Source organism: Alligator mississippiensis, chromosome 12, assembly GCF_030867095.1.
Source record: "Alligator mississippiensis isolate rAllMis1 chromosome 12, rAllMis1, whole genome shotgun sequence".
Taxonomy (NCBI): domain Eukaryota; kingdom Metazoa; phylum Chordata; order Crocodylia; family Alligatoridae; genus Alligator; species Alligator mississippiensis.
The window spans coordinates 64,025,716-64,147,611 of record NC_081835.1 but is presented as its reverse complement, the minus strand read 5'-3'; the positions used below and the strand labels follow the sequence as shown (position 1 = coordinate 64,147,611).

General features: G+C 49.5%; 6 protein-coding genes across 17 annotated transcripts in view; 4 read left to right on the top strand and 2 right to left on the bottom strand.

Annotated features, from left to right (window-relative positions):
- Positions 1-3,185: 3,185 nt before the first annotated feature.
- Positions 3,186-23,029, top strand: PHF19 (PHD finger protein 19). Of its 8 annotated transcripts, XM_059715700.1 has the most exons (16): positions 3,186-3,293; positions 4,144-4,425; positions 5,244-5,450; positions 7,092-7,173; positions 9,300-9,395; positions 10,248-10,348; positions 11,143-11,291; positions 12,002-12,097; positions 12,844-12,912; positions 13,833-13,953; positions 15,250-15,317; positions 15,509-15,679; positions 16,040-16,127; positions 16,575-16,660; positions 17,168-17,263; positions 17,779-23,029. In XM_059715700.1, the coding sequence occupies exons 3-16, from the start codon at positions 5,259-5,261 to the stop codon at positions 18,128-18,130; spliced, it is 1,767 nt and encodes a 588-aa protein (XP_059571683.1). In that variant the 5' UTR covers positions 3,186-3,293; positions 4,144-4,425; positions 5,244-5,258; the 3' UTR covers positions 18,131-23,029. The 8 variants fall into 8 exon arrangements, with proteins under 8 accessions (XP_059571683.1, XP_059571682.1, XP_019331186.1 ...); XM_059715699.1 differs by lacking the exon at positions 4,144-4,425; XM_019475641.2 differs by lacking the exons at positions 3,186-3,293; positions 4,144-4,425 and adding an exon at positions 3,563-3,755.
- A 2,690-nt stretch (positions 23,030-25,719) lies between these two features.
- LOC102575845 (protein CutA homolog) lies at positions 25,720-39,096 on the bottom strand. 2 transcript variants are annotated; one of them, XM_006265739.4, is made up of 6 exons: positions 38,929-39,096; positions 35,079-35,227; positions 28,754-28,813; positions 27,844-27,889; positions 26,990-27,039; positions 25,720-26,051 (listed from the first exon to the last, which is right to left on the bottom strand). In XM_006265739.4, the coding sequence occupies exons 1-6, from the start codon at positions 39,010-39,012 to the stop codon at positions 25,949-25,951; spliced, it is 492 nt and encodes a 163-aa protein (XP_006265801.2). In that variant the 5' UTR covers positions 39,013-39,096; the 3' UTR covers positions 25,720-25,948. The 2 variants fall into 2 exon arrangements, with proteins under 2 accessions (XP_006265801.2, XP_014459291.1); XM_014603805.3 differs by lacking the exon at positions 38,929-39,096 and adding an exon at positions 35,469-35,565.
- Positions 39,097-43,305: 4,209 nt separating this feature from the next.
- Positions 43,306-53,314, top strand: PSMD5 (proteasome 26S subunit, non-ATPase 5). The gene is made up of 10 exons (XM_006265748.4): positions 43,306-43,500; positions 43,607-43,751; positions 45,142-45,255; positions 45,712-45,840; positions 46,590-46,699; positions 47,399-47,541; positions 48,976-49,167; positions 50,108-50,217; positions 50,462-50,602; positions 51,165-53,314. Exons 1-10 carry the CDS (start codon positions 43,328-43,330, stop codon positions 51,420-51,422), a joined length of 1,515 nt encoding a protein of 504 aa, XP_006265810.2. The 5' UTR covers positions 43,306-43,327; the 3' UTR covers positions 51,423-53,314.
- Positions 53,315-55,506: 2,192 nt separating this feature from the next.
- On the bottom strand, positions 55,507-57,555 carry B3GALT9 (beta-1,3-galactosyltransferase 9). Its single transcript, XM_006265747.3, has 2 exons — positions 57,550-57,555; positions 55,507-56,616 (listed from the first exon to the last, which is right to left on the bottom strand). The coding sequence occupies exons 1-2, from the start codon at positions 57,553-57,555 to the stop codon at positions 55,507-55,509; spliced, it is 1,116 nt and encodes a 371-aa protein (XP_006265809.1).
- A 961-nt stretch (positions 57,556-58,516) lies between these two features.
- Positions 58,517-75,287, top strand: LOC102557858 (kelch-like protein 20). 2 transcript variants are annotated; one of them, XM_014603711.3, is made up of 9 exons: positions 58,517-63,525; positions 63,707-64,311; positions 65,848-65,939; positions 68,584-68,767; positions 71,054-71,197; positions 71,861-71,994; positions 72,649-72,857; positions 73,706-73,812; positions 74,697-75,287. In XM_014603711.3, exons 2-9 carry the CDS (start codon positions 64,289-64,291, stop codon positions 74,761-74,763), a joined length of 960 nt encoding a protein of 319 aa, XP_014459197.2. In that variant the 5' UTR covers positions 58,517-63,525; positions 63,707-64,288; the 3' UTR covers positions 74,764-75,287. The 2 variants fall into 2 exon arrangements, with proteins under 2 accessions (XP_014459197.2, XP_019356480.1); XM_019500935.1 differs by lacking the exons at positions 58,517-63,525; positions 63,707-64,311; positions 65,848-65,939 and having other exon boundaries at positions 65,946-68,767.
- Positions 75,288-108,648: 33,361 nt separating this feature from the next.
- KCNT1 (potassium sodium-activated channel subfamily T member 1) overlaps positions 108,649-121,896 on the top strand; it is a 154,056-nt gene continuing 140,808 nt past the window's right edge. For 2 of the 3 annotated variants that reach the window (XM_059715698.1, XM_014603731.3), the window contains exon 1: positions 108,650-108,797. In XM_059715698.1, coding sequence (XP_059571681.1) covers positions 108,703-108,797 — 95 coding nt within the window. In that variant the 5' untranslated portion in view covers positions 108,650-108,702. Of the gene's footprint in view, positions 108,798-121,896 lie in introns of all 3 variants that reach the window. The other variant, XM_019475633.2, reaches the window with a different exon arrangement.

Sequence of the window (121,896 nt, the reverse complement as noted above, 5' to 3'; positions counted from 1 at the left end):
GAATATGGTGCAGGCTGTTCTGTTTAACACCGCGGTGACTCGCCGCTAATATATTGTGACTCACTGCAAATTTCTGACATTTGCCTGCTTTAAGGATGTGTCAGGAAAGGAAAAGCTTTTGGTGGAGTAGGAATCTCGCCTGGTAGGGGATGACTGTAGATGGGGGTACTGCAGAGATGGTCTCCAGGTCCTCGCAGAGTGCAACCTAGAAGGGGAGAGGGAGAATTTCCACCTTCTTGCAGCCCAGGTTTGGGGCAGTAAAGGGGCACTGAGCCAAGGTCTTACCCCTTCACAGGTGAGCAGGTGTTTAAACCAGTGCAAAGCACTAGCAGATCAGCGTTCTGCATGTGTGTGTGACAGGGCTTGGGGGAATCGGCTGTGACCAAGTCCAAGCAGCACACACCTTGGCACAGATAGCTATGGGTGGAAAATGGAAGTAGCAGGGGGCTAGCGTCATTCACGTGTAGCAGCCAAACTCCGAGTACCGGAGCCGAACCACTTAATAGCTAAACGTGGAAGCTGCACTCGTGTCAGAGAGACCCTCCCCGTCCCTAGGAAGACAAACTCCTGACCATGACATGGAAGCAAGTGCTCTTTGGGCAGCGACACTTACTTGAAGGATCTGGACAAGAGACTATTGCAGAATTGACATCTGTATTTTTTGAATGCATACATATTTTTACTCGGTTCTCGGGACATGGCGGTATTCAGTTTAGAGAATAACCTCTCATTGTTGTCTGCTGTTCAGGTTGGATGTTAGGAAAAGCTTTCTCACTAGGAGGGTGGTGAAGCACTGGGACGGGTTGCCTAGAGCGGTGGTGCAATCTCCATCCGTGGAGGTTTTAAGGCCCAGCTTGACAAAGCCTTGTCTGGGATGATGTAGCTGGGGCTGGTCCTGCTTGGAGCAGGGGGTTGCACTAGATGTGACCTCTGCGGTCCCTTCAACCCACATTTCCTATTTTATACTGATAATATTCCTTCTACTATAATGGTATTAATACTTGCCTATGCTATAGCAGGGAAATAATTTGAAAACAAGGAAGAAGAGTTTTTATTTTATATACTGATGCTGAGATCCATATTTTTTTCTCATCTTGCCAAGCCCGTTCAGGCCAGGAGAAGGGAATTAGTATTACATAGTGAAGTTTATTGCTTTAGGTTATTTTGTGTCCATTTTGTATCCTACAAAGCAACCCCTGTCTAAGGACAGAAATATTTATCCTTTGATTATGATGGTTGTAAGGAGTTTCTTGTCTCTCAAAAGAGCTACAAAGAGGCTATTTGTGAGGTCCTAAAAGTGTTTCTGAATTGCAAATTCTGTATTGCGGTGCTGAAGTTGTGAGTAACATGCTCCATCTTTTTGACCCCTTGTGCTGTTGAGTCTTACAAAGTTTTAAAAAGTGATTAATCGTTAAGAGCCTTGAACTCTATTTTCCCCTTTCTTTGATATTTTTCTTTGGCGAGGTGTTTAGTGGCCTGTAACATAGCTGGCAAGGTTTATAGTTGCGAGACAGCCTGGCTGTGACCTGTTATGTACTTTGAGAGAGTGAATTATCAGTACCTTTTTAACTTGGGTCTAAACAATTTTAATTATTATTTTTTAGTTGCTTATCTGTAAAAGGGTCATAACACACCAGACATGGTGGAGAAAAGGTTTGATGTTTTATAGCTCAGTCCTAAGAAATGGCAAAGAAGTGGCATTTTACCATCGCGCCATTTTAATGATTGCCTGGGGGAAATACTTATTGGAACTGCAGGCTTTTTTCGGCAATGCACTGAAGAATGCAATATATTGGAGAACAACTCATTAAGGTTTTCATCTGAAGTCAATAGTGTCACCTACTGATTTCAGTAGGCTTTGGAACAGGCCCTAAATGAGGAATCGGCTTTCTGTTCTCTGACCAGGTGTGAAAATATTTGTCTTTTGACAGCAGTTCCTAATAAATCTCAGCTATTTTGTCCCAGCTGTCAGAGCAGCAGGACAGTGGAACCGCCTGCTTAGGGAAGGTGTGGACTAGGTGGTCTTTGGGGGCTGGACTGGACGATCCTTGGGGTCTCGTCCAACCCTCAGACGCTGTGACTCTTCTTGGTATTGACCACAATGAGTCTATAAGACCCCCCGGGTTTGTGGACTGATATTAGGATGGAGGTTATACCCATTCCAGATCCGGGGGCTCGGGGCTGCGCACACAAGGGACCGACGAGGCGAGTGTCAGCGTCGCCTCCAGAACGGCCCGGCAAGGGGCAGCTGCGGAGGAGCGTATGTGCGGAGCTGGGCTCGAGAGGCATTTTCAGTGTTCGGTGACGTGCCCCGAAGTGTCCCTGCAATGCGTGCTAAGGATGGGCACGCTCGGGTCCAGAGAGCAAGGGCATCGCATGCCAGACGCTTGGGAGGGGGGCTTCACTAACGCTGGCCCCCGGTCGCCTTGCTGAGCAGTGCCTGTGGGACGAACTTCAGTCGGACTCTTCTCCAACGGGGGGATCCTTTTTGGACCCCCCACCCGAGCCCCGTCCCCATACAGGTTTGTGTCACCGACGTCAATGCTCCCCTGCCCTTGCTTTAGGGCGGGGAAACCTGTGTGCACCCTTCTGTCTTTTAGTAAGTACAGTGTGTGCACGTGCATGCGTGTGCGCACAGCGTGTATGTCTCCATATGCTTGCACGTGTGTGTGTGCATATGTCTGCATGTGTGCATGTCTGTACAGCTGCATGTGTCTACACATGTATGTATGGCTGCCCGTGACCACGTGTGTGTGCATGTCTGCACAGCTGCATGCGTGCATGTCTGCGCGTGTGTGCATGCTTGTGTGCACATCTGCATGTCTACACGTGTGTATGGCTGCCCGTGAGCACGTGTGCATGTCTGCACAGCTGCATGCGTGCACACGTCTACACAAGTGTGCGCATGTCTGTACATGTGCGTGCATCTGCAGGAGTGTGTGCACACGTCTGCACATGGCTGCGTGTGCACAGCTGCGTGTGCCTCCACGTGTGTGTATGGCTGCCTGCCTGCACGTGTCTACACAAGTGTGCACAGCCGCCTGTGCGTGCACACCTGCACCCCCCCGCACCCGCGCGGTGTGGGTGTGGGTGTGGGTGTGGGTGCGGGGGGCGGGCGCGGGCTGGGGCGCGGGGCGGGCCGGGCCGGGCCGAGGGGCGGGGGAGGCGGCGGCCCGGGCTAATTGCATAAGCGAAACGTAAATAATTCGCGGGAAAAGAAAAGAGGGCAGAAGATGGCGCCCCGCACCCTCCGCCCGCCGCGGGGCTGAGCCCGCCCGGCCCCGCCAGCGCCGGTAAGAGCCCCGCACACTCGCCCCGCGGGGCAGCGCGTGCACACTTGCCCCGGGGTTGCGGGGTCCCGCCCTGCCCGTCCCGTCCCGGGCCGTCCCGGCGGGGCGCGGGACGCGGGCGGGCTGGGCGCGGGCGGGGCGCGGGCGAACGTGTGTCGGCGCGGCGCGGCGGGGCGCGCGGGGCTGGAGCGCGCCGCACCCCGCTTCCCCCCTCCCCCCAAAAATGGATCCTATTTTGAATGCATTTGAATCAGCCAATCAGAGCCCCGGGAGCAGGAGGAGGGGGGCGGCTGGTGCTGGCAGGCTGGAGGGGCACCCCTGGCAGGAGATGCTCCCTGCCCTGCCCCGCGCGGGATGGGCCAGGGCAGCCGGCCGCTCCCCAGCCCCGGAGGCGGCTGATCGGGGGCCGCGGGGAGCGTGGCACTAGCGCGCTCGGCTTCAGGAGACTCGCCTGCGACCGCCCCGGTAACCGCAGCCCGAGGCCGGATGCTGCGAGTCCTCGGTGCTGCGGAGCGGGGTGCCCGCCAGTGGCCCAGGGCGGGAGCAGGAAGCAGAGCAGCAGCCCGGGCAAGGGACGGGCATCCCTCGCCGGGCTCCGTTGGTGGCACGCCTGCCCAAAAGCTTGGCCCCGGGTGTTGCACGGAGCCGTGCTTGGCTTAACGGTGCGGCGAGGAGCAGGATGAGTCGAGCGGGGCGGGGGGAGGACCGGCGCAGTCCTGTGACTCGAGCCTTTTCCTAGGAACTGGCTGGCTCTGAGTCAGGGCAGAGCAGATTTTTCCATGGAGGCCTCGCTTTTTTCTTTCTTTCATTTTTTTGCCTGCGCTCCGCACTTTCTGCTCGGGTCCGGGAGCAGCGATGCCACGAGCAGGAAGAGGGGAAACTGCTCTCGAGGAATTTCCAGCTTGGTTTTGCAAAGTCGAGAGGCTCAGAGAGTCGGGAAGAAGTTTGGAGAAAGCTTCCAAGCGAAGACGGCTTTTCCCGCCCCTGCTGCCGCAGCGTTTCTCGCCCCACTAGTGACCTTCTCATCGTGTTTCCTTCTCCTCGTTTCCCCCAACTGGTGGGAGCAGTAGTCACGGGGTGGCTGTCCCGCTGATTTCCTCGGCACGATTTGGTTAATACGGAAATAAATTGGAAGGTGGCTTGCATTTTTCAGTGGCATGTAGCTGCTTGCTGATACCGTTCCCCAGAACGAATGCCCTTTGGGAGGCGTGCCGAGCTGGGCTACATGGGGCCTGACTTGCCCTTAGCTTGAGTTGAGAAAGTCTCTAGCCCTTAATGTTAGTCTGCGGAAAGCTTAGTAATAACCTGTAGGGTATTTATGCAGCCTGTTTCTTTCCTTGCGTGGAAAGACGCAGGGATAAAACGGGCTGAGTTTATAGTCTGCACCGTTTCTGGGCATGGAATGAGCAAGGTGTGCGTGTCACAATTAATGGGATAGCATCCGAATAAAGGTACCCGGGTCCCTTTCCGCGAAGCTGTCTTGCACCTGCGTGTTGTTAATCGCACCTTTCCATCAAGAAACACGAAGGTGTTGTAAAAACCCAATTGATTCAGCGCTGTTCGTTTGCTTTTGGTCCTTCGCGCCTCTGGAGGACTGGAGCTAGGCTCGTTGTCTCCGATTGCCATTGAGAGTCTGGTGGGTGTGCGTGCTCCTACGCTATCCTCTTGGGCTTGGGGGTTTGTGCAGCGGCAGAGGAACGTGGGAGTTCAGATGGATGGGAATAAAGAGCTACTTCCATAATCCTCTAATGTGTTTTTGATGGAGCCTCCCGTCATGCGTGCGATGCCCCGGAGCTGTTTGCTCTTTCCGTCCCTATGCTGACTGTCTGAATGCACGAGGCGGTGTAGCACAGCGGCACTTGGAAGTTTTAAGGGACGGGATTTTGCCAAACTGAGAACATCCTTACCATGGGTTGTGATCACAGACTAAACCCCGTTTTGTTTTCTCGGCAGCATCTGCCAAGGCTCATGGAGAACGGCACACTGAACCCAATCATCCGAGATGTCTACGCGGCGGCCAGCCACCTGCAGCAAGCGTCGGTCGACGCGTCCGTGAAGAATGGGAACGGCTGCAGAGATCTGATGGTCAAACTGACGGAGGGGCAGTATGTGCTGTGCCGCTGGACCGATGGGCTCTATTACCTGGGCAAGATCAAGAGGGTAAAGTAGTAGGCATTCGCAGCTTTGCTAGAACGACCTCAGTTCTTTAATGCTGGTGCCTAAACCAGAGAGGTGCGTGAGCTGGCGCTCTCACAATGTCACCGGGGCTGGACTCTGCCCCGGATGCCTAGCTCCGTAATGGGCTGAGCGCACATCCAGGCTTCAGATACCCCCATACCACAGGGCTCTTCTTATACCTGGGCTCAGGACCAGGTTTGGAAAGTTGGGCCCTTCTCTGCTGTCCCTCAAAGAGAAGGCGTCTCACAAGCATTTCTTTCAGAAAGGACCTTTCACACACACTTAGCTCTGAGCAAGCTTCAACTTCAGTGTCCTTGATTGGAGGGTGGGCCAGGGTGTAAAGATCATGATTTGGGTTGTTCCTGTCTGCTCTTTTGTTAGTCCTTGTATAAACAGCTTGAGCAGGAGAGAGGGCATTAGAGAACGTGGTTTCTATCCTGCATGTGCAAATCGGGTGCAACAAGAAGCAAATAACTCAGCTCAAAAATGGGCCCGTTTTGCTGGGAAAGGATCGGATATCTCTTTTGAATGAAAACATAGTCCACTGCAGTTGAAAGGTGGGGTCAGGGCCTGAGGTTTTGGGGTTCATTGTCCGGCAGGAAAGTTGCCATTTATTTTTTCATCAAGTCTTGGGAAGGAAATGGCAAAACGGCCGAAAGAGCGCAAACCAATACGAGAAACTTGTTCCATCCAAAACATTAAGGAAATGGTTTCTCTTGTCTCCAGCACGTTTGATTCTTTCTGTAGAGCATCGGGCAAGACCCGGCCTCTCTCCTTGCCCCCGGTTTGCTCATCTGCTTAGCAATGGTGTGCAAATGCAGGGGACCAGCCTCAGTGGCTCTGCGTTCCTATAGCAGGGGAAGGGCTCCCACTCGCGCACCCCTGGGCCTGAGAGCGCCTTCCAGGGCAGGTGTTATGTATGCTAAGTGTCATTGCTGTTAAGCAAGGACCTGTGAGGAGGGGCCAGGATCGCTGGGGCAAACCCGGTGTCTGTGCTACACCTGCAGTCAGTGCTGACCCCACGAGAGGCAGTTCCTGGCAGCCCAGGTAGCTGTCAGTTGGGAGAAGTGACCTCGGGCTCAGTGAAACTCCCGATTCTCTTCCTGTCACGCTGGTTGTATAGGAGTGTGAGTCTGCTGCGGTTTGTGCCTTTGCTCCTGCCTCCCCCTGGGGTTAGGGAAAACGCTAAGGCACGTCAAATAGTGAATGCCCTTTATTAGCCAGCACCAGCCGCCATTCTCTGGAGGGCTAAAGACAAAGCCTGTAGGCGGGTGGCTTGGACTATTTGGGACCCCAGCCCCCTGGGTTGCTGGCTCATCTCCAGCCCAGTTCAGAGGCAGCCAGGACTGACTCTCATTCTTTGGTGGTTTGGTGAAATGAACTCCCGGGCATGGATGCTGGACATAAAAATGCCCTCTCCTTCCTAGGTGAGCCTCTGCTGCCGCTGTTGCGGAGCCTGGGCTGGGTGTATGCAGGCAGCATTTGCTTGCAGGGCCGTCCGTGCAGCCTCTTTGGCCGGAGCAGAGCACCCGCGTGTGTCTCTGAAGTCCAGCCAGCCACTGAAGCGGTGCTCAAAAGGGAGTGGGATAAACTGGCATCTGATCTCCCTCCTTGTCTGTGCAGGTGAGCGGCTCCAAACAGAGCTGCCTGGTGACCTTTGAAGATAATTCCAAGTACTGGGTCCTCTGGAAGGACATTCAGCATGGTGAGTGAAGCCTCGATCTCTTATTCTGCCCTGGCGGCTGTTTCTAACCCCAGCACCTGCTCCCAGAGACAGATCCGAAGCCCCTTCTCAGCCCCCCCAGGACCTTCGCTGTTCTCTCGTCTCGCAGCCTGAGGTCTGGCTGCCGTACTGAGACGTGCGCTTCCATTGCCCCAGCTGACGCCTTCGCCTTGCTGCTGGGTGGGCTTGTCTTCAGCTTGTCCCAAAGCTTGGAAACCAAGTGAGGTGACAGTCCTTGGTCCTTCCTACGTGGGGGGCAGCACAACTCGGACATCGCAAGCCGCTTGGGCATGTCCCCGTTTGCATACTGTGGCCCGTGGCTAAGAGGCGCCGAGGGATGAGCTGAGTGGCCTTTCTCTATATTGCATCCTCGTTCCCTGCCTGGCTTTCCACGCCACGCTGTGGCGGGCTACCCATCCGAGATAGGAAAGCAGTTGCCCCTGCACCTCTCTCATCTGTGAGCTGTTTTTATGCACCGTGGCAGATGAAAAGTGTAGGCTGCATCTGAGCCCCGTCAGCGCTTTCCAGCCCATGGGTCTGTGCAGAGAGGAAGCCATGCGTTTGCTTGGACATAACCCTCTGAGGGGCCACATGTTTGACCCAAGCATCTGGAAAATGTCTGGAGGAGCCAGGCCTGTTGGGATGTCTTGACGAAGCTATCTTGGGTGCTGTGGGGGGTGTTTGCTTCATGCAGAGTGACAGGCTGCTTATCTCGCACTGATTTCCTGCCTGGCATTTGTTTGGAGCTGTGGATTTTGCAGATGCGCCTGAGTTTTTCCCAGGACGGGAAGCTCCCACGGTCATGGAGCCGGATCAGGAAGCTCCTCAGCTTCCCAAGCAGGTGCTGCGTAGTGAGCCACACGTCAAGCCCATCTCCGCACGGGCCTCTGCAGCGTTCCCACCTGCTGCTGCTTCACAGCGTGATGCTTCCTGGCATCTGACAGGAGGCTGTTGCCTACAAAAGCCCATGCCTCTGCACCCACCAGTCTCCACGGTGCCACTTCTGCCCTCATCGACAGGGCATTGGTGGTGCTGAGGCCCCGCGCAGATTCCCAATCTCTTTGCTCTCCAGATTAGAAGCACCGAGGAGAGTCCAGGCTGTAGTTTGGGGCTTTAAAATCACATGCACCCTGAATACTAAGACCCAGAGGTAGTGAAATGCAGCCTGGCAGCAGCATCTTGGAATAAAAGGATTCTCCGGTTTCACCCTGAGGCAGCAGCAAGGCTTTAAGGTTTTTTGGGGGGGCTTTATTTCGGAGTCAAGGTCAGACCCTGACCCCGTTGAGTCAAGGTGGGTTCACTCCAAATGTAAGACCCCTCACAGCCGGAGACCCCCCTTGCACCAGTTTTACACCAGTACCAGTCCACTGATTCCAACAGTGCTACTCCAGACTTGCACCGCTGTGAGGTGAGAGTCGGGCGCACGGAGCCACTGGAAGTCTTGATTTTATGCAATAGTGTAATGCATCGCATACAATCAAGCCAGTTTCTGCCCGGCTACCTGGCTGTCCGCACAAATGCCTGTTGTGATAGCTGTCTTTTTTTTCTTCCCTCCCAGTTCCCTGGCTGAACTTGAACTGGGCTGTAGTATTTTGCAGAATCCGGTTTGTGTGGGGACGAGACCAAATCTGCCGGTCCAGACCTGGCAGGTCAGCGCCTGGCCAGGCTTTCTGTAGACGCTGGCAAATGCAGTCTTGTAACTGATGTCCCGCTCAGCAGAGACGGGGACTGTAGGCTCATTGAAGAGCAACCAGCAACCAACTGGGGAAAATAATTCCCCTCCTTCCTTGCTGGGTTGTGGTGGCAGAGCAGAGGGATGTTCAGCGTCTCCAAGAAGTGTCTGGGTGAAGCACCCCTCTGTCACGACGTAGGTTAGCCCTTATCAAGGACATGTGTATGCTCATACAGGTGTAACGTCAGCTGGTCCAGCAGCCCGGCCAGGATTTCCGGCTCTCTGATCCACCGTGTAATTTGGAGCAGACACTTGGCCTTGACTTTGGTGCATGCACGTGTGTGTCAAGTAACATAATATTACCAACAGCCCTTCCAGCGCCATCGTGCCTGAATCTCCCATCTCTGACTCTCTGCTGTCTTGCTCCATCTTTTAGCTGGTGTCCCTGGAGAGGAGCCAAAGTGTAACATCTGCCTGGGAAAGACGTCTGGGCCCATGAATGAAATCCTCATCTGTGGGAAGTGTGGTCTAGGTAAGAGCAACTGCTCCAGGCTGAGGGGAGGTGCAATCCCTGCTTGCTTCCCCGACCTGGCTCTACTGAGAGGAGCCCAGCTGCCTCGCTGCTTCTGCGGTATGCCCAGCCACCCCCCGTGGATGCCGACCTTCCCCTGGCAGTGATATTAGTTTTCATCTGTATGCTTTGGGCTCTGGAAGGCAGCCACACTGTGGCAGGGAAGGGAAAGAAAAAGGGACACGGACAAAGCCTGATCCTCACGTGGGAAGCGCTCTCCTCTAAGCCGGCACCTGTCTAGTTAATTCATGATGACTAGGAGATGCATGGAGCAGGCTCTTCCCCGTATGTGTTACAGTAAGATGCACGCCATGACGCACGGTGGAGATGGTTCTCAATCCCTCGAGGCCATGTCCTCTGCATGTCTTGCTTGCTTGGGCAGGCATGCCCTGGGCTTCTACGGGATTGGTGTCAGCAGCTTAGACCCACAGACACGGGCCAGGGAGTCGTGCCACATTTGTTGCTTGGTTGTGAGCCAGGTGTGCGTGTACGTGACGGGAGATGCTCCGAGGATGCTGATAGGAATAGCCGAGAGCTCATGGGCATGCCCACGCTTCTGCGCCTCCCCGTGAACTGCCTGCCCTCGCGCCCATGTCAGGGTGGATGAGCTCCAGGCTGGCATCTGGAGGCAGGGAGAATCGGGCCTGACCTGGTAGGGGGTCACGGGGCATGGTTCATGTCTCCTTCCACCATGGGAATTATTGCTGTTACGGCATCAGCTTGCGGCCGTGCCGTGCCGGTGCACACAGCCGGGAAGTCCTTGTTGCACGGTCCCCTTGCATGGCTTGCAGCTCACTGCCCGTCCCCCCCCAGGCTACCACCAGCAGTGCCACATCCCCGTGGTGACCAGCAGCGGTGAGTCGGTGTTGACGCCGTGGTTCTGCCGGAGATGCATATTTGCCCTCGCCGTGCGGGTGAGTGCCGGGCTCAACTCGGGTCCTTTTTGGGTGGCTATTAACCTCTTCCCCTCTTCGTGTAGCGGCTTCCAAAATGTGCGGAAAAACGTGCCCCTAACAGCTGATATGTGACTTCTTTGCAGCCATCGAGTGACCGGGCAGCAGGACGGAGTCGGCAGGCTCCCCCGGGCTGTGTCCCTTCTCGCCTGCCACGCGTCCCTCCCCTGTGAAATGCCCGCGTGTAGAGCGGGGGGCAGTGTGTGGAGAGGGGGTGCATTGCTGCTGGGCTGGGAGGAAGCCGCGGCAGCTCTGCGGCGCTGCCTGCCTCCGTCCCGGCTCAGCCAGAGCAGCTGAGATCCTGCTTTTTTTTTTTTAACCCCAGATTAACTCGTAAAAAATCTTGGAAATGTTTCAAAAGCAAACGCTCCCCTCGGGACCCGTCTGTCCCAACAGGAGAAAGGGGCTTAATCCAGGACTTCCTGCCACAGCCGTAGGCTCCCTTAGAACAGCTTTGTTTCCCATCTGCTTAAGCCCTAGTGAATTCCCTCCCGGCTGGTTTGTATCACCGCCGGCGGCCACATCGGCCGTGTGGTATAATTCAGGGCCAAGCCTAGTTGGTCCAAGATGGGTTTGCGTCTGTTCAGACTTGAAGAGAGCCAGCGGTCTCGGACTCTCCCTCCCGGGGTCCGAGGCTGCTGCCCGCGAAGCAGCTTGCAAAACGCTCCTGGCAGCCAGCGAAGCCTGGGCCCGGCCCCGAGGTGCGAGCTGCCCCTAGGTGCGTGTGCTGACGCCGTGTCTGGTTGTCCCTGCAGAAAGGCGGTGCCCTGAAGAAGGGAGCCATCGCCAAGACGCTGCAAGCTGTCAAGATGGTGCTGTCCTACAACCCGGATCAGCTGGAGTGGGATTCCCCGCACCGGACCAACCAGCAGCAGTGTTACTGCTACTGCGGGGGCCCAGGAGAGTAAGGCCACGCACGTGACTACTTGGCACTTGGGTTCAAAGCGGGCAAGAATAAACCACAGCTGTTAAAAGAGCAACATCCCCCTGCCCGGACACGACTGAGGCAGGGCATGTGCTTGGGTGGGGAGAGGAGCCCCATGGGCTCCACCCTAGGACGGGGGCCCTTGCTAGACGTTTCAGTGAGGGCAGTGGGGACCCTCCTTAACAGGAGCCAGGCGAGACCCAGATCCTTCTCCCATGCCTGTGTTAGCTGGTAGGGCTGGGCAAGGGCAAATCCTGGTGCCTGCAGTGCAGAGGGTGCAGCTATGAAGAGCAAGCCCCTTGCGTTTTAGTTGCTGCTGATACTTGAGTTGAATCTAACCCATAGTAGCCGGGATGGTCAGAGTTTGCCCCGCGTGGTAAGGGAGAGAAACAAGAGCCACAGGCATCTCCTGGGATTTCCAGCCAGGCCAATTCTGGTCACTTGTGCTGGACACAGGCAGAGCTTGGCTCCGAGAGCCCCCACTTTAGAAACACAGGAAGTCTCTGTGCTATGGGTGGGGGAGCATTGCCAGCCCACTTTGCATTGCTTTGAACAGCTGCAGGAAGGCAGGGTGCCGGCAGGTTTTCAGGGCATATGTATAAAACACCTGGCAGAGCCGAGGTGCTGTGCTAATAACCCCTTGCTCGCTGCTTACCGGCGACGGTGCTCACACCTGTTTCTCTTCCCAGGTGGTACCTGAAGATGCTCCAGTGTTACCGCTGCAGGCAGTGGTTCCATGAGGCCTGCACCCAGTGCCTTAGTGACCCCATGATGTTTGGAGACCGGTAAGTCCTTCCCAAGCTCTGCTTTTGCTCAGTGCCTGGATATTTAAGTGAAGTTCCCCGGGGGCCTCTGGCGAGCTGTGCATTTGTCGATCCGCGTTTCCACCCACACCTGTTTCCTGGGGTGCTCGCAGATGTGTTGCTAGCAGCTGGAACCAGGCGACTGTATTCTTCATCCCCAAATATAGTTCTTGATTCAGGTGTCCTGGGACCGTTGTGCAGCCAGAGGTCTGTCCGGAGGCTTGGCTGGAAGCCACTGACTTTCAGCAAGCACAAATCGAAGGAGGGCCCCAGCTGAGCTTGCTGACTGCTCTCGTGGGCTTGAGTGCAGGGTTGTGCGGGTCTGTGTGGGCTATGCCGAGCAGAGCTAGCAGCCTCTGATCACCCAGGAGCATTGGTGGCTGTAGCCTAGTGGTGAGAGCAGCCTGCGGTGGTTGCATCCTGTCTGTCTGTCCCAGCTGGTAGGTGGTTAGGGGTGCTGCAGTTGTTATCTCCACCGCCTCTTCAGTGACCGTCTCTCTCCACCCAAAAAGGGGCTGGTGCAACATGGGCTGCTGTGGGAGGGGTTCGAGGGTATCCCACAGCTGCCATTGCCTCGTGCAGGAGAAAGCATGGCTGTAATGCTGCGATGCACGGCCCAAAGGATCACCTGCCACCTGCACGCAGCAGACCCAGTTAGAGGCACGATCCCAAATCCATGCCCCCTCTCACGGTCCGCTCCTCACCAGGTCTCTCTCTGTCTCTTTCAGGTTTTATGTCTTTTTCTGCTCGGTGTGCAACCAGGGGCCAGAATACATCAAGCGCCTGCCCTTGAGATGGTAAGGGTTGGCTGCCGGGCACGTGGGACACCGGAGTCGGCACTGCTGCTGGTGCCACCTGGCTGCATTGCTGCAGGAAGCCTTTGCTTGATACCTGCTGCCACTTTGTACGTGAGCCAGAACGTGGCAGATAAGGCCCTCGTCGCACGTCACCTTTTATTTAAGGGATCAAGCACAAGTTTACATAGCAAACACTGAGCTGGGGGGAAAATTACACATTCTCCTTCTCTGTGAGGCTCTCAAAGCACTTTGCAAATGTTGATATTAATAAATCCCCAGCACCCTCTGCGGGGAGGCCGTAACGGTTGTTTAACCTGTCACTGTGGCACCTCTGGGATGAGACGCAGCAGCTGTTTTGCTGCGTAGAACAGCATGGCACAGTAGATGCAGATGGAGGGATGCCGTATATGACCGGTGTTGCTTTGGGTGCGTTTTCAGGGGGGCTGAACATAAATCCCACCTGCACAAAACAGTGAACTGCCTGCAGGCTCCGGCAGTTCAGCTAGATAATGTTCACCGCACGTTAAATCAATCCCTGGCCCCATTCTTTTCCCGAGCCTCTGGCTGAAGCTGACGAGCATCTGGGTGTCAAGAGAGCAGCCCTCATCCCAGCTCTGCCCCTGGCTGGCTGTGAGCCAGTCAAGTCACCTGTCTGTGCCTCGGTTTCCCCACCTGTAGAACAGGATAATCCTGTTTCCCCATCTCACATGGGAGCAGGGAATGTATGCCTTTGAGGTCCTTAAAGGATGCACCATCAAGGTCCCAGCCAGCAGCCACTAGTGCAGTTGGGGCTGCCAGCTATAGTATTATCTGTTGCAAACCTGAAATAAATGCAAATATCTTTTAAAAGTCTTCTGGACTACGTGGGGCCGCGGCCGCCTGCAGAATCTCAGCCTGTCCTGTATCTTTTGCTCCTGCAGGGTCGATGTGGTCCACTTGGCCCTCTATAACCTGGGTGTGCAGAGCAAAAAGAAGTACTTTGACTTCGAGGAAATCTTAGCCTTTATAAATCACCACTGGGATCCTTTGCAGCTCGGAAAGGTAAATATGAGGGCCCTGAATTTTCTCCGCCAAGGGACACACGGCTGCAGGGAAGATCCTGCACCGACCCTCCAGCCCGGGCTGGCTCGCACGGTGGCGGGCAGCCTCCGTTCCCATCTGCTCACGTGTCTAGTGGTGTTGGCTGGGAGGAGCTGGAGGCTGAGCGTCGTGTGGGTTGGAAGCTGCTTCCAAGCAAAATCCTGCGGTGACGAGTTGCGTTTTCGTTTGTACTTGGGGTTGTCAGTGGCCAAGATCCACATGCTGTGGCTGAATGCTCCCCCAGCTCAAACAAGCATCTTCCCGGCGTGGTCAGAGCCTGGTGCTCCTCTCTGGTGCCCCTAGAAGCGCGGGAGGCAATCCCTTTAACGTGTCTCTGCCTCCCCTTCCCTGGTGATGAGACGGGTTTTGTCCACTGTCTTAAAGTGGATTTGGTTTGTTGCCCTCTCAGAGGCAAATCATCTGTGAGCGTTTGTGCCACGTATCAACCATCAATGGGTTTTTGAGTACTAACCTAAACTGTCTCTAGCTGTCGCTGCTTGGCAGTGGCCTGGTTTAGCCAGCTGCTTTTCCACTGAGCTCCTGTTTCTTACCGTCTCCTCCGGCCCCTCTTGTCTCTGGCGTCCACTAGTTGCATCGTGCCTGGCATGTATGCCCTAACCTCTCCGGGCTCTCGTTACCGCCGCGTGCTTGGGCAGTGCTTGGCACGGCAAAGTCCTGGCACCCCTTTGCACGACCATAACGGCACACGGCTCCGATATTGGAAGTCGACCTGCACCCCCATCAAATTATATGTGGGGTCCCCCTCTAATCAGAACAATACAGTACAAATAATAATTTAGGAATATGACCCCAAAGCAGTTGGACCAGCTTCCTTCAAGCTTGGCAGCCTCCTCCTCCTTTGCCCTCTTGACAGACTTAGTGATGGTGACTCCTGGTCAGAGCCCTGTTGGAAATAACAGGGCCGGGTGGAGACTGGGTACAATCTTGGCAGGAATAGGTGCATGCCATCTGGAAACAAGAGCGATTATAACGTCCCTCGACGGCATCATAAGGTTATTCTCATCCTTGCAAGGATGAAAAGGTGCCTGGCAGATACTGCTCTTTTGCTCCCTGCCTGGTGTGCTTCGTGTCTGAGCTTCACCTGCCTTAGCTGGGAGCTGAAAACTGAAGCTCGGGTTCCCCCCGCTGTTTAAGTGCTGAATGACCGCTGCCGCTGTACGGTGTGGCAGCCGGCGCTCTGGCGATGGGCAGCTCGCGCTTCCACACCCCTGACTTTTGTGCCAATCTTTCTCCCAGCTCACGGGCACCCCCCTCGCAGAAAGAGGCCCGCACCTTCTCAATGCACTAAACAGCTATAAAAGCAGGTGAGTTGGGATGTTTATTCAGCTTCATCGGGTGCTGGAAAGAAGCAGGGGCTGAGATCGCCAGGGGGTCGGGAGGTGTTTGCTGGGGGGCAAGGGGCGGGAGGCAGAGGAGCTGTCGGTGAAGAGCTATTCTGCACATACACAGCGTGAGCCAGAGGCACTGAGGTGCTTCCTTGTTCCTTGCCTTTCAGATTTCTCTGTGGCAAGGAAATCAAGAAGAAGAAATGCATCTTTCGCCTGCGGATTCGCGTCCCGCCGAACCCTCCCAGCAAGCTCCTGCCGGAGAAAGTCCCAGGCATGGGCGAGACCAGGCCCTCGGAGCTGAAGAAGAGAGGAAAAAGCCAATACGCCCATAAAAACAGGTCAGCGCCCAGTCCACCCCCCTGCACCTCCCTGGCTTCTGCCTCTCCTCCTAAGGAGATTGGCTTCCCCATTAACCCTTTGGGATTTTCCACTGTAGCATCTGCTGGCGCCTTGAATTCTGACACGGGCAAGACATTTGGGGTCCCCTGTGCGGTGCGGCGTCCCACGGTTTGGCATCCCAACAGCAAGAAGCGAGCAGCTCCCTGGGCTCTTTGAATACGTCTCTCCACCCTAGGGCTCTTGCTGGCTGGCTGGAGCCAAAGTAGAGGCTGCCCCTTTTCTCCCCTCAGGCCTGTCACATAATTCCCAGCCTTTCCATAAGTCTGACTTGCATTTGTGTCTCTTCTTTGCTCTTACAGTTTGCTGCCCCATGATTTTCAACAGCAGAAAAGGCGAGTTACTAGAAGAAAAAGATCAAAATTTTTGTTGGAGGATGCTATTCCCAGCGTTAGTTTCTTACTCTTGGTTTTTTTATTGTGTGTGTGTCTGTTCGGGGTTTTGACTGTCCGGGACTCTGTTCTCCAGGGCTGGGTGGCTCTGGTGCCTTTGTTTTGGTTTTCACATGCCGAATTGAGCCTGATCTCTGGGCTGCTCGCGTCTTCCTGGCTCCAGCAGGCCCAGGGGAAGCTGAATGCTGCTTCCCACTGGCTGTTTTCCCAATGCACTTCTGCCAGTAACATAGGCAGGTGCAGAGATACCCGGTGCGTGGCACACCTGTGTCTTTGCCTCACCCTGGCTCCGCGGAGGGGCTGCCCCCGGCACGGGGCGCGTTGCCATGTGCAGGGGATGGAAAGGGGAGGCCAGCAGGGAAGGGGAGAGAAAAGCACTGTGATGTCCCAGTGCTGAGCCCTGCTCTGTTTCTAACCCACGGATACGCCCCTGTTTACCATGCAGAGCGACTTCACGTCTGCCTGGAGCACAAACCACCACCTGGCCAGCATATTCGACTTCACGCTGGATGAAATTCAGAGCTTGAAGAGGTAAGTGCTCGGATGCAACGGGGTGGGGTCGGGGGGTGTTGGGTGCAAGAGTGAGGGCAAAAGCAAGACGGGCTTGGATAGATGGATGTGTGCATCTCCCGCTCCTAGTGAGCCTCCGCATGCATCCACTTCCCAGCATGTCCTATCAGAGAAGAGACACCCAGAGTGAAAGGCAAGACTGAAGGAGTCATGGGGGAAATCCAGCCCCAGATGTACATAGGTCCATGGGGTCAGGGCTGAATGAAGCCAGCTACTCCCACAACCCTCTTTAAGATGGCATTGGTGCGAAAGCCCAGTCCCGCCTGCACTGGAGGGCTGTAGGTTAGGATGTTCTTGGTTGATTATACGGAGCACCGGGGGCCCCGGTGGATGCCGTGCCCTTATGCGTGCTGCGGCAAGGGCCACACGTGTGTGGCGGGTGTCCCGAGCACATACAGAAGCATTGGTGGGCGACCGGCAGTGCCAGGATCGTGCCGTGGCGCTGACTCCAGGTTCGCTCCCTTTCAGTGCCAGCTCAGGTCAGACTTTCCTCTCTGACCTGGATTCCACGGACGCTGCCAGCACGTCGGGCTCCGCAACGACAAGCCTGTCCTACGAGTCGAGGTGAGGGCTGGGGAGCGGCTGGAAAGGGGGCTCTCGTCCTTTGGCTCTGCACTGACCTGGAGCGCACTTGACCCTGACCCTCCCCACCTCCCAGCCTTATGGCCCAGGCACCAGCCTCTAGCCAAGGCAGCGGAGGCATAGTTAGGCTTCGGTCTGTCTCTGGGAGCCATCTCCCCCCTCCAGTTGCTCCCAGGTTGCTTCCTGACTGCGGAGGACCCTGAAGAGCCCTTCTCCTCCGTGCCCCTGCCTTGACTTACCCTTTGGAAGGGCGGCGAATGGTCTAAAACCAGATGCTTCGCTGCGTGGTGCACGCATGAGGACGCAGTGGGTGGTGGGGCTGGGATGCTGGAAGCTATCGAGCATTTCCTGCAGCGGCTCTGCTCCCAGGCTGTGGGACGTGGGAGCCCCTGGGCACAGCCTGCAACGCCGCCAGCCTCGTGTCCGATTAGAAGGGCTGAGGCATCTCTTCTTCCTTCCCTGCATGGCTTCATCCCTTCCCTCCTCCTCTCCCCCAGCAGGAGGAACGTGGGCAGCCGCAAGCGCAAGCTGGCCGCCAAGGCGTACGCCCCGGTGGGAGCGAAGAGAAAAGGTGTCGAGGCAGGGGGGGCCCTGAACGGCTGCGCCTCGGAGAGCAGCGAGACGGCCGGCGCCCCCGAGCGCCAGGACGACGGCATCGACAGCCACACCTTCGAGAGCATCAGCGAGGACGACTCCTCCCTCTCCCACCTCAAGTCCTCCATCACCAATTACTTCGGCGCTGCCGGCAGGCTGGTGTGCGGGGAGAAGTACCAGGTGCTGGCTCGCAGGGTGACCCCGGAGGGGAAAGTCCAGTATCTGGTGGAATGGGAAGGCACCACCCCCTACTGACCCGCCGGCCCCCCGGACCAGCCTGGGGAACGCTCTTGAGATGAAACAAAATAATACGTATAAATAAAACCACCCCCATGACCTAAACCAAAGGAAGAAGGGATGCGTGGGTGACCAGGGCCCCACGCTGGGCACACACTGATGGGCAAGAGCTTGGAAAACTCCCCTCCTACCCGCTGCGGGGAGCGTGAGCAGGGTGCAAACACAGCCAACGCTGCTTGTACCAGAGCAGGACACATCTAGGGAACGATGATGGACGCAGAGCAGGGAGGCGTGGAGGTGATTGGACTCAGTCAGCCGCAGCTCCCGGTGGCTGGACCGGAGAGACTTGGTTTTTAAGAGGGATTGTTATTTTCCTGCTCACCTGTATGCATCCAGCATCGCCTGGTCCTGTTTGTCTGACCTGCCCGTCGGCCAGGCTGGGGGCACCGTCTCCGTGGTAGCGAGAGCGATTAGTGGTTACGGCTTTTCGTGGTGACGCTCTGCTGCCGCGTGGAGGCACGGTAGGCCGCCTGAACCAGCCTACACCTGGCTTGTACGGCACACGTTAACGGGCTGGGGGAGCCACCGCGACGATGGGCCAGGGGGGTTGAACGGAGGAAGGAAGACCAGGTTGTATTGGAGCGAGTGCCGAGTTACCCCTGCCACCGTAAAACATGCAGAGGAACCACATCCAGTCCCCATGGGCACCAGGGTCTTAGAGCCGCACCCAAGCCTTAAATGACGGACCCAAATGGTCCTGTTGCTACAGCAAAAATTACCAGCCTAACTAGCTCTTTCCTGCCTGAGAAACCAAGTACCACATTCTTGCGCTGATAGGAAACGCTGGGCAAGCTGATTCTTGCCAAAGCTCTTCTATATAGTATTTGCCTTCTCATCCTAAACCCATTCATTAAGGGGTTTAAAATGAGCAAAACTGCCCTAGCTGTATACTCCTTGGTCATATGCATCCAGCTTTCACAGCCGCAGGGCAGACTGGCGGTCCGGTTGAGATCTGTCCCGTGCCTTGAAGAGAGATGACGACGCGTGGCCCCATTAGCTTGTTCTCGTGACAATCACAGTCTTGGAATGAATCCGACAAGCCGTACGAGCTCGCCTTAAAACGAACAAGGGCATTTCTTGCATTGCTTGCACTGTGGGCATCTTCCCTGTAACAAAGCCCCGGGCATTTATTTTTGTAGAGACCTTTGTGTCGAATGCTGCCAAATGAGTACTGACAAACCAAAAAAACCCGCCCGGACAAAACCGAGGAATGTGGCTGCGTCTCTGTTAATGGAAGTGGAAGGGTTGTGGAGGGCGGGGGGGATCTCTGTTTTGCTGCTTATGGATACATAACCATGCGTACTGCTACCTGTATTGCCTGACATGTGCCAGACGAACCAAATCCTTCTGCTTGCTACACCTGCCCTCTCCCCTGGCTGCTCCTGTACATGTAATGATAGAGAGGGGGTGTCCTTGCAAAGCAAGGAAGGGAGAGGAAGTGCAGTAGCACAAGGGGCAGAAGAGCCAATGTAATAAATTATTGGGAGGTGAGCCGTGTTTTCCATTATTGGGATTGAGTCCATGCCTTGCTAAGCCGAACTCTGGGATTCAGCATCCTGACGTAAATTCCCTTGTCTAATAGGAAGCAAGTGGCAGGCAGTTTAGGCACCAAATGTAGGGTTTTTAACGTATATATTCACACACACACTTTGTTTTACAAACGCTAATATCAGAAGAAATCTTTTGGCTAGATTTAAACCTTCAGTGTTCTTCCTGCCCCGTTTTCTGACCGTTCAACCTTCACAGCCTGATTGAAACGATGCAAAGCACGAACCTGACAGACCTGTTTAATTGTCCAAGCAGAGTGAAATGCAAAAATTTTAAACATCAGCCATAAATGGTGAAAGGCATCTGTGTTTATGAATTCTTGTGCCTTTAATAACCCCTGTAGGAAATGCTTCTATCAGTGTCTGTGATTTTTTTTTTTTATGACTTGACAAGGGCAAGATGAACTGAGAAGCTCATTTTATTGGGAAAAGAAATATTTCCAAGCCTGGACCATTTGGGGTGGGGGAAGTGATCGTCCACTCAGGTGTAAATCAAGAGTGAAACTCGAGGTGAAAAGAAGATCCGGCTCTGTATTTGGCCCCCCAGATTTAAGTACAATTCCCATAATGAAGGCAGAACTTCCCAAGTGATTGCAATATTGCCTTAGTAGGACACATCAATATTGCAAGTAAAGGATCAAAGTCTGGTTCTTAACTCGCACTTAAATAACTTACTTTTAAAATAAGAGTGGAAAATCCCCTTTTTTTTTATGTGCTCACCAGAATCGGAAATGAAGGCCCTGTAGTTCTGCTGAGCCAGCTCCCTTGCTACCACCCAGAAGCAGCCAGCACAGCTCCGTCTTCTCCTCGGGGTGTGGGAGATGGGCTGGATTTTGACCCAATACGTTCAGAGATTTTCCATTGCCTCCAATGGAGTTTGTCCGGTTTACTTCAGAATAACTGGGATTGGACTCTGGCCTGTTGTCAGCTGCTGTAACAGAAGTGCAGGAGCCTGCACGTATGTCCTGAGAGGTAAAAAGCCTTTCAGTTCATCTCTCTGGTGTCTGATGTGATCTGCTGCCTCCGAGTGGGAAGCAGGCTCTGCAGTTGGGACTGGTTTGAGTCCAGCGGGGGGAGACCGACTTTAAAACCAGTGTTATGATGTCTCTACTAGCTAGGAACAGACAGTGCATTGGTCCCTGGACAAGTTGTCCCAGAACAGAAATATCCCAGGATTGGCGTGGACACACATCACCCTGCTAATCAAGGTTTAATGAGTGGCTGAATGCACTGGTGCTTCCCTACCACTGATTTAGTGATGCTATCCCGGGACAGCCATTCAGATGCCACTTTACAATGTCCCAGGATAATGGTTAGCATTTCCTATCCCAGGAACCTTTTTAGGATTTATCCCGGGACAACACACATGGACGTCTGAATGACTGTACTTGCCCCAGAACAAAATGGTGTATCCTGAGACGAATGTGATGTCTGTTTGCAGCCTTCGGATAACCTATTCAAGTGCATGGGAAGCATTTGTAGCCTCTTCATGTCAGTGAAGCGAAGCTGAGCTGGCCCTTGCAGCCAGCTCTCCACCTAGGCTTGCTGGCGTGGGTCCAGTTGCAAGATCGGGGCCTTTCTCTGCATGCTAATAAGTCTCTTTGGGCCTTACTCAAACCCGCTGAAGTCAACAGGACTTTCCAGTAGCTGCAATATAGACTTTGGGTTGGGCACTTTGGAACAAAAGCTGATTGTGCTTTGTTTTCTCCCCTCCTGTTTCACACAGTTAGATGAAGTGTCCAAGTTGTGTGGCTGGTCCGTCCCTTGCCAGATAAGTGCTTTGATCACATCCTAATAGCCAAAGAGGCAGTAGGAGGATAAACCTGATCCTTGGTTTTAGCACGTACTACAAGAGCCCCAGGGTAACTGCTGAAAACCACAGCCACATTCCTTCTGCATTTGAAATGCAGGTGGGATAATGCCCACCGCTTTCCAAAGGTGAAGAGAAGGAGCTTGGCCTCCAAAGGACACTTTGCACATCCAGAGCGCTGTTGACTGCCGTAGTCTCTGCTGCACGAAGCTCAAGGTGCAACAGGCCATTTGGGTTTTAGATCTGACAGAGCAGGGGAGTAGGCTCCAGGTGGAGGTAATCAGAGCTTTAAAAGACAGTAGCAAAAAGTTCATTCTTCTGGCCAAGATCTGACACCCCACAGGCATTGTCAGTGAGGACCTGCAGGGCTGGTGTCCACAGACTCAGGCTCTGCAGATGCATTAGCAGGAGGGCCCGTCTCGGTCCTGCTACAGTCATTACTGGTGCAATCAGTAGACGCACAAAGAATGAGGTCTGAGCTTGCCAGGTGCGGACTCTCCTTTTCCAGCAGAAGAGCTGGGCTGTGGCTGGTAGCGATGTGGAGATCTAGCAGGGCAGAGTGCAAGAGAGGGGTTTAAGTAAAGGCCATGGATTTATTTTATTTTCCAGTGGGGAGTTTGGCTCCAACGTCAAGAGCTGATCTGGTTTCTAGGTGGGGAGCGGTTTCTCTGTGAGAACAACCGGTGCTCTCTGCTCCACCGGTCACTCCGAGGGGTCTGCTTGCTCCGTCAGGGGCTGACGGGGCATTTTAGTGCACGGTGTGCTTGTTCTCCCTTGGATTTTTGTTACCAAATGTTCATTTAATGCATTGACCTTTCACAAGTGCCTGCAAAGCTTTGGAGTACTAAGTCAGTGAGTCTCAACAGGGTGCTGCAGCATTGTAGGATGCCTTGAGGTCCTTTGAGGGGTGCCGCTGGGAGTCACCCAGTGTTAGCACTGGTAGGTGTGCCTTCACGATTTGCAAAGAGGAATCCACAGTGTTCAAACCATTCTGCCCCATTGGGGTCTTCCTTGAGCTCTTTGCAAAGGAAGAATTGCTCTGTTGTTTTTTCTGTAGTCAAAAATCAAGTGACAATTCAGAGGGGTGTCTTGAGTCTGCAAAGGCTGAGAACCCCTGGTCTAAGTCGCTGCGTGGGGTGGGGGATGCCGGGCACCGTAGAGCAGCGCCGCCGGCACGCGCAGGCTTTTTAAATCCTTGCCGGGCGCAATCTGAGAAGCCATCGCACATTCAAACCCATCCTTGCCCCAGCCAGCTGGCACCGCGCAGGCCCTGCCGGCAAATCCCCACCCCCAGTTGGCTGCAGAGGTGAAGGGGGGAGCCTTTAAAAAGATTTTATTCCAGAGAATATTTTGCGTTAGGCCTCATAGATCTTATAACAATTCTTTGCACCTTCTAAAGATTTATGATTTCAAGTTGCTGCTTTTAATAACCAACTTTTGTTGTATTCGAGTTGTAATTAATGTGTCTGATGTACAATTAAAAAGTCTTTTTTAACATCACTGGCTTGTGGTCGTCTCCCCCTTACTGAGCTCAGGCCGGGTAGGAGTCCACGCTGCTCCTGCAACCTTGCACAAACCAGGCTGAAGACTCGGGGTGATGGTAGTGCTGCTCTTTCTTTAATAGGCAGCACAGGGCATTTTTAGTCACTTTGACCCTGTTGTATTTCAGGCTGACATTAATATAGCTAATGCTTCCTGCAGGGGGGATTTGGACGATCCAATACCTTTCAGTGCTTTTATACCCGGGGCAAATGCATTCCTTTGCTTTGGCTATTTACTATATTGACTGGCTCAGGGGTGCTTTCTTTCCTCTCATGCAAGAAGCTTTATTTTGGGGTGTGCATGCTCTCCCTCTCTTTCCCTCCCCTTCTCTCTCTCCATACAGGAGTATTTATGAGCTATGGAAATTACCTCCGAGAATCACTTTTGGCCGTCGGTGAAATGCTGCCACCTCCGGGTGAAATACATAACTTGCCTGGCTGTTGAGAAGAGAACGTAAGGACAGACTAATGCGAGCGAAGCGCTGTACCAACTCGTTCTGCTTCCCTGCAGATGTTTCCCCTCCGATCTGCATCGCCCCAGAGGGAAAAGGTGGCCAGAGATGTTTTGTTGAGGTGGCATTAAGTGGCATGCATTTACATACCACCCCTCAGGGGTAATTATTTTGATACAAAAATATTTTGACGCAATATTTTGATGCACAGAGAGATTCAGAAAGCAGGTGACTCCTCAGCCCTGCTCCTTGCTATATCTGCAGGTTGCTGAGGTCCAGCTTGCCCCTGCTCAACTCCGAGGGACCTCTTGGCTGCATGGCCCAGCAAGGCGCTTGCTAAAAGACACTGGTCCAGGTCTCTCTACTCAACAGGGACCAACCAAAAGCAAGGCTGATATGGCTCGGTCCTCGGCCCGTTTTATACCCTACGACGACACTTTGCTGCGACAAGGAGCAAAGCCTGTCTCCGGTTGGTGTGTGCAGGTAGGACTCCGCTACGCGGGACACGGAGCTGGTTGGAGGAGTGCTTTCCTGTATTATGCAGCAAAATCTCATCTGCAGCAGCATGAAAGCAAAGGTGGCTATTTTGCTTTATTACAGGAGCGCACCCTCGCCCTTCGGTAACAGGATTAGTCTTTAGCACTGGTCCAAGAATCGGAGGAATGTGGGGAATCTTTTAAGCCGGACCATGAAGCAAACAGCTTAATGGGAGCCCTGAATTGACTAGAGAGGAGGTAATGTACCCGTGTTTTAACTCTTGAGACCAGAGCTTATGAAGCAGGAGGAAGGTAAGTAATGCAGCGCAGAATCTGCTGGTGCCTGGCTTGGGTCCCAGGGTGGAAGAAGGAGAATTGCTCTGATTTTGTTCAGGTGTGGTTTTGTGCTTTGATTACAAATGTACACGGAGCCTGCAGGAGAGTGAGATCCATCCGGGCGCTAGAAAGGGGGGCAGGCCTGACAGCTCCGGAGACTTGAGTCCTTTCTATCCCCTGGGAGAGCACAGAAACTTCCCCTCTGCCAAGGTATGTTCAACGTGAACTGCTGAAGTCAGTTTTCAGGGGCAGCTCAGTCTTCATGGCCCGTTCGGTCCCTGACGCATGCCGCCCATCAGCTCTCCTGGCCAGGTCCGCGACGTTGGGGCGAGTACAACAGCCCAGCACAACGGCAGGCAAAGGGGGCCACGTCTTTCTTTCACGATGCCATTGGAAAGTCGACTAAATGACCCCCAATGACTCGCTAGCTAAACAACCCTCCACACCAGGCCGTATCAATTAATCACACAACTATAAGGCAGCTTGTGTGTCTGCCGGTGTAAATCTGAGGTGGCAGAAATAAGCCATTCTGGATGTGTTATGAAACTGCTGCTGCTTCTCATGAATATGCTCATGGCTGCTTTTTGCAAAAACAGGGGTTATCCCAGGGCCCGGTCCCTCTACTTACATTAAGCACTGAAACATTCATAGCACCTAAAAATAAGTCAAGAGTGGACAGTGAGAGGCCTTGGTGCATGTACCCTCCAACCCTACTAATGCTTCTCTCCCCTGGTGAAATCCGTGCCAGGTTGGACTTCCAGGTTCAACCCAAACGCCCTTCTGTTACCTGTAAGAGGTGACAGGAGCAAGCCGGCCTCCAGAAGTAAGACGTACTCTTGCTTATTAATGCATCCGATATAAGTGACTAAATACTGCTCCATAACTTGCACCATAGTAGACCAAACCTATTACAAGCAGTCGATCCTATTAAAACCTGAGCATCTCTCTGCACTGCCAGGCTCTATCAGGGTGAAAAGTGTTTGCTTCAGACACCCTTTGTGTTCCCATCCCAGCTTTCTCCTCTGCCCAGCGGAGGTTGTTCGTGCTGTCTGGGCCCCTTTCCCAAAGGCTGCGTAGCCAGCGCTCGGGATGTCTATCTGGTTTTGGACGTTCCCCTGGATTTTGGTGCACCTGCTGGAGCCTGATCTGCTTTTATTTGGGAAACAGGACTGAGGGTCTGCAGGACCTTCTTCTTTCTTTAGCTTCAGTCCTCCCTCTGCAAGGAAGACGGCCAGATGGGGTGGCCAGCAGCCAGGCAGAAAAGCCACAGAGCCCCCGTGGCCCTGATCCTTCCCAACTCCAGACGGCCTCCGGACCCGAAACCCAGCTCTTCCCATGTCCCGTGTGGCAGCCCCTCTGGAGCGCAGGTTCACGCAGACACGGGGTGTTCATTAATCTGTATTTCAAGCAGGTCTTCACTTCTATCCCAAACGCCAAGCGTGCGCGCTACCAACAACCCCCAGGGAAGCTCTGCATCCTTCCTCGCGTCCGTGCCGCTCCCACCTGCACTCAACAGAGAACAGACCAGCAAAGCAAACCTCTTCTATTCCTCCCAGGAAGGAAAAGCCGGGCAGGTACGTGTCCTGAGAAGGATAATCAAGTGGTATGTTCCAACTATTTGTCTGGGACGCCTTCTTCAATCCATTTTAAATAGAGAGGGTTTCCTTGATCAATGGGCAGGCTGATAAATTCAGGAATTTCAAAAGGATGCATGGATCTAAAACAGAAAACACCCCCCCCCCCACATGTGATTAATCATCCCGGCAGCAGAAACAGGCTCCATCTTAGAGCCACAAGAGGTTTCAATTCAGAGCAGGACGTGCCAACCTCGGACTAGAGTGCTGGCATGAACTTCAAAGCACTTTGGTGGCCCTTTTCATCATTTAATTAGATTTTTGCTTGGACTTTTGGGTTCAACATGGCAGGAGAAACTGCTAGACTGCAACATATCAGCGTCCCACGTACCAACTCTGTCAGCCAGCGCTAGATAATTCAGAAGATGCAAAATAACCAACCCTATAGTAGGTAGTTATAGGATAACCTGTCTTAAAGGAAAGTCTTCTTCCTGTCCCCAAGAGTTAAGCCTTGAGCAAGAGGGTGGCCATGTCAACCTAACCTTTATTTCATTCCTTTTGAAGCCACATGTTCTTGTTATCCATATAAACAACAAGTATATATATTTAAATATACAGCTAAGGTCCTGGTAACTCAGTTGCCCTTGACCCTATGGATGCTTTGTGATAATGAACTGCACAAGCCAACTGTAGGCTGGGGAAAAAGTACTTGGCAAAATGCAGCCCGAACTGCTCAGTTTCTCCCAGTTTTACAAGGAGCCCATCAATCTCCCCTGACTGCAACACAAAAGCTGAAGGCCCCTCATGTCAATGAACCACAGAGACTCTTTTGAAGGACGTGGGCTCCATTTCAACCCGAAAGCCGCTGGATTGTTCCTGCCAGCGCAATCCTTGAACTGCTATGGTGCCCATGCTGTGTTTGGTCTTATTTGGCGTACGCCGAAGCAGAAAAGATCAAGGATTTTAAAACCTACTGTTGTGTCTAGAGAGGAAACAGCTTTTCCCTCTCTCTGGTTGAATTAGGGACAGCAGATTTAGAGGAGACCGAAAAAAAGACAGCCACGCTGAGCAGGAACCTTACCTGACGTAGTCCGATAACTCGGGGATTTTCGATGTCCTCGTTTTCACCAACTGTAAAAGAAAAAGAGAACCTGGAGCAGCTGAATTGTTCACACCACCCCACCCCTACTGCTGGTGGCCTCTGCTTTAAGGCTTCCCAGGGAACTGCAGTCCCTTAGGAAGTCTCGTGGCAATATTATGGCCTATGCAAATCATTCAAATAATGCCGGACAGTCAGGAAGGAGAAAGAAGCATGACTTTGTGTGTAAGGCTCTGCAACGGGACACGAGCTGTGGGTTCAGTTCCCAGCTCCCCCTGTGTGGTCTCGGGCACATCGCTCACTCTTTCCATACCTCAGTTCTCCATCTGTAAAGGGGGAGATGACGATAACTCTATCTTGCCTGCTTAGGCTGTTAATTATTCAGATGAGGCCAGTCTTCTGCCCTGCGTTCATAAAGTGCCCAGCATGCTGGGTGACCGCTCTACCATAATGCACACGATAATACACGTTCTTGCATTGAGGTAGAGCTCATGAAGCAAGCTGGATTGAAAGCCCAGCTGAGTGCAGTACAGGTCTTCTCCCCGCTGGCCTGTGCCCTGCGGTGGATGCTGCTTTCCTGGAAGCCAGCTTTCAGCTACTGCAGCTTTTTCAGCCTGTGGCATCTCTGCTAGGGACCCGGTGACCTGAATGCACCCGTGCCCACTGCCCCATTTCAACAGCCACCGAATGGTAGCGATTTCGGGTCACCGCTGCCTTGGGCTGGGTCACGCTGCCGGGCCTGGGAACAGTCCCCCGAACATGAACAATTCCTCAACACAGCGTATGTGACACAAATGGGGTGCCTCTCACCACCCTATGTCTGGTGGGACACTTACTAGCAGGACTTCAGTGGCTTCCTCGATTTCCCCTTTCCAAAAATACCTACATTGAAGAGAAGAGAAAGCAGCAGATATGGTAAATGCTTGCAGTCACCTCTGCCCCCGGCGGGGTTTATTCTGCCTGCTGCAACCCTCTCCGCAGTCACGGTTCTTTATTGCATTGAGTCGCACCCTACACGTGTTGCACGTAGGGCTGAGGTGGACGCGTAGGGCTGGGGACCAGGAAGGTAACACTATGGGGCCTCATAAATGACCAGTTGCTGCAGCTCAGGGAGTTCAGAGGCTCCAGCTCCTGGTTGGTAAAAGGAGGCTATTAACACAGCTCTTCTTCCCTGGGAATGCTGTGGGACTTGGTTCACTAACATCTATAAAGCAAGCTTTAGGATGGCTGGGTGAAAGGCCCAAGAGCCTCGCAGAGCATTTCTCTACTTTCAGACTTAAGGGGAACAGCTGCCTCTGTCTCTCTCTCAGGGAAAAAGCCTGATGTTTAGCTCTGTCCATGCCTGATTCCCTTCCCAAAGCATCCCTTAGGGCCTTGGAAGGAAACAGCCTATACAAAATTGCTAGGCTGAGGCCCAATCTTCTCTGCATAGGTTTCTGTGGCTAAGTAACCTATAAGTGAATGGCTGCAGGCCAGCAGATCGTGCATTTGCTCTTCTGCTCCTGATATGCTTAAAGCACCTTGCCAGTGCAAGGGTCACCACTATAATCGTCTCGTGCAGCAGTGGTCACTTCTGCTCCTAGTTATGTGTGCGTGTGGACGGGAGTGGGGTGGGGGGTCTGGCCTGATCCTGAGATGTGCTGAACCACCCGTGGGTGCTTGGCACCTCTGAGGTTTGCTGCTTATGGCTCAGACTTTGCATGGACCGTTCGCTTGTCCTCTTGAGGAAGGTTCAATACCACTCACATGGATGAGGACCTTGGCAGGATGTTCACGCAGGCAGCCAGCTTCTTATCCATAATGGCCCTGTAGCAAACACCGAGGGTCAGTAAGTACTGAAGCCACAGCTACCCCATCCCCGTCACCCTCCTCTACCTTGCAGTGTAAGGCTAACCTTGGCAGAAGGCAGAGCAGAGATGAACCACCTAGCTTGTGAATGGTTAACCTTGGACTGCTTTCTACTGCAAGAAGCCTCAACACCTGAGGCACAAGTTCGGGCTGTTTAATTAATCATTAAAAGAAAAACAAATGCTGACTTCCAGCTGTGGCCAGTTCGGCTGGGCTCCTGCTGGCTTAGCCTTGGCAAGGGCTCCTGCAGGCTGCTGCTCTTGTTCTCCGAAGTCCTGCTCTCAGCCTTGGCTTGGAGTGATGGACAGGACTGCCATGGTGCAGATGGCAGTCTCGGCTGATAACTAATCACCCCCTGCAGTGTTGCCCCCATTTTACAGGTAGGGACACTTCAGGCCTGCATTAAACCCTTTGGCTAAGGGAAGTCGGAGCTGGGAGAAGCTCCTATCTTCTAGTCCTATGTTCACACCATGAACGTCCTGGATAAACATGGAACATGTTGCACAGGGAACATCCTGGAAAACAGCAGTGTCACTAAATGCTTCATGGCACCAATGTTTTCAAAGCAAAAAGGTCATAAGAATCTGAAACTCCAATCTGCTCCTTCCCTCCTCAAAGTTTCCTCCCTTCCTTGTGGACTGGCTTGTTCCCACGGCACTGCTGTAGGCTGCCAGAAGCAATACTTAAGCGATGAAAGGGTGTTGGAAGCAATCGAGGGGTGAATGCTAGAAGAGCATGTTTTCCAAACGCTATTTTCCAATCCCAAGAGCCTCTCTCTGTTTTCGGAAAGTCTGTTCTTGTCCCTTTGGCATCCTCTGCTCGAAACCCATTTGTAAACAATGTGCTCTGAAGGCATCGTGCTCTTAGGCTTGTGATCTAGTGTGGGGTGGTTTGGGGTTTTTTGGAGTTTTTTTTAAACTCTGGCCTCCTGCAGTGGATTTTATATGCGGTGCTTTGGCGAGGCAAACACACAACTCGCAGCCCTTACCTTGGGTCGAAGCTATGACCTTGACGTTCCAGACAAGGAGGTAGGATTGAATTGTGCAAGACCTAACACTCAGTGGGTCTGAGAATTAACATTTCTTTAGATATCGTTAACTATTTCAAACCTCCCCCCACAATGGGAGAACACAAAACATTTCTGCTCCAAAGAAACCACAAGCAGATCACTCTTGCCTTCAGTTTATAATACAAATTAGCAGGTTTCATAATACTCCTGCATGACTTACTGAATCTTTCCTCCTTGCAAGAGGATTTTGTCATCTGCTGTGAAAGGCGGGTTCAGAAGAGTGTGTGTATGTCAGGATATCCTGCCCCTAAAAGCAACTGGACCCTGTACAAATATGCAACAACACATGGAGACAGCCAGGCCAGGGTGCTAATACACAGTTATGTAATATAGGCCAACGTGACCCGCAAGGGCTATTTACATAGCCTAGGTTCCCATTTGGATACTCATAAGCTTTGTTTGAATCCTTCCTATTAGGCCTGCTTTCTATGTCTATTTATAGACCGGGTTTTCCATGCTCTGCAGCTAATGCCCGGTACTGTTATCCCTACCGCACAGAGCCACAGACTAGCCAGTGCTGCAGTGTGCGGAAAGAAAAGGATGGGTGCAGTGGGAACAGATGCCGCTCTCCTGCGTGGTACCCTGTGGGCAGCTGGTCAATCTGGAAGGGGCTAGGCAATAAGAAAAAGTTTGGGAACCTCTGGCCTATAAAGTGCCGATCTACCCTGCCTTCTGCCTGACTTCAGACTGACATGGCCGACTACTTCTCTCTGTCCTTTTAAAGGATCATTTAAAGCTTTTCTGGCTCGTACATCTCAAATATTTATTTTTCTATACTTCATGATCCAGGTGGTAACAAAATTTTCCAGGAGATAACCAGACAGTACGGCGATGCAGTTTTCCATGCTTCACTTTTACACTTCCTGACAAATGTTCAGACACGGGCGACTGGCACAAAAAACCCAACAAGTTACATATCCTCAGTGGGTTGGTTTTTTTTAACAAGATGCCAGGAATTTGCAACAGCATGTTACCCAGCTGAATAGTTTGCTTTGGGGAGCATAAAAACCCAACTCCGGATGTTTCGGTTCCGGGTGATTGCTGCTGAAATGAAAATGATAACGCTGCACTTCCTAGAGGCCTGCGTATATAGTAAATTAATCTGTGCAGAAGGCAGTACAGTGGGAGAAAGCTGGACGTCCAGCTCTTTTTTGCCACGTGGTCCCTTAAACCAGGCTGTGGTACAAAATCCGAAGATCATGCATTATAAGCCTGATCCGAAGCCCAACAGTTTTCTTTTTCATTGATGCTAATGGGCTTTAGATCCAGTTTTAGATTAACTGACACATCTTACAGCAGTAAAACTGATCTCCTGTTCCCCTCCACTACAGCACATTAAACTTGAATCTGTACTTTGATAGTGTTAGCATTGCATGAGCACTGACCTTTTGATGCTCAAAGGGACTCTTAAAAAGTTTCAGGGTGGGAAAAACCTACAATAGGAACAGTCCCTATGGAGGAGCAACTTGTGGCAGCTCACTGGAGAGGATGCAGGGTGTGATGAGATTAGTGCAGTGGGAAGAGATTCAGGGCTGTGGATTTTAATAGCAGAAAGCCTAACACGCAGTCCCTTGCAGCTGAAAGGAAGCAGCTCCATCCCGCTGGCTGCAGCACGCGCTGTAATGGACTCGGCTGGAATTACTTAATGCATTTCTTTTGGATTGGAACTCGATAACTGGGAAAACGATGCTTTTAATTAACCTCAAATGGACAGGAAAATCAAAGAAATCAAGCAAATTGTGTAGAAAGCAAGCCCTCAGCAGAGAATAGAGAAGGAAGAAGATGTCAGTGTGACATTCTGTCTTCAGATTTGATGACATACAATCTCTTATTTTTCCAACTACAAACACTTGCTGTAACAGGATCTATATAGCGGGTGGGGACATGCAGATCCTGCCATAGGGAAAAAAAAAATCAACTTTCTGTTGAAAAACTAAACACCTGGAAAAACTTGGCCACTTACTACCAAAAATGAAAATATTTTCAACCCAAATCTAAAATTTTCAGTTGATTAAGTTTTTCATTTTTCAGGGAGACATTAAAAAAAATAAAAAGAGTTTTGGGACTGAGGTTAGGATTAATCGGGAAGAAGGGGCTAGAAGTTGAAGCCTTCTGTTAAATCACACAGCAGGCAAGGCATGAAGATAACAAATGTGTTATGAATCTTCTTGTTTCTGACCAGCTTGGGGCTGGGAAAGCAAGATGCTGCATCTGGGGGCAGCCTTTCACCTTCCTCTGAAGCAGCTGGTGCTGGACAGTGGAGAAGTCAGGATCCTGGAAGAGAAGGGCTTCGAGTCCTACCTGATGAGCAATACCTGTACTTCTCAGCTTGACTTCTCTAACTGCTCTGTTAAAGAAAGAGCTCAAACTTGCATTCGATACCTTCCTGGTAAGCATGAAGTCACTGCCCTTCCAATAATCACTTAACACAGGAGTATTAGGAGGATTAGTGACTTACTATTCTTGGTGGCATTGCTGGTTCTCTCCTAATGAACGGAGATTATGGAACCCAGGGACGCTGGGGGAAATGAGATGACAATGGGCTGTTGAAAACACCTGCACTAACGCATGATTTTTTGGGGCTGGTTATTTTCTCTCAGCCTTACAGGACAACTGACTTGACACCTTACCCAGGCACAGCATTAAGAAGGAGAAAAGAATAGTGAATGATGTGCACAAATACAAGGCAAAACTGAGGGCAGGTGGATGTTAAGTGTGACCAAGTTTTTGGCTTTGTAGTGGACAATGATCGATTGATTGATTAGTGCCAAAGACTTCTCTGGTTGGTGACATTGGGGCAGCTTCGTCGTGGTTTGGGGTCTCGCCCTAAGCAATGCAAACCATGATCCCATCTGAACACAACTCTGCTTCCCAAATCAAATGCCTGCGAAGATGCAAGATTTACATTCTGTAAAGATTGGGAGATTTCATTTCTAGTCACATAAATGCTTCATAGAAGATAGATCAGGCTAGAGCTAATGAGCACGCCCAAAGCCTGTGTTTATCAGCAGCTGAGCTCTCCCTGAAAAGTGTGAAAGTCATTTCTTCCTTTACAATCATTACATACATTCATTGCAACCTGAGCCTTGGAGCAGGTACTCCAGCAATCCCCAGAAGACAGGAGGAAACACACTGCCACAAGGAAAACAACAGATTTGGGGGCAAATAAACTTTGATCCATAGAACCAGTCATTACAACCTATTGTTTCCTAATTCAATTCCCCTGAACTCATCTGATATAAGGAATAACCAGAAAAACATGAACAAAATGCATGTAGATCTTAGCAGTGGGTGTGCACTGCTGGGGGTGATTGATTTTTTCTTTTTTCTTTTTCCCCTCTCCCTTTCCTAGCAGAGAAGGAACAAAGAGCAGAGCATGTCTGCAGAGCTATGAACATGATGTATTTTAAGGGACTAAATGATCTTTTCACTAGTGATGCACAGTTATCCTTTTCTTCACACGCATCGAGTAGTACCAATGTTATCTTCTTTGAGTTTTTTTTGCCATGGTTGACACAGTTGCAGTATTTAGGATGACACAAAACCCCTTTCAGGAGCCTGCTGGTTCTTGAATAGCTGTTTGGGAACACTCGGCTATTGCAGAGGATGGGGAGAGTTGTTGGCAAGCGGAGCTAGCAGGGACAGAGCTCACAGGAGGTGTTGCAGGAAACTTAATGATCCACTGTCAACATTGCGTCAGTCCACACAGTCGTGCTATTCTGAACAAGCCATCTATTCAGCCACTAAGTTAGGAGTCTGTGACATCTATCTTGCAGACCATGAAAACCAAAAAGCAACCAGATGGATCTGAAACCCCCACTATTCAAAATGAATTGGGATGTGAGTTTCAGGTATGGAGTTACAGATTATTTCCCATTTTGGACCTTGGGGTTTTTTTAAATCAATCATAACCTTTTACCCCTGTGATAGCTGGCCTCCGTCCATGGAAAACTAGCAGAAATGACCCCCACCTCCAGGAGACTTGGTGGAGTCCCTGACACTGCCGTCCTTTTTAGGGCAGAACGCATGTGGGGTATTCTGGTTGCATCAGCCTCTAGTTAGCTGTTTCTTCGGTTACAAGACTACTTTTTTTTGGTGGGGCTGCTTGAGTAAGTAGGATATCAGAACCAGGGATGCAATTCTTGTTTCAGTTAAAAAGTTTGTGGAGGAGAGCGGCAGGGCAGCGTTTCCTGAAGGTGACCAGACTCTACGCGTGTCTAATCTCCCGCAGTCGTTTGTACCGTAACCAGAGCCCCGTAACCCAGATTGCTCAAGGCATTTGTGATCTGCATTGTGCCAAAGGAGTGCGGCTGCTTCACCGGCTCACAATAACAAACTGCTAATTGGTCTTTAATGTACCTGAGGCTTGATCCACGAGTTGCTTCGATGATAAAGGCCAGGGTCTTAAATTGGCCCCTAACAGTGGTCACGTCTACACGCTAATTAATGCCCAGTAGTGACTGGGGTGTATGTGGTAGCCGTGCTGGTCTGAGACAAAAAGAAATGCAAAAATCTAGAACTCTTGGTTCCAAAATGATACCTTTTATTAGGCCAACTGAGAAATTGTAAAAAAAATATATATTGCACAATAGTATTTTTTTGCAATTTCTCAGTTGGTCTAATAAAAGCTATCATTTTGGAACCAAGAGTCCTAGATTTTTGCATTCCAGTAGTGACTGTGCATTTAATTTAGTACTTGCTTAGTGAAGTACTAACTAAATGTGCAGTAACTAGAGTTACCTTGCCGTGGTGCCGGCGAACGCCTTTTTAGTGACGCTACTGCACAGTAGCCTATAATACTGCACAGTAGCATAGTAGCACTGTCTTTGCTGTGACACACTACTGCGTGTTAACCATCTCGTGTAGACGCACCCAGTGATGAAAAACCGGTAGGACTTGAAAACAGATTCGATGTGCTCAAGGAGGCAGGGACTGTAGGGAAAAAGCATGAGGGTGCAGCTGGGCAGATTTTCATTTTCATTTAGAAAGTAGAATAGAGGGGGTCAATTAAGTGTGAGAAATGAGGGCATCAAGTGGAGAGAAGGGGGAAGACCCTCAATCCCCAGATTAATATAACATCAAAGAAACGAAGCTCTTCATAACAACCAGCCTTTGACTTATTTTCACACAAAAACACTGAAAAAAGCATGGTACCTTGCAATGTCCTTTGCAATTTGTTCATTGGGGCAGTTGATGAAAGCGATGGAGTGGGTGCCAGAGATGTAGCTGCCAGTGATTGCAGAGTGCACCTGGAGGGCCAGACTTTTCAGCACTGGGTACATCAGCAAAGACAGAGACATGGCCTAAAATGCAAAAGGCAGGGTGAATAAGGTTAGAAAAATGAGCTCCCCAAATGCTGGTTTTGTAAAAAATCAGCATTTACAGACACAAGACTCAAGTCTCCCTACTGGAATAATGCTAATTGTTTAACCAAATCAATGTTGAAACCACATAAACGTCCCCAGAGTGGGTTTAATCCAGTTTTGCAAGACTTTGTACAGAGGAAATGTAGAGAATCAGATCTCTGCTACAAGGAATTGCTACTTCTCTATTGCTGTCAAGCTGGGAGGAGCGCACACAATCCTGTCTGCACTGGAGGGAACATCTGGCACCGGGTCCAGCTCAACATGAAGCAGCTTTGATCCAGAGGTTGGAAGCAAAGGGAGAAAGAAGCCGCGTGCTGTAAACTTGGACTCCAACTCAGTCAACATATGGATCTGTGAAACCTGTAACAAGCTGTGTCACTCTCGAATTGGCCGTGTCGGCCACAAATGGATTCATCAGGCATCCAATTAGACCTCTTACACGTACGTCATGATCCCGAGGACTGACGGTTTCCTGCTGTCAAGAAGAGTACAAGCATATTTCCAGCACTGGACCCTGTAAATCATACACCAGGCGTCTGCAGCTATTTCTGTTACAAGAACTGATCGAAAGAGCAAGTAAACTGGAACCTGGCTCCCCCACTGTTCAGCTGTTTGTTCAGCTTTGTGGGCCAAATTCCCTCTGGAGTAACTGCATCTGGTTCATGGAGCTACTCCATGAATACATTTGGCTGAGTGTATTTGGCAAAGTTAGAAGGACATGGTCAACCTCCCCTAAAACTAAAAGAAAGGTTGCCAAAGGTTTTGAATATTTTCAGTTCTATCTCTGTTGCAGAGTTTGAAACCCAAACAGTTCAGCACTGGGAACCTGGAAGTAAAATGGAGCATGAATGTTACTTAACAAGTAAATCTGCACCTTTATTAAGCTGGTGAGGGTTCAAGTGGGGCATTCAGAATTAGAGGAAGCTTTTGAAACCATTTGGGGCTCGGTGACTTGTCCGAGGTCACGCGGAGAGTTAGTTACTCCTGGCGTGGGCATGGAAACCAGCTTTCCCAGCTCTCCATCTGGTGCTTCATGGTATAGGATGAAATAACAGCTAACAACAGCCAGCAAGGAGAGGCAGCTCGAGTGACAGACCCTGCTAGTCTGCAAGCGGAGTATGTCCAGCCAGCGTGGTCCTGGCCTTGATCTGGGATTAAGCATGTTTGTTCATTCCTGATGCTGCCCGGTTGGGGGGCTTGCCCCATGACTTTCGAAAAGGGGTCTGCACTGGCTAGATGGTTTGCAAGGGGGGAAGGGGAGTGGGTGGGAAAAGACGCTGCCGGAGGGTTTGATGGTTTTGTTGCCTGTGAACTTGTTTTGAAAATGCTTGGCACTGAGTCCCCGAAGGCCAATTATAGGTATAAGGTCAGGCAACTCTGAAGGAGTCGGGGACAGGTTCCAGGGTGCAGGGAGAGACTCCATCAAGGAGAAGGAAATCCCTTCTCCTCTCCCTCCCATTCAAACGGTGCATCCTTCATATCCCGGGAAAGCCTGCTTTTGGTGAAAATGATGTTGGTGCTGCGTTCTGGTTTCCAAGGCCAGACGAGGACATGGGTCCTCAAAGGCCCCAGCTTATTGTCCAGGGTTTTGGCATCATATAGATCCTTCAAACTGCAAAATCTGGCATCCACGGCTATGAAGAAAAGCTTGAAAATATCATTTTCAACATTCATTTTCAACGTTCATCATTTCAAATGCAATGACATCTGCTGCCGGAGTCTGGAGAGAGCCCGTGGCCAAGCCTCTGGGAGAAGAGTGAGCTCTGGGTGCCAGAAAGAGAAGGATGCGCTGGATCCAGCCTAGCCACCATGTCAATATATACCTTCTCTGTCGTGGCAGACACTGGGGAGATCGCCTTTCCCTGCCTCGATGAAATCTATGAACCAACGTTCTGCCTTTATTCGTAGTTTATTAACAACGAGGTGCTTTTATGCGGCACCACCTAATTCCTGCTGAAAGTCATTTATAATCTTTATAACCTATAATACTGAAATGCCACAAACACTGCCACTTAAGTATTTGTTCAGAAAAAAACATCTTTGCACGGAGGAGCATCGCCTCTCAAGGCTTTGTGAGATTTCATCAGCCACATTTAGCAAAGAAAGAGACTCTGCTCCCTCTTTTCACTTCACCTTGAAGTGCAACAGTAGATGCATCTCAAGAGATGCTTCCCTTTATATCATGTTGTATCTGGCTCTTGCACTTCTAAAGTGATAAAAGGATTTTCATAAGACTAAGGGTACAAAGTGTTCCTCCCCCCTCATCCCAAACCTCCTCCTGGCCTCAGAAAGACCTTGCGTTAATGGGCAAAAGTTGTGGGCTTTTTGTTTTCCGTATGATTTACTGTAACAGGGTCTTTTTCTCCCCTCTTAACTCTGCAGGAAAATTATTGATTCTTTAATCTGATTTATCTCCTCCTATTCACTCCATTGTAATGTGTTTCACCCCAGGAAACACTGCTGGTTATTGTAGGGTTACAGTCAATACTTCTTAGCACTTCTAGTACTCTTAAGGCTTTTTAAAAACAAGAACTAACTCATCACAAATGCTGCATTGCTGGTTATGAGACAAAAGGAGGACAGTGTGGTCATAGATGCCGTATCTTCCAAAGAAGAGCAGTATTTCAGCCCCTGAAAAAAGGCATACCTTGTTCTGTTCATCAAGGTAATTATTAACTGTCAGGAAGCTCTTTGTGCATCGCATGAGGCTATCCCTGTGAGCAACAAATAATGCAAGCTTTACAGCTCCCCTCACTTTCTCTGACAGCAATCAATCATGAAATTTGGTGCTTCTGCAAAGCTGTTTTGCCTCAGGCTGGTGCAAGAAATAATGGACTGCAAACTCTTGAGTGTGGTGGTTTGAAGCCTGGAGCCTGAAATCCAACACCGCAGAAATGAGATGGTAAATGTCTCCAGCTGAAGAATATGGATCACAAAAGTGATGGTGAAATCCAGGGGGGTTTCTAACGCGGGTCAGTCTGCCACTTGGGTTTGGTTTTGTTGCCAAACCCAAACTGGGATTCTTTCTGACTCTGATCCCCACCCTCCAGTGTTTGCAGAGCCAGCCAGAAACAAACCTTTCCTGCAGCCATGAGAGCAACAAGTCCTCCCCAAGAGTGAAAGGAGCTCTTTAAATCCTGCCTCACAATCGGTGCAAAGGAGAGAGTGAGCATGCAGCCAAGAAGATATTTCCCACGTTTCCTTCTCTCAATCCATCCCCCACCCTGTGAGCTGCTCTAGAAAACTATCTCTCAGGGCTGGGATCGCCTGGATCTCTGCAATTTGCATTGGATGCACGGGATCTCCAGCACCTCCTGGGACATTTCCATGGTAAGAAGTTGCCCCTGAGCCTGTGTCCCCTCTGCCTGCTGCTAAGAACATCTTGGCAGTACGATGGGAGATTTTGGGTAGGGGTGGAAGAAGGCTTTGAAAATGGGTTCAGGTTTGGCAAGAACGGTGTATATATATTTTTCCCCCCCAAAAAATTAAAAATCCTTGCAGCACAGTTTTGCTGCCTGCATTTGGATCCCTGGCAGGGCTCAGCTAGTGCAGAGATGCCCCAGATGCCCTCGCCTCTGGTCCCAGGGGGGACCCTGTGGCTTGCAGATGGGGGGCCAGGAGGAAGGGGGGCCACCTACCAGCAGCAAAGTGAAGCATCCCGGGCGGGAGCAGCTCTGGACAGCCGGCAGCTGGCAGCGCTGGGAGAGCCAGTCCATTTTCATCCTGCACCCCCTGGCAGCACGCAGCCTGCCCCGGCTGCCCTCCTCCACCTGCCGGGGCTGGCAGTGGCTTGCAGAGCTGCCGAGACTCCTCCTCCTCTCCCTGCCAGGAGGGACTGGTACCCGCCTGCTCCCAGGCTGCTTGCTTGGCACCCTCCCCTGCCTGCCCACCCTCCCCCGGATTTGCACGGTGCAGGGAGGGCTTAGAAAGGGCTGGGGAAGCCGTGCACACGTGCACCTGGATCCCTTTGCTTTGGTGCCTGCGTGGACCTTTATCTAGGGACACTTTTTTGTGCAGGCAATAGAAGCAGGTCTATGCACACCTTAGCTGTGTGCAGGTTCTTGGGCACGGGATGAGGGGCCTGGGAGGCAAGTGGTGAAAGGAAAGGCTGCAAGAAGGAGGGTTTTTTTCTCATCTGGAGAAAAGAAGAGGTGACGGGGTGGGGGGGATTTGATATTAGTCTTCAAATGCAAGAGGGGTGATTACAGAGGGGATGGAGATGGGCTTTTCTTCTGTGGCTGTAGGGGCAGGACTAGGAGCAGCAGCAATATGCAGCAGGGGTAGTTGAGATGGGAGATGAGGACCTTAAAGCCCTGACTGGGATGATGTAGTTGGGGCTGGTCCTGCTCGGAGCAGGGGGTTGGACTAGATGTGACCTCCTGGGGTCCCTTTACACCCTCATTGTCTATGACCTGCTATGAGCATGGTCAAGCTGCTGGTCAACCCTCACTTTTACGACCCGTGAACATGCTCGAGCTGCCTGGAGAAACGGTGAAATCTCCATCCTTGGGAATTTTCAAGAGCAGGTAGAAGACATTTGGCTGGGATGTTTTATTTGGGAGTGATCTTGCCTTGGGCAGGGGGCTGGATTAGATCAGCGGTTCTCAGCCTTTTTTGTACCAGGATCCATTTGTAAACACCAGTGGCCAGTCCCGACCCAGTGCCCCTCACTCCCAACCCGTTGCCCCCCACCCCCAGGCACTAGCCCCCCAGTGTGTGTGTGTGTTGGGGGGGGTATATGTGGGGCAGGGGGACCCCCAAGCAGCCCCTTGCAGGTTGGAAGTCTGCCTGCCTGCAAGGGGAAAAACCAGTTTCTCTCAATTTTCTCCTTTGAAGGAAAATCCATTTTTAAAGTTTGTTCACGACCCTTTCATGTATTCTTGACACCCACTTTTGGGTCATGACTCACTGCTTGAGAAATGCTGGATTGGATGACTGTATTTTCCTATGATCCTGTGCTCCTTCCACAGGCAGCAGCTGCCCCGACTCCAGGCTCCGTGTCATTTAGGGGCCAAGGTGTTTTGGCCTTTTTTTAAGTATTGCCTCTTGTCATTTCAGCTGGGAAATGCCACTGATTTCACTGAAACTGTGAGTGAGGCAAAGAGGCTCCATAAGCCTATTTAGAAGGGGGGGACAGGGTAAGAGTTTATAAAATACTAAATGGCAAAAAGGAAGTCCATAGGAATGGATTATTGAGTTTCAAAACAAGAGCAAGGGGTCACAACATGAAACAAGTAGGCTGTAAGTTTAAAAGTAACACAAAGAAGTTCTTGTTCACCCAGCATGGCATTAAAGGGTAGAGCTCGTTGCCACTAGATGTGCTGGAAGCTGAGAGTTTAACCAGATTCAAAAAAAGGGACTGGACACCTTGGAGGAAAGGGGCATCAGTAGCTTATTGAGCATGGGAACGAGCGGCACTGTCTCTGAATCACAGCTTCCTAGACCTCAGATGCTGGAGGCTGCAAGTGAGAGAGGAATAGCGGGGGCAAAACCCCTATTCAGGCCCAGTTCACTGTCCCTTTCAGCATCTGTTCTCTGCCCCTGTGGCACACAAGACTGGGCAAGGTGGACCTACCGTCTGACCCAGCAAATGGCAGATCTTATGTTCTTAAGCACTGTAACCCCCAAGCAGACCTGTGAGGTAGATGCATTTAATTGAAAAGATGGGAAAACGGGTGGCCAAAGAGTCACCGACTTGGACAAATCCCAATAAAGCAATCACCAGGAAATGTTAGTATGAATAGCATTACAAGCCAGCACGAGAATGTTGACATTTCAGTGGGAATTAAAAACGGGCTGACAATGCACAAAAGCATTTAAAAAGACAGGCCTCGAAGCCATCTGTTACTCTCTTTACCTGTTAATGACCTTTTTAATGCTTACGGCCACCATGGGTTTTACAAGTCCTTTCAGACTGATCCGTCTAATGACTGCTCTCGTCGCTCGGCGTGGGCAATGCCTCCGAGCAGATTTGTTCCACGTTTATTTCCAGCCAGCTTCGCCGTGCGGTTCCCGCGCAGTAGCATCACAGAAACGCTTTGGATTTTGCAACCCAAGAGATTTGTTTTTCCTTTTAAGTTTCCACTGATTATTAAAAAATATTTCAAATCATAGCTGCTTTCGCAGAACTGCTTTCTTTCCTTGGGCAAAGTCAGGTGGAAGAAGCACGTTTTGGGGATGAAAGGACTGGAAGCAAAGAGCCGAGTTCTCCCACCTTTGCCTCTGAATTGCTGTGTGACCTTGGGTAAGTCACCTCACCTCCGTGTTGTTGTTTCTCTAGCTGCATCACGGGATGTTCGGAGACTTAATTCATTTGAAAGCACGTTGAGATCCTGGCAGGGCAGGATTACGAATATAAGCAGTATTATGAACGTGGGCTCTAAAATGCTTTGACGATGTTCCTTTGAAAAATGACTGGATCTGAATAGAGACATTCAAGCTAACTGGCGCGTCATTACTTTACTGTAAGTTCCCTCAAGCCATTAGACAAATGTATTCGTCCACAGGTCATGGAATATTACAAGTGTTTTTGGCACAGCAGTCGGCGTCTGGATTTAGACCAAAGCTATGATTGCATTTCTGCGTGCTGTCCCAGAGGATGTCTACAGCACTGAGCGGTGAACGGAGGCCAAATTACCGCTGCCGTTGTTAGCGACCTTTTGGAAATATTTAATACTATAAATCATGCAGAATGGAAACGCTCAGGTGCTTGCTCACGTCCACCCGCCTGCTTACATCTCAGATGTTGGAAAACGATGCGTTTTCTCCAGGAGCCAAACCCTGCTTTCTGCAGGCGTAGACTAGTCCCGCTTCTCCGATGGGGTCAGAGAGCACGTAGACGCCGTGTCGGGAAAGGCCACGCTCCTGCGTCTGATAACGAGCACAGGAGTAACGCGGACAGACGTCAGGGCGCGTGACCCTGCTCAGCAAAAGCGTCCGAAAACGCCAGAGCAAAGCAAGAACCCACCAATTTCTCGTCAAAAGGCAGCTTATTTTTTTTTATCTAAGCACCTCAACGGTGCAAAACACTGTCCTCATCTGACTTTTATCAATGCCTGCTTGTTTCGTGGCACCGTCTACTGCGAACGTGAATTGGGAACGTCAAAGGAAAGGCTGTTAGTTGAAAAGCATCGCCGACACGATGGCACGGCGCAGACCTCCGCTTGCTTCGGCCAGCCGAGGAAACGCTGTCGCAGACTTGCAAATGAGTTGGCTCCACAATCGCAAAGTTTCCACCGCCTCCGGATCGGATGAATGCAGCCCTTTCTTGCGAGCCGAAGCACAAATACGAGTCGGATTGGGGAAAAAACAACCCAGCTCCTCGCTTAATCCTACTCGAGTCGGGTTCTTGACAGATCTCCAGCCACCGCCTTTTTATTTATTCCCTTCTTACGAGCAAAATGAATCCAGGGTGGAGACGTGCACCACGAGGGTGCCGTGGTGTTTACACAGCTGAATATGCAAATGGATTTTGCATCATCCGTGAGAAGGGATGTTGACGGGGGGTGTCCAGGAGGTGAGCCCTAATTGCGCGCTCATGACTTTGTCTTTCCATCTGTAAAATGGGTTCGGGGCACCGCCCAACCCCTCAGGAGAAAGCAGGCGAGAGTCGCTACGCTCGCCCGCCTGCCCGGCGGCTGCAGCAGTTTGGTTTCTTGGAGAAACGGTGCGTTTATGACGTCTGCGAAAGCAATGCTGTCATCTTGATGTCATCACTGTGAGGTGACAACATCTCCCTGCCATGCTATGAGGTCCCCAGGAGTGTAGTGGTGGCCAGGGTGGGGGGGCAGGCACGGCCTAGGGGCATTGTGACGCCATCAACATCCCTATGACGTCTCTCCCCCACCTTGACAGCGGGAAGGTGGGGCAGGGAGCAAGAGGGCCCCCGCAGCCAATCAGAAAGGCCGGGGGGGGGCGGGGAGTAGAATGAGTGACAGCCCGCCATTTTGTTTACAAGAGAAAGAAGCGACGGTTGCTAGGCGGCGGGCGGAACTCTCGCGAGATCCCCGCGGCTCCCGTCGGCCCCGCGGCTTCAAGATGGCGGAGGCGGCGCTGGAGCTGCTGGAGCGGGTGTCGCGGATGGAAGAGCCGCTGGAGGGGCTGCGGGCGCTGCGGGCCGCCGTGCACGCCCTGCCGCTCGCCGCCCTCCGCCAGCGCGCGCGGGACCTTCGCCTCGCCGGCCTCTTCGCCCTGCTGCGCGGCAACGAGCGGTGCGCGGGGGGGGAGGGGCGACGGCGGGGGGAGGGGTACGGCGGGGTCGGGGTCGGTATTTCCGCGCCTCACGGGCCTTTTCCCCCCCCCCTCCCCCACCCACAGGGAGCAGGTGTCCTTGTGCGTGTCCATCTTGGAGCGGTTCCTTCAGGCCCTGGACCCGCCGGACGTCATCCGCGACTTCCGGGGCGAGCTGCAGGAAGGGCTCTTCCACCCCGACGACGCCGTCAAGATCCTCACCATCTCGCAGGTAGGGAGCGCGGCGTCTTCGCCTGCCGCGGCTGCACGTGGTGAGCCGCCGTTCTGTGTGTAGATGCGTATTTGTGCGTGTGCATACAGACAGGTGCACACGCTATTTAACTCTCTACATCCCACTACCAAGCCAGGACGAAAGCACTAACGTTATAATCCGTGGCGTTGCGCACGATAACACATCTGTGCAATGCCGTGCACGGTGCCTTTCCAGCACTCGAGTACGTGATATTGCCAGTGGAGCAATAACTGTGTTATCGGAGCTACAGTAAGAGGCACAGACAAGTGGCGGAAGCAGAGTCCAGTGGCGGGTGATGTTGAGAATGGGGGCGGTTATTAAACGTTTCTTACAGGGCAGGGTGCAGAAAGTTTCCCGAGCAGAAATGGCACCCCGCTCGGTAGGAAATGATGTAACGGGTGTGCTTTCTGTTCTTCAAAACCAGGCAAAATGCTTAAAATAGTAGTCTTGGAAAAAATACAGGTAGCAAATCAACACCTCGTTCGCTGCAGGCTCTCAAGAATGTCGTCGGGTGTTAAATGCTGTCGGTTGCGTTTCGTTTTATGGATGAGCTGTGCAAACCAGTCCTTGAATTAACAGATAGACTTGGAGTCCAGCGAGCGTGTGCCGGTGTCATAACGAGGGCAGGGGAAACGGGGGGGGGGGTCGCCCCAGGTGCTGAGGTGGGGAGGGAGGGAGGAAGGGAGGGTGCTGTGTAATCAGTCGCGCGGCCCCCGGCAGTAGACTCTGCCTCTGTCCCAGGCAGGGGCCTGGCTGTGTCCCCGTGCTACTGCCGTGCACTCTTCCATTTTCCTCAACTAAAAGAGTTGCCGCTTCTCCTTGAGACTCATGCCCAGTTTAAACAGGGTGTCATTTGTTCTCAACACTGAAGCTGTTGAAATATTTGAACACGTGAAAGAACTTGGGGCACCTGTTTGTTGAAGTCTTGTTGATTCAATCAGCTAAAATAGTAATCCAGTGATGCAAAGAAATGAGCAACCTGCTGTCAGATTCCTGTCTGGTCCCAGGATACTTGGCGTGATGGTACTTACCAAGAAGAGTTACGCTGTGTTCGCTGAAGACGGGAACTGAAGGAGGTGGCTTTTGCGCACTGACAGGGGGCAAACAAAGCTGCTGAGAGTTTCCTAAACTGTCAGGAAAAACTAACACTGGTTTCTTGTGGTCTTTGTAGGCGCTAATTTGATAACACGAACTTTGAGATATAAGTGTAGTAATTGACATAGCTGACCTGCGTAATTTTCTGGCAAATGCTGCTTTTATATAGATTTAAAATTTCTACTTAAAATATTTAAATACTGGTTCAACTTTTGTGTGTAGTTTTGGAATTGATGGAAACAAACTAATACTTTATGTTCAATCGAATTCTCAGGTTGGAAGGATAGTTGAAAATTCAGATGCCGTTAGAGAAGTTGTTGGTAATCCTGAATTACTAAGGCAGATCATTTATTGCATCGGCGGGGAGAAAATATCTGTAGCTAAAGAGGTAAGCATTGTGAACCTTTTTCAATTTTTTCCCCCATTAGTTGAAGGGTTCCTTGTATTGTATACCGTATCTGTTGTGGCTAAGATGGTAGCCTAGATTATTATACTGAAGAAATGAGAGGCTGGGAGCCCTAGAGAGCAAACGTCTCAAAAGCATCTAAGGCACTTTGGCTCCAATGTGTTGAGAAAATCTTACCAGCATCCTTGTCTCTTGATAGTAGCGAACCTTTGAACTGAATTGACAGGCTTTGGTCCAGTTACAAGAGACTTGCCTATGTTAGACTCAGCAGACAGACCAGTGACTTCCGTTAACTCCCACTGTCAAAGCTTAGGTTTAGATGTATAATGTATTAACTGACTGGTAAGGGACAATTCAGCTGATGTTTTCATTGTTTTCTCTTTGTGTGTATATAATGCATATAATTGCAAGCTGCTGTTTTGTTGGGTTTTTTTGTAGGCCATCAAATCACTGTCAAGAATAGCACAGACCCAAGATGGGCTTGAGGCTTTATTTGGAAGAAGTCTGTTAGTTGACTTGAAAAATGTCATGGGAACAAGTGATATTGTACGATATAGAGTATATGAGGTAAGAAAAATATAGTTTTCTTTGGTGGAGTAGGATGTAGGTCTTAAGCGTGATTTTAATTCAACCCTGTTTGTCCTTGAAAATCCATTAGTCTATCTTTGTAGCATGCTGAGTTTTAAGATTAAGTTCTAAAAAAACAGCGAGGAGGAGGACCCACCCACCTTTTGCATTAACAGTTTTTCAGGGATGTGAGCCAGGTGGAACAAGATCACACTTGGACACCAATGTCCACTTAAGCATCTAGTAGGTGGAATAGGATCTAGCCTTTAGTGCCAAAATTAGAAGGCACCGCAGTTCTAATGAGTTGTAATTATGGGTTATGATTATGGATTTGATAGAGTGTTTGCAAGATGGAACAAGTCTATCACTTTCAACTGACTTGAAGATTTTGTGCACTTCTGGATGGCAAAAAAGATTGGGAAGGAAAAGGGATACTCTTCTCTGAAATTACAAGTGGTACTTCATGTCTCTCTTACTTTTGAAATGGGGTGGGCCATGAAAGTGCACGGTGAGACTTGCAGTCTTGTTTAGTAGATTAAATTGTACAAGATAGGATGCAAGAAGAAACCAAATGGATGAGCAGAAAATCTAAGGCATTTATGAAATAAATTGATAAGAAACGGGGATTAAGAAGTAATATTTTCAGGTAGATATTTGGAAAGTTAAATGCTTATAGGCCTATATAACTTTATAATCCTAACTCAACATGGATAAATTCTTCTAAGATTTCCTCCTTGTGTTTTGTTTAGTTAATTGTTGAGATTTCTTCAGTGTCAGCAGATTCTTTGAATTACTGTGCAAACAGTGGATTAATATCTGACCTGCTTGGTGAGCTGACTGGAGAGGATGTGCTGGTCAGGTATGTTGTCACACTATCCTGTTCTCTACTATGTACGTCCCTTGGCTGCTTTGTACCGAACCGGTCTGTAGTTTTACGTAGCTTGTGTGCACAGGTTTGACATCTTTTCTCCTCTTGGAACATAACTGTCCTCCAATGCCTTTTATACATCTCTTTGGGTACTGCTTTCAGGAAACCAGTTTATCACTTGTTTTCTGAAAACAGTGGCGAAATACTGATTTAGGTTGGGATTCCTGAGGTGTTCAGGAAATCTGCTAGCAGATTCTGATGCAGGTTGGTGGTCTCACTGGGATATGTTTAAAGTCTGTTATTAGTCAGTCTAGAATGCATGTAGTCTTGTCTGTTTTTAACATTTCTAGAAATAATTAGATCTTGGTTAACTCTGGATGTGTAGTGGCTAGGAATTGGCTTCTTCAACTAGCATTTCTCATTGCCACTTACAATCTTAAAAGAACTTAGAAAAATAAGTTTTGTTTTGTTTTTTGTTTTTTATACTGTGTTGGGAATATTTGGACACATCCTGATTGGGGTCTACTGCAATACGAGTATTCATTCAACTTGTATGGGGATCTCTAAAATGGCTGGAAGACCTAGAAAAATGTTTTTCTTATCCTTTTGAAGTTCTCTGAAAAATCTCTGGCTTCTTTAAAAAGACTCTGCAATAGGCCAAGTGAGCATTTATTTTTCTATTTGTTGTAGAACGACCTGCATTGAGATGGTGACCTCTTTGGCTTACACTCAGCATGGACGTCGGTATCTTGCCCAACAAGGGATCATTGATAAAATTTCTAATATAATCATTGGTGCAGATTCTGATCCTTTCTCAGGCTTCTACTTGCCAGGTAAATGTGTTGTTAATTATTTCTAATAAAGAATCCTCACTAATTCTCTGTTTTAGTTTGAAGGGAAATGTGTGTGTAGAAACATTGTTCAGTCTAAAACATGAATGCTCTGTGAAAAGGAAAAATGCTTCACGGGTACAGTCATGTGCTGTAGACACACAATTTAATTGTCTGTGGTCTTGCTAAACATAGCTTTAAAGGGTTCCCGCAAACTTGAAATCTAGTAAGTCAAGGCAAAGGCATGACATAGAGCAGTTTTGGGTACTGTCCTTCTGAAAGATTAAAAAAAAAATATTAGGGTATTTTATATATTAAAATGTCTTTCCTCTGTTACACCGTGGAAGTAGAATAAACTGCATTTTTTGATGTTACTTTGTCAAAGACAACTATTTTCTTTTTCTCTAATTGTTTAGATGCAACAATTGTGGTGTTTCTTCCAAGAGTAGATGTTTAAAGTATCTGGACAGAAGTAACCTCTTTTTTTGCTTTCCTTTAAGTTTTATGCCAGTCCTTTTTAATATAGGGATATTCTTGATGGTTGTGTGTGTTGTTGTTTTTTTTTTTTATTTTTTTTTTTGAGGACAAAACATTTGTGTGTCACAATTGGGAATGATGAGTCTTATTTTTCTTATCTGAGGTGAATTAAATGAATTGAGGGCATAAATAATGAAACATATCTAATTAATCTACAGGTTTTTTTGATTTAGGGGAATTATTTTAAAAACATTTTTAAGTCTAACCAATCCATGTGCCTTCTTGAAGGACAGACCAGGGTTTTAGAATGTGGGGGGAGAGATCAGGAAAAGAGAAGGGCATGTAAATGAAACTACATCCTGCTTGAATACTGAGAAGCTGTGGCTTTGATCCGATATTTTGGTATTGGCCACATCATATAAACTAAATGAAAGTGGATGGCACTTGTTTCTGCCTGTTTACTACTGTGCAGGTGTTTTTCTCATACTTTCTTGCAACTATATCGGCTTTCTTGTTAGCAGTCTCAGCAGAGCTGTCAAAATTTAAGTAGGTGATAAAAAAAATGAACTACTCTAGTACTTACAGCTCTGTCACTGAGAAACTGTAGCGCACACAGGGTATATCTAGGCTAGGGTGACATTTTTATGTATGTATGTATTTATAAGGGTAGTTGGCAATTTTTTGTGTGTTCCTTGAGAGTTGGAAGATGCCTGTACCTCTCTGTTCTGTACTCACTGCTTTTTAAAATACTGACCTATCTAATGGTGTTCTGGCACCTTTCACAACCACTGCTTGCCACATTAGAAGTGTCAGTTATAGCAGCAAATAGCTTTATTTTGATGTTGTTTGATAATGCAGTGGTGGGGAAGTTTCCTTTTATATCTCTTTCCCATTGACTTATTACGCCATGAAAGTTGACTTTCTATTTTGGTTGAATATCTTTTGTTTTGCTTTGGACAGGATTTGTTAAATTTTTTGGAAATCTGGCTATTGTGGACAGCCCTCAGCAGATCTGTGAACGGTACCCTGTGTTTGTGGAAAAAGTCTTTGAAATGGCAGAAGGTCATGACCCAACCATGATTGGAGTAGCTGTGGACACGCTTGGAATCCTAGGATCAAATATGGAAGGAAAACAGGTTTTGCAGAAAACTAGTTTGTATCATTTTTTTTCCTATATTCTAATAAAACTAAGGGGAGCTCTTTGAAGAGAGACATTTAACATTTAAAGTTGGGAAAGGAATCTTAAAACATATATCTGCTTACCTAAATTTTACAACTGAAGTTTTTTGTTTGTTTTAACTGCTGCAAAGCATGAGCATAAGTTATTGCTTACTACCTCTCTTTAATTCTGATAGTAGTTGCATTCTGATCAAAGAGAAGGGCTACAGACTATCAAGAGGAGTTTAATTATACATGGCATTATTAGTCCTGATCAGACACAGTATCAGATTACGTTTTGTGCTGTAAGCTAGAATTCCTGGTGTCTCGAATGTGCTTACATTAGTAGAACTTTAAGTAACACTTATTTTAGTTTCTACTGACCAGTGTGGTGCAAGTCCATGATGACACTGTAGTTGTAGATCGCTTTCCTTCCTTCTGCTGACATTAGAATTTAAAAGTGAGGAAAAGACTTGATCCTGGTTTTAGAAATCATATGTTTTTCTTCAGAATAAGATTAGATGATAGGCTGAAGTCTTATAGAATTGGAAAAAAAATGGAGAACTTCTCACTGCTGATCAGATATATTTCAGTTTAGTAACGGAAGTTGACACCTGGCAGCTATCTACTTTGCTGGCTTTTTAAAATGAGATAAAGGAGTTCTCATTCCAAGTAGAAAAATGCAACTATGCTATTTTTTCGTTTGTCTCCTTCCTTTTTGGTAGCCTTGAGAGAGTCCAGGACACCAAGAATTTGATGTAATTTCAGAACCATTTAAGGCATTTAGTACATCAAGAAACCTCCCTTTCCCCAACAGTGCATTCTTCAGTACTCATGTAGTGTAATAGTAACAGTTGGACAGAGTACAAAAGTTGTCAGTCCTGTCACTTGAAGTGAAACCTCTTTTAACACTTTATTTTTTTTCCCCTCCAAGAGAGTCGGTTCCAAGATCTGCTGAACAGAATTGGGCACCACGCAAGGAATGCTCCAACAGAGCTAAGACTTCGGTGCTTGGATGCCATATCTTCTCTTCTTTACTTGCCAGTAAGTTTTATTTACAGTGTAGAAGATTATTACTATATGTCTTGTAGAGGTTAAGTCAAGTTTCCTAATGGTTCAGTGGTTGTAATGATCCCTGATGAAACACTTATTGAACACATGCTGATTTTTACTGGTGGGGAAGTATGTAACCTTCTGGTTTTGATGCATGAAAGTGAAATATGAGTACTTGGTAAATGCTAGGTAATAGTAATTCATTGGTCACCAGTCTCTCTCTGTCTCTTTGTAGCCAGACCAGCAGACAGAAGACCTCCTAAGAATGACTGAATCCTGGTTTGTCTCCTTATCAAGCCAGCCTTTGGAGCTCTTCAGGGGCATCAGCACTCAGCCGTTTCCTGATCTCCACTGTGGGGCTTTAAGAGTATTTACTGTGAGTTTGTTTTCTGTTGGGTTTTTTTTTTTCCCCTCCTTGAATGAGGCTAGAAGTTGTAACTTCCATTCCAGGTCATAACCTCTTGTCCTGATGACTGAATTTAAAATGATTAATTTTAGCATTCCTTCTGTATATCCATCTAGAAGCTATAACAAGTGTTGAGGGATCTCTAGTTCGTCTTCTGTGCATGAACCTTGCACAACAGATGAAAACCCAAATAGCATTGAAACTGGAAACCAAATGAGTCTGCTCTGTTGTCTTTGTTTTCTTATGAACTAAACAGGGAATTGAATTACCACCTTTCCTCCTGCCAGCATGTCACAGTAGTAGTTCTTCATAATTCACTTGAAATCAAAGGGGGAAAAAAACACTACTCTGGACTGTGTCCAGTGTAAGAAGTTCTCTTGGTTTCAGTGGCATCCAGTGTCTTCTAGTTGTATGCTTCCTGTTGCCTGGAATGCTTATCTGATTACACTTGCATGCTCAACCCTGCTGTAGCTTACCCACTGGCTTACTGTCTCAGCATTTTAAAGTGATTTATTGTTTTTCTTTTGATTAGGCCATTGCAAGCCAGCCGTGGGCCCAGAAATTGATGCTTGAAAGTCCAGGATTCATAGAATACATCGTAGACCGATCTGTGGAACCTGACAAGCCTTCAAAGGATGCCAAATATGAACTGGTTAAGGCCCTTGTCAATTCTAAGACAATTGCTGAAATCTTTGGAAACCAGTATTTCCTAAGGCTTAAGGCTTACCTGCGTGAAGGTCCTTACTATGTTAAGGCTGTATCTACCACTGCTGTGGAAGGAGCAGAATAGTATCACTCACTCCTCATTTTTCCTTTCTGGCAATCCCCATAGTACTGGAGCAGTGCTTAGTACAAAGTGACTCCAGTTCAGGGGATTTGACCTCCATGAAAGGAACTCAAGTATCTGACACTGTTGGAAATGACAGGGTCAGGAGAGTAACTCTCAACCATAGGGCACAGTGTAACTTTCTTAAGGGTATCATGGTGTATACATAAGTCCACCTTCTGTATGGGTGCATATTATATTGTTTAAAAATAACACTGACTGAGATGAGCATTTTGTCAGTAGCTGATTATATTTTATTTTGCAGAAGTTATTGGTATATGTTTAGACTGAGAGTTCCTGGTTTTGAGGCTCTCATCATGTTTTCTCGTAAAATCAAAGAAAAAGCAGATTCTGTAACATCAAATGCTGAAGTTTAGGGAATATCTTTCTTTTTTTTCTTCTCTCTCACGTGGTACACCAGTAGAAAATCCTGTCCTAACTGACCACGTCATTAAAGATTAAATTTTATTAAAACAAAATAGATAAATCCTGGGAGTTCTCATACTAACATGAGATGGCACGTAAAAGACTCCTTATTTTCAGTTTCCTTCGCTGGTCATGCATCTCACATGAATGGATGATGCTAAATATTGTTTACATTTGTACGGTCAGAGTGAATGTAAAAAATCTCGAACTTTTTTGCAAATACTCACCTTTGATAAAGCAAGTACAGAAACAAATGGGATATGTTGACTTCGCTGTTAGATGCTATTTCTTGCTGGCAGCTTGGATTACTTGTTGAAGAGATGATATGAATATGCTCTTCAGTCAGTCTGTCTACTTCAGAACCAAATTTTTAACTAGTTCTCACTTTTTTTTTTTTATATAGATATTTTTTTATTTAAAACAACTATATGCAATAAGGCATCAAGGCTTAGTGTGTAAAGGCATAAACTGAACCAGGGAGGAAAACTTCTAGAACAGCTTGTGTGTAGTATGTGGGTGTATGTCCTCTTCTGAAGATAAGCTGTTGTGGGGATGAGGTCCCAGGCTAGCTAAACCATTGGTTAGTTAGTTTGGTAATGCTGGTGTCAGTCCACAGATCAAGTTTACTTAATATTTGTGTTCTGCCGTAATTTAAACCATCAGTTTACTTTTGCTAAGGGCGTAAAATACCATTTATTGCATAATTTAAAAAAATGGGGTTAAGGGAACACTAAGGTTACCTCGTAATGTTGTAATAATACATTGGGTTAGACGCACATTATGGCAGTGGCTTGCTCATTTGCCCATCCTGCCAAGCCATGGTGAATGAGTGAATCGCCTTAATTGCACTGCAGCACCCCTCTGGCTGTGTGTGGGTTTTAGGCAGGAGGAGAAATAACATCCCTGTCTTTGATGCAAGACTTGTCATAAATGGGACAAGACAGACAAAGGCTCAGGGTGCCCAGAGGTTTAGGGGGTGGAGAGGGAAAGCGATTTAATTCATTCTCTCAATGTAGAGTAACTTGTTAAGCAACTTCTACTTATGCACATGAACTGGAATTATTATGGATATCGGCCCTTATCCTGTGGTTAGAACCGTCTGTCAGAAAGCCTTATATAAATAATTACATCTGTGGTACCTGATACTGGACAGTGTAATATTTTAGTGTCTCTCTCCCTTGTCAGGAAAAAGGGCAAACCTGTTTGTTGCATTAAGGGAAACCATCACCAGAAACGTTGTAAATCCTGCATGTGGAAACCATTTAAAAAAAAAAGTTTTTAAGCTATGTTGAAAGTAGTTAAAAATACCTGCTTTTCCTTGGACTGACTAGTCTCCATGTTATGGGTTTAGTTAGATTTTGTGTACTGGTAACCATTGTATGAGCCCTGTATTGAAATTTCAGTAAAAGTAAACTAGTATATAAACTTTTTTACAAGTTGCAAGTCTCTTCCTTGTGTGCTTTGAAGTGTCACTTCACATTAGCCAGTGTTTGGGGGCGTGTTCTGGAAGATGCACATGGAGAATTATTCTTTAGGCTGTGCTGTTTCTCCCTCGAGCACTGTTCCGGGTTCCTTCTCTGGAAGAGGAAGTCACTTGTAGGTTTTTGATGACCTATGTTTCTCTACCAGTCAGAAATAAATTCTCTCTCAGCTTCAGCCAGTAATATCGCCTTCCCAGTTTCAGAAACTCAGCAGCTTCAGACTCCCTTCCGTGACAGGAGCCATGCTTTCAGCCCTAGGCTATTTCCATCTTCAGACGATCTTGGTGGCTTGACCTTTAACTTGTATCTGGCACTTACTGACCTTATGGGGAAGTGATACTGAAAAAAGGTATGAAAGGAAGAGCTTGGCTTTCCAGAATACACCTGCTTGCAAGCAAGCAGGTGTGTGTCCCCTTGGTGAAAGGGTTTGCTGCCAACTCCATTGTTCCTCTGAACAGTGCCTGAGCCTGAGCTCCCCTCGTGTGCTGTTGGTATGAGCCTGAAAGTTGTCAGAAACTGGAGACTGCACTGCAGACATCTTGCTCTTTGCTCCCTTTGTTAAAAATGTTTTTGCTCTTAGGTAATGTGCGCTGTTAATCATGTACAGCTGGTTGAGAAGGGGCCCTAATTTATTTTCTGGATGATAATAAATTACAAAAGCTGAACACAGATGTGCCAGTATGGCTGCTGAATGTGTTGCTGCCTCTCCACTTGGTGAATTGGTGTAGCAGAATGATTAACCAATATATTTAGATCAACTAGGGGGAAAATTGGAAGGCGTTTATCAGGTCTGATCCCATGTCCCTAGCTCATTTGGGATTTGGTAGGGGCCTGTTCCTTTGGGCCTGATCTCATTCAGCAGAGTACACCACGCTGAAGGAAATGGGCCCCTTCCCTGAGCTTCCTGTGCTCTAGATGCCTGGAGAAATAGCTGTACACATCCACTCAGCTTCCAACTGGGGCAAATTTCTGGATCTCTGTTCTTTGTCCCTACCTGCCTGTGGGTGGCACAGATGCCCTGCCATTAGTTCTAACATGATGCTTTTCAGTTGAGGCATCATTTGTTTACTGACAACCTGTGCAGCTCAGTGCTGAAGTAAGGCCTGGTTCCTTCCAGCACATGCACCTAGTTCTTTTGATCACATCGCTGGGGAGAGACTCAGGCCTTACAGAGGGACAGGTATCCTGAACTCCTATCATGATCATCCATCTCATCCCTCTGTGTGGCTAGATCCCAGCCAGTGAACTGTAAGCACAGCATTCCCGTGGGGGTTTCCAGCTCTGGGACGCAGTGTCAAGGCCGCGTCAGTGCCTAACATGTATCTGTTTCCTTTCTTTTCAGAGGCTGTGTGTGCTGAAAGCATGGGATGTTCCCATACAACTGTACCATGGCTGTAATGGAGTTATGAATTGGCAAATAAGGTAGGTGGCTCTCTTTCTACTGATTCAATACTCATCCTGTTCTCTAGCACAAAGCTAACGGGGTTAGAGCTGCTGCAGGCTTTTTTGAACCAGAGGTCATTGTTGATTATTAAAAATACAGGGGCATAGGTAAAAGTGGAAATGCATTTGACTCCTGCTTATCAAAGCACTCTCCTGGGAGTTTCAATGGGATATTCTTTTCATCCTTCCAGTCAAACTATTGACTGGCTTTGCTATGCGCTGTTAAACAGATGTCACAATGGCTGCATGTCATTCAAGTGATACACTATCCCTATTCTGCAACACACAGGGATTGAATGATGCCTGCCTCACTCGGGTGGGATCAAAGCTGCAGATGTAGCCCGTGGCTTGGAGAAGGTGAAAGGTGGATTGTTTGAAAAATATCAGATGCATACCATTATTCTTAAGACAGTTTTTACTTGGAAAACCTCACGCGTGCATGCAGCTATACAGTATTTATGTGAATAGAGCAAATCCAGGGCACTTGTTACCATACATTGAACCTCTGGGTTAGCACACATCTCTTTTTTTAAACATCAAAAATAAATTCACTGCCATGAGGGACAAAGGGAAGGAAACTTTCATATAAAAATGAATTTTGAGAGGAAATACGCAGAGCAAAAAACGAACTTTTGCTCCCACAGCAACACCACCCCCAGGAGTTACAGTATCGGTTTTCCTCGCAGAGAAGTTGCATCCTAATCACTAAAATGCAAAGCCTCTTTTTTTATCACATCTATGTTAAAATGCTTAAACTTGTCAAAGTAGGTCAAGACTTTGCAGGACACCAGCCCATAATAAGTTTCCAGTAAAGTGCAGTCTTTTCCATTGCTTATTTCCTGCCATTCTTGCACCAGTTCGTCATCTGCCATTTCAGAAGAGGTGAAAATGAATTTGTAGCAGCATCGATTGTATCTGATGTGCCTTTTCCCAGAAAATCGGGAGCTGTGAAGGGGAATGATGCCAGCGTTCTTAGCACAAATGCCAACAAAGACATCTGGAGGCACCGAGACTGGCACTTCCTTGGAAGCAATGAACACCTTCCGTGCAACGTCCTGGGAAATGACAAATGCTGTCCCGCTGCAGTAGTCAGGGTAATACTCATCTGGGTATTGGCTGAGGGGAACGAAGCCTGGGCTTTGAGGGTCTCTGTCAGGTACCCCTTGGTGAATGACCCTCCCAGTATAAATATCCTCCAGGTGCGTTCGTAAACTAAGCAAGTATTCAACCAGACTCGGCAGGCTGACAAAGACTTCTTCCTCGGTTAAGAGAATGAACCTGGCATGGGAGCAGAAAGTTACAGTCCACTCCATGCTCATCACAGTCTTCCAGGTCTGATTCCTGGAACAATCGAGGAAGCTTCCTTCAATGACATCACTGTATTTTTGAGACTCTTCGTTGATCTCCCGCTGCATGGTTTCTGCAGACGGCTTTCCTAAGGCAAACAAGGTCAGGACAGTGTATCCCCTGATGCTGGTCATGTTACTCCACGTTTGTCTGATGGCATCGCGTCTTGTCCTGTTCTCTGGTCTGCTGCAGATGATGGTGAGAAGAAATACCTCTTGATTTGAACATGCCTCAGAACCACTGATGATGTAGGACTTCGAAATGTTGGTCTTATGGGGCTCCATGTCTAACTTCCTGGCCTTTTCCCGGATTTCGAGAATCTTTGCATCTGTGTATGTGATGGGTAATGACCGTAGAAAGTATTCCTCCAGCAGATCTCCTCCAAAGAGCAAGGCATGGAAAAGCACAACATTAAATAGAATGAAACACCACTGATGTGTCCGGAGCCTGCAGACTGTCACCTGGAGAAGGAAAGGGTAACATTCACTTCTGCCTGTACCAGATTGTAAAGTTATATACAGTTTGGAAGGGGGGGGATAGTTTTTAAGTTAATTATAAAGAATTATAGTTATAAATGGAACTCCTGGGTTCTATTCCCTCTCAACACCTTGATTTGCAAACTGTAAGATAGAAAATAATCCACGCAGTTTGTTATGCTAAGAAAATAGTGGATGGAAAGTGCAAGTATGAGAGCATTAGTGTGACGGTTATTCTGCAAGTGCTTTAGTGTCCATGAGACTCTTCTATACATGGAAATGGCATCCAGCAAAATTGGCAGCTCTTTCATTTTCTGAATTTGTTTTAATTAGTTAGTGCCACGTTTGCTAGATATTGCAAGTTGTGCTGCAGTAGGATTTCTGTAATTCTTTAAAGGCTTGGTTCAGCAGACTATTGTGACATTTTACAATAATTCTGCAAGTGATAAAGTATTTAAATTAAACAGGAAATAAAGTTTCTTTGACTTGTTCACTTCTTTCCCATTATAAAGACTCCGAATTTTAGAAATTAGAGATGAAAGACACCGATCACTTCATCTTGACTCTCTCTCAGGACTGTTCTATTATATCTGCTACTATTTTACCCAATCTAATTTTGGATAAGCCCCATCGATGGGGCTTCCAAATTTACCTTGGAAGATCATTCTAGATCTTAGATTTCCACTTCAGAGCATAAACTGCCATTGCATAGGATGAATTTAGCACTAGACGCTTACTTTTTCATGCACTTTTGAAGTCTTTGCTTAACTGTACACTTAATATTTGCTACCTTCCTATTCCCAAATGCACTAGAAATGGAGTCGGAGAGCAGTCATGATCAAATGAGATAACATTTACAATAAATTAAATTTTAATCCTAGTCTGTATACTCTGGTTGACTTGATAGAAAGCCCTTACCTGCATGGTACCAATGAATTCTGTGAGCAGTCAGGATCACTAAAGCCTTCTGAGATCACATATATATATTTTTAACTTATAGCAAGTACCTCCACGTCTGAAACTGGCAAGGCAACGCATGTATGCAGGTCTGTCTAGATAAGGTTACCTCCTCAGAACCAGATACTGTATAGCTTCCACTTTGCTTGGCTCGGGAAAGGAAATACAATCCGGGACAATGATCACGTTGCAATTGCACAAAGCGCAAGTAATTGGAATTCTAGCCATTCCCTTTATTAATTTCCGAGACCCAAAGGGAGATCTGTATCAAACCTGGTTTGCACTCCAAAGGCAGACCTGTGCTGAAGTGCCCTGGGTTTCTGTATTTACAGGAAGTCATTTGCACATGATTGTCTTCCTGCAGTGATCGATAAGGACGTTCTACCTCAAACTACCACTACTACCTTTCTTCTTTATTTTTTCTTTTTCCCCAGCATGTTGCTTTTTCCAGGCTTCAGACCATCTAGAAAACTGAATCTGAACCCTTTCCACGACATCGAACCCTACTTTGTTAGGTTCTGTCATGCCCAGGTATTCTAGGCCACTTGGTGTGTTTGCTGTGAAATTCCCTACATTTTCTTGCTGCTGGTAGTGCTCGATGGAGAGAGAATCTGTGAGGCTTTACGCAGCCATAAAGTACTGGCTGAGCAGCTCGTGGAGCTTTGGTTTGGTTTTTATTTTTTTGGTGAAGCTGAGCGGACTGTCAAAATTGGGCATATAATAATAATAATGTCTAGTGGCTGCAGTGTAAGAGAATTGCCTTCATAGGCACCGCAGCAGCAGGGTACGTATTACTCTTTTCTGGTGCTAGCTGTAGGTGCTGTTGGCTCAGAATACCCTCACCCCCGTGTAGCGCCATGAACCGATTTAGGCCAAACTTCACCCTTATTTTGTGTATTTCTGTTGTGTTTTTTAGGTATGCCCGCCAGAGGGCAGCAGGTCCTAAAGCAGAGCAGAAAGGCGAGCCACGGGGACAACAAAGGTGAGAGTCCTGAGACGGGCGAGGCTAGAATAACACCTGGCTGGAGATAAAAACATGGGCTTACATCACCAGAGCCTGCACAGCTGTCTGCCTATCCGTGGTCTGTGGAACCGTGTGTTTCCCAGTGACCAGAGCATGTGGAGAGAATAATAGAAGGGCCTTTCTTGAACCAGTGCACCTGGCATCTCTGTCAAGGGAGATGTAAAGCACCCAGGGGACATGAAACACCCGGGGGGAAGAAGCACAGGGTGTTGCTACATCAAATATTTCTACTGTGCCCTTCCTGGTCAAACTCAAAGCACCTCATGGAGTCTGCTGGTGCAGAGAGGCAAGAGACCTGGGCTTGGGACCCCATGGACTAGGGATTATTCGATAGGATGAAACATCATTTTTTAGTAGGCTGAGGCCCATCGAGATCTGATATCTCTCAGAGAAGGTTAACTGGTTAATGCTGGATGGGCCTTTAATTTCTGCTGGCCTGAATTCTCCCCCGCTCCTGCAATTTTGCCTGTTTTGTCCTCACAGTGAGGTTTCACTTGGCTGTGCCTTGCTGCAGAGCTGCCGTGTTTCACTCCAGAAAAGGCTGCATTTCAGTGACAGCGAGAGAGTCCAACCTTGCCAGTGTTGGAGGGATGGGAGTTGCAGAGCCTTTGACTTATTGATCTTGGCATGGCACGTGGGCCTTGCTGGAGCTGACAGGGATGCAGAACAACGGGGAATTGGAAGAGTCCCTGCAGGAAGCACCGAAGACGCTCAAGGCCAGGATGGAAGTTACAGCAGGGGTGAGCGCTGATTTTGGCAGCGTTTCTGAAGCAGTGAAAGGAAGCCATCCATGCTGGCTGGTTTGCATGGGACTTGCAAGGCAGCTAAAAGCTGGAAAGGATTTCCAGGGTCTCAGCACAAGGGCAGTGAAAGGCCCCAGGGAAGTGGCACGGGGGGTGGGAGGGTAGGTGCAGAGCAGCTGGATCAGTCGAGATCTGTGCCATAGGGAAACCAAATGGTAGAATTCATTGGGTTTTTTTTATTTCATTTGTTAATTAAGCAAGAGCCCTCCAAATGCAGCTGTTCTTTCTGTTCTAAATGCCTGTTTGTAGGAAGTACCATTTTGCTATTGTAGCATTGCTCACAATCCCGGGACTCTGGCCTCTGCTCTGTTTATTACCAGGGTGTTTGTCAGTGCCCGTGACGAGGTGCTGAAATCCCCCGTGAGCTGACAAGGACACGAGCAATGAGTGCGATGGAAACAACATACTAGACCATATGAGAGACTGTTGCCTGTGCCTTGCCTTCCCTGGCATGGAGGCAGGCTTCCACTTTGCCTAACAAGGCCATCTGTAAAGGGCTGTCCCAGTGGGTTGCGTGGAGCAGGCACCTACTGCAGAAGTCAGGCCAGCCAGCTCGCTGCAGCTCCCTGCCGCTCGCACGAGGCTGCAGCTCCCCTGCCAGCATTTCCCACCTCCTGTGTGACTGATGTCAGGGCTGGGATCAGCCATTGATGGTTCCCAGAGCTTGGCCATTGAAGAGGTGTTTCTGTCTCAAGAAGCTGAAGCGTGGCTGCAGCAGATGGTCCACCAGATGCTCAGACCTCCTGAGTGACCCCTGGGCCACATCTTGGAGTAAATGCCATTTGGATTCCAAGTCTTTAGACAAGTTGAATTTCTTTTCTTCTGCTCATGGACTGTTTTGATCACTGTAGTTACAAACAACCTCCGCGATGGGGGTGAAGTGGGGATGCGACTGAGAAAAACCCACACGGGCGCTGCTCTGCAACATTTCCCTTCCTGCCAGTTCCCTGCTTACTGACAGGCTGGATGAGAAATTTGATATGTGGGTGACCTTGCATGTTCTCTCCATGTTGGCTTTGGTCTGACTTAGTGTGCATGTCACAAGCTCAAGGGATAGTGCTCTGATCCCACCCTTTCCAGTGTATCCTTGGATGGGCTTTGGCCTGTTGGAGAAATCCTGCATGAAAGCTTGCAAGAAAGGATAAGGAAGAAGTTCACTTAATGGTCGGAGAGTGGAGGAAAAGTTTCCAAAGGCTTAGGGCACAGGAGGTTTAATCAACCCCTAGCTCTCCCTCTGGCTAGCTGAGTTTCTCCATTAGCTCAACACCCGCCCTCCTGATTTGGCCCAAGGGGTGGAATGCTTGGGCCTCCGGGAATGTGGAAGAGATCCTTTCCCACAGGTGCCCCATGCACATATTTATATTTGAATTGCTCAGAAGCCTCTGCAGTTTGCACTTTCCAACAGCCGCACAGGCTCCTCTGGCCTTGACAGCCGTCCCCTTGTTATTTAAGGCTGGGACAACTGGAGGCGAAAGGAGGTGTTGCTGTGCTGACATGCCAAGCATTAACATGCTTAAAATACCTACAAGTTGTGAAAAATGTTCTTTTTATTGTAACCAGCCGTGCTGATGTCTTGATTGATCTTCCCCATGGCACTACGATTAAGGACTTCCTTCTGTTTTTCTCTTTTATTTAAATTGCTCGCTAATTATTTCTGTCTGTTTATGAATTATGTATGAGAGCAGAGGTCTGGCCAAGTTTGCACGAGAGAAAAATGAGGGATGGAGAGGAGATGATTTAAATCTGGGGAAAGTTTTACAGTGATGGCAAATGCAAGAAATTAAACTTTTTGGCTGTCTGCCTATGTCCTTAGACCAACATGGCTACAAGGTTCTTTGGGTAGATGTCATATCTTTTATTAGACCAACTAAAAAGTTGGAAAAGTTGTTCGTTGCAAGCTTTTGGGCACATATGCCCTTCTTCAGGCATAGGGAAAGTCTGAAATTAAACCGGGGGAGCAGAAGGAAACAAGGGATGTGCTAATGCCCCATGGCATTGGCATTTCCTGAGCTTCAAAGCTCTGCCCACACAGTAAGTCATTAATCCTTACACAGCCCCTGAGAGGTGGATACTTCTTTGCTGCTGCTACCTGCTCTGTTTGAGATTTCCAGGGCAGAGATGAGGGAGGAGGCTTGTGCCTGGAGTCCCTGCAGAGCCCATAATGTTTCAGGTGAGAGATCAGGCTCTTGCTGGGCTCATGCATCCTCCAGAGTTGCTTATTCAGTTCCTGCAGCAAAGCCAATTCTGCCCCTGCCGAGGTCCGTGCTTGTCCAGCTGTGGGGTTTGCAGAAGGTGAACTTGGCCTGTGAAATCTTTATTACGGATCAGGAGAAAAAGAGCTCAGGTTGGCTGTTCCACTGCAGGGTGTGTATGCACAACTGGAAAGGTTTGCTTTAAAACTGAGCATGTTTTAATCCTGGACGTACCCATATGTGGGCCCTCACCCACATCCAGGCCATGGGTCTAATTCTCTTCCAGGGGAAATAGTACATGATACAAAGATTGGGGTGGAAAGGCTGAGCTGCCCTTGGAGGAACTGCCAGTGATGGGGACCGCTGGGGAATATCGGGGGGCAGAAACCACTGTTTGCTTTGACTGCAGGGGGGCGTTCCCAGCACCCCTTAAAGTGCAGGGGTGTCGGATGCAGTGCAGCCGCACACGAGAGGCCTCTGAACAATTTCCTGCACCTGAAAGGAGTTGCTCTCGCCAAGCAACTCTTGCGCTGTCGCCTCAAATCCCAAGCAGTAGTGAGGACTTGAAGTCCTGGTGTACAGCTACTGGAACCCAAATGCGACGCTGCTGTCATGCGTAGCCGGCCACAAGACGGCAAATAAGGTGAGGGCTTCTTTACCAGAACGTACTTGTAACCTCAGACTCGCCACTGACCTCTTAACGAACACCCTTTGTTCTGAAATGAGTAGTGTTACTTAAAGCTCTTTAAAAGGTTTATGGCTGTATTTAATGCCATGTTGCTATTCTATTAAGCACAGCCCAACTCCAGTACTGGATTGACTTAGCTCCTAGCACAATGACTCATGCTGGTGGTACCTATAACTTTTGCCACTGGGTACTGAAATCCGTGGTGGTTTCCCTTTCAAGTCTTATTTCAACTCGTTGCTGCTTTAGTCAACAGGGATGCTCTTCTTTTGCTTTTGATGAAGACTTAATGCCCTACTTTTGCTGTGCCTTCCATTGGAGGGTCTCCAGTCATGTTACGAGTATTGCTTAAGCCTTCAAAATACATACTGTTTCCCAGTTTACAGCTGGTAGGAAACTAAGGCTCAGAGTGGAAAGAGATTTGCTTATCTATTATAAATGACGGCAACAGAGCCGGGAATAGGAGTCAGGAGCCTGGCTTCTGTGCCTGTGGTCTAACCACGTCGACTCCATTTTCATAAGAGCAGTCAGAAAGGGAAAAAGGGAAACAAACAAAAGAGCACTTGTTCGGGATTAAAAGCAGCAAGAAGGCAAAATAGAGACACTGATAGCATGGACGGCATTTGCAAATGAGATTTAATAGATTTTATCTGAGCAGCGCAGCGGCAGGAGTTGGCGAGGAGGTTGGTGTGCCTGTTGTTCTTTTTTAGTATCCTCCCATTTCTGTTTCTCCCCCTGTTGTCCCCATCTTTGATTGTGAGCTCCTTTAGGACCCTCTTTATTGTGTGTTTACACAGCATCTACTACAACAGGTTCCTTCACCAGGACGGGCTCCTAGGCACTGTGAGAACACAATAAGGGCGGGAGATGAACTAGATGACCCAGCTCATCTCCTGTTTCTAAGTCACTTGTTGTAATGCCAGGATCTTGCCCCTGCTCCTGTTGAAGTCCATAGAATGATTCTCCTATAGGTTTGGTGGAAAGAGGGTAAGTCTGTTTTGTGATGTATAGTAGAAAAGTTGCTCGTTAATGCCTGGCTTTGTTACTTACAGCAGCACTGCAATGGGGCGGAGAGCATCTTTCGCTGCTGCATTTGAAGACTTGGTGGCTATCCAGGCACTGCTACGCATGTGACCTGCACATCACGGTGCAGATAGATTGGAATCTGGATCCAGAACCATCTTCAGTTTTGCAAAAACTAGAATGTGGCTTTGGCTTTCCATCGGTGCTTGGGTGAGTGAAATGGAGGAGAAATGCTGCTGGAGTTGGTATGTTGTGTTGAAGTGAGTCAAATCCAGCAGGGCTGCAGGATCAGACACAGCCCTGCCTTTAGGGAGGGAAATGACTGACTGCTGTGCTATAATTTCAGAAACACTCGTTCCTCAGGCTGATTTGCAATTGTGTTTTATCTCAGTTTAGGACATGAGAAGTACTCCATATTGGTACACGGGACATGCAAGCTGACACAGAAAGCTCTTTTCTTCTGCTGGCATCCATTCTGTTTTGGGGGGTCTCGAGCCTCTGGCACCAAGTGACCCAGGTGGAGGCCACACTTGGCTCAGCTTCGGTCTTGACCGGTTTGGGTTCTGATCCAGTTTCACTCTGGGATGCACGGCACGTGGATTTTCATGGCTGTTCTTTGTACCCAACTGACCTAAAGGTGAGAGGAACTATTTTGCAGAGCACCGTTTAAGAACTAAATTAGTGATAAAGGAGAAGGGGGCAGCAATGGGTAAAGCTGCTGCTTGACAGATATCAGGTACCCGAAGTCATGGTGAGCAGTTGCTTGGGTTCAGGAGGCTATCGAGTCCTGCTGCAGAGGGGAACAAAGGATTGCAAGGAATTCATATGCTATGTGACCTTCCTTCCCAACGCATGTGGCACCTTCCTATTTTTGGTGTGTGGGTTGACATATAAGTCTCCTGCTCCCATCGGGACTAGAGAGAAGTGATCAACCCAGTCTTCACGGCCCTGCGAGCTCCTTCAGTGCTTGGGGATGGGTATATATGAAGACAAAGGGTGAGTTCCATAGACGGCATAGCAGAGAATTGCATAATTTGCAGGTTGCTAATTTAACATCACTGCATGGATTTAAAGTCCCCCTAGCACTCTTTGGTAATCTGGCTCTCTTCTGACCTCACCACAACTCAATATGTTTTCAGGTTTTGATACGTTAACAGAGTTGAATCGCCTCACTTTAAATGTATTTCATGCCATTCAGACTTGCTGTATTTGAAAGATTAGCTTGATTTTGAATGTTGTTGCGTTCCTATTTCCATAAAGCAGTGAAGGGGAGGAAAATCAATAGGAAAATTGGCTGAAAAATGAAGTTTAGAGCAAGGCTGAAGGACTGTGAAGACAGGGGAATATAGTAATGCTGTTTATATAGTATACACAACGCTCTCACTTTGCGCACACCTCGTTTTGGGGGTTAAGGAAGATGCTTTTCCTAAATTAAAAAAAAAAGAAAAAAGGGTAGAAAAATGGTTCAAAAACATCACTGTCTTTTTTTTTGGAAGTGGAGAGCAATTTGGTTAATGTTCTAGCAAACTCTTAGGTTAAAGCCCCACAAGACTGAGCAGAGAACAGGAGTGCTTGCAAACTGTCTTTATGTATAGCATTTTGATAGCGAATGATCCCCCCTGCTTTAGAGAGGTGGTTTAATCATCGCTTTTCACATGTGTGCCACAAATTAGCCCTGCACCTCCCCACCCCTCAACTATCCCTCTGATCCCCTTCACCTACCTCATCTCCTGCTCTGCTTTCTGCTCCCTGCCCTATCTGTCACTGCATCACCCGTCCCCTTCCCAGTCTCCCTCATGCCGCACAGAGGCTGCCTATGCTATTTGTGGCACTTGTGTCTCAAGCTGGCCATCCCGGGTTTAGATGTTTCACAAACCCTATGGTGATAGTCTGTAGGTTTTAGAGGAGAAAGAAGAGTTTCTAATAGACCCTTCTTAATTTTCAATAAATTAAACGTTATTGATTCCATTCTTGCTTAACTCCAGGGGTAGTTCGTTAGCTTGGTAGTATTAAAGAACTCCAAGCTCTTAATTTTGCAGTGTAATCTGAAAAACCAGCTTTAAAGCTACCTGTGAACCTCCAGCTCTGCCGTAGTCAGCAATCAGAAACAACTGCACGGGTTTTGCTGCCCAATTTTACAGGTAGGTGCTTGTTTGATGGGTCTTTGGGAAAGTGCCTGACCTCCGAGCTGTATTCAGTTTGCTGCTACTTGCTAACTTAGACAGCAAAGGAAAAAATAAATCAGGATCTGTAGTCATGAGACACACAGTGCTCCCATTCAGACCCTGGATATTGCAAAGGATGTACAAGCCTCCTCACTGATCATTGGGATTAGTTGTTGGAGCTTAAATCTTCATTAGCACAGAGCCTGCAGCAGCTGTTTGTAAGGTCTCCACTACTGTTTTATCCCTCGTATTGTGTGTGTCCTTTCCCGGCAGTAAGTAATGTTTCCCTGGGAACGTGTCAGTGCCTGCTTGGCCAGCCAAGCTCTTCTGAGATATTGGTGTAACTGGGGAATTTGCTTTGCTTTAGGGAACAGCTTGATTTGCAGGCAAAAAGGGTTATCCAGGAGGCCGAGTCCAGAGCTTCTGAGACAAGCAAGCAGCTTGAGCTTGTTTTTGCTGGTAAGTTTGTCCTTTCTCCTCCTCCATTGGTTTTGCCTGATGCATGTTGGGTTTGTCACAGAGGTTGGGAAAAGCATTAAAAATACCAATATAGAAGTGGCGCTGACTAGATAAGAGAATCAAACATCAAGAATGAAGTATCAGTGTAAGGCAACAGAGCTCAGCCTTTCTGAGGATGGGAGACGGCATGCTAATGGCTAGGTCCAGCTCCCAGCACTGGAGCATCTTTTTGCTAATGGCCCGATCCAGCTCCCAGCATCTTTATGAATATCCTTATTCCTAAAGATGAAATGGTCTAAGGTCTTGGGGCAATATGAGAAAACAAGGTTTCTGTTGTCTACCTAATATGCTACAAATACAGTGCAGAGGACTTGTGGAGGATTAATCTGCCTCTAGTGTTTGGCAGTAGGGGTTAAACAATTATCGGTGTATGTTGTGTACACTGTTCTCTAACCACGATCTAACTCCTGTGATGACTTCTGGTTCCATCCACCCGTGGCATGGGAGATTATGCCTGAATCCAAAGTTCGGGTAATTCAGTGCTGTGTCTAACCTCTGTAAGCAATGAATACGTGCATCTAGAAGACTTCAGGCTTCTTATCTATCTTATCTGAAAGTCAGGGTTGCCAGGCCATTGGTTGGCAGGGAGTTTGTGGATTTAGGGTATGCTTGCACTGCTGTCACCCTTGTGACTGTAGCTCATGCTGACATACCCAGGCTAATTTTAAAAGAGCTAGCTCAGATACTGGTAACCCCTGGCTGAGAGCAGAGTTGGGGTCAAGCTCAGCACCCCAGGATTGTCTCAATTTCTCTTGGTGGTGGGGCGAAAGGGTGGGTTGCTTGCAGCCCTTGCTGAGCTCTGTTGCTACCATAGCTCGGCCCTGAGCATGCCAGTTTTCAAGACCAGAGCAAGTGCCTCTTCATGAGCTGTTGCTTTCGGGGAGTTTGCTGATCCAAGAACTACTACGGGGGGGCTGATGGCAGTCTCTTTTCTGTCAAAACTGTTAAGTTGTTGCACTTTTTGGGGTTTTTGTTTTTTGACTAATCCAAATAGTAGTGACAGAGCAAGTGGGTCGAGACCCAGATCTCGACTCGGGGAGGAAGCTTTGCGGTAGGTCTGACTGAGTGGTCTGAAGGGACAGGATTGTAGGGAGAATCTCGTTCCACGCCCTAATCCTTTGGTCCAAGATCTGTCCGGATCCCAGGTTCTGGAGCAGAGATGGGTAACGGCACATCAGTGTATGGAAGATGCACTGATGTAACATACCCTACCCGTTTTCTGAGAAAGGGAAACCTGTCTGCAGCAAATGCGTCCCCATTTAAAGCAGGGATCTGCTAGTTCTATCAGGACTCGCCTTGGAGTGAGGAGAGCATCTTTTCCAGGTGTAAACTTTGAAACCCCTTCAGCTGTTGCGGAAGTTGCACTCTGTAGATCCCAAGCAGTCAATGAGCGTGAACAGCATCGGTAACCATCTTTTCCCTAGAAATGAATTAATCAGAAAATCTTTTCTTATTTCAGAAAAAGCTTGGGCTATGCTCTGAAAAACTACACCTTGCAAAATTTCCAGCCCAGCTAAACTACTTAGTGAGCAAATGAATACTAGTATTTGAAACCATTTCCACAAAAAATATTAGTTCTCCCAATTAAGCATTTGTGAACTAATAATAAAACCCAGCACTGCAGCATCCCAATTGCAGTTGGTTCCAATTAAACTCAGCATGGTGTTCTCAGTACCTGAGTGTCAAGTCATTTATTTTAAATTGCCTTATGATGGTAGTAATCTGATCAAACAACCACCACAACATTTATGTAATAGCACCCAAGGAATGATGCTGTTTATGGGCGTGTTGATAAATAACTGCTGAAGCCTGCTGGAAAACCCTGGAAATGTAAAAATTCAATAAGCCAGTAACGCTTCCTACCTGTCTTTAAAATATCCCTGGTTGCATGTTTATGGGTGCCCAGCTGGTACAACCAGCAAAACCAAAATGCTTTTCCAAATCCCTAGATCAAAGCAGTATTGTTTTCTCTCTGCTCTTTCTCACGAACTGATTTAATTTGGGTAGGAGAGTTTGTGTTGCAGAGTTTTGTTTTCTGGGTTTTTTTCTAAGCTGGTTTATTTTCAAGCACGATGATACAACTGCCCCCGCAATAAGTGGTCATTAAGCACCGTCCGGAGTCTGCAAGCCTCTCAGATGCCTGGAGTTTTCAAAATGGTGCGTGCAGTGACTCGGTATAATGGTGATGGGTAGATGCAGGGCATAAGATAGCAACAGAGAGCTGGTTTAAGTGTTGGGGGGATGTGTATATATATGCACATACACACACTTTTCATATTTCTCAGCCAATTAAGTTCCCCATACTGAAGCCCAAGGGATAGATGTGGGGAATAGGGAGCCCCAAGTTCTGGTCCCAGGTTTTCTCCTGTCATTCTGCATCCCCTGAAGCAAGTTACTTCATTTCCCTGGGCCTGTTTCCAGCCTATGCAGAACTGGTACAGTAACTGTTTCCTGCCTCGGCAGGGGAACTCTGAGAGTTACTCAGTGGTGACAAAGGGCTCTGAGCTGCTCTCTTCTCAGCCATCCCTGATTGCATTTGGTCCCGCTTATCCTTCTGTGGTTGTGCTATGTTTCATCTTTTCAGTGGGAGGCTGGCACCACAGGGACGCCGTCAGCGGGGTGGAACGTTATAACCCCCTCCAGCATGAATGGAGAGTGCTGGGCTCTGTCTCTCGACCGCACCGTGGGGCAGGAGTGGCTTCTCTGCAAAACTGCATCTATGCCGTCGGGGGCTTTGATGGCACGACGTGTCTCAGCAGCGTGGCGAGGTAATCCTATGTCAAGTAGGAGCGCAGGGCTAGAAGACAGGCAATCGGAGCAAGAAGGCGAGGGATTGGCATGTTCTTTGCATGTGCAGAGGAAAGTCCCTACGTAGGCATACTAGCTGGGGCCTGGCATTCATTGAATCGTAGAAAATGAGGGTTGGAAAGGACCTCAGGAGGTCACATCTGGTCCAACCCCCTGCTCAAAGCAGGACCAGCCCCAACTGCATCATCCCAGCCAGGGCTTTGTCAAGCTGGGCCTTAAAACCTCCAAGGATGGAGGCTTCACCACCTCTCTGGGTGGTTCTTGTTTGCAGGCACTGCTGGAAACGGCAGACTTTACTTGGGGTTTTGGATCACGCATTCCTGGATCAGACCTGGGTATGGGCCTAGGTGGTCTGAGCCACCATGACTACATTGCAGTTGTTGCCTGTGCTAGACAGATTAAAAGTAGCCCAGGTAATGTTTGTAGTCACAACTGGGTGCAGTGTAGACAAACCTATGGTTCTTTTGGGGTAGTAGAAAATAAATAGACATTTGAACACTTTACTTTCTTCCTATCTGTTTGGGTTTTGGATCTATACAGCAATCTCCAAATGAGACTTTGGACTCAGAAGCACTGCCCATTGGGTAACTGTTTAAACATGAACTTTGCTCCTTCTTGGCCCACCTCTATAGTCTCTATCCTGTGTGTTAAGTCATCATCCTTATCAAGTGGGTTAAAACCAGAGCTTGAAGTTCAGAAAGTTTCTGAGGCTTGCAATGCACCGTCTCTCCAAGCTGAAAGGTGATGCCCAATGATCTCTTGCTCCCGTTGCTCACAGGTTGAGCGGAGTGTAAACCGTCTCCATCAGGAATCTGAGCAGGAGCAGAAACGATCGCTGAAGGGTAAAATGGCTCCTAAGCATGATAAACATATTGATGGGCTCCAAGAATTAGATTGCTCTTCAGATAGCATATGAAGCGCACTCTTTCTTTTTTTTTTTTTTTTTTAACCACATAATCTTGCTTTTCAGTCTGCAAAAGCATAGAGCTCTGAGCCGTAATGGAAACTCTTGGGCCTATGATAATGGAGGGACAATTGTGAACTCTTATCTGTGAAAGGGATGCAAAGTAAGCTGGTCTGGAGGCTGAAATAACCTGAAGAAGTCAACTAAAAGTCTATAAAGGAGGTGGAAGCTGATTCTTAGGATTAGGGCAGGCAGGATTGAGGCCTGAGGGAAGAGAGCATCTTTCACTAGCTGGAGTTTGGCTGTAGCCTCTTGGGAAAGCTGCTTTTGCTGAGACAGAAATGTGTTAGCTACTTTATGAGACCTCTCTGGGACCCTGAAGCACTTGCTGGAGTTCCTCCAAGTGAATGCTTGTTAGCAGGTGGATAGCCCACTCGTACCCTGCCGTCCCCTCGCTTCTTATTAACGGGGACCGTTAAGAGGTAGAGTCGGACTCCTGAAACTCCCCCTGAATCCTTAGGAGGAGACGGTGCTCAAAGAAAGCAACCTTGGTTCTACTCCTGGAGCTCTGGTACGGCCAGTCTGGATGAGCAAGGAGCAGGATGGTTGGTATATTGTGCAAATGAATCTAACAAGTAGCAAATAGGTATAACTAGGCTCGATTCGGCATTCCCTCCCCTCAACGACAACACGCCTTTTTCATAGTTGTGAACACTTCCTCAAAACTGTCTCTCGTCTCTTCTTTAAAGGTTTCCCATCTGTTGGGAATGAGAAGACCACACCAGCTGGGAAAGGGTTTGGATCCTAGGGGGTGGGGCTCCATAATTGAAGAATAAAAGCAGTCCTGTTTGTGTCGTATGCATTTCCAAGATGTGCGTGATACCTGCTGTCTGGGCTATTTCAAGCCTGACCATCTGTTTTTATTTTTTGCTATGGAGCTGTTCTGGTAGGATCGAATCCTGCCCAAGTTTTCACTGTCTTCTCATTCCCAGGAGCCTCAGGGTGGTGTTCCCATTTTACAGGTGGAGAGAGGCAGTCACAAGAAGTGGATGGCAGGCCACAGGTCTCTTTAGGCTCCAGCCAGCACTTCAGCCCTTCTTTTGTGATTCCTGTTCAGTGCCGGCACCTGTACAATGCTGCAGGCAACTGGGGCAGCAGATCTTCCCGTCGAAACTGAAACTCAACCTGATGCTCCTCGTTCACATCAGTTCTAGCTAATGTCTCTCTTAACCCTTTGTTTCTTAGACTGGCATACAAGGAGTTTGCCATCTTACCAGCTGTCAACATTATCTCGCCTAGTTTTTAAAAAGGACGCTATTTATTTATTGTTTCCTTCCCACAGGTACGACCCCAAAGTGAACGAATGGAGCTGTGATGTGGCCCCACTGCGGGAAAGCAAGCGAGATGTGGGATTGGCAGAGCTGGGCGGTTACCTCTACTGTGTAGGCGGTCATGATGGATTGCTCTGCCTTAGCACGGTGGAAAGGTACGTGCAGTCCCACGCACGTGGATGGACATAGCTGCCAAGGACGGCGTCCTTCAAGAATTCCTGCCGATGAGGTTGTCGCGAGTGACTGGAGTTAGTTACAGCCTTGCCTCTATGGTTGTCCCGTCCAGATCATTTTGGTTTTCTAGGGAGAGGGAGGGACCCAGCCTCTGCAAACCTCATATGGCTTGCTAATTCATATGATGGCCTGCTCTACCCAGCCCCATTAAAATGAGAGGTCCCAGCTTGACTAAATCCCTTGAGAGAAATCATGAGCGAATGAATACCTTCCCCTCCCTTGGCTGTGTGCGCTGCCTTGGAGGGAGCTGGGTGAGAAGATTTGCATTGACTCTGTGATCTCAGCCTGGTCTGTCAGCTGAGACCTTCAGTCACCAGGGCTCTTGCCAGTGCTAAATTCACCTGATGCTCCTGTTTGTAAGTGGTCACAGATCTAGCAGCCAAAGGGCAGAGGAGGGAAAACAGGACGGGCCTTGTGAGGATGACGAGCGGGAAGGTGCATTTCATAATGGTTCTTGGGAGACGGGCCAGGGACCAGAAACCTGGTTTGGAGATGACCCCCACCCCGTGAGCTCTCAGGTGCACCCAAGGCTGCTGCTTCTGGGGCAGGTCTTTGAATTCATGACGAACTCCTCCTGCCTTCAGGTACGATCCGAGCGAGGACAGGTGGTGCAAGGTGGCCCCCATGGCCAGCCGCCGGATGGGCTTAGGCGTGGCAGTGCTCGATGGCTACCTCTATGCTGTGGGTGGCTCAGATGGGCAGTCTCCGCTCTATTCAGGTAATGGGAGAGTTGTGTGCATGTGACAAGAAACCTTTTCCTGATGGGAATGTGTCATCAATCCCTTTCGACCCTCTAAGACAAGTGCCTGGGGCTTTTGTGTGCTAGGGCCAGCTAGTCCTTCTGTCATCCTTACTCTTGGCCCCCACAAGTGCTCTGCCTCCCGTATACTGAGAGCCTGGCACCCTGCAGGGGTGAGGGAGCCAGCTGAGGAAGCAAAGCCCTGACTTATTAATTCAGCTTGCTGCTCCCTTTGACAACCGCTGTAGGATGGAGCTGTATGCTGGGTCTGCAACCCCATGACCCCCTCCAGGCTTTGCTTCCCTCCCTTTACATTTTTCCCTTGTTTGAATCCGATCGCCTGACTCAACGACAAGCAACCTCCTAGCACGCTAGTCCTGGAAATGGGTTCTGTATCTCCTTTGCTTCTAACACCGTAATAACAGTGCTTAGCACTTGCGTGGCGCTTTCAGTCTTCAAAGCACCTGGCAGTCCGGTGTCAAGGCCGTGCTCTGTGTCCCTGGGAGGAAGGAAGGTAGTCAGTGTGGGGAAACTGAGGCACAGACGGGGCTTGCCTGTGGTCCGAGAGGGGAGGAGGTCTCTAGATTCTGTGGCTCTTAGTCCTGCGCCTCTCTGCTGCGGTGTCTCCTTCAGTGGAACGATATGATCCCGTCGAGGACACGTGGTCCCCTTGCCCTCCTCTGGGGACGTGCAGGGAAGACCTTGGCTGTGCGACCTTCCAAGGGAAGATCTACGCGGTGGGGGGCCGGGACGACCTCACGGAGCTCTGCAGCGTTGAGCGGTTTGATCCAGTCTCCAACGAATGGTCCCCTGCGATGCCCATGCAGTCGAAGAGGAATAAGGTAATGAAGGCTGATCTTTTGCCTTCCTCTGCCAGCTTCCACCCAAGGATCCCGTAGGGATGGGTCTCACTCCCTGTTTGCCCTTCAGCCCTGGGCCCAGGGTACCACCGTGATAGATGCGGAGAAGGGAGCTGGCCAGAAACACCCCACACAGGAAGCCAGAAAGACTTCAGCTTTTTTCTTGGTTTCTTTTGGATTTATTAGCTCATCAAAGAGGGCTTTTCTCAGAGGACCACTTCTTCCTGTGCACTTTCTCTTCCCTCACTGAAGACGTGCGCAGTAAAACCTTGCTGAACATATTGTTGCAGAGATGAGCGGTTCTGTATTTCTGGAAGCAAGCTCATTGTTAGAGTCGTGCCTCTCCCTGGTAGTTGCATGTTAATTGTGTTTGAAAGTGTCACCTTGCCATGCTTGCTAAGCTCAGCACAGGGCTTAGATCCCAAAAAAGAGGGGGAAGGTCTGAAAAGTGAGGCTTGGGGTGGGAAGAACAGTCTCCCTATACGAGGGGCACTGCTCAGCAGGGTACGTTGGTCTCTTTTACTCCTTTTAAGCTGTCCATCCCAGTTTGTGGTGATTTCCTCCTCTTTCCCGGTAGCAATGTTGGAGTATCAGAGCACAAGACATCTGCTGTTCCTGTGCACAGCCCTCTACATGCTAACATAGGAGACCAGTGTCTGCAAGGCTGGAAACAGCCGACTTCTCAGGTTTTCTTCCCCTTCCTTCCCACTTGTTTGCATGCAGTGTACAGGTTTCTTATAGCTCTTCCATCCCCGAGACCCGTGTGGTTGTAGGCCTCCCCTCACCCATGTCTTTACCCTCAGTGCTGAGTCCTAGGGATTTGTATTTAGGTGAAAGCTGCTGTCGCCAACGGGTACTTGCTGGCTGTCGGGGGCTTTGATGGCATTGTGCACGTGACCACCGTAGAAGCATTTGACCCGGACATCAACAGGTGGAGGTAAGTCGATGTTGTATGGGGACTCCAGTCGGCCTTTGCTGCTTGGCTGACTTTCCTTTCCTTCGTTGCGATGTGCTGGCTGTCGGAGCTCGTTTATTGATCTGCGTCACTCCAGAAACCCCCTCCAATCTAACACTTAAATGGCGTGCTGGGGGGAGATGGCATAATGCTATTCGATCCGCGTTGAACAAAGCAACGAAGGAGCAAGGGCAGATGGCTGATTCTGAAACAATCCCACAGCGCACAGGGATCTTGATGAACAAGGGCTATAAGAGATGGAGGCAGTCCTGAAGTCATTCATCTCCTGAGCAGATGCAGCCCAGGCACTGTGGCCACGTGGCTTTCCCTTGCATAGAGTCCTTTGCCATATCCATATGCCTCCCCCGTCCGTGTACCAAAAGCATTTGCTCTCTGTGATCCTTTGCTTTCTGTCTTTTCTGGCAACCAGGTCCTTGGAGCAGCCTGGCATAAAGCAGCTGCTCTTTGAGAGCAACTGGAAATGACTATAAATGTGACCTGTATATGGGTGCATGTGTATATACATCTTGGCCACAGATGGTAACTTAAAATATAGCCTTGATTAAGGCTTCATGCTGGCCCACTAAACCGCACTCCAGAATCAGAAAGGCCATTCGTATGGCACTGCGTCAGAGCGGTCAGAGCTCAGCAAGTGCTGAAGAGAGATTCCTGGTGAGGAATTCCTCAGGCCATTAAACCTCAGGCCGATGCAGTTAGGCAGAGCCCCTAGAGACGATCATGAACGAAGCGGTGCAAAGATCCCCGGGCTCCAGGAACAGCCGTAGCTGAAGTTAAATATACTTTATGTCTGTTTACAATCTGGCCTCCCCAGAAAGGAGACTTTCTCTGCCCTTTTCTTGTTTCAGGCTCTTTGGAAACACCCAGAGCTGTCACCCTGGCGGGGGTGTGGCTGTGCTGAACGTGACCCCCTAGGACCTGAGGACTTCCTAGTCACTGCCCTGTGCAGCTAACGTGGTTTTGTGGGTCGGTAGTTTAGACAAGGGAGAGGACCAGAGTAGCAGGGAGTAGGTAAGCTGTGGGAGGAGGATGTCATTGCATTCATGATGGAGACCGAGCTCTCGGGCAGCCTTGCTGGGTGCAACTCTGTTCTGCTCCAGGGGGTTTGGGCAGGGGCTCCCCTTGCTCTGCATGTCTCAGCCTGCAGTGAACAGGCTCGTGCCCTGATCCTTGGGCTGGGGGTGGTGGGGTTGGGGCTGTCTCCATTACGAAGTGTCTGTGTCCCGTGTGTAGCTGGTCTGTTGGCAGGACAGTCACGTGGGTGGCACTCTGGGCTGGGCAGGAAGATTTGGGGTCAGGTTCCTGCTTGCCACAACTCTTGCGTACGACTGCAAGCACGTGTCACTCTTCAGTACGTAGAGACCTGGATCTGGACTTGGCCATCTGCCTGCTACTGTGGTGCCATTAATAAAGGCAGCCCACGGCTGTTCATGACTCTCGCTAGACTCGTCTTCTGTTGGGTCCTGCTGAGAAATGGCTGCATTGACCCGGTGTAGAGTTATTTCACACGCTTTGTTTCTCGGCAGGGTTTGGATTCCTCTAGGCTCCGATTCCTGGATGGTAAAAGGGGGGAAGGGGTCAAGTGGGGGGGGATGCGACTGCTGTTTTGCCATCTCTGTCTGCCAGTGGGGCAGAGAGATGAAATGTAGCAGGGGGAAGGTCTATCCCAGCAGCCTTAGCATGGAGGGGCAGGTGGCACCGGCAGAGACGGAGGCTCTTCCTACAGACAACCTGTACCTGTCGCGGGGTCACTTCAGCAAAAATCCCCAGCTAATGACATGATACAAGCAGCCGCCCGGGCCCGGACAGCGACTGAAGGAATAAATCATCCGCTGTTTGCTCTTCAGAGCAAGGACCCTCCTCTTCTCCTCCTCTCCCTTCTCTCCCCCTTCCTTCGTGGGCACCCTGCAGGTAGTTGCATCTCTTGAAACTCGCATCGCAAAGCATGAGCGGGTAGACACAAAAGGTAAATCCTGGGGTCAAGGCAGCTGGGTGGAAAGTGCAGCACTGTTTTGTCCTGGCTGGGAGCAGCATTGCTGGCCTCTCTGCAAGGAAAGCTGCAGCCTTCATCGCCGCCTAACGGGAGGGCTCTGTGCTGCTGCTGGTATTGGAGGCAAATTCCCTGCCTTCTCCGGCACACCCGGGTGGGTGGACAGCGCACCCCTTCCCCGTCCAACACGGGGGAGCTCTGCAGACCAGCGCCAGCCTTTCATAGTTTCATAGCCCCTTTGTGAGTGGGCTCCTTCACTGCAGAAGGACAAAGCAAGCTGGTCTGTTGGGGTTCGTTTGCCAGGAAACCTGTCCAGGAATGAATTACACCCTAATCATTTGAAGATAGCGCAGCCATCCCCATCTGAATATTTACTCAGCCCCGTGGAACCGAGGCATGCTAGGAATCTGCATTTCCAACGGCAGTAATTACTTCCCCAGAAAAGGCCTGTCTTTCATTCCTGCCTCTGACTCATCTCCAGAGCTGCCTCCCATGGATTTATTTATTGCTCTTCCTGTCCGCAGAAACAAAATCTACCCTTCGCCGCCGCCTTGCATGAGGCCCCGGCTCGTTTGACAGCCCTGGGGAGGGCGGTGACCCGCTTGTTTTAACTCGAGGGAAGCTGTGCCTTTGCTGTGTTACAACAACAGCCCTCTCCAGCTTCAAAGTGCTCTGCAAAGCTCCTTGGGTTTTGACCTTTCTCAGAAAGCCACATGCCGGCTCCTCCAGGGACGAGCAGCGTTTGGCAGGAGCGCTGTGACCTGCGTCTGCTTTGTGCTCTCTCGTGAGTCGTGTTTCCAAGGTGGGCAGCTCGCCTGCTTCTTCCCGACAAGCCAGGGGAGCAGGGCTGCATCTGCCGTCCCAGTTCTCCGTTTGGTCCGTGCACCAGTCCTGTAAAGACAGGTTCGGGCATCCGTGTGTGTTTTGTTGTCTCGGGCAAGGTATTTTGCCGGCATATAGTCACGAACAGCGGAGTTTGGTCTTTGGGAGGCTGCTTACCTCCCGACCTCACTGGGACCCCTGGCTCTGCAAAGGTATATTTGAAACCCCAGCCAGGTGGGTTTCTGTTCCCAGCTGCAGCACTTGGATCGTGCACCATTATTACACACAGGAGCCAAACCTCAGGCACAGTTTGCAGAGGGGGGGAAAAAAAGCAGACACGGAGAACTCCCCTCTGTGCTGGAGGAAGGGCCAACTCGGCCCTCGGTATAAAAGCTGGCCTGGTTTGTCCCCTTACTATAGGAGCGCCCTGGCTATAGTGGGCATGGCACAGAATTGGCTAGACGGGCATTATACCTGCTGGGGAGCCCCCTGCTCCCCGCCAGTGTGGTCATTTTTAATATAATATGATGCTTCAATATATCTTCAGACCCTCCTGGTCGTACCGCTGCCATGCAAAAGAAGCCGGAGGCAGATGCCAGTCTCCACCATGTCGTTTTGAATCCAGAGGGACTGATTTGAAAGGATTTTTATTCCATAACTGGACCCTGGCTCCAAGGCCTTCAGGGAGCACCTCACCGGGGCTCGCCTTGCTTGTCTGTGCGGGGCGGGGCAGGGCAGGGATTCTGCCTTGTGTTTCTGGCCTTAAAGCACATTCCCACTCTGTTGGGAGCCCTTGCGGTTGTTGGAGGGCCAGCTCCCCCACTGCTTTCTAGGAGAAAGGAAGTACAGCAGCAAGAAGACTCTGGCCTCTCACTTCCAGGGGCTTGAATTTCACTCGCCGTCGTGGGGGTGCAGAGGGCAGAGAGCTCCAGCTGCAGCGTCTCTCTTTTCTCATACAGCATCAGTTTAAAGATGCTTAGAGCTCAGGAAGGGCAGCTTCCCCAGATAAGATTGCATGGGACATAACCTCACACGCTGAGCGTGGTATTGCCGTTTTGCTCTGGGACTATCCGTGCCCCGGGGGCAGGTGTTCCCCTAGGTCCCTGCCTGGCTGGATGGGAGCAAATCCTCTTCCTCGGTGAATTCAGGGGGCCCTGTACTTAGGAGAGACAGCTCTGCCTGCAGCAGAAGGGGGAACAGCATAAACTTGGGGTTGGTTGTGGAAGCAAGAGCCCGGGCTTTTTCTAAGCCCTTCACTGGAAGACTTGCTGCAAGAGGCAGCTCAGAGGAGCTGGGGAGTAAAAGCTAACTGAGACTGGCACCACCAGCGCGCTGCCGGCGAGGGAATCCCATAGACAGCCCCGTGGGTTATTCGCCCCATTTGCACTGAACACTTTCAAAAATATATCATCCTACTGTGAGTAAGGTAATAGTGTAACGAGCCGTAGCTGTACATAGCACAGATCCCAATGCCCTCAGCTGGCTGCACGTGCATTTGATCCGAGCCTGGGGTTTCCAATCGGGGCTCTCTACGCCGGGCAAGATGCAGCCAAGCCAAGCGATACCACTGAGCAGGCCAGACGCCTTCCTCCCACTAGAGGACAGCAATGTCCTTATTCACGAGCCACTTCCGTGAGCCTCTGCCTCCCGGTTCAGCTAAGAGTCTGGAAGTGAATGCCTGGGAGATTTGCAAAAAGCAATTTTATTTTTGTGGCACCGAACCCCCCCCCCCCCCACCACTGTTTGTCTTCTCCATCTCACCTGTCACCCCTGAGAGCCTTTCTAGGTCAGAGAACAAGCTTTTCCAGCCTGCACTTCTGCTTATTGCAGCCTCAAAGAGCCATGCCTCTGGGCTTCTTAAAAGCCGATTTGAGCGAAGTGAAAATACTTGTGACTGCTGATTCCAGCCTGCGCTACGACTGTTGTGAGCCCCACGCTGTAACAGGGGTCTGTTAACACCTTGGGATACTTAATAATAACAGCCTTGAAGGGGGGCTGCAAAGAGGATGGAGCCAGTGGGGGCAGATGACAGAACAAGGAGCAATGGGCTCCAGTTGCAGCAAAGGAAGTTGAGAGAGTTTTCCTACTATCCAATCCCCCAAGGAGGGTAGTAAAACACTGGAACAGGTTACCCAGAGAGGTGGGGGATGCTCCATCCTTGGAGGTGTTTTAGACCCAGGTAGACAAAGCCTTGGCTGGGATGATGTAGTTGGAGCAGGGGCTTGGACTAGACGTGAGGTCTCTTCCAACCCTCGTTGTCTATGATGCTTCTGTTAGTGGGGGTTTATGGGCTAATTCTAGAAAAAAGACTTCAGTAAAATTATTTTACATCAGTAGGATTGAACAAATACAGAAGTCCACTGTGCGAGCCTCCCCCTCCATAGGGCATAACTGCTGATCTCTGTTGTGCCAGACGGCCCTTCCCGAGGGCGCTTTTCAAAGTCAGCAAAGCAGCAAGACAGCTCTGGTCATCAGAACCATTTCTTCCCTGCATTATGAGGCCTCCAGTAGGGCCATTTTGCTGCTAATCACCTTGGTTTTTAATTAGAGCCTTTTATTGATTTGTTTGCAAGTTTATGGCTTTGGGAGAAATCCTCAGCTGGAGATGCCTCTGTGGGCGTTTGTGCTGGAGCAGCAGGGTCCTGTATCAGGCTACAGCTCTAACCTGGCTTTAGGAAAAAACCCTCTTTGCTTCTGCAAGGCATTGTGTGTGGGGGTGAATGCTGGAGCTTTGCCTTCCTGTGGCCACATCCTGCTTGCCACTCCACCGGCATTAAAGTCCAGATCTCCGCTGTGCCGTCCTGCCCCATCACCTTGTGAAGCTTGTGCATTAGACAGACCCGAGTCTAGACCAAGAACTGGGAAGTCGCCAGAGCAGGATGGGAATAAGAGTCGAATGTATTAGTTGCCTGCAGTCCAGCCAGCTTGTGTGGACAGGAAGGCACTTGCAGTGTCTGGCCCGTGCTGGCCGTCGGCACCCCTGCGATGACATGTACCGAAAGGCCCTGCAGTTGTGGGCTAATGCACAATCGGTAATGGGAGGTGTGCTATGGGGGGTTGGACTGGTGTACTGGTTCAGCTGGTGGCAATGCCTGCAGGGTCATGTTGCCTAATACATTTAATTTGCCCCTGTTTTGTAGGCCCCTCTCCTTCCCCAGACTCTGAAGTGTTTGGGCCGAGCTTTCCCCATGCCAGGGGGCTGAACTTCCCTTCTGCATCGGCCTGAATTTTTTTTTCCCCCCAGAGTTTTTTTTTTTTTTTCCCCCCACTCAAAATGGTTCACCTGCTTCCAAAAACAAGGCGCGGGGGGAATACAGTGTTTGACCCCTTTTTAAAGCACTTCCCACGGCCACTCTGAGGCACTGCAGCTCCTTGATACGCTGGAGACGAGATTTTGGAGCTGGGTATCGTGTTGCCATGGTGTCAGAGAAGTACCTTCTGCTCTTTTCATATGTGCTTAACAGAAGGATGGCGGCACTCATTCTGCTCCGGTCCCCAGCTGCGCAGCCCAGGCCGCTGCGGTGCCGTGTGTAGGGAGGCGGTTTCTCCTCGGCCCCTCCTGCTGCAGTGGAGTAAGGAGAGATGAAGACAGGCTGGGGAGGGAGGACAGGTTGCAGAGAGCCTCCTGGGGGGTGGGATCCGGGAGGTCCCAGAGCGAAGCTGGGGGTGCACGGGGAGGAGGGGTCGGGGACACCCCAGGGGCAAGGCTGCAGGGCGGTGGGGAAAAGGAACATGCTGCATGCTCATCTTCAGATGGAGGAAGGGAACTCGAGGCTCCTAAGTCTCCTCTGGTGCAACCGGCTGGCAGATGCACAGTTCAATGCATGCCAACCTGGTGCTGCTGCCAGTTCCCCTGTGCCCTCGAGGGGCGGAGGGCTGCACTGGTGGTGTCAAGATCCTGACGTGCCAAGGACCATGTGGGGGCAGGATGGCTTCCTGCTTTCTCATTTTCCAAACAAATTAATTGATTTTCTCTTAAAAACAGAAAGAAAGAAAGGAAAAAAAAAAAAGAGACTCTCCAAAAGAGAGAGGTTGCGATGGAGAGACCCTCTTGCGAACATTACGGAGATGGTGAAGACGCACGAGACTTCAAGCGACCCACGTTGCCTCCATTCTGCTGCCTTGTGCGTACGTGTTATGACACAGTCTTTTGCGTCTTCACTCGCTGTTTTGTTCCTGGAGAACGCTTGCTTTGTTCAATGCAGAGAGTGGCTTTTGCTCAGGGAATGAGTCAGTGCCGAACGGTGAAGGATGCTGCTGCCTCTGACCTTACCCTGCTCGTTGCATCAGTCGAGAGGTCTGCATCCACTGAAGCAGCAGGCTGCAGGGATGAAAAGGAAGGTCTTGTAGTTTGGACAGATAAATGCTGGCCTGGAGCACTGTATTCTCTCTTTGTCTCCACCACAGATCTCTTGTGTGATGTTAGGCAAGTCACTTAAACCTAAATTTTCAGAGATGGCCACCGATAGGCTGTGCTCCTCCGCTTCTGCCCAGTTTGAGATGCTTTGGCCATGCGAAGGGCTAGATAAGTACTCTGACGAAGCCGGTCCTGGATGTTTCAAACTGGGCTCCCACCATAAGCCGAGACTAGGGCAATTTTAGCCTCTATCTCTCTGTGCCTCAGTTCCTCGCCTGTAAAACGAAGGTGGTCTGACCGCTCCCCCAGGGCTGGTGTGACGAAAAGTTAGTTAACCTCTGCATCGGGATGACGAGCGCCCCAGAAGATCCCACGAGGAGATGAGTCACTCGGCATGCAGAGCCGCACTTGGAGGGTGTGCTGCAAAGGTGGCACGGGGCCAAGCAGTAACGAGGAGTACAAAAAAGAAATAATGAGCTGCTACTTGCTGTCTGATTGCTGTCCGTCCTGTGCCCTGCCGGAGGCGCAGGGAAAGCAGTGCGACATCGTCTGTGCCAAACCGTGTCTGCACAAGCACAGACGGCCTTGAAGTCTGGCGTTTTCTAGCTTCTGAGTTTGGAACCGTTCATGTTTTATGGAATTGTAGGCCGTTCCTTGCATTGATTTAGCAATTTGCAAAATGAATTATTATTTTTTTTTTTTTTTTTGGCAATCATTAAATGAATGGGGGCAGGGGGGAGTTTCAGGTGTTTTTATCCCTGTTCCATATGAATAAATCGGGAGATGGAGAGAGCACGTGAACTCCATCCAGTAACTTGGCCAACGGCATGCGGGTAGGCAGGGACTGACCAAATCCCCTTGGACGTGGAGACGCAGACTTGGGAGTCCTTCCTCATATCATCCCAGCTGCATGCATCTCTGCAAGCCTCTAGCCAGGCACTCTGCAACCTCGGAGCTGAGCAATGGCAAAGTTAAGGTGACGACACAAAATAGTCCTTTATTAAATTCCATATTTTTTAGTAAAGGAGGGTGGGGTGTGGGCGGGCAGCTCATTGTGCCAGACTGGGAGGGGATGCACAGAAGTGAAATGGCAACAAACTGAAAGCAGGAACTCAGCAGGGAAGTGGGGAAAGTAAATGCAAAGAATGCCCTATTTAATTTAATTTAATTTAATTTAATTTTATTAATGAGGTGACACAAGAAGTGGTAACCTCATTAGCATTTCAGAAGGCTTTCACCCTGATGAGCTGAGCACTCCCAATATTACATAACACCTTTGACCCGTGCTTTTGAACAGGAGCATTTTTGCGTGCTCCCTACTTTTTAAATAAAATAACTTTGAGACTAATGCTTCTCTCTGCAGATGCAGGAGTCATTAGAATCAGAGATGAAAAATTGTAGAAAACCACAGAATCTTAAATTATTCAAAATGGGGTAATGGTAGTAATATGCCTGCACAATGCGCCTTTCATCACAGGCTTTCAGAGTGCTTTACTAATATTAATTAAGCCTCCCAGCCTCAGCTGACCTTGTGAAATAGGTAAACATTGTAATGAGTAATAGGCAACATGAAGTTGATGAAGGACTTTCCAGTCCATTAGGAAGGAGGATATTACATTTCATCTGTTGGGGATATGCATTTTTAAAAAAAAATTAAAAAATCTGTGGGCATAGATAGCTTGCATGTAGCAGTCCAAAAAGAGATGGTCAGCAACACCTGGGACTTCATTTGATAACGGGGCAACATTAGCGGGCTGGGAGAGTGCGAGTGCTATGCTGGTGCTCACAACGAGCAAAGGGAGCACCCAGGTGTACGCTGGAGATGCTGCAGGAGAGAGCACCTCGGAGGGAGAGACTACTTAGCTTGACAAGGGACGATGAAGGGGTGACTTGATTGCAGTGCACAAGCATCGTCGTGGAAGAGCACTGGGTACCGAAGGGCTCTGGAGAAAGGCATCGCGAGTACCGGTGGCTGGAAGCTTGAAGCAGGCACGTTCGCATGACAAATACCTCCTTGTAAGCAATGAGGGTGATTAGCTGGTGGAACAAACTAGCCAAGGAAGTGGCAGCTGCTCCATCTCTTGATGCCTTCAGATGCAGAAATTGAAATTTAATAGCCTGTAATATGCGAGAGAACAGGCAGACGATCCGACGGTCCCTTCTGGGCTTAAACACTCATTTATTCTCATTTTTCAGAGAGGTCAGCTGAAGGGCAGATGCTGAAGGCTCTTGCCTGCTGCACGAGGAGCTGAGAGCGGAACGGGGGCGACCACATTTTCAGCCCCTTCCCCAACGACGGCGCTTCCCAAGGAAACTGAGCTCCAAATGCCGGATCTCCGTGCGTAGTTTTATGTTAAAAGACGTTCCAGTTCTCACCTAGAAATCACAACGGAAGTCATAAGCACCCGCAGGATTAGCAACCTGGAGCATAACCACCTGCAAACCGGTTCACGGCAAGTCAGGATATAAATATGGTATGTGCCACTACATTGATCACTCTTGACGCTTTGGCGTTGCACATAAATTCGGTTTTTAGCTCTCCTCTCTCTACATTAGTTACCATAACAGAGCTGCAAGACTTCATCAAAGCCACCGTGTTTTTGCAAGCTTTTTGGCAAAGCAGCAAATTAAAAAATGGCTCTCGAAGGTGGGAAAAGGAGGGGTAGGCACAACTGAGCAAGAGGGAGGCTCCCAGGATGGGTGCGGGCACCAGGACCTGGAATATCACAGTTCATGCTGCGAAGCAAGTACCTCCTTGCACAGGGGGGTGATTGCTGGAGTCCGGTGATTCGCTTTCTGGCAGGTTTCTTTGAACCCTCTTGGTTGTTTTTGGAAATCCAGACTTTAATTTTAAGCATGAATTACAGATATAATTGAAGGGATAAGTGAGAGTGGTTGCAGCAGTAAACTCTACTCCTGTTGCAAATGTTCATAGGCCCTGAATTCACTGGACCATCCCAAAAAGCCCTGCTTTGTCCTTTTGGCAGAGAATTTGAACTCATGTTTCCATCGTAAAACAGAGGTACTTATGCACTGTGTGTCTATGAGTCTCATGCCCACTGTCTATCACTTATTCCCAACTGAAATGGGAAGCTACAGACCTCTTAAACCATGCTGACTGTATAGCAAAGCTTTCATGGGCCTGTGAAAACAAACGCAGTGATGGATTGTTTCTTGTGATTATTTGTCCCAGCGGCTGGAATTTAATCATGCATATTATAATTAATATGTTAATATAAAATCAGGACACAATCATTTCTCAGTGCTTCTAAGCTTCAGAATGAAAAGAAGAAATAATTTCCATGATAAAGAGCTTCCTTTAAAGCGTCTGTATCTTTGGCGCTCTCAGAAATGGATGGCTTCTGAGCGCTGCTTGGCTAATCGTCTCTTGTTTGCTGTGTTGGTAGGATCTCAAGCCCCACCGTCGTTGGGAATAGAGCCCTGCTCCAAAGGTGAGTTTGCATCAGGCTTGATGAGATTAACACATGCGGTGAGTGAACAAACAGCAGGAGGTGATGGGGGAGAAGGTGTAGGAGCACGGGTCACGGGACGGTGCTTACACAGGCGCTGGTATGGCAAAGATTCGAGCACGTGTATAATCTGTTGTGCTGCGAGAATCCCCAAAGCCTGCTAGGCCTCGGCTTCAAGAGCATGACCCTCCAAGGATCGCCCTCGGCATGTCCGAGCTCTTGGCTCGTTAGGCTAATCCTGCAGTTCAGTGCTGAGTCCTTTCCGCAGCAAATAGTAAGCGGCTTTGCTCCAGTTGCATGTAAGAAAGCATTCTGGACTTCTTGACTCTTTCTTTAAATCCCACAGTGAAATCAAAAGTCTCCAGCATGTGTTCCCACTCCAGCACGCAGAGGTAGGTCTTAAATTACTGTGTCTCTGCGAGCTGCAGGGGAAAGCGTATGTACTGTGCTTCTCTCAAAGTCCTGCGAAGGAACAAGTGAAAGGACTTGTGCGGCACATCCAATTTACCATTGCTCAGCGTCTGCAAATTGTTTCTTTCCTTCAGAAGCGAAGGAGCGTGTCGTGCAAAGAGGCAGAGCAGCGCCATGGGATGTTATGAGAGTAAATATTGTTTTTGGTTGTAAGATGACAAAGCAACCAGCTCTGAGCCTGACTGTGCCCTGAGAGGCTGTACAACCTTGCCCCATAACTCGGACCCAGGGAGTCTTACCAAGCCCCAGCACCAACCTGGGAGCTCCTTCCAGCTCCGGTCCTAATTCTGTGCCAGCCCAGCCCGGCTTCTCGCCCTCAGCGAAGCGGTCTGCTGGGTCCGGCCTGCTGGGTCCTCAACGCTGCGATGCCCTTTTTGTAATGTTGTTGTTCTCTCCTTTCCCGGAGGAATTCAGCCATTCATCTTTTTCTTGCCCTTTGTCCGGCGTGTGTCAGAGCTGTGATATTTTTTTTTTGCATTGACCATTTCAGTTGCGCAACTGGCTCCTTGGGTGAGCTTATTGTATTTATATATATATATATATATATATATATATATATATATGTCAGTTGGAAAGGAAATGGTAGGAATAATTTGATCCTTCCATGGGACGTGTTGTCTTCCTGTCTACTGCAGGCTGGCCAATTCACAGCCACATCCCCCACCTCGTTTTGCATAACAGGACATTTCCACCCACTTTGGCCCAAAATCTCTGCTTCGCCACGCTTGCCATTGCCCCGTATATGTGAGCTATGGGTGAGGCCCCCTGGCCTTCCCCTCTCCTTTGACACAACCCCAGCAGCTGGCATGCCAGCGCAGTTGGGAAGGAAGGAGGATAGGGGAGAGTATTGGGCTTCCCTTCACATTCAGGGATGGGGAAGAGCCTGATATTTCTTGGGGCAGAGCATGAGGCGTCCGTGAACTAACCCTGGCAGCGACAGGCTCGTGCGGGCTCCAGGCTTTGCACAGGGGCGGGTTTGGAGTCCTTCCAAGGCAATGTTCCCTTTCTGATTCCCTTTGTCTCTGCCAGGAGAGATCTGTGATGCATTTGCACAGGACAGGCTCAGCCTGTGGCAATCTCATCAGTGTACACTAAATTCATTTAGGTCAGTGGGTGTTTTCCCTTGGGAATGCTAAGTAAATTATTTTTTTGGAGGTCTGGATGGCAGCCAGCATCTTCTGGGGACTTCTGAGAGGCCCAGAGTGCAATGGGGATGGCTGTAATGTGGAACAAGAAGATGAGACATGCTCATAAATAGCCAGAAAGCTCTCAGCTCAGGCACCAGCAACTCGCTGCAGAGTTGGGTTGCTCTTTTTTGCTGTAGCACCTTTCACACACCCCGAAATACTTGGCAGAGCAAAGGAGAAATAACCCTATGAGAGATGGAGGGAGCAGGTGGCTTCCCTGTGGCTGTTCTCATCCGTAGACCTCGGTGTTTCACAAAGCATTCATCCCCTTTTAGAGATGTGGGGGGGAAATGGGTACAGAGAGGGGGACTGAGCTGCCCAGGGGCACCCAACAGGTCAATGGCAGAGCTGGGAAAGAGCCCAGATCTCCCTATGCTGCTTCCCTTATGACATGTAAAAGCAAACACATTTCTAGGGATAGTTCACAGCAGAGCCCGCCAGGTGGGCACGTTTATGGCAGAAGAAGCTGCGGAGGGCCGCAGAGCCAGGGAGGGACACCTGGCCTAGCTTCGTAGCAGCAGCATGCTGCATTAGCCAGGCACGGCTCTGGGCTCGCAGCACTTTACTGTTGCCAGACCCTGAACTAGCTGGAGCATCGCTCTGTGGTCTTGTGCGGTGCTTTCTAGAGGAAGGGCCTGATTCAGCTCTCTTGCACACTAACCTAGGCCAGGTGCTAGGTCCTTCACCCAAACCCACCTATAGCTGCAGTCTGGAGGCTGTGCGCAGTTTCCCTATGCTGTCCGTAATTGCTGTATTGAAGCAAGGTCACTCCACTCCCTCTGACCTCGAAGTCTCAGATTCAACATCAGAGTGAAGAGGTTTCTGTCCCCTCCCGCTGCTTTCCGGCCATTCTTTCTTGTTCACGTGTGTCCACCCCCACCTGAACCATCTTAAATGATTCCTCCTCCACTTCTGAGTTACCACCTCGCATGTTAATCAGCTGCTACGTTACCCACCCCCTCTCCTTGCAGATTGGCATGTTAGCATTTTGCTACCATGGGTAATGTGAGGCAGTTAGTGAATGAAGCATAGCTTTGCATGGCATAAAATCATGAAGGGTCAAGAAGCATCACGTGGGTAGATGGCACAGGAGTATTCATTGCTTTTCTCTCAAATGATTTCTGGTGCAGGAGAGTCCGTATGGAGGGAGAAGAGGAGGACGAGAAGCCGAGAGAGAGAGACCAAGTCTACTACAGGCCTAGCAAGAGCCGTAAACCCACGAGCCTTTGCGTGGGAGCCAGCGGTCGAAGCGCACTGGGGCACAGGACGGATGTCTGTCATGCTGGACAGATGAGGATGGTGAGGTGTTGTTCCTGCCGGGAAACATGCCATAAAAGCACGCAAGATGGCTGTTAACGTGTGCGCCTAGACCACCCTCCAAGGAAATGCAGTCGGGGTTAGGGAGTTACAGTTTCTTCAGAGCTCTGCAGTCTTACAAAGGCACAGTTTGGCATCCCTGAGGTTGCAAGGATCTCGATGTCTGGTCTGCATCTGCAAGCAACGGCAGGCTTGGGAATCTGCATTGCTTTGCTCCGCTGCAGAAAGCAGAGCTAGAGCTGCCAGGCCGCTGGGCTCGGTGGGAAAGGACCCACTGATGGGTTGATGGTGCTCAAATGGAGCCGGCAGTGGGGATGAGGCGTGCTCCAGGGCCTCCTCCAGACTCGGAGCGTGGTCCTCTCTCTTCACATGCAACTGCGTTGGGAAGGAGAGCTTTATTTCAAGAGCTTTCATCATTCAGAGGCGGCTGCTAAAAGATAATCCAGGGCTTGGGACGGACATCTGTAGTCTTAGAAATAAAATTGGGTCGCAGGTTTGCAGGACGTCAGAGCTGTTGACTTGGGAACTCAGGACACCTGGGGCAGAGGGAAGCAGAATTCGTGCCTTGTTTGCTGGTCAAGGAGTACGCTTTGGGAGCTGAAGGGTTTTCCTGGGACCAGCCAGGAGGAGAAACTTGCAGCCCAGGCCCTTTCCTACCCATTCATTGAAGAGGTGTTGTCAAAACGAGCTTTCTCTACTACACTTCTGCTCACCGCCTGCTTCTCAGCATCTTCTGGCCACCGTGTCCTGCTCCTCCTTCTCCAACTGGTTGTCCCCGGCCCTCCTGGCTTTGTGACCTCTGCTCCCAGGAGGCTAGAGGTCCCCCTTCTTTCGTCCACAGCGTTGCTGCTCCCTGGGCTCTCTCTGCACCCTGCAGCCTCCCTAGCAGTCTCTAGCGGCTCCTCTTGCACCCGAGGTTATTTTGCTTGCAGCTGCTCTCTCCCAAGTGCAAACCTTTCCATGCTTTTGCATTAAAGGGTGAGTCTTGGATCAGCATCTCAGGGCTGCGACTCCCTTTTCATCCAGCCCAGGTGGGCCCGGACCTGCCGCCTCGGCCCATCGTCTCTACTGCCTGCGCATAACTGATCACGGTGACTTGCCCCACTGGGAACACAGCATTACTCATTGCAGGGGGTGCCACAGCCCAGGTTGGGGTCACCTGCAGGCAATGTGCTTTTACCTCAACTCCTGGTGGGGGAGGACGGAGCCTCGGGGCTTCTTTTCATGTTAAGCCTTTGTGCCTGCATTGAAGATCATGAGGCAGGACCCCCCACTGGAGGGTCTTGAGGAACCAAGCTGCTTTTCTAGAAACAGGAAGCCCCCCAAGAGTTTCTGGGGTTCCTTTAGAGTACAGCCCTCCCCTCTGGGTCTAAGGCAAGCAGTGGCTGGAGGCTGGAGCCCTCTCTGGAGTGTCTCCCGCACCCTCTGTAGAGACCAAGCTGCATCTTTGGAAGCAGAACGCCAAGAGGAAGCCCCCCATGATGTCCTGGGGTGCCTATAGAGTAAAGCCCTCCCCTATGGGTCTAAAGAAAGCAGTTGCTGGAGGCTAGAGCCCTCTCTGGAGGGTCTCCCACACATCTGGAGAAACCAAGCCGCATCTCTGGAAGCAGAAAGCCAAGAGGAAGCCCCCCATGATTTCCTGGGGTTCCCATAGCATCAAGCCCTCCTCTCTGGGCCTAAAGAAAGCAGTTTCTGGAGGCTAGAGCCCTCTCTGGAGGGTCTCCCACACCCTCAGGAGGAACCAAGCTGCATCTCTGGAAGCAGAAAGCCAAGAGGAAGCCCCCCACGATTTCCTGGGGTTCTCATAGCATCAAGCCCTCCTCTCTGGGTCTAAGGAAAGCAGTGTCTGGAGGTTGGAGCCCTCTCTGGAGGGTCTCCCACACGTCTGGAGGAACCAAGCCGCATCTCTGGAAGCAGAAAGCCAAGAGGAAGCCCCCCACGATTTCCTGGGGTTCCCATAGCATCAAGCCCTCCTCTCTGGGTCTAAGGAAAGCGGTGTCTGGAGGTTGAAGCCCTCTCTGGAGGGTCTCCCACATGTCTAGAGGGTCTCCCACACCCTCCAGAGGGACCAAGCCACATCTCTGGAAGCAGAAAGCCCAGAGGAAGCCCCCCCACGAGTCCCTGGGCTTCCTTTAGAGTACAGCCCTCCCCTCTGGGTCTAAGCAAAGCAGGTTGCAGAGGCAGGAGGGTCTCCCAGCCCTTCCCGGGCATCTCCTGCACCCTCAGGCGGGACCGCACTGTGTTTTAGGCAGCAGACAGCCAAGAGAGCCCCCCTCCCCGCGGGCTTGCGGGCTCCCTTCGTGCGACGCCCGCCCCTTGGGCGTGAAGGCGAGCCGGGAGCGCTCCCGCTGGAGGCACCCCGCCGCCTGTGTGGCAGCCGGCAGCCCCGCGCGGAGCGGGTCGCGGGCGGCGCGCGCCCGGCAGAGGGGGCCGTGGGGCCGCGGGCGGGCGATGCTCGGCGGAGCCGGCGGCGAGTCCCCGCGCGGCGGCCGCGGACCATGCGCGGGCGGCGGGGCCGGGACCGGGACCGGGGCCGGGGCCGGGCGGGCGTGAGCGCCGATGCCGCTGTCGGGCGAGGAGCGGAGCCTGCCGGGCATCTACAAGCCGGCCGCCCCGCAGGATGGCCGGCCCGAGGGCTACACCAACCACAGCTTCGTCTACGACGACGGCAGCTCGCACAGGTAGGGCTGGGCTCCCGGCGGGGTGCTGCCCCGCAGAGGAGATGCTCCACAGACCCCTTTCACCCCCCGGAAAGCAGGGCGGGCGCAGGGTTGGGGTTGGTGGCCGGAGAAACCGAGGCGAGCGTGCCCGGGGCGCAGGAGGACCCTTGGGTGCCGAGTCCGATCCGGTCCCCGTGGGCTGCGGCGTGGACGCGAGCTGCGGGCGCAGCCGTGTGCTGCTTCCAGCGGGCAGCATCGCTGTCAGTGCTTCGAACAAAGGCAGGCGAGGGTCTGCGGGTCAGTCCGATATCTTTTATTAATGCCACCGGCTCAAACAGTTGGAGGAATTCTTCGTAGCAAGCTTTCGGGTACACGCGCCCTTCATCGGGCGGGCGAACCTGCCACGACCACCTACCCCCTGCTTTGAACTAGCGTGCTTCCAACTATCCTTACCAGCTCTGGTTTAGGAAAAGCTTTTTTTTTTTTTTAATCCTAGGGTCCACGAAACCGTCCCGCAGTCGGCGCGGGGATGGCGTGGACCCGGGCTTTGTAGAGCCACGAGGATTTTAGCCGTCTTTCTGACGCTGACTTAAACAGTTTGTCTAGCAAAGTTTGCAGGGTGCTGTCTGCAAATGCAAAGCGTGCTTTTGTTTTCTGGCGGCCTCTCGGCCGGCGTGATAAGAAATCACGTTTAGGTACGTTAGCGCAGAGAGGGGTATTTTGGCAGACTGGCGAAAGCAGAAAGTCTCCGAGAATCGTTTGTGTCAGTTATTATGAAGAGACGTGGTTGTTACACACATGCGGTTGCCAGGATGGAGTGACTAACTAGACCTTCATGACTTGCAGTTATACTTCAATTATTTTTAAGGGGCTGCTTGAGCTACGACACATGAAGGGACTGAAGCTGCCCCCAAAACAGAGGAACCTAAGGGGACAGCAATAGTAACATCCGTGCAGGGGGAAAAAGTGCAGCCTTTTCTGTAAAGATTTGACACCCCAGGTTTCTGCTTTCGGCAGCTTTTATGGCAGGTCACAAGCTCTGGTGAAACAGAGTTGCTGTGATGCAAAAGCTAAAAGCCTCTCCTCTAGGGATGGGGAAAGCATGAAACTCGGCTCTTTGCATGCGCGTAGCAATGAATCCGCACAGGGGACCGGGAGCTCGTTGTCGATACGGTCCGGCTTTCCTGGGAGAGCCGTTGTGATCTCAGCGATACAAATATTTACTAGCAGAGCTTTTCCCGTTGGGATACAGTCAGCAGGTGCCAGGTTCATTTTGCAAGCTAAGATTGTCGGTAAGCTCATTCTCATCCGATGAGGAAGCCTGGGTGGCTTGCGTTGCCGGGTCTGTCTTTTGTCATATGTCATTTCTTCACACTCACGATAGCTCGGGAAGACTCTCTCATTCCTAAGAGGTGAAATAGAAGATGAAGGGGAAAGTCTATTTAATAAGTCATTAACTCGACTTGCTCAGTGCCAGCGGCTGCAATCCGTAAGACGGTCTGAAAACTCAGGTCACGTGGGCCTTCCACTTAACGACGAGGATAAGGAATCCATCCCATAGAAACTGTGACATTGAAAGAGCCCTTTTTCTCCCCACCGAAATCTTGCATGTCTCGATCTGCCCATTTGCTCGCAGACCTTTGATGTGCCGGGCCCGACGAGCATGTGGGCCCTGCTCTCTTCACCAAAAAGAGCCAGTTTGCTCCTTTGTGCCACCTGTTTGCAAAGGTGACAGCTGCTGGGTGGTCCAGGCAGCACTCGGGGACCTAAGTCCTAATGCGACTTGCAAACAGATGACTCTGCTCAAGGGATAAAACTTTTTGTTTTTTGTATTGCGGCAGTGCCTAGAAGGCCTGATCCTCGGCCAGGCCCCCCATGTGCTAGGCGCTGTCCAGACACAGAACAGAAAGACAGTCCCTCCCTCAAAAAGCTTCCCCTGTGGGTGTAATTGTTGCATGGGAGATGTTAGGAGGCTTGTAGGCCCTTCTGCCAAGCAGCATTGGTATTGCTCCCCGCTGCACACATCCCAGGTGCATGTATTTAGGTCCCACCTTGCCATCGCCATATCAGTCCTTGGCCTCTTGCAGTCTGTTGCCCCTCTGCAGAAATGCAGCCGGGTGGTTCGGGGGCCTGAATGCCCCGAGGACCCATGCTGTGACTCCCTTACACCTCCAGGGACCAAACGCACCCCTCTGCAAAGTCCCAGCCTTGTGGGCATGCTGGTTTTACACTTCACCACCTTGGGGGCACAGAGATGAAGCAGGGAGATGCATGGACTTTCCAAGGGATCCCCAAACTAGCTCTCGACTTTAGCTAGCACAAAAATATGCAGATCCAGATAAAATAGGGACTGTCTGCACACAACTCCTTGCTTCCATTTCCTCCCCACCCAGGGAGTTAACTGCAAGTGGATTTGCAAGCTGTGTCTTGAGCATGAGGATGCTGCTCTGTGAAGGATATTTCCTCTCCCCATGGGCACGTGGTATGGCACCTGGGGAGTCTCTCTGTCTTCCTTTCTCCTGTTCTGTTGCTATTTTCTGTAGGCTCCTTCGTCAAGGAGTCCCCTAATTAGCCTCTTTAGGAGACCTAGAGCTTCATTATTTCCCCCATGGATTTCAGGTGAGTGCATGTGTGTGGGGGGAGGTTGGTGAGCCTGTTTTGCCCTGCACAGTAGCCATCTCCGTGTGGACAGATGCTCCGTTTGGATGAGAGATAATCACAGTTTATGACTCTGTTATTAAGCTACTGCCAGGTGCAAGGATTTCCTTTATTGTTCCTTCTGGTTTTATCTCAGTACAGAAGCGAAAGGCAGCAGAGAAGACAGCCCAGCTGCACATTCAAAATGGAGTTTGTGTCTGACACGGAGGCATGGAGTCTTCCCCAAATATACCCCCCGCCCAGTATAAGCTGTACCTAGATTGCCAGCTCTGTGCTCTTGGCCACGCACATGGGGTTTATTTGTCTGCTGCGAATTACAGAAGGCCCTCGCTTTCTGCCTGTCCCTTGTTGCCATCTGCAAAATGTTCCAAGATCTGAGAGATCTCGGTTGCAAAACGGCACTCAAATGAAAGAGGAGCATGAAACAAAACCAGTACTCAACAGTCCAGAAATATTGGAATAGTAATATGACAGAGTATCTAGTACAAGTCCCCTGTATACATGCCGGTATTTGGGTTGGGGGGTTTTTTTGGATTTTAGTGACCAGATTGGGCATTCATGTAATTAGAGTGTTTGTACAAATGGGGCTCTGGCCAAGAAGGTTGCGGTGTGTATAGATGTTCACCCTTGTGTGTGAAAGAACTGGGAAAGGCTGGGGAACTTCCTCCTGCCATTTTCCCTTCCTGATTTTAGGTTTCTTTTAAATCACGCGTCTCAAACTTAGCTGGGTGTTTGTGAACAGAGTTCAAATGCTAGCAGGGAAGCACTCAGACTCCTCGCTTTATTTTTAGAGCAGCAAGGGAATGTGTTTCAGCACCACCAGCACTCAATAAATCACTCTCTCTCAGGGATGTGATGGAGATGCACAGTCGTGTTGTCTTCTCAAGCCTTTATCTAGGTCATATAACCCAGTGTCGACATGCACTTGATAAATCCATCACCCCCTAAATGTCTGCACTTCCAGCGGACTCTGCTTTTGCTGGCTGTCTGGGAGTAAATGGCTGACTACTACTTTGACACCTAGGGGTAATGTTAATAGCTAATGAAGAAATGGTCGTTTCCCTTTTGTGTCTGCTTCTACCTGTAGGTATAGGGACGTCTATACTTGTGTGGGTATACTTAGACTCTGCCCTGAGAGCTGCTTTCAGAGAGAGAGAGAGCAAGGAGTTAATTGCAAGTGGATTTGCAAACTATGTCTTGACCCTGAGCATGCCGCTCTGGGATTCCCGACACCCAGAGGGGACAAGCAATCTAAATTCTGCCTTCCGGTCTCATGGGAAATTTGTGTAAATGTTTATACAGACAGTCAGTAAGTCTTGCACTGGATCTCCCCTCGGTTGGAAACTCTCCTTTCTCTGCCTTGACCATGTAAGGGCAAGGAGTCGTGGTGACGACCGAGCAGCCATGAGGAAGGGCTCGCACAAAAATAACCTGCATGCGCAGGGAGGGAGTCACGCAACCGGAGCGTCGGCTCCCGCGGATACGGCTTATTGCAGAAGGACGAGGTAGAAGGAGACGACGCTCGCGACAGGTGGGGAGGCCAAGGCCATTTCTGCTGGCAACGCCGAGTAGGAAAGCTGTACCTCTGTGTAAGACGTACGTGGGTTGCTCATGTTTCTGTGTGCGCTCTGATGAGAGGGATGCCTGTCTGTCCAGTGGTCTTGTCCTGCTCTGGGTTGGTTAGATGCTACTACATACATGTGGAGTAAATTGAGTAGTCAGGAAGATAGAGAGGGGTCAGTGGGGAGGCATAGAAAACTGGGTACAAAAAAAGCCCTTTTTTTTTTTTTTGGCTTTGCTTTTCCTAAGGCTCAGGGGTGCCTGAAATTCTTGCAATGACGGCTTTGAGAGAAGCGTAATCAATGGCAGCGGTCTCCGATGCCAGAGGAAGAATTGGTTCAAGTGGGCGGTAGACCCTTCCTCTCCCGGGTTGGCTTTGCTGCACCCTTCCCTTCCCTGTCCGCGGAGGAGGTGAAGCAAATAGCGAAGCATAAAACTTCAGGCACGAGGTCCTTCCACATCTGCAGGGGCGAGAAGGCAGCTTGCTTTCTGCTCGTCCATTCATGGATCTCTGCTGATTTGCTGCATCCATTTGCACTAGGTGCGGCGAGCTTTTCACATGAACCCCTCCCCACCAGCACCACACTGGACTCCTTTATGTAGGACAGGGCTGAGCCTCTTGATCATTACAGACCACAGTAGGATTCAGAGCAGCAGCCACCAAATAAAATGATCTCTGTCTTATTAGGACTCTCCTGGGTCACCCAGGAAAGGCTAATTTGAGATCCCAAGGAAGCCATTTGCTCACTACCTTGATGGCAACATTGCATGCAGACTTTCTGGGTTTGTCTGGAAAGAAAATCCGAATGAGCTAGAAATGAAATTAAAAAGCATGAGTTAAACTGCCTCGAACCTTTGTGCGAATGCATCTTATTATGGCAGACAAGGTTCTCTGGGTAAATTGACATGTTTTATTAGACCAGCTCAAATAGTTGGAAAAATTCTTCTGAGCAAGCTTTTGGGTATAAGTACCCTTGCTTTTGGAACGTATTATTGACCCGTGACAGCTGGGGCAGCGAGCACCCGCATGTGGCACAGAGCTGGGATACAGGCAGCCTTCGCTGTCTTTGTTTCCCACTTGCTGAGTGGGAGAAAGCCCTTGAGGTAGACCCCGCGCTGCATTAAACTCCGTCTCTCCTTAGGCACTAATTGCTCCAGCCGAACTAACCCTTGAAGTCTTTATTTCAGATATAAAGATTTGTCAGCCTCTAGCAGCTTGCCCTGGTGACCGCGAGCGTTGCTTTTTGGCTGGCAAACCAGAGCTCAGCTCTCAGAAGGGAATCTCAGCTCCGTCTCCTTTCAAAAATCATTGCCATGTGGGGAATTAGCTGTTGAAAGAGCTGTAAATCTGTAAGGCCAATCATTGCTGAAGGCCGAGTCTGTCTTGAAGTGTGTTTGCAAAGCAGAGATAAGAGGGAATTATGCTCTTCTCCTTCCCAGCTGGTTTTATTGCCTGAGACCACATCACAACTTGTGCTCCCACAGCGGCCGGCTTGTCAGCAGGTGGTGCTGCCGAGACTGGGAACCGAGCGCACCCGAATCTGGCGGATCCCTGGGATTCCCTTGTGCTGAGCGACTCGAACAGAGCTGGCGCGGGCCTGGGAAATGGCCCGCTCTCGAATTGCCTCGCGCTTTCAGCAGCAGGACAGCAAAGCAGGACACTGCCATCGGAGCACAAGTGGTCCCTAATAAACCATATGGCGCCCGCACGCTACCCTCTGTGCTCTCCACCGTGGCCACCCCTCCAGCTGCCGCTCCTGGGCTCCCGGGACTGCGCTAGCTTCTCTTTAGAGGCCTTCAAAGCTGCTCTCAAACCCACTGGAGACTCTTTTCGAGGCTTCCCGAGCCCTGCAACTCGGAAAGCCTGTTTCCCACCCTTTCTCAGCCTGTCCCTGGATGTCTCCACGCACGTACCTGGGTAGAGACGGGGGTGCAGGCTGTAGCCGTGTTGGTCCAAGGACATGGGCAGACAAGGTTCCTTGGGTGCATTTGATACCTTTTATTAGACCAACTGAAATAGTTGGGAAAAAACATTTCTTAGCAAGCTTTCGGGTTTAAAAACCCTTCGTCAGGCTGAGGAAGCCTCTGGAGTTGGTGTGTGCTCTTCTTGGAGGGAATGAATAGTAAACCACATATATGTATGCAAATAGTAAACCATGGATAGAGACGGGTATTTATATTCTACCTATGAGGACTTTTACCATCTTTAAGTTGCCCCGAGCCTGAGGAAGGGCGCGTGTGCCCGAAAGCTTGCAAAGAAAGATACACTTTTTGTGATTTCTTCGTTGGTCTTATAAAAGGCATCATCTCTGAACCAAAAGCCCTGGAGTTTTGCATTTCTTTTTGTCTCAGTACAGCTACCAAATGCATCCCCGGCTAGAGGCAGCATGTCTTCTTCCTATTTCCCTTCCTTATTTCACGCTTTCAATAGCGAGGCGCGGTGATCCTGTGGCTTGCCTTTCCCCCGTTGCTTGTAGAGGTCTGCAGCATGTGGTTACGCAGATGGGAGAATTTTCCTGGCAGCTTGTTAACAGGTATTAGCAGCTTCCCAGTTTTAAAGCCTCGTGTTTAAAGCGAAGCAGAATGATATGGTGCGATGGCAGATCCCACTGGAGCAAATGCTGCTCCTTGTGAAAGGCGAGGCTCAGGCGAGACGCTTTCGGTGCCGGGGAGGACAGAGGTGGTTGTGGGTCCCATGATATGCCACGGGAGCAAGCAATTCTGTTTTGAGATGTGTTTGCAAATCCAGGCGACAGATGGGACAAGTCAGAAGAAGATGTGTAAAGAGGGACAGGCTTGCTGGTCTTTTTAATGGCAATGATACCCCCTTTAACTGTTCAGTGGCAACACAGGGGTGAAAACCGGTGCCAAAGCTATATCAGAGGCTTCTGATATGTGACTCCTTGCTGCCTTTACCCAGGTTATCTCTTTGGGGTGTGAGGTCGCAGGGAACTCAACCCTCTTATTAACACTCCTCAAGCTAAAGACCTGGTGATTTTTCCCCCCTGGATGATTCTGGTGCATGTTGGCAGCCGTGGCGATTCAGTCTAGGATTAAAAGGAGTCTCTAGGGGAGGCTCACGGGCCAGGTTTTGATATCGAATGACTTGCTTTTTAGTTATAGCAAAGTAAATGCTGTTAGCCTCGGGCTTCGCAATGGTCTTTTGGATTCTGCTCAGCATTTTTAAAATGAGCTGCTGGGCTGTGGTACCAACGAAACCCCACGCAAAGAATGAAGCGTTCCTTTCCTCTGCCGGTCCAAGGCTTCCTGGGACTTGACCCACAGCATCATGGACAAGGCAACCCAAAGGGCAGCCTGTAGCGTATAAGTTTATAAAGAGATGATGCATTTTAGTGGTCCGACAGTTAAGTAGCAGGGCGGCATCCTGAGTCGGGTATGACCCGGCTGGATTAGCTGCCCAGAGCTTTGCATCCGACTCCCCAGAAGAGCCAAGTCTGGAATTTGCTGGTGATTAAGAGCCTGGTCCGATTGGGAGGTCTCCCGCCAAGGGGCTGTGTGTGAGCAGGGAGATGATCCAAGAACCGAGTGCCGCCTTGCTGCCGTTCGGACGGGTAAGGCCTCTGACATCCTTCACGTTGCCACAGAGCTTTCTCTGCGGCCATTGTGACAGCTTGAGCCATGCTATGGTACAACCAGATTAATGATCCGTATAATTACACCAGCCAACCAACTGCTGAAACCAAAAGGGGTTCAAGTCTAGCAGACTGATCCATCGCAGTGGGCATGGGGAGAAACAACTCTCCTTTGCTAAGAAGCCAGCCTGACATCCCATTTTACCCCGACCCTAGTGCTTTTGGTGTGCAATGCATTAGGTGCCCTTCCAGGGACTGAAGCTCCCAGGGTCCGGATCCCAGCGGGGTGTAGGCATGTCATGGCTAAGAGCAGGAGCATCTGCAGAAGGTCGAACTGCAGGGCCCATGGGGCTTTCAGGTCAGAGGAAGAAGTGTCTTGTGCTTAGTTATCTCCTGCTACTGAGCTGGCTCACAGTTGAGAACTAAATCCTCCTTTGGATCTAACCCCCACTCTCCCCATTTCAAGGGCAGCATGTTCTGACAGGACCGCTCCAGTGCCAAGGCCGTTGTAATTAGCATCCTGGCCAGCTGTTTCCATTCTAGCGGCTTTTCATTTAGGTGCAAAAGTGAAATCCTTGCAGGCCTCCCTTCCCAAGTGATGACAGGAGTGGAGGGCAAACACATCCGGAGGCCTGAGAAAACCGAATCTTTGCACGCTGTGCAGCAATTGATCAGCGAGGCTGATGCACGCTTTATTTGACTAGTTACACAATGGACTGAGATGGTTGCAAATGAACCCGTTATGCTCTCTTGTCTGACTGTCATTCTAATCGGCCGCATTAAACGCTTCCTGCGCTGTCATAAACTTCACTGCGAGGCTGGGGAATGGAGATAAAGCTAATCACTTAGCTATTTACCGGTAGGGTGAGAGGCCCGTGTGCTGCAGTGGAGAGCGCACTGGGCCAGGAGTCAGGAGATCCGATTTTTATTCTCAGCGACTGCCTCTGCCGTGTTGTAAGGCAACTCTTTGCGTCTCTGTGTCAGTTCGGAGATTGCAGGTTGTCTGGGGTCGGCGCTGTGTTTTATGCTAGGTCTAGCCCTCAGCAGGCTAGGAGCACCTTCCTGATGAGGGTCAGTGGGCCCCACCGCTGCATGGGCATGTAGGACCCGCGTGAACAGGCAGAGGTGAAGAGCTGAGCTCCAGATGTTTTCCAAGTTCGTACATTTGGCTAAATCGCTCTACGCTTGGCTCCTCCCTTCTTCCCCAAACTATTTGCAAATAACATTACGGCAAAGAGACTGAGACTTAAAACTGCAACTTCCCCAAATCAGCAAGGCTGGAAATTGAACCCAGGAGTCCCAGTGTTTACCCCCATACGTGCAGCATTAGATGTTTCTCTCGGGGTTTCTTTTGTATTTAGAAATTCTTCCGAGCAGAGACTAAAACGCAGATTCATTTACCCTACAGGAAGCTTTTTGTAATTGCTCTGTCCCGATTGCTAATTGCCAGAGCCCTTTGGGACGTTTCTCGGATGAGCAGCCTGTATCGCTATCTCCCGTTAAGGAACAGGTGCCCTGCGAATGCTTTGTACTTCATTCCCGAGCAATGTGTGCTCAGCTGCTCCTTTTGCGAGAGGCACTGCCTTTCCCAGAGAGGCTGAAGCTGCTCGCTCTCAGTGGTGCGCACATGGGCCTTTGCAGAGAGGGGAGGATGGTGCACGCAGCGCCTAAATCCGATACAGAAGCGTGTAGCTTGAAGCTGCTATCGTAGTGGCAGCTATGCTTCCAAGCAAAGGGCTGCAGCGGTTGCAAATCTCTGGTGAGTGGCTTTCCCTAACAGAGCGGATAATGCTAGCACTCCCTGATGGCGAGCTTCCTAATGTCAGCCAGGGTGATGCAGGGAGTTGGCGGCATTAGGTACAGGGGCAAGCAGGGGCAGGAGGGCATCTCTGAGCCAGGTGGGAACTGAAATGATTAATGGTTGCCAGAGTCTGGGTTCTGCTTTGCAGGTCCTCTTTTGGCTCCAGTGTACCTGTGCATGTGGGTTTTGGAGGAAGGAAGCCGGCTGTATGTTGGAGTCGGCAGAAAGAAAGAGTACCCTGAGTTCACGTTGCAGAAAGTGGGTCTGCCCCACCCCTGGGGTCCAGGCTTGACAGCTTTGAGGGGTGTTTGCCATATGGCTTGGTCTCTTCTCTCCTTCCCGACACTGCCTGCGGTTTGCAATACATCTGCTTGAGGGCAAGGGAAGAAGTAGTTTTCTCCAAAACACCCTTCTCTCAACCATGTTGACACTGGTTGCTGGACTCCCTTATCTCCTCCACTGGTTCTGAGCAAGAGACAGTAATCCCCTGGTTATACGTCTCCTTTGCCCTGCGTCTGGCCAGCACTGCAGCCACTACCCTGAAATAGTTTATTCATGTATGTATATATGTATGTACGTGTGTGTGTGTGTGTATGTGTGCATGTGTATATATAGGTATACATAAATACATATTGCATGTGTATGTGTGTGTATATGTTTGTATGTGAGTATATATATGTATGTGTATATGTATATATATGTATGTGTGTATATGTATGTGTATGTATGCATGTATGTACGTGTGTATATGTATGTGTATGTACGTATATGTATGTGTATGTATATATATATGTATATATAATGTGTGTGTGTGGCCTCTCTAGCAGCCACTTGGAGGCATGTGACATGTAGCATCACGTAGTGGCTGGGGACACTAAAGGCAGAGTCTGCCTCAGTGGCACCTTCTCTACCGACTGCTTAAGACTGGAAAAGGTTGCTCATGTGCACACAGAAGCTTTGCTGAATTAGAGAACTGGTCTTTGCCTAGTTTGAAGGGAAAGATCCCGTATTTCCCTGATTCCACACCCATCCCCTGGCAGCAAGGGTGCGGATCGCTCCTGCCTGTTCCTGAGCCGCGCGGCCATGCAGCAGCTTTGGGAAAGCCACGTACCGTTCTCCTTTCTGCTTGGTTTAATCTGTGCTGTTAGCCTGGGTGAAGTTTCATTCACTCCGATCAACGCTCCAAGATGAATGCCCTTTCATCCAGAGTATTGACGTGCTTTTATTTGTCTATTTTCCTTTGACTTTCTTCCTGGGTTATTTTTCCCTCTCCAAACCCAAGAGTCTTGTTTTGCTATCAGGGTGTTTTTACCTTCTTTTAGCAGTGATAGGCATTGGGGTGTGCATGGAAAATAGCTGAGGAACCTTTTTAATTCTGTACTTCAAGGAAAAGCAGGGTACATAGCAATTTGTCTGTCTTCTCCCAGCAACTAGAGGAGGAAATAGGGATCCACAACTGCTGGTTTCTATTCCTGAGTGTGTCGCTGCCATGCTGTGTGACCTTGGCGGTTAGGGGAAAGAAGCTTAATACCTCTGTGCTTCTGCATGTGAAAACGGGGGTAGCAAAACTAACCAACTCCTCCAACATGCTGTGAGGCTTAAAGTTTAAGAAAAGACTTTGAGATGAGGCAGTCTGAAATGGCAGCAGTGAAACCAGGGAAGCACACAGATAAATTCTGCTATGGGACATGCTAAGGGAAATATTGTCATTCTGAGCAATTTATGTGAAGAGCTGGGGGTGGAAGGAAGCTCTTGGGCTGGGCTGGGGCCCTGAAGATGCAACGTGCATTTCTTGGCCTCGCCAAAGATTTCCTTGGTTCAGCCATTTATAAGCATCTCAGTTCCTCCTCTGTAAACTGGAGATCATGATGCTTGTGTCCTTCACAGGCGTGTTGCGAGGACAAACCTCGACACGCTTGGGAAGTGCGTGGACACGGTGGTGATGGGGCTATGGACGTCTCCACCTGCCCGAATGGTGCAGTGCCTGACCTTATTTCTGGGACGTCGGGTATCAGTGAGACACGAAAAATGATGGCATTTCTTACGTCGACATGAGTGATTTGTCTAAGCTCGCTAGCTTTTTATATCCCATTGTCATAATGTCCTTTAAATATTTCAAGAACCCTAATAAAGTGGCGCTGGGAGCCGGCAGCATTGCGGGGTACTGCTGGCTGGGCTCTTTTCGCGGTGGTTTCCCCACTACACACACAGCACTCCATCAGCACCTTTCCTCTCCCTTTCCTCCCCCTTTTTAATAAAACCAGGTTTTGCTTATTGGCCAGAAGGAAGGGAAGCCACAATTGTTTTAATTGCACGATAGACCAGAAGATGCTGCCTTAGGGAGCGCTTCCTGTTTTTTCCTCTCCCTTCCAGTATCTAATAAATCTGCGTGGTTTTAAACCCTTGTGCTTGCCAGAACTAGATAATTTCTTAATACTGTACATTGGCTCAGGATACAACAGAGCAAAAGAGATTTTTTTTTTCCCCCCCTTCTCTCGTATTTTAAAGCTTTTTTTTTTTTTGGTGGCTCCAGATATTAGCCTCTGATGTGTCTTCACGTTCTCTGTTCAAGTCCTGACCAGCTGGGCTGGTGTAGTCAGCGATGCTGCCTTCATGAGAGCAGCCCTCCCGAGCACGGAGAAGCATGCAGACATCTGCGTGGCAGCTGACTGACCGCTGCGTGCGGGTACTCGTGCTGCATCGTACGTGGCTCTCAGATCCGGGCCAAGGAGATCCCAGGCTTTTCACCATATAAATGAGCTACATATGGCTGCTGACAGACGGGAGCGTTTCAGACAGCATTCAGCGTTCGGCTCCGGCAGCACGTGCAAGCCAGGGATAGGCTGACTTCCATGTGTGCTTGGAGAGAGCTGCCTGAACCTAGGCTGCCTTCACGCTGATGCACCTGATGCTGACACTTCTGATGGCCAGGCAGACTCTGCGTTTTCATGCCCGCTGTGTCAGGTATTGCTGCCTCTTCTCCCGTCACCCCCCAAGCGCTCCAACTCTGGCTCTTCACCGAGGAACCGGGGGGGAAAGCAAGCTCTTCTTCTCCCCAAACAAGTGACGGCACCTGTAAGCACGGAGGATTTGATTTTGCAGTTCTGCCCAGCCTGGCACTGGGGTCGTGGAGACTAACCGTTCGGCGAGGACAAGGCCGCGGATGAGATCCCCGTCTCCCGTGCAGTGCGGGGCAGGTCCGGGCAGAGTAGGGGATGTGGGGCAGCTGCAGCAGAAACGCGGAGGGGCGTCTGCAGGAGAAGCTCGGGGCAAACAGAGGCAGGAGTTTTCCTTGTTAACGATGCGAGGGCAGGTGGAAGGACACATCCAGCAGAAACGGTGGTAGAGGGAGACCTAGTCGTGCCCAAGATGACAGTAAGGAATTGCTCCGTGAGAAGCGATCCCGGTGGAAATACCACCCCTAGGAAGCTGCCAAGGTGAGTGTCCGTCCACGTGATGTACTGTCAGCATAGCAGCGATTGATTTGGCCCAAGAGGCTGGTGTAACTTTTGTGCTTGACTTCTTTCCATTCATGAGTTCCCTTCGTGTGTGTGACTGCGTGTGCAGGCTGTTGCCGCTCTCGGCGCCCCCCTTTCCCCCCTTACCCCGTCCCCCCCTTGCTCCGTCTGGGGCACCCCACGGCCTTCTGGCAGGCCGGCTCATTGCTCCATTTATTGCCAAGGAACCTGCGTTGATGACTTGAGCAATTGTGTGTCAGTCGCACAGGAGGAGAGTGCAGTCCTGTTTCCAGCCGAACAATTGGGAAGGAACATGTGTTTCCCCTACGCACTTGGCCATTAAGATACCCCCACAGGGACGTCGCTCAAAAGGAAGGGGAAAAGCGACTGTAACCCGGTAACCATAAGAGCTGTGGGAGGAGAAGCCATCAATGACTATTATATTTTTTAATACATATAGAAAATTAAAGGGCAGAGTTTCCGGAGCAGCTTATTGTTCATCACAGAAGCCGGGGGCAATGATGACTTCAAGAGAGAGCCCAGCAACGGCTGCACTTGTCCCTACTCAAGGAAGTGAGAGCTAGGAGGAAGTTGGAGGTGAAGTGGCTGTGGCAGTGTGATGCTTTTTTCACTTGCAAAGACTGGGAGTGGATTATTTGACAAGGGGGCTGAGCGTCGGCAGGTCCTGTTGGCTTCAGAGGGAGCCAGAATGGCTCAGCACCTTGCAAAGTTGGGGCAAACATGCATGGAGGGCTTCTGGTTGGCATGTAGGCACTTGCAAGATGTTGACCCCGTAGGTGCAGTACCCGAGCCCTTTGCCTACACTGCAGGGAAGTATTCTGTTCCCTGCCCACACTGCAGGGAAGTATTGCAGGATCATCCTCATTTCATAGGTGGGAAAATCAAGGCACAAGGAGAAGCATCCTCAGTCATGAGTGACAGGCTCCTCTGCCCTCCGTAGGCGTCATGTTGCTGGGAGAGGTGATGATCAGCACGTTAGCCGTGCGCTGTGGTTTCACAGAGCGCGTGGGGGAATGAAGTTGAGAGAATGGCTCTTTCTGGGATGCTCGAGCTGGAAGTAATGGCAGAGCACAGGGCCTCTTGCTCTGCTTAAACCATGGAGTGTGCACTCAGATGCAGGTGGGCACTGGCTACCCAGGCAGCACCGCACAGAAATGTAGTGGAGGGGCCATCTAAAAACATGGGCCACTTAGGCAGCTGCCTTCAAATCCAATCCTGGCTGGTTTTAGCAGATGTCCTCTTGTCTGGTGGAGCCCAACCCTTCAAGAAACCACTAGCCCCTTTTTTCATCTCGTCAGGAGGCCACAGCAGTGCCTTTCTTGATCACCAGTGAGAAGGCAGCTTCACAAGATCCAGGCACTGGATCATTGTTATAGATTCAGAGGTGTTTCTCATGGGTGAGCCCGATTGTGAGGTGCGCTGCTCAACCTGCAGCATCTCTAGAGAAGTTTCTTTACCAACCACACCGCTCTCTTGGGCTCTGACCAACCTGACACTTCTCACACCACTTCACGAGCTCTTGGCTACTCTACAAGTGCGTTGGTTGGATGCTCTTCAGGCCGATTCCTCCTTGGCTCAGCTCCATGGAAGTTGTTGGAGACAGGTGTAGGATGTGCTTGACCCTCTGTGTGCATCTTCAATCTCAGATGGTTGCACTGCCAGCCGCACCACTCTCGTGTATGCCCCGTGTTCAGATGCAGGCAGAGAAGAGCAGCCCATGCATGAGAAATCTTCGTGAAGGAAACCAAGGTTGATGCAGCTGTCAGGCTCCTTGCCAAACAGACTCCAAAAGGCCAGCCCTGTTTACAAATAAAATAAAATCACTGTCTAGCTACCGATCTTCAAAAAGACAGATGAACAGATCTTTAGGAGCTCATTAGCTTTAATCCACTCATCCCTCTGCGGCCAAGGCTTGGAACAGCGTTGCATCTCCAGTCTTTGTGTGCGCTGCTTGCTGCTACGGTGTCTGCAGACGTGGGGAGCAAAGGAGACATCGGCTCGAAATTAGAGTCCTGTAAATACATTTTAACTTTTGCTTGGACTCCTATATGCTGTTGGCAGTTTGAATTCTTCCTGCCACGATCTGGGATTTAGCTACAAATCAATTCAAGATTTTTTTCCATTGCTATTTGAACACTAGGCAATGAACGTTGCTGTTTTAGGATTCCTTTTTTAATTTTACAGCTCTGGTAATTGGGAACAGCTCGCTGAACATTTTTTGACATCTCCAAACTTTGGTGGCATGGTGATAAAAGCCTTACAGGAATGAATCTCACAGTTTTGCAGCGGATCTCGGCAGTTCTGGGTATCTGAAGGATAATAGCGCTCTTTTAAACAGTGGCATGCATGAAGCTTCAGCGGACACTGTTTAACACAGATTTTTTCACTGTGGGTGTGTGTGGTTTAGGCTATTTCTGCTGAACTTTCAACTAAAACCAGAAAAAAGGTATGTTATGTGCAGGAGAAATATTAACCGTCTGAGTGTTTTTGAATGCAAGTGTTGAACCCAAGGCATTCGAAGTGCAACTGCTTCTGAGAACAAACACCGACAGAAATGTGTAGCATAATTCCATACGTCTGGAAGTAATAATGTCATGCCTTCATTTTCATCTCTGTGTCTTAAGGTTTATGTAGGCCAACTGGAAATATTTACTTAGTTTAACAGCTTTGGGGCACAAGGTCTTAGGCCAAGAGTGATTACTTAACTGGGGGAAAAAATGAGTTTTTTGAAAAAATCCTGGTAATTTGTTTTTATAAGTAACCTAAGGCTTTGTGGTTAAAGACACATCATTATGCACAGATAGTACTGCTCTGTATTTTTTTTCCCCCAGCAAATTCAGAACGCTTTCAGCAAGCTCAGGTTGCAGTGGAAACTTGATTATCAGAGCCGAAAGCCTCGGTTAAGGACTGAGCTATCACCCTTAACTAAAAGCAGGATATCACCATGCCCCTTGTTCCAGGTGAACCCTGGACAACCAGACTTCGGGGCTGTGTTGTATTTGTGTGTGCCAGATGCTACTGAAACCATGCATTACCATTTTTGCACCATCTCGGAGCTGCTGTATGCATCTGCCCTGCGCACACAAGTAACTGTACGCAGAAAAGGACTTGTGATCAAATTCTCTGGCACTGCTTAGATGCATAATGTGCTTGCTGCATTCACTGGGACTTGATTAGTGCAGTTCTTCTCCCCAGGTGCCGCATGGTACTCTGAAAGGCGGTACACACTCCTGCGGCCGTAATACTTTCTCCACCCTCTAGGAGAGGGAATAGCATATTATTCTTCTAAACAGGGGCTCAGTGTCATTCAACGGGAGTCGCTCGCTGAGACCGGCAGGGTCCTGCAGATGGAGCGGTAATCTTCCATGGATAGTGAGATGCTCTCCCTGCCGCCATGATTATGTACAAATTGCATAATCTGTATGAATAATATGAATGCCATTATGATGTCTGACTAGCCTAGAGATATTTCCCCTTTGCAGCCAGTCCAGAAATAAAACTCTGGCCCCACTGGAGTCCGTGGGAGTTTTGCCATATTGGGCTCAGTGGGGCCCTGCAGTTATTAATCATAAATAGGATGGGACCCTCTTAAAGCACCTTCCAGGACATGGTTAAACGCCTGAAGCAGAAAAGACTTTTGTCATGCCATTATTATTAAGTTCTCTTCTTGCATTGCAGGATAAAGAGCCCCAGCCAGCTTCTTTCCCCACCCCCAGCACAAATCCAGAGGGACTTCCTGAGCTGTGTGGAGTTTGGCTTGACTCCACTTCAGCTCAGCAGTCCAGGCCAAGTTTTGGATCATTTTATACCCCTGTGCAGCCCCACTGGAGCCCAGGAACTGCTCTGTAGTGCAGGGCGATGCAGAATTTGGCTGTGTTGTGCCTGTGGCAGCTGAAAGGAGTCTAGCAGCCCTTCCTGACAGCGTGTAGAAGTAAGGGATGAGACAGAGCAGCAAAGAAATCAGTGAGATTCGGGCCCAAAGTGCTGAGGAACGAGCTCTGTTAACTTCTTAGGCTGTGTTCAGCAGAAACGTTATCTGTTACTTGCTTCTTTGCAGACTTAGGGACTGCAGTGCACGAGGGTTTGTATAGTATAGTCTCCCGGTGAGTTGTCCTTAAGAGGAATCCGAGTTAGTTAAGGTGTAAAAGGCTGTGACTGGCCTTAAGACTTCCTTCTGCAGCCTGGTGGCCAGCCCATTGGGAAACTTCATGTTGTCAATGAAACATCCAGCTGCTTGAAGCTCTGCCACTGTATTTTCATGTGTCCTCTATGGAGAGGGTCTGATCCGAGGACCATGGTGGTTTTTCTGTTGACTTCAGGGAGGTCTGGGTCAGGCTGTCAGGAGCCTAATGAACAACGTGGGTGCCTTGAGTCTTCTGGCACTTCTGAGCTCCGGTACTGTGTTGGATGAGAGGGGTAGGAAAGAACTTGCAAAGGCATTGGCCTCTTCATCCTCACCTCTCACGGGTCCCCGGTTCTTCTCGCTGTCCGGAAAGTGCCCAAGATATTTGAGCTGGTGACAGAGAGGGACTTCCTCAAGCTGGCTGCTCTAGAGAAACGGGTGAGGTGGCTTGGGGCGCAGCTGCAGGTTCAGAGCGGATGCACAAAGCCGGATAACACCTATGTGCGTGGTGCACGTCTATCATGGATTATTGGCAAAACCAGTCACAGTGTCTGCCTGCCTCAAACACCCCCAACAGTAGTTTCTGCAAATCAAATCCTGGTTGCAATGCTCTGCTCTTACCTGTGTGCAAGGCAGAGCAGGGCAGGGCCCCTCCCTTTAGCCCTCAGGTGTGCTTTAAGAAAAAAAAGATGTGTGGGGCTTTTGTGCTCTCTACTTTGCATCCTCTGGGGAGGGGGTGGAAGGGCTCAGCCCCAGCCTCTGTAAGCCGGGAGAGGGCTGAAGCATTGGAGACCCTTCCTGCCAAGCCGATGGGTGCGCAGGTGATTGCATATCCTCCCCCAGCATGTGCCTGCCCCCTTGCCCCTCCTGCCCCCACCCCGTCCCGGTGGCTTCCAGGGACAGGCGTTGGGGGTCAATGGGGGGCAAGGCATCCTGCCATTTGGCAGCCGGGCGGCTGGTTGACTCATCCGCGCGGGGCTCTTCCAGGGGTTTGGTGCTAGTGTGGGCAGAGGGGGGTCCTCCCTCCTCCTCAGCCCCTTCCAGCGGGGCAGGAGCCCCCCGGTGCTGTGTCTGAGGCTCTTTCCCTCTCCAAACCCCCACCCTCCCCGCGGGCAGTGCCAGGCAGGGCTGGGCAGCATCTGCAGCGCCGGCTCCGGGGGCAGGAGAATGTAATGGGCTGGGGCAGGGTGGGCTGCAGGGGGGTCCCCGGGAAGGGGCGGGCAGCGGGCTCCAGCCTGGCTCCGAGCATCCACCGGGCTCCTCGGGGCTGCCTCCCTCCCTCCTCCCCTGCAGGCTCTCGTCGCCCGGCGGCTGCGGCGGCGACAGCAGCAAGAGCGGGGTCGTCCTGGACATCGCGGCGCTGAGGATGAACGAGCTGGAGTCCGAGGTGCTGCCCCTGCCGCCCCGCTACCGCTTCCGAGACCTGCTGCTGGGGGACCAGAGCTTCCAGAACGACGACAGGTAGGGGCCGGCGGCTCGGGCACGGGGCGCAGCGCAGGGGGGCAGGAGTCAGGGGGTGCATTGCAAGGGGGGGTGCAGGGGGCACGGGGAAGGGGGTGCATTGCAAGGGGGGTGCAGGGGCAGGGAGTGCACTTGAGGGGGTGCATCCCAAGGGATGCAGGTGGCATGGGGTGCATTGCAGGTGGGGCATTTCGGGGGGACGGGGTGCATTACAGAGGGGTGCATTGCAGGGGTGCAGTGCAGGCTGGTGCAGGGGTGCAGCGCTGGGGTGCAGCGCTGGGGTGCAGCGCAGGGGCTCGTGCAGCGCCGGCAGGGCAGGGCGCGCCGGGCCGGGCGGCGGAGCTGTCCGTGGTGCTGAAGGCGGTGGTGGAGCCCGGGGCTTCCTCGGCCCACGCGGGGAAATGGCTTGGAGGATCGTGGCGGGAGCCGGCGGCGATGGACCACGCGGGGTGTTAGGAGAGGGGTTCCCCGAGGGCATCAGTTAAAGCAAAGAGCAGTAAGGAGTCGCTCTCCACGAAGCAAATGTCGATTTACAAATCAAGAAGATGCAATGCCGGGGGACGGCCCGTGGCCTGTGAATTGTTCCCCACCGAAACAAGCCGTCGCGCAGGTCCTGGCCCAGTGGCTCTTCCACCTCTGAAACCTCCTGGGCCCCTGGGCATGGCAGCCGGTGTGGCAAAGCCGCTGGAGACACCTCTGCTGCTTCCTCCGCAGGGAACCTGCTAAGTTGTCTCCTACCAGAGCTAGCTTCTCTAGCTTTGAAAAACGGAGCATTTAAAAAAAGGGACTTCTCCACAGCCTGTGATCTTTGTGGCAAACCTGTGGCTGAAATGTAGGAGTTGTGGTTTGGAGACCGTGAGGCAAAGGTTTGCATGTACCTTGGCACGTGCGTGTTAGACAGCTCACCGGATTTGCTAACCGATGAAACATTTTCTAACAGCTAAGGAAGACAAGTGGGTCATTTTCAAGCAGGAATAAGTGAATCACAATATTTCAAAAGCCAGATCCCTTAAAAGACACTTCTGCCCAGTGGTGTAGGTTTATACTACAAACTTGATAGTGTTTATCCAAATGACTTAGTTCACTGAAAATGGGGGTTTGATCGGAAACAGCTTGACATGATATAAAGCATTTAGATCACGATGATGGTTTTCTGAGTGTGAAAATTGCAGTTGTGAAGATTTACATCTTTAAGGCATTTCCGCCACTGTATTTTGAGTGATTCATTTTGCGGCTATTTTATTTTCTCGTCTAGCATTGGCCATGTAGGCTTTGTTTAGTCTGGGTACAAATGTCAGCGATTTGAAAGTTATTTTGCATGTTCATGTGAAGTCCCTAACTTGAGAGCGATGTTCCTGTAGTACATTAGCAAACCCACTGCTTTGTTTCTTAAGATGTCTCTGCGCTATTTGCTGTTGGTGCTACTATGTCTAGCTGTTTGGCTTTTCCCCGTGTTTTAGAAATCCTGAAAACATTGTGCTGTATTTGGAAATGTTGAACTTCATCCATAAGGCCCGGTTCTGCAATTTGTGCATGTATCAATAATCCATATATACACACACATCCCATTCAGGTACAGCTAGTGCTCTTATTGACTTTGCTGAGAGCGGAGGTAGGCCCCGCTGAGTGCATGTTATCCTCGTGCACTTGTTACAGCTCCAGGGGCTGGTGATACTGGTATTTTAGAGAACAATCAAGCTTGCCAGAATAAACCTGAATTAGCCGCCTGTAAAGCACGTTGGTGTTCAGCTGATTTAGATTACCAGAGCAACATAGAAAAGCATTTTGGCTTTGCAATACTTGCTCATAAATACTAAGCAGTTCAAAGGCAGGCTTTGAAGTCCTTTGTTATAACTTTGACAGGAATGCCATGTTTTACAGCTGATGATAATTCCCTTATGTGAGCAGCAGAATTGTGAGCAATTTAAAAAAAATATGTGGCGAGCATGCAGACCACGTTCCTGGTCCTAGAGATGCAGCATGAACAGCAAACTTTCAGGGGAAATAAATATCTGATTTCTTTATAAAAGCACTGTCGAAAGATTAGCATCCTAAGTATCTGCCTTTTGAAAGCTCCCCTAGAGTGTTAATGTTTTGATAAGACGATGAGCTCCAAGGGAGAAGCAGAAACTTGAAAGGATTGTGAATATTCTGCCTCATAAAGGAAGCCAGGGTTTAGCTTTCTTTGGAATTCGAATATTTTCTCTTGGAGAATCATGAATAGCTCCTCGCCGTACAGGACGTTGGCACGGCGTCAACGCTGGGTTTCGGTAACCAGAAATGGGATAGCGGCAGTGACTGAGCAGTCAAGAGAGGTGGTGTTGGAGCCAGGGGCTACACGTGAAGACCCAGAGGTCATCAGAGATTGCACCCAAAAATGCTACGGAAACTTCAGCATGATTTGACTGTGGTGATAGCAAAGATAGGCAAGTTCCTACTAAAATCATCTGCTGGATTGGAAGCAGCCAGGGTTGCACCTATTTCTTTGTTACGATAACCTAGATGACGCTGTGAGGGCTTCCCCCAATCAGCTTCACTTCAGAACCAGACAAGTTGCTTGAAAGAATAATTAAAATGGAATTTTAAAATTGGCTCGTTAGAGGATGGGGTTACATCAGCCCAGGGGGGAGGAAGACAGTTGGCTTGGCAGAAAAGATAAAGACGAGGGCTCCAGGGTTTGCTTCATTCAAGGCAACAAACTCGAAACCAAGACAAGGAGGTGCTGGTTCACACAGCTGCTGTGGACCTCGCTGCCACAAGGCACCAGTAAAGGATCCCAGTTGTGGGGATCCTGAGCCAGGGCAAGGTGCTTACAGTGGGAAGGACACGCACAGCGGTGCAAGGTGGGATTCACTTTGAATCTGTTGGATGGGATGCACAGCCGTGCAAGATGGGATTACTGCTGAATCTCTTTAGGCTGAGAGTGATTACTTAATTGGGGGTGGAAATGAGGCTTTAACTTTTGAAGGCATGTACACCTCCTTCTTCAGTGGAGAAGCCGACCACTAACAGGGACTGGGAAGTCATCTTGCCTTTGGACAGGCTGCTCTATCAAGGCCCTCTCATTGACTGCACAGATTTTGGATCCAGCCTTACTTATCTTCTGTCCCCTCAAGGGGTTTCTTGTCCCAAAGGTTTTGATGTTGGCTTTTTGCAGAGAGTCGATGGACCTCGGGTCTAGTCTGGTATGCAAGTTCCTCTGGTTCATCTCTCACTGGCATTTGCTTAGAGACTCAGAGCAAGCTGGATATGACAGGGCTGTGCCTAACACAAAGGTTACTGAGCCAATTACAAAATGACAAAGCCTGGAAGGAGCTGGGAAGGATCGGAAGGGCAGGCTTCATTGCTGATGTGTTCCTGCCCTTTCACTTACTTGGCAATGGGCTTAGTTTGGACTCCTCTTTAGATGGGATTCTCTGCGAGATGCTATTGCAAGCATGTGTACGTAGGAGCAGGGCCAGGGGGGGAAGGGAAGGACCAAGGGACTGAATGCAACAACCCAGTGTTGATATAAGATGGGGGTTTATTCATGAAAGCGTCTGGTTCTCAACTGCAAGTGGGATTTACTGATGAGAGGCAGCTGCGAAAGCACATCTGCTGAAGACAGGGCTGTGCCACAAGCTGTGTCACCCCTCTGTACCTTTTTCATCTTGATCGTGCCAGATTTCGGTTGTCACATTTCCCTCTCTGGGCAGTGCTGGGATAACCTGGGGAATGGGAGAAAACCAACCTGCCTGGAAAGCAGGTTCATTAGGCACCACGCTCTTTGCCTACAGTGCAATTGCCTGCATGCTTTCCAGGCTAGCAATGCTGAAGCCACAGGCCCCATTTTACAGTAGCAAGGGGCAGTGTATGTCATGGTGATTAAGTACATTTTTTTTTAGTATGATTATCAACACAGAAGCATTCGGGCTTACGAGAGGTTTTGTCACAGTATTTGGTACGAAAGAATTGCTGCAGCCTCTTTTATAAAGCCTTCAGCATTTTCTCTTTTGAATCTTCTGGTGTTTTATAACCAAGAAATAGTTCTCAGGGGGATTTAACAAATGGCAAGTTCTTTTCAGCTGCTCCTCCCATGCTAAATGGCTCTTTGAAGCATTCCCTTCCTCATCGCCTGGCACTATCAATATTCCAGCTTTTAAATTAGTCACTAAGAAGTGCATCTAAATCGCAGGATGGATTAGGGGCTCCTGTATTTGGCACTTGGGCACCCTATTACTGAGAGATCAGCTTTCGGCACTTTTAACCTGTGCAGCTTTTAAAGTTCCACTTTAACATACAGAAGGACATGATTTCTTCACTGAATGTATCACTTAATGTAAAGTAATCCAGCATCGCTCCTTATCCGTCCATTAATTTCTCAGATTGCCCACTCATTTTCTCTGTCCTTGATTGTTGTTAGGCACACTGACAAATTTGTATCATTTTATTTAGAGTGCATGATTGCTCCAAGTCCTAAGGCTAATGATAACATTGCAGTGGCCTGTGCTTATGGATCTGAATTGTAACATTACTTCGTTTGCACTGCCTTTTAGTTACTGAAAAAGATCCTTTTCGTACTAAAGAAGCTGGATCATCTTATGGTTAAGAGGCTGTTCTGCGACTCGGGAGACAGGTCCCGTTCCCAAGTCTGCCACACGCTTCCTGTGTGACCCGTGGCCAGTTGTTTTACTTCTCTGTGCCTCAGTTTGCTGCTTGCAAAATGGGGGTAAAAGCACTTCCTTTACCCACCTATTGTCTGTCTGTCACTACAGGGGGTAAATTCTTCAAGGGATGGCCTGTCTACAACATACATAGATGTTAGGGGCTGGAAAGGACCTCACAAGATGATCGGGTCCAGCCCCCTGCACCAGGCAGGAAAGACAACTGGGGTTTGTGGAGCACCTAGCACAACGGGGCCTCTGTCTCATTTGTGGCTTCGAAGTGCTGCTCGAATACAAATAGTAAATGAAAATAATGAAAATCTCATAAGACAACCAAACAGCTCCTTGCTGGACTCTTAGTTAAATTAGTTCTGCTTGGTTTTGTTTTTTTTTTTTCCATCTGGCAAGGCAAAATTAGAACATATGATTAATTAAAACAAGATGATTTTCCTGAGCCATCGCGTGGCTCAGTGGCTACGAAAGATGCAATCGGAAAATGATCTAGCAACATGCAGAACTGAAAATGAAAGAAGTCTGAGTAATAATAAGTATCCCCCTGATCTTTCTAGTTCAACTGTATCACTTCAGTTGAACTAGAAAGCTCAGGAGGATTATTCTTATTATTGGTATTTGCCAAGGCCTGTGGAAACTTCAGATCCCTGCTATCACCAAGCTGGTAGAGTCAATCAGAAAGTAGCTTCAGCTTCGCATGCATTGGAAGAGAAATAAGGCACCCCATGATAACGTAATGTGAAGGCTTTACTTGGTTGGCTACATTATGTTCTCTTAACATGGTTAAAGCATAGCTTTTTCCATAGACGCTTGGATGCAGTTGCAAGGCTGAAGGGAGCGAAGCATTCAGGAAATGTCTAAAAATCACTATCCGTGGCACAGCCCATGCCCATGAATTTGTTGCTCCCTGCTCCTACTTCGCTCCCACTTGTATTGCAAGGGGCAGAGCTGGGGGTCTGCATGGAGACTATCGACCTAGCACACCATGCACTGGAGCGAATGCGGAAGACCACACATTTATGCCTAGCGTTGGGATGCCCGGTACATGCCATGCTCTTCGTAAAGCCAGAAGGTGATGGGATGCATTTGAAAAATGTCGGGCAAGGTTCTTTGAGTAGATACGATCTCTTTTATTAGACCAACTTCTTTGAAAAATGTTGGTTCTTTTCTCCCGGAGGCCAGCGCCATGGGTTGGGGGTAAGTCACTGCACCTTGCGCCTGCTTCCTTTCCCTTCCTGCCTGGTCTCTGCCTCCTGTCACTGTCAACTCTTTGGGGCCAGGATTTTCTCTGTGTTTGCACAGTGCCTAGCACAAGAGAGCTTCTTTCTGCGGGTGCTGCTGGAATACAAATTGTATGCAATAAGGAATAGCTTAGCCTGGGGCTAGTGAAGGCCAATACTGTGGCCTAAAGATGGTTTCATAGATTCATAGATGTTAGGGTCGGAAGGGACCTCAATAGATCATCGAGTCTGACCCCCGGTTGTATTTCTCTGTCTCCTAATGGCAGGTGGAGGTGTTAAAGGCTGTAATATAGTCTTCTCTCCTTTCCATAGTAGAGAATTGCAGCAAATAAGGACAGAACTGAAAGACCCAGGCGCCCATTCGTTTCTGCCTCAATACGATGGCTGTGCTCAGGCCTTTCTCTTCTCCTTTCGAGCTGCCTTTCTCAGGCAAGGTCAGCCTCCTAGCATTACCCAGGCCGCCTTCCACACTGCCCTCCCTCTTGTAATATTTATCATTGCTTGTTCTTCATGCTGTCTCTAGCCACCCAGTTACTGTGTGCCGTTTGGATATGAGCTTCCCACCGTGGAGCTCACGTTATGATCCAGACACCTTTGAGTCGGGTAATGAACTTTGATGCCAAGGCTGCCACCTTGCACCAGAACCACTTTGCCGGTGTTTGGAAAGGAGCTTGCCAAGCTTCATTTAACACCCCAGTCTTGCACCCTGCATCATTACTTGTTGTCCCCGGGGGGATGCATGGGAGTGACAAGTGATAATTGCATTGTTATTGTGAGTAAATACAAAGCCATTACTGAATAAAATGGGCTATAGGTTATTCTTCCTAATGGAGCCATGAGTCACTTCAAGATATCATACAGGGCATGGAATATATGACTGTCATTGCAGTGTACGCGCTGTAGACACCCACGTACTATCTGGGGCTAAAATTGCTCAATAAAACACTGTAATTCTCTCCAAAGTAGGTGTATATAGCAGTTAGGGACAGCTTTATAAAAACTATCTTATTTTTTTTTGTTCTGTCTGTAGACTTTTAATGAATAAATGGCATTCTTAATTGCTATTTACTTTTTGAATTGTTATGAAAGGTTCTGGTGGTAATGACTGTCTTGGTGTGTTAATTGAAAATGCCATTTCAAAAACAATTTAATTGATATTTTTGACATATGTATCAAATGTCCCGGATTTCTCTTAGAACAGAAACCCACGTAGGAATATTGGTTAAATTGATGAAGGTAATAGGTTAAGAATAGAAACGCTCCTTTGCTTATGATTATATATATCTAGATCTATATATCTATATAGATCTAGATATATATATCTAGATCTATATACACATACACACACATGTATAGATCTGTATGTATGCTAATGAGCAAAAAAGCATGTCTATTCTTCACCTATATGCATATATATTTTATTCTTAACCTATAAACATGAGTGTGTGTGTGTATTTGCACACAAGAAGCTATTATTCTTTCCATGAATATTGTTCTCAGTTTTATTACTAGCAAGGGTCTTTACTGAGGATAAGTGGTACAATGTGGTGGAATAATTCTAGGGGAGTGAGTGGAAAATGTCCTTTGAGAGATACAGTATATACAGCAAGTACCTTGATGAAAAAGAAGATTATTGATTTTGTGTTGTTTAGCATGACCTCACAGAGTTGGCTCAGATTTCCCTCCCTGGCCAGTGTATTTTCTTGGTATATTTATCTTTATTTTTATAGTTTGCAATATTTTAAAAAATGAATATCTAACATTGCGGTTAACTGAGGGAAATGGGAGCATCTCTATGAAAGACGCACGCCAGCTGAGAGTCTGGCCAACAATTCTTGTCATTTGAAAAGGGAGAGAAAGACAAAACAGCCGGGGAAATAAAGCGCCGAAGATGAAAAACGGGCACTAGGAATATAGGATGCGAGATACGGAGGTATTCGACTAAGGTCAGATGAGAGCCTCACGAAATAGCTTTGCTGTAGTATGTAATTTCTAAATTTATTATTATAGGTCTCACTTCATCTAAGGCTACTAAGTTGCACAAGCAAAACTAAGAACTTTATTGGCTTGAAGTTACTTAAGATACGAAGAATATTTCAGTTGGAAAGCTGACTGTAGTTAAGTCTCCTCCAGCTGCCTCTGTGCACGTAGAAGCGGGGAATGCAACCTGACAGCAAGGAAACGCTGGAGACAGATGCTGTATTCCCCAAGGGTGAGCATTGCACGCTGTTTAAATAGTGTCAGTCTCCCTTGAATATTCAAGGCATGGGGTGCCAGTCCATCGAGAGTAACCAATGAATGGTTTTAACTGAGCATATTCCTGGTACAGATGATATCCCTGGTATGCCTTTTGACCCAGGGCTTGTCAGAACGGGTGCAGTCAGCATGACAGCTGTTTAACTTGGTTACAAAGAATGGGGGCTAGAGGCACATTTCATTTTTGAGACGTGAGGCTCAGCACATAGACCATAGACTCATAGACAAGGAGGGTGTGAAGGGAGCTCAGGAGGTCACATCCAGTCCAACCCCCTGCTCCAAGCAGGACCAGCCCCAACTCCATCATCCCAGCCAAAGCTTTGTCTAGCTGTGTCTTATAAACCTCCAAGGATGGAGATTGCACAGCCTCTCTATGGTCTGGTTTACTATCTTCCTAGTGAGCAAGTTCTTCCTAATATCTAGATGAGCCAAAGCAACGAAGCCGGCATGGTTGCACGTAAAGTCATCGCTTGGCTCTGTACCGAATTAGCGTAGGAAGGTCCTCTTATGCCCTAACAGGATCTTTGCCACAAGGCAGCATCCACACACTGTCAAGGAGGGACGCAGGCATTTGCTGTTTCAGCTGCATCCGTTGGGTCCATTGGAGCCGGTGGTAGTTTCACATCCCTGCTCCCGCCTTCGTCCCTGGAGAAGGGCAGCCGGACTCCCTTCCTGCCCACCTGCTTGGGGGGAATCCCAGTGCAGTCCTGTGGGGAGGGATGTGCCCGGGTGGGCAATATTCTCCCTTACTCCTCTCTGCAGCCATGTAATGAGGACAGTCACGCTGTAAATACACTGATTGCATCTCCCTTGTGCATCCCATGGGCTTCCTATGGCAGGCAGCTATTATAGCTAGTCCCCACGTGTGGCTCTGTAGAGGGGGTAGGAGGGAAGATAATTTGATTTAAAGCTGCTCCGTCAAATTAATATTCCATTAATCTAAAACCATTTTCTGCTCTGCTGAGCAGGGGAAGAGGGAACTTTTTCTGCACTGAAACCTGGCAGCTGCTACCGATCCCCATTTCCAAGCTGCCTTTGCTTTTGCTTCAGTGACACCAAGTTGGATCCCTATCAAAGAGGTGCCTGTCAATTTTTCATTGAAAATACCTCGCTATTCCAAGGCAACTCTGTGGCCTGATTTCTATAATGGCTTGTAATGCATTTAAACGTGACTAGTAGCTGGTACAGCCAATGATGTGGTAGCTTGGAGGTGATTGTAACTCTGCTTTGGTCGGCAGGGTTTGAATACACAATTGGAAAACACTTACCGATAAGTAAAGACAAAGCACTTAACTTCTAGAAAGATTTGTGGGAACGCCTGTAAATTTATCTTAGTGACACACTTGTGTTTGGGGTCTGTCTGTCTCTCCGTTTTACAGTGATGATGCAGCCAGGTTGACAAAACCTGTCAAACTCCATAGTTCCTGGCTTTTAGTCCTGGGTATGGTCTCTCCCAGGTCTCTCTGGTGCTTTGTCTTGGTCTAGAGTGCCCTGTAATAGATGCCAATTTGCAAGAGTTTTCCTCCTAATGCATTTCTTATGTGGTTAAAATCCTCGGCCACTGGCTTTGCTTTATCTTAACACTTGCTGAGGTACCTGGAAGCATGGCCACTGCGCACTGCACAGGTTGTCTTACAGTGAACCTGAGACACAGTGATATCTTATTTGTCCAAAGAGTCTTGACGCTTGGTGACATGTATTGGCACGATCCCCGGACCCAATCCTGCTCAGTTTTCCAGCCGTAGGAAAACTCCCACGGCTGGAAACATCATGCCAAAACCTGTTATGAAAAGTAGCAGAGAGCTTGCTCAACTTGTAATAAAGCAAAGAGGACTTGACCGTGGGTTTGCTTTTGCAAAGATGTGTGCTCTGTGTCGGCCCCCGAAATTGTGGACAGAACCTTTAAATCAGCAACGAATTATGCTCTGGGCTAACAGCTGGCTTTAAGTAATCTTAAGGACCCAGTACGAATGGGTACCTATGCACTGAATTTGGTTTTAGTTGGTGCAGGAAGCAATGGAAGTGATGGTAAAAAGACAGGAAAAAACCAAGCCGAGGACCAGATTATCATTTGCACAAATCAGGGATTTCTGCTGCTATATATATCTATATATAGATATAGTTATATATAGATATCGAGATATTGATCTATTGACATAGATATAGAGTGTGTGTAAATGCTGCCTTTTATATAAATATTTGATCACAACATTCAATGTCAGTTAATTTCCAAATATAACGTTGTTATAGAGATTAATGTCAGACATTATTGTTCTTTTCAGATATTCCTGTTCTCTCCTTACTTCTCTTACAAAGTGCCCCGAAATAACAATCGCACTATGGTTTTGTGTAAAGCTGGGCGTACTAGATTGGAGCTGAACGTGACATGACACATGTCAAGCGAATCCTTCCTTTCCTTAGGAGCGTTCGTTGTCATTTTATCAGTGCCTTCTGAACACGGCCTAGTTTAACTTGGCACGATGATCTAACTCGGACGCCCCTGGAGAATGGAGTCCTTTCATTATCTGCAGAGGAGGTGCAGCAAAGCTGGCAACAGTCTCAGCTTCCTCCTACCTTGGCCTGCTAACCTGATTCCACACACCTGGAGAAAAGAGAGGAGGATTCCTCACCCCGGGGGCTGAGGCTGCCAGCCAGGTTGCAATGGCTGATAGAGGTGCCTCCCTCCTGAATCTGGGGCCAGCTCATTTCCTGAGAGCTGCCCGTGCCCGCTAAATGGTGCAGACACCAGCTGGTCTTATCTCGGTGAGAAAGTGTGCCCCGTTGTAAGGGATCAGCAGCCTTTGGACAAGCTCCAGTACAACGGAGTCTTCTAGGATAAATCTGTGTTTCAAACCAAAAGTGTGGCCCGGTTCAGCAGGGAGCTGACCGATACATGGAGACCTGGGGAAAACCTCAAGCTCTGTCACCCCTTGAAATGTGTATCTTGTCCTTCAGTGGGTGCATCTACACGTGCGGGTTTACTGCACAGTAACCGAAACTGCTATGCAGTATGGGTGTGTCTCTACACGTGCACGCCAGTACTGCACAGTAAATAGGGCAACTGATGCCAGCTTGAACGTAAATGTGATAATGGTATCATGCAGGTATCAAATTTATATCCGATTAGTTACTGCGCAGTAACGCACGTATAGATGCCTTACTGGGCAGTAACACTGTGTGTGTGGACTGACTTAGAACTAATTTTAGTCCCGAGTCAGTCCACACACAGCATTAATGCACTTTAATGCCTGCATGTGTAGATGCCGGCCTATTCCCACTTACTGCACAGTAAATTTAAGCCGGCATAAATGCATGTGTAGACACACCCAGTCTGTGCAAAATGAGCTGGTCTCAGCCCAGGTTGGAGTTAGAGTTCTGTCTGAGGTCTGAAATCATGCTAATTCTTCCGAGTTATGTACACAGTTTCTACTGGCTGTGGGCTTGAGCACCTCAGGATTTTGAAACACCCCCCATATTAGTTTGGGTTACACCTGCAGAGCTGGGGTACCAAGTGTCTTATCCAGGAGCATGGTAGGATCAAGAAGACACTGGACCCAGTATTTGCAGGTGCAAAGCCTGGTGCAAAGCTACTGAGCCATCCTTGCACTCCTGCGTCATAAACTGGCTTTTCACCTGCAGAAGTGATTCCTCGAAGTCCAGGTGGAACCACGTAGACAGGACAGTGTGAAGGTAGCTGGCAGTGCTCTTGAAAACCTGCAGGGCTTGTTCATGGTAGCCTGGGATTAAAGCCCCTGGGAGGCTGGAAAAGGCAGATGGAAGCACTCTATGAGCAGATTGGGACAGGAAACCTTTCAAATCCAAAGCTCTGGTACTTGAAGGATGGTGTTTTAACCTTTTAAAGTAGGCCAGCTGTCATACCAGGTCAAGCGATGCCCTGTTCAAGGTATGTGAGACAGCTCTCCAGCATTTCAAAGAATTATTTTCTGCTCTAACTGCTAAGTCCCCACATGTATTTGCAGTCTAATAGAGGGGAGAAGTGGTGCTATCAATGCAGAGCGAAATGAATCCCAAGAAATCAGATTTAATTGCTCCTGCCTCTTCCTGAAAAATGGAGGGGGGCTCCCAAAAGGTGCGATTCTGGGGAAGGGGACCCGGAGTCCATCAAGTCTGCTTTCAGGAGTTGTTGCAAAGTGGAAATACCGCAACTTCAGAGTTTTGGAGTAAAATCCCAGGGTCTTGCAGCGAAAGACAATTCCCTTGCGGGCTTCATGAGACTAGAATTTCACCCTAATCTGTTAAAGTGTCTTTCATTCGAGTTAGCGACCATGTGAGTTTTGGTTCATCACCTTTTCATTTTTCGACGTTGGTGGTCAGACTGTCCAACAGGCTGCAGTGTAAGAGCTGGGCTCTAGACGCACCCGTGGTATTTATGAATGGAAAAGTACTCCATTTATAGACGAGAAGCTTGTCAGCACTTCTTGAAGGGAGGTGAGGGCTGGAAGGACAAGGCGGAAAGCAAAAAGCTGAGCTGATGCCTGTGGTCGTGGTGCATTTAAATAATATGCAGAGTGAAAATGCCGTGAGTTAAATGAGCAAGGTAAAAGATTTGCTGCCGGGGGGGAATAATAAGGGCGGTGGAAGGTGAGCAGATTTCAGAGGCAAAGGCCCAAGGAGAGGTTCAGACTGGCAATGAGGCAGAGAGGTGGAGAAGCAAGGCTCACGGTGACGATGGTGAGACCGTGAGTACAAAGAGGCTCGTTGGGGGAGAGTCCAGAGGGCACCTGGCTCTTCCCTGTGCTCCAGTTGCAGTGTTTCCCCTTGGGTTTGCTACGGGGCTGCATCGTTATAACACTGTCCTCTGTTTGGCAGATTGTTTCCTATCCTTTACTTATTGCCAGGGCACAGTTTTTAAGTCCTGCACCGTGTGCTCCTGCGGCGGGTGCAAGAAGGGGCTCCATTTTTACAAATCTAAAGTGGCTTTTTATT

Coding starts and splice junctions, on each gene's coding strand:
- LOC102575845 (XM_006265739.4), bottom strand. CDS start 39,012: ATGAAAATGGACTGGCTCTCCCAGCGCTGCCAGCTGCCGGCTGTCCAG. Junction 27,040..27,843: donor AAGCCACTGAAGTCCTGCTA/GTAAGTGTCCCA, acceptor TTTCTTTTACAG/TTGGTGAAAACGAGGACATC. Junction 26,052..26,989: donor GAGTTATCGGACTACGTCAG/GTAAGGTTCCTG, acceptor TTTCTGTTTTAG/ATCCATGCATCCTTTTGAAA.
- LOC102557858 (XM_019500935.1), top strand. CDS start 68,424: ATGCAGAACTGGTACAGTAACTGTTTCCTGCCTCGGCAGGGGAACTCT. Junction 68,768..71,053: donor TGTCTCAGCAGCGTGGCGAG/GTAATCCTATGT, acceptor TCCTTCCCACAG/GTACGACCCCAAAGTGAACG. Junction 71,995..72,648: donor GCAGTCTCCGCTCTATTCAG/GTAATGGGAGAG, acceptor TGTCTCCTTCAG/TGGAACGATATGATCCCGTC.
- PSMD5 (XM_006265748.4), top strand. CDS start 43,328: ATGGCGGAGGCGGCGCTGGAGCTGCTGGAGCGGGTGTCGCGGATGGAA. Junction 43,752..45,141: donor AGATCCTCACCATCTCGCAG/GTAGGGAGCGCG, acceptor TCGAATTCTCAG/GTTGGAAGGATAGTTGAAAA. Junction 45,256..45,711: donor AAATATCTGTAGCTAAAGAG/GTAAGCATTGTG, acceptor GTTTTTTTGTAG/GCCATCAAATCACTGTCAAG.
- PHF19 (XM_019475638.2), top strand. CDS start 5,199: ATGGGTTGTGATCACAGACTAAACCCCGTTTTGTTTTCTCGGCAGCAT. Junction 5,451..7,091: donor ACCTGGGCAAGATCAAGAGG/GTAAAGTAGTAG, acceptor TTGTCTGTGCAG/GTGAGCGGCTCCAAACAGAG. Junction 15,680..16,039: donor CAATACGCCCATAAAAACAG/GTCAGCGCCCAG, acceptor TTGCTCTTACAG/TTTGCTGCCCCATGATTTTC.